The sequence below is a fragment of the Jaculus jaculus genome, chromosome 14 (genome assembly GCF_020740685.1).
Source record: "Jaculus jaculus isolate mJacJac1 chromosome 14, mJacJac1.mat.Y.cur, whole genome shotgun sequence".
Classification (NCBI taxonomy): Eukaryota; Metazoa; Chordata; class Mammalia; order Rodentia; family Dipodidae; genus Jaculus; species Jaculus jaculus.
This window is the reverse complement of record NC_059115.1, coordinates 82,369,331-82,513,509: the sequence shown is the minus strand read 5'-3', so window position 1 is coordinate 82,513,509 and position 144,179 is coordinate 82,369,331. Positions and strand designations below refer to the sequence as shown.

The 144,179-nt window shown below is 44.0% G+C and overlaps 2 protein-coding genes across 3 annotated transcripts; one reads left to right on the top strand and one right to left on the bottom strand.

The window, feature by feature from the left end:
• Positions 1-27,294: 27,294 nt before the first annotated feature.
• Positions 27,295-42,287, bottom strand: Mtx3 (metaxin 3). 2 transcript variants are annotated; one of them, XM_045133581.1, is made up of 9 exons: positions 42,180-42,287; positions 41,871-41,940; positions 41,472-41,548; positions 39,913-40,005; positions 38,842-39,024; positions 38,626-38,702; positions 37,682-37,833; positions 36,345-36,433; positions 27,295-33,482 (listed from the first exon to the last, which is right to left on the bottom strand). In XM_045133581.1, the coding sequence occupies exons 1-9, from the start codon at positions 42,258-42,260 to the stop codon at positions 33,372-33,374; spliced, it is 933 nt and encodes a 310-aa protein (XP_044989516.1). In that variant the 5' UTR covers positions 42,261-42,287; the 3' UTR covers positions 27,295-33,371. The 2 variants fall into 2 exon arrangements, with proteins under 2 accessions (XP_044989516.1, XP_044989517.1); XM_045133582.1 differs by lacking the exon at positions 36,345-36,433 and having other exon boundaries at positions 33,347-33,482.
• A 29,544-nt stretch (positions 42,288-71,831) lies between these two features.
• On the top strand, positions 71,832-142,455 carry Thbs4 (thrombospondin 4). Its single transcript, XM_045133396.1, has 24 exons — positions 71,832-71,908; positions 91,736-91,791; positions 92,228-92,626; positions 97,664-97,867; positions 113,895-114,142; positions 118,631-118,739; positions 119,279-119,361; positions 121,059-121,110; positions 121,313-121,515; positions 122,929-123,066; positions 126,082-126,150; positions 128,272-128,424; positions 131,420-131,524; positions 132,030-132,137; positions 132,384-132,543; positions 134,249-134,367; positions 135,264-135,316; positions 136,933-137,126; positions 138,031-138,209; positions 138,825-138,873; positions 138,952-139,148; positions 139,573-139,745; positions 141,582-141,721; positions 142,225-142,455. Exons 1-24 carry the CDS (start codon positions 71,832-71,834, stop codon positions 142,284-142,286), a joined length of 3,330 nt encoding a protein of 1,109 aa, XP_044989331.1. The 3' UTR covers positions 142,287-142,455.
• Positions 142,456-144,179: the final 1,724 nt, after the last annotated feature.

Here is a 144,179-nt window from a genome sequence, read left to right as displayed (position 1 = left end):
GGAGAAACTTGCAACTGGACCAGGACCCCAGTGCACTGTGCTCCTAAATCTTGTTTCTTACCTAGCCATGTTGGCCAAAATGCCCCTGATAAACTATATTTTTAGTTATGTACTGTATCAGTTACTTTCCCATTACGGGAACAAAATTCCTGAGCAAAAACAGCTTAGAGAAAGAAAAGAGTTTATTTTGGTTTACAGTTCCACGGGGTAGAGTCCATCATTCGGGGAAAGCATGCCATCACATGACTAGGGGCACGCAGTCACGCGCATCGTGCCAGGATAACTGGGCATCACTGCTGACTGTGGAGAGGATGCATGCCCACACGCAGCCATGCTGCGCTCCTCCCGGACTGAGCAACAGCGGCCCGCGCTGACCATCACACTTTACCACTGAGACAAAGAAGTGTGGCCTGTGCTCCATGTCTTGCCGAGTCTTCCATGAAAACTCCCTTCTGGCTTCTGCCTGGAACCTTTTTCTCAATAAGATATGGCTGATATCATAGGATCAAGACATTATAGATTTGTCCCCACTCTCTTTCTTCTTCAGTGTTTGAACCAAGCCACATCAAAAGCCTGCATGCATGCAAACTACCTCATTCAAAGGGACGACACGTAGAGTCAAATCCTGGCTCAATAGCCATGCCCATATATGTTGGAATATCCTATCAATTGATCCTGAGGTTACATATCCACATCACTTAAGAAAATCAAAACAACTAAAGCGCACTAGACTCATCATATGGATGATCTAAACTAATAAAAAGCCTACATTTCACAACTTTAAATATTTTTACAATTTTTATTTATGTATTTATTTATTTGACAGAGAAAGAAAGAAAGAGAGAGAGAAAGAGAGAATAGATGCGCCAGAGCCTCCAACCACTGCAAATGAACTCCAGATGCTTGTGCCCCCAGATGCGTGTACCCCCTTGTGCATTTGGCTAATGTGAGTCTTGGGGAATTGAACCTGGGTTCTTTGGCTTTGCAGGCAAACACCTTAACTGCTAAGCTATCCCTCCAGCCCCCATTTCACAATTTTAAACAAGTATATTTACTCACATATACACTAACAAATATTTATTAGGCATTTACTATCAGAAATAAAAGAAGTATATAGCAAGTATGCCATCACCCCTTTACACATAAACACACACACACACACACACACACACACCCCCTGACCTATAGCAGACATTAATAGGCAGCCAGGCACTTTCCCACTGATCATAAATTAAATGGTATATTAAAATAGCATCTCAGGTGGTCTGCCAATCAATAGGAATTAGCCTATTGAAATAAAGCCAGCCAGATATGGTGGTACATTCCTGTAATCTTCGTACTCAGGAGGCTGAGGCAGGAGAATCTCTATTAGTTCTAGCTCACCCTGGCCTACATGTCAAGACTCTCTCTAAAGTCAATGAATAAATCAATCCGACCTGCTATTCTGGTTTCTGGTTTCAGCCCATGGTTGCTTCTTGCCGTGGGCCTAAGGTGACAGTAAACATGGCAGGGGGAAAATGGTGGAGCCAAGCTGTGCTTGCTGGTAGACAGGAAACAGAGAGAGGGCAGGGAGCAGGAGACAAGAGACATCTTTACAGAGCGTGCTCCCGTGGTGTCCACCCTCCACTCGCTGTCATCGTGTTATGAACGCACAAAGAAATTCATCCATGGATCAGTTCAGAGACATTGTGACCTAATCACTTCCAAAAGCCCATTAGCTTCACTCAAGTCCCCAAAACATGAGCCTGTGAAAGATGACATTTCATATTCAAAGCGCAACACTGATCAATGAGGCTTCAATGGCATGAAGCCCTAGAGACATGGAAATGAATAAGACAAGGCTGAAGGAAGTATTCTATGATCTTAAAAAAGAAGTCTGACATCTATGCATTGGACAGAAGGTGATGAGGTCCTGGCCTGAAGTGGCGTCTCTTAGAGAAGAGGGGAACAAGGCAGTTTGAAATGTCCAGAACACAGAGAGGGGGACTAACCAATGGCCTGTAAGCTTGAGCTTTCAACTTCTAATTTTTTTAAAATCTAAGACCAGAATACAAACAAGAATATTTAATAAGGTCCTCCCAAGCCTGGCTCTCAAAACATTTGCATTCTTATCAGCCAGGTGCAGTGGTAGATACCTATAACCTCTGAACTCTGGAGGTGATCTGAAGTTCAAAGACAATCTGAGTCACATGAGATACTGTCTCAAAAATATTTTTTTTACATTGTGTTTTGTTGAGTTTTTTTCAAGGTAAGCTCTTGCTCGAGCCCACACTGACCTGGAATTCCCTATGTAGTCTCAGGGTGGCCTTGAACTCACAGCAATCCTCCTACCTCTACCTCCCAAGTGCTGGGATTAAAGGCATGTGCCATCACATCTGGTTATTTTTTATACATTAAATTTTATCTATTTATTTATTTATCTATTTGAGAGAGAGAGAGAATGGGCATGCCAGGGCCTTCAGCATTGCAAACAAACTCCAGACACACGAGCCACCTTGTGCATCTGGCGTACATGGGTCCTAGGGAATCGAACCTAGATCCTTTGGCTTCACAGGCAAATGCTTTAACCACTCAGCCACCTCTCCAGTCCTTTTTACATTTTTTATGTGTATGTTCATGTGTGTGCATGTGCATGTGGGAAACAGAGGACAACCTCCAGTATTATCCTTGGCAACTCAGTCCTCCTTTTATTGAGACAGAAGCTCTCATGAGCCTGAAGATTAGCAATCAAGCTAGACTGTGTGGCTTGTGAGCCATAGGGACCTTCTGTCTCTGCCTCCCCAGGGCTGGGATTACAGGCATGAACCATTGTGCCCAGCATTTTGACATGGTTCTGGGAATCAAACTCCTACTGTTGAGGCATACACTTTACCAACTAAGCTACCTCCATAGTCCTAAACTTTACATTTTTAATGTAAATTTATGGACATTATTATAAGTATATTGCTAGGTAAATTAGGTATTTTCCATACGTTTTGTGTTAGTACCAATTTTCTTAGTCAACCCCTTTCTTCACATCATACAAACCCCTCCTCACTAAATTATTACTCTTTACTTGAAACATCATTCATTTCTAATTAGTCTTAATTGATACATTTTATAAAGGGTCCTCTTGGCTCACTCAGAATGTGCTTAAGGTCATTAGGAAAGTTAATAATTCAAATCAGTCGCTCTGTGGATCATTCAAGTTACGATACAGTGGACTGTACCTCTTTAGGCACTGGGATTATACATTTAACATTTGTCCCCCAGTTGAAATACATTGAAATCCTAATCCCCAGTGTGATGGCATTAGGAAGTGAGGCCTTTGGGAGTTGTGTTGGTTAATGTTCTGTTAAAGTTACAAATCCTGGAAATAGCATATAAAGAGAAACGACTTATTTTAGGTCACAGTTCTGGACATTTTAGTTATATCATAAAGGTGGAACCCTTGTCCATGAAACTGGTACCCTTGTCAAAGGGACCACTAAGATATTTTGGCCCTCCATCATGGAGACACAGGATTCAATAAGAAGATGACCACCAACAGACCAAGACGCAGCTCTTGCTAGTTCCTGACTCTGCTCTCACTTTTTCTTCTAGACCTGGGAGTTGAACCTAGAACCTTGCATATGCTAGGTACTCTACCACTAGGCTATATTGATTCTTACTAAATTCCCCAGTCTGGCCTTGAACTTACCCTATAGCCCTTGAGTTTGTGATCCCTCTGCTTCAGCTTCCAGAGTAACTGGAATTAAAGACCTGTGAACTCCAGGCTCAGTTCTGATCTTGGACTTATCAGGCTCCAAAACTTTTGTTTAAGCCACCAATATATGGTATTCTGTTACAGCAACCCTAACTGACTAAAACACTAAGAGATTCCAGTTCTCATATAGATTTTCAATTCCTCTTTTATTCCCTCCCAAAGCCCTAGGGAATGAACTCTGCACCAAAACATCTTCCTCTATTCAAGAGAGAAGTGGAAAGGTATTGGTCAGTGGCTCTCAGAACTAGAGTTCCCAAAATTTTGGAACATAGTTCTGGGGACCAAAATATAAAAAATTAAAAAACCCATCCTATTACTTTCCAAGAAAGAATGGTAGGAGAACATGTACCATTTGCTACATTCATTTCCCAAAAGACAATACCAAAAAGCAAGAAAAGTCATCTCTAAAATAAAGAGGGGTTATTTCTGTGGAATCCATTTTACTTTTTGTAAAAATTTCTGTGATAGATTTCAACATTGTCTTTCATGTGAGGCTGCAGCAAGATCTCAGAGTCTGAGGTCAGTTCCTGCTCATTCTTCTGGCCCCAAAGCCCAGTAGTCCAGGTGACTGAAGGGGACACTGACCATCTGAAGACGAGGGGACTGTTGCTGTCTTCTGCACTGGAGCCTGGACATTTTTTTAACCCCTATAAATAAAACAAGAGTTGAAAATGCCTTGCTGAAGGTGGAACCCTGTCAGAAATGGTCAGGTTCTGCAGACAAAGTTGTATGTTAAATAAACCTTTAATCTGACCTTAAAATCTAACCACCATTTATATCATTACTTCTGTCTGAAATAAAATGGGGTGTCCAAACAGATGACATGAAAGTGAGTTTTGGAGAATCATCCAATCAAAAATGAGAGAAATAAGAAGACTGTATTTTTGTTGGCTTCCTGGTCCACTTAGATACAGCAAGCAGTGTTATTCTCATTCCTAATCCCCAAGTGTAACTATTAACTGCTGTTTTAAGTGGCATCTCTTCCTTAATAAGCCGAGAACACTTTCTGAAAGTGTGTGCTCTGGGGCACTTGCGGGGATAACGGAGAGGTTCCATCTGGGGACTGGACACTGCACTCCAGTTCTGAATCTGCCATGTGCTCGCTTTAGGCCTCTGGGCAAGGGTCAGGCACTGTGCTATGCCTTCAAGCTTCTTCTACTGCCAGGATTCTGAGTTATGACTTGTTTTGGGGTGAACAGGTCGTAGGTAGTGACAGGATCTTTCCATAGCTTTCTTTTCTGGTCAAAAAGCAGTAAGAATAGTCCAACCACTTTATTAGGATGTCTTCATTTTTATGACTTTCCACCAAAATTCATTGCTTTCTTTAGTTGGCCTGGGGTTTTGGGGACACAGATTGGATTATTAAATCCACAAATGCTTTTGACAACAGGCAATAAAGGCAGTATAGATAGGAGCCAGAGCTTGAAAGTTCCACAATTTACAATTCCTAATGGGATTCCTGAGTTGATGAACCTGTCTTACCTTAATAAATTCCGGAGGCTTCTCTTTCCCTTGAACCTTTCCTTGCATCTTTGTTCCAAAACAGTCCAAATAACCTGCTCTGAAAGTTGGCTATCTCTCTATTTTGAAGGGGAGAGGTTACTGGGTGTCACTCTGAAAAGAGACCACTCTATTAGATGCTTCTGTGGTTCCAAGCCCACTGTGAGCTGCGCCTTTCCTTGGCAAATGAGTTCATCGCTTGAAAAGTTATTTCTAGCCCTGCACAGCTGTTCACAACTCAGGTTCAGCACATGCCATCACTTCTGCAGACACCGTCCCAACATACCCAGGGAAATCATGGGGCCCCAAGTGCGTGGCTCTGATGAGTAAATGAAGAGTGACCACTAGTCCAAGGTCTTGGAGAAGTCACTCATTGCGCATGTGGTTGTATTCTCTCTCCTTGTCTGGTGCAATGTAGGCTTTTTTAATTAATTGATTTATTTATTCTGGGTTTTTCAAAGCAGGGTCTTGCTAAGCCCAGGCTGACCTGGAATTCAGGGTGGCCTTGAACTCGCGGCAATCCTCCTACCTTTGCCTCCCAAGTGCCGGGATTAAAGGAGTGCACCACCACACCTGGCTCTATGTAGGCTTTTAAAAGCAAAACCTACAGAAGCTTTTAGCTTCAACATTCCTGTCCTGGAGTTTCATTGGGGTAATCAAGGCATAATAATCATATTGACAATAGTAACTCTCATTTTTTGGTGCTTATCATATCATGTGCTATGTGCTTTTAAAGACTGGTATGCCCATTTATAGATGAGAGAAAAAGTGCTAAGTAAAACCACATACCTTATAAATTTCATAGGTAGGAAATAACAGATTTAGAATTTAAGCCCAGGTCCACCTGGTCAAAAGGCCGTTGGTATTCCACTATGGATGTACTGACATACTGGTGTAAAGACAGGGAAGTGCTTGGGGAAATCTGTAACTTCCCTGACTCCTAGCTATGGATCCTTGTTAAAGTTTCTTCAGTAGCTTGTCCATATTTCTGTTAAAATAACTGCCACCTGGCCAGCCCTTGCTCCTCTTACAAGAAGGCAGGATTCTTTCCTTCAGCCTTTCTTCTGCATCTCTGGGAATAGCCAAGCCGGAGGGGTGGAGGGGTCCTAGCAGGAAGTCACTGCGGTCCCAGCACAGGCTGCCCCTTGTGCTTCTTTGTCCCTCTCTGTTGTCCTTGGGCAGCCTAATGCAGGCCAGCCAAAGCTCCAGCGTAGGACAAAGAGCCATGACCACCAGCAGACCTTCAGCCATTGCTCCTCCTTCTCCAACTGCTGACAGGACCTTTGACAACCCGGGGTCTCTCTCTGGTTGGAGGGGCAAGGGTGCTTCTTCTGTGCCCTGGTCTTTGTGTGTCATTCTCGTGTGGATGATAAGGCTGGGTGGGAAGATGGTCCTGTCCTGTCATGCAGCAGGATGGCTAGTTCAGTGGCTCTGGGCATGTAGCCCTCAAACACATGGCTCTCTTTTAGTCCTGCAGCTGAGTCAAAGCACCCAGGGCTCCTTTCTCAGTTAAGATGATGCATTTTCCCTCAGGGTTCCAGTCCTTCCCTATAATTTGGTGTCCATGTCTTTCTGGGAACCCACAGGCTCCTTGGTCCACAGAAATCAAGAAATGTGGCTACAGGGAGTGAACTGATGTTTCCTAACAGACACTGGGAATCCGGGCGGAGTGGTGTATACTGGTGGCTGGATAATATATCCAGCAGCTTTCCATTATCATCTTATCCATTCTATCCCTGCATTTCTTTTTTTTTAAATTTATTTATTTGAGAGCAACAGACACAGAGAGAAAGACAGATAGAGGGAGAGAGAGAGCATGGGCGCGCCAGGGCTTCCAGCCTCTGCAAACGAACTCCAGACGCGTGCGCCCCCTTGTGCATCTGGCTAACATGGGACCTGGGGAACCGAGCCTCGAACCGGGGTCCTTAGGCTTCACAGGCAAGCGCTTAACCGCTAAGCCATCTCTCCAGCCCCAATCCCTGCATTTCTTGCTCTCCTACGCTTCCACACACCTGAAAGTAGGTGATAGTTGACTGTGTGACTTGCCCCAGGAGCTGTGTGGGCCAGCCACAAACTAAAGATTTCCCTTCCCACTGTTAGAAATAAGGCTAAGCTCTAAGCAGATAAGGAGTGTGGGTGCATGTGTGTGTGTGTGTGTGTGTATGTGTGTGTGCATGCCTGTGTGCGTGTGTGTGTGTGTGTCTGTCTGTCTGTGTGTGTGTCTGTGGCCAAAGAAGCAAAGAAGCAATGTGCCTCAATTTCAGAGAGATCCTGTTTGGCTGCCAAGAGGTGAAGTTAGAGGTGACAGAGAGATGTATTTGTGGGTTCCAAGCTCATACACTCAGCCCTGTTCCCGGGAGAGTGACATCAACATGATACATAGGGGGCCCTGGCAGAGAGGCTTGGAGGTGGCTGGGCCTGAAGGAAGGGGGCAGGCAAGGCTGCCACATTGATTAATGGTGCCGGCAGAGGAGCGAGAACCAGGTGGGCTCCACCCCAGAGGCTCTGGCACGACATGAGCTGCCAAGGCCACTGGGAGGGGCCCCAGGGAAAAATGGAGGTGATGAATTTTTCATTTTCTTTTTGTTTCTTCGGTCAGCCACAACAAATAAGGCTTGGCAGTAGAAATAAAATTATTATGAGAAAGTGAAGAGAATGATTTTTAAACCTTGTGCATGTGGACTGGAATTCATGGCCTTCACCGCCTGCCTCTGCATTCCTCAGGCTAGACCCCTATAAACCCTTCAGGATAGCCCCCTCTGCACTCTCAGGCTAGACCCCTCTGTACCCCTTATGATAGACACCTCTAAACCCCTCAGGCTAGCCCCCTCTGCACCCTCAGACTAGAGCCATCTTGGGCTAGCCCCTGTGCATTTCTTGGGCTAGCCCAGGAAGTAGGAGCAAGGCTGTGCCCACACACTGACTAGGGCATTTGATTAGACTGGGTCCTTCTGTTCTCTACCCAAGACTAGGTGGCTTTGACCAAGAATGCTTTTTTCTGTGTCAACAGCCATTCAACAAAACAGTTTTAAATGGAAAGCATTCAGTAAACATTGTTCGTTTTTTTCCCCAGGAATATTTCAGAAGGATGCCACAAAATCATCTTCAGAAAGCTTATGGTGCTCGAGAGGCTAAGCAAAACAGCCCTCAAGAAAATGCTAATCAACTTCGCAGAGCATTGAGCTTCCTGCCTTATAATTGTGATGGATGATCTGGTTTTGTTTTTACACAACACCTAATCCTTAAAATGACTCTGCTCAGAAGCCTCACCTTTTTTTCCAGAATATGTCCACTGTGCATATTAAATTGACTAAACATTTGGAAGAAGGAGCACAGATCAGGCCCAGGAGAGTTTGTTACAAAGAGAAAGTAGGAAGGGCAGAGATGTTACCAATACTGAAAATACACTAAAATTCTGATTGAAGTACCAGATCCATTCCACCCAGTCCTCCTAGGAGCAGTCAAAATGTTGAAAATAAAATGGAAAAAAGTGATTACCAACTGGCAGCAGCATGTCATTGTTTCATAAACATTCCGTGGCCTGGATCTTCTAATAATGTTTCTCTTTCTCCACATATGTCCAGTGATGAAGGAGAGTGATTGCAAAGTGGCCTTTAGAAGCTGGACACTCTGTGAGATGACAAATGGGCAGCATTGCTTTCTTCTTGCTCACAAGTAAATTTCTGGCAGTTTTTGACAGGTCATAAACACACATGAAATGCTAAACTTAGTGGGTTGTTAGATGTTTCCTTAAAGTTGAAAAAAACATTTTTAAAATAAATTTTCCTTATGTCTACTTTTTTCCACATTCTCAACTCTGACATTCAAGTGCAGTTCACAGATCGACATGTAAGAACATTTGAAAACAAAATTTGGAAAGCCTGCTTGAGTCCACTTCTCTTAAGGAATAAAGCCTCAGGCTAAGTTCACTTAGTACTCTCGAGACAAGCAAATGAATGTCCTACATAAAATCACTAAGAATGCTATTTCTGGGGCCGGAGAGTGGCTCAGAGGCTAAAGGCACTTGCTTGCAAAACCTGATGATTAAGATTCCCCAGTATCCATGTACAGCCAGATGCACAAAGTGGCACATGTATCTGGAGTTCATTTGCAGTAGCAAGAGGCCCTGGCACACCTATTCTCTCTCTCTCTACAAATACATAAATACATACATAAATTAACATTTAAAAAATATAAAATGAATGCTGCTTTCTTCATTATCAGATATCTGCAAGCAATTAGTTACTTTGAATTTGTCCTTGTTTTGATCATTATTTGAGTGTGCACATGCATGTATGTGAACATGCATATGCCGTGGTGCACATGTGATGGTCAGAACACAGGGAGGCTCTGGACCCTCCTTCCACCTTCTCTGAGACAAGGTCTCTTGCAGATGAATGCCAGTCTAGCTGGCCCATAAGCTGTGGATTCTCCGGGTTCCACCTTCTATTGTGAACACGTTGAGACCACAGGTGTATGAGCTACTTTGTATCCAGCTTGACATGGGTGCTAGGGAATTGAACTTGGGTCAACAGGCTTTTGCAAACAAATGCCTTTAACTGATAAGCCAATTCCCCAGTCCCTGTTTTGGTTTTTCTGTTAGAGTACCAGCATTCCTCAGACCTTTCTAGAAAGGGTGGCACCCATTAGCTTTCATAAGACTGCTCTTTCTGGGTGTCCAGTGCTTTGGGGACAACTCTTTTGCAGACTCATCTTCCTGGCCCAGCTGCTTCAGTGCTAGGACTACTCAGGTTCCCAGCACCCTCCCCCACCTTGGCACGTCAGAGTGAACACACTATCTGCATTTTCTGTTCTACATAAAATATCCTGCCTCACCTCTTCTCCTCCTGGATCTATTAAGTTTTTTTCCAGCTAAGCTACCTCCCCTGGGCAGCTTTCCCTGCCTTCCGGAGGCTGGGGGTTGAGGGGGGACTCTGTCGCTGGTCTCTTCCCCATCCCACCACTCAAGCTGCTGAACTGCAAAAGCAGCCTTACTCGTCAGTCTTCTCTAGAGAACTGAAAATCCCGTCCCAGAGAGATGTCTAGTTCATTATGATTACTTCATTCCGGACACTAAAACATATTTGAAGGAAGGATAAATGCATTACCTTATGGATCTGTTTTATGGTTTTGGGATTCCAAATTCTGAGCAAGGGGAATCTAATTTGCCTGCTGAGGTCAGTTTCCTTCTCTGGTCTAGTGAGCTGACCACGGTGTGAAAGTTGGGATGGAACTTCTCAGACAGGTGTGGGATGAGGGGAAACAATGGGGCATGCTTACTGGAGTTCCATAGTGCCCTTCATTGAAATAATAAAACTTTTATTTAAAAAATTCATGGGCTGTAATTAGGGTTGTTTGCATGAGCATGGGAGAGGGGATCATTTACCAGCACATATGCAGGTTACCAGTGGCTGCACCACTGAAGAAAATGTCTCCTGCACCACTCCCAGCAACCATTTTCTGCCAGTAATTCCTCAGGAAAGGATGGGACCTCATGACCTCCTCCACATCCATGATGAAATGTTATTGGGCCCAATATTGTGCAGGCAAAAAGAGACTGTGAGAACTGGATGATGGCTTGGCAGTTAAGGCACTTGTCTGCAAAGCCTAAGGACCCAGGTTTGACTCCTCAGTGCCCATATCACACCAGATGTACAAGATGGTGTATGCATCTGGAGTTCATTTGCAATGGTTAGAAGCCCTGGCATTCCCACTCTCTCTGTGTCTCTCTATCTCTTTCATAAATAAATGAAAATAATGTAAAAAAAAAAATTCATGGGCTGGAGAGAAGGTTTAGCAGTTAAGTGCTTGCCTGAAAAGCCTAAGGACCCAGGTTCGACGCTCCAGGTCCCACATAAGCCAGATACACAAGGTGATGCAAATGCACAAGGTAATGCAAGCGCACTAGGTCACACATGGATACAAGGTAGAGCACGCATCTGGATTTGATTACAGTGGACAGAGGCCTTGGCACACCAATTCTCTCTCTCTCTCTCTCTCTCTCTCTTTCACTCCCTCTTTCCTCTCTCTCTCTCTCTCTCTTTCACTCCCTCTTTCCTCTCTCTCTCTCTCTCTCTTTCACTCCCTCTTTCCTCTCTCTCTCTCTCTCTCTTTCACTCCCTCTTTCCTCTCTCTTTTAAAAAATTACAAAAAAATAGAAAATAAAAAAACACTCATTATATACTATTCACTGACCCACGCCATTCCAATTAGTCCGTCCCCAAAAGGTACAACTGTACCTTCCTCTTAACACATAAAATAAAAACTTACATGGGCATTTCTTACTTACCACTAGTCACTCATCCATCCAGTCACAAATATCACCAACTATTACTTGTGTGCAGCTCTGTGTCAAGTCCTGGGTGAAGAGTAGAAATCAGATTCTCTGATTGAATTTGAGGCTGCTCCATGGGGAGGAGGGATCGATCCATGCCTTAATAGGCACTGAAAACTGATGGCTAGAAAGGTCAGAGGCCCTAGGAGGGAAGCTAGTATGGCTGCTTGGCTAAATGTCTATGTATGATGTTGTGCTCATCAACTTGCCCTGTAGCTATTTATGTTTATGCCCATAGATTAGTACTGCTTTCACTTTTGTTTAGAGAATCCTTTTCTTTTGCTTTCGTTGTTTTTTCTTCTTCTTTTCTTTTTCATTTGTTTGTTTGCAGTTGGCACTGGCTACTGGGGGACTCAAAACTCATCAAAGTGCTGAGAATAAGTGATTGTGGAGTGCCTAGTACTAATTGATATCTCTATTATGTCCTCCAAGGCTCAGGGAACGTTACAAACTAGGGGATAGAAAAAAATGTAAGAGGCAGGATGAGGGGAGCACTATGAACGTTGTCCCCTGGACATGAAGTGACTGTTGCCATGACCTCACAGTGACCGTCTGTCATTACCTACACAAGATCTGCATAACATGGGGCTTATCAACATTCCATCATGAATAGTGAAGGAGGGGACAGGAAAGATACCAAGACAGACAAGGGACTAGATGGAAAGAAGGGGTGCAGTAGAAGAGGGACTTGAGAGGAGGACAAAAGAAGGTAACATGAGGGGATTATGACCAAAAAGCACTATATACATATATGAAAATTGTCAGCAAAATAGTTTTAAAAGGAAAAAGGGCCCTGCTTTCATGGTCCTTAATTTAAAAGATAAAGACACAAATGCATGAGTTTCATTATGAAATTTAATAAAGAAGGGGTGAGTGATGTAATTCCGATGTGGAGTTAAGCCAGGTTGCCCAGAACAAAACAAGTTTTATGTTAAAGCTAGACCTGACTTTTTGAGGGGAAAGACCAGGAGGGCAGAGTTATGAGAAACAGAAGACCATGGTAGAACAGGGGATCACTATGGAATTATTCAGACAGTCATTTGGTCTAGGAAATTTTCAGAGATGAAACTAATACTACTTTTAATAGGGTATACCTCAGGGTGAATCAGGGATGGGTGCCAAGGATACTAAGAGTATAGGTTAAACACATGAGCTCTGTACGTAGCCAGATTGTCAGAGTTTCAGTCCAAGTTCTATTAGTGACCTTCAATCTGAGTTCTATTTGTGACCTTGGGCAAATTATTTAACTTCAGTGCCTTGGTTTACACTTATACAAAGTTGGTGATAATAGTAGTTACCTCAAAGATTTGTTGTGAAGATTAAATAACTTATTATCTATAAAACATTCCAGTTAGCTTGTGTTTAGGTTTGTTTTATATAGTTATTTATTTATTTATTTATTTTTAATTGGGGTTTTTCAAAGTAGGGTCTCACTTTAGCCCAGGCTGACCTGGCACTCATTCTGTAGTTCCAGGATATCCTCAAACTCATAGCAATCCTCTTACCTCAGCCTCCCAAGTGCTGGGATTAAAGGCATGTGCCACCATGCCTGGCTAGGCTTTCTTTCTTTTTTGTGTGTGTGGTGGGGAGTGTTGAGATAGGACCTCATATAGTTCAGACATGTAACCACGGATGACTTTTTTTTTGAGGAAAGCCCAACAGACTGGTCTTTTTTTTTTTTTAAATACAAGAGAGTGAGAGTGAGAGAGACAAAGAGAGAGATTTGGTGTGCCAGGGCCTCCAGCCACTGTAATCAAACTCCAGACACTTGTGCCACCAAGTACATGTGTGCGATCTTGCATGCTTGCATCTGGCTTATGTGGGAGCTGGGGAGTCGAACATGGGTCCTTAGGCTTCACAGGCAAGCACCTTAACTACTAAGCCATCTCTCCAGCCATAGGATGACTTTTAAATTATTATCCTTCTGCTTATATACATATAGGAAATTGTTAAAAAAAAGCTTTCAGAGTTAAAAAAAAAAAAAAAGCCCTGCTTTTATGGTTATGGGATTATAGACATTCATTTTCATGCCCATCTCTGAATTAGTTTTCTTACAAACTGAAACAGAGAGGTAACCTTCAAGATCTCTGGATTGAACAATGGAGTGAAGCAGTGACATTCATTGGGAGAAGGAGAATAAGTTGGCTAGTGAAGATCAGAGTTCAGTTTCAATGCCAGCCTGGGATCACTGCAGACCTCTTGGGCATCTGTCTTTAGAGGAGTCAGAGCTTAGAGAAGATGCCTGGGCTGAAGATGTCAATCTTTGAGGCTTCAAAATATTAGTATTTAAAGCCCAGGGGATGGGAAAGACAAGCCAGGGAAAGTGTGTAAAGTGAGTAAGGTATAAAAACAGAACCAAGGACCAGACACCAGGGTTCTCAAAGGCAAGTGGAGAGGTCAGCTACTGGACTGTGCGCAGTGTCTTTATGTGTGCCCAAAAGACCGGTGGAGATAGAAACGTCTACTACAGTGGGAGTGTAAGGAATACTGGGACCAGGGAGGTCTTTCTGTTTCTAGTTTAATGGAGCTTAAAAATTGAATGGTTGGCTTAGCCTTGTTAAATTGATTTTGTGGCTTCTCCTATTATTCACTGGAGTCTCTTTATCCAAAGACTTAAAACAAAGTCTGGAGTGTTTGGACAAGGTGGATTTGTGGTTGGATCTTTGATGGTAAAGGCAGAAGGAGAGTTATACTTACACAGAGAATGAAATGACTTAAAAGTTGTGATGAGGGCTGGAAGGATGGCTTAGTGGTTAAGGCATTTGCCTGCAAAGCCAAAGAACCCAGGTCCGATTCCCCAGGACCCATGTTAGCCAGATGCATAAGGGGACATATGCATCTGGAGCTTGTTTACAGTGGCTGGAGGCCCCTGGCGCACCCATTCTCTCTATCTCTGTCTGCCTCTTTCTCTGTCAAATAAATAAAAATAAATAAAATATTTTTAAAAACAGCTGTGATGAGGAGTCATTGAAGGGCACTAAGCATAGGTATGCCGGGCTCCTCCCCAGGCAGGCGGTGCTGGGGAAGGACCAGGCCTGCTGGTTCCTCACAAGGGGTTGAGGAGGAAGATGAGTGTACAATGACCCAGACCTCTCCTGGCCACTGGAGAAAAAAAACCACACTGAGTTGGGAGTCTTTTCGAAGCAGGAATTCACAGGAACTCTCTTTATTGCTATGAGCAGTTAGTTGCCTATATCATGTTGGGGATGAAGGTGGGGATTTTAGGATGGGGGGGGAGGGGGGTAAGGGCCAATAGTAAACTGTAACTATTGAAATGGTAATTTCAACTCCTGCACGGAAGTGGCAGGCAAGAAGCCATTAGGGGTCTTGCTGAGTCCTAGCTGGCCTAAGACAGGTCGCCAAACATTAACTAGGCTCAGGAAGTTGTTCCACTAGGCCTCATGCCTGGGCCTTTCAGGGAGATTATTTCACATTTTACAAAGTTTGCTGGGGCACACTGTGGAGAGTAAGCTGGAAGGGAGGAGGCCACAATGGCCACCAGCACTTCTGCTGCTGGAACCCCAGGTTGCAAAGACAAGCCCAGGGCCATGAGAGAGGCCATTCTGACTCAGTGAGCAACAGAGGAGATACGAATAGACTGGCAAGAGAAAGGATGGCACCCAGGGTTCTGGGTTGCTTGCTAATCATTCTTTGCCATTGAAGCCTTATGCTTTTACAGATGCACTCTTCACCCAGCATTCTCAATGCCCTCTTGTCATGATGACTTTATTATTATTATTATTATTTATTTTGGTTTTCCAAGGTAGGGCCTCGCTCTAGCCCTACCTGGAATTCACTATGTAGTCTCAGGGTGCCCTCGATCCTCCTACTTCTGCCTCTTGAGTGCTGGGATTAAAGGCGTACACCATCACACCAGGCTTTTTCATGACATTTTAATTCTCACATGTTCTTGCCCTGATGAAAACACACAGATGTTAAGTAGATCAAGAGAACAAGATGAAGACGTATTTCATGTGGGCTCACTACTTTGAGCCCTACGTAGAGGACAGAAATTCTATTGCCTACATTACAGAAGCTAAAATCCCCCATTAAGAGTAAAACATACTATTGGCTGACATGGTTTCTGCACCAACTGGCTTAACCCAAAGTATGAATATGCTAGTCCTTTTTTAAAAATATTTTTATTTATTTATTTATTTGAGAGAGAGAAGCATATAGAGACAGAATGGGCACACCAGGGCCTCTGGCCACTGCAAATGAATTCCAGATGCATGTGCCACCTTGAGCATCTGGCTTACATAGGTCCCGGGGAATCAAACTTAGATCCTTTGGCTTTGCAAGCAAGTGCCTTAGCTGTTAAGCCATCTCTCCAGCCTAGAATATGCTTGTCCTTATTTACAAAGTGAAATAATCAGCTCATTGTTATAAGAGGAGGCCCATATTTCAAAGAGTAATGTTTTTGTGAAATATAAGGAATGTCGTCACTAAACTCCGCTAAACCCATTTAGCTCAACACTGATTTGCATGTTGCCTTGTTTTCAGCTCTTCATAAATATGCATAAATAAATAATTGGCTGTCTCACTGGTGGGAGATGGGGTACTTGGTTAACACATTCTTAGCTTTAGAACTCTTTCCTGGCCTTGCTGGGCTGCTCCCATTGACTGTATTCATCGTGGAGTTTCTTCTCTTTCTTCCCAATTCTTTCCTGCCTGGTCTCTCGTCAGCATATTCCCATCAGCCTTACACCCCAACATCAAAACTGACCGGCAAGGTCACTGGTGACCCTCACTTTGCTGAATCCAATGGTGAAGCCTCAACCCTTGTCTTGTGAGACCCCTCAATTGCGTTCCCTGAAGCTGACACTTGCTCTTCCTTAGTAAGGTCTTTGTTAGTCTCAAGGATCACATGTTCCTTTGGTTTTTCCCCTTCCTCTTGGCTTTAAGTTACACTAACACCCTCCCCGTCTCTTCCTGCCACCCCTTTGCCTGTCCTCTAAGAAACCCTTTTTAAAGGCAATCGGCAGCATCGCTTCTTTGTTCACGAAACATGGAAGGGATCACAGTGAAAGCCAGAGGCGCAGAAAGGCCTCAAGCTCCTCCCGGTCTGCTCTCACCCCTGGGCGCGCTGACCTCATCTACTTCACTCTGCCATTTGCTCTCCCTGTTCCAGAGACTTCTTTCTCAGGCCTGCCAGATGAGCTGTACTTGCACCCTTGGATCAATAGTGCTCTTGGTCTGATTCCTAGAGCCCCAGGCCTACACTGTTTTCAAGCCTTTGCCTCCTTCCCAGTGGTTGCTGCCTTGTCCTAGTTAATGCCAAAATCTGCATCCAAACCCAGGGTGCCCAGTCTCCTCGTTCCGCTTCATTTCTTTTCCCATGGCACTGATAATTTTCGACTCTGTTATGCAATGTGCTTATTTATTAGGTTCATTATTAATTGTCTCCCCCTACTGGAATCTAAGTCCCACAAGGGTAGAGATCTTGTTATGTTCCCTGATGTATCATGATCACCGATAACAGTACCCGGGACCTAGAAAGCACTTAGTAGGTACTTGCTAAATGAATTAATGAGGTCTTTTAGGCGTCAACCACAAGGGGCTTCACTATACGCAAGGGCATACTCACAAGCTCCATTCGGATAGTGAGTGGACAGATATGCAGCAAGGCCAGTGGATGAGCACAGGTGTTACAGGGCAAATGTTCCTGCAGACAAGAGCCACACGAGCTTCGGGCTCCCGAGCCTCTAACATATTTCACAAGCTACAGCAGGTGTCACACGGGAACTGCCTGCTTCCTAATTCATTCATTTTAGTGCTGTGATCTCGTCAGGAGGAAAAGGGATGCAGCACAAAGTGTCTTCTCAGTGTGTGTCTTCTTCCCATGCACACGGGGGTCTCACCAGGACCTAGGTCCTCCAGCTGTTGTAGTGGAAAAATGAATAGTGGCTCCATGTTAAAAAAAAAAAAAAGAAACTATTGGAGACTCATAAATTAACCAATATCACCAATAAATCTGATTCAATTCATGGGCATCTCGAAGCACAGACACTCAGTAGACCTTTTGGCAAGAGTGAAGGAGAAGGAATAGGAGACTCAAGCAGAAGACTGGCCTGGGAACTGATCCTAGGGGTAACAGCAAGACTGGGAGAGTGAGGGCCTTCCATCACAAGGGACAGCTTGCCTTGTGGAACAGCAATCCTAAGACACGTCTGGGTTTGTTTGTTTGTTTGTTTGTTTTTGCTTAAACTGGAACCCCAGACCATCCTCCTCCTTTTACCTGGGATAGCCTTGTGAACGCTGCTCCCCCATGCATCCAAGCATCCACCAAACGCAAAACACCCAGGTATGGGACAAATGACCTCTATTGCTGAAGACTTTTTTTTTTTGAGGTTATAGGCCACTTCCACCACAGCACTCCCTACACCGATAACATCATAACATTAGGATCAGCTAGAGGGAGGCTGGCCTTGTATTTCATTTAGTAATGAACTTTTGCACATAATCCTTAAAGATCACTTTGCTGTGAGGCACTGGCTTGTTTAAGCTTGGTTAGAAAGACATGCTCAGTCCCAGCGAATGATGAGTGCTCGGTACCCGGGCTGCACTTCCTCTCCTCTCTGGCATCTTTCCTCCAGGACCCTCCAGTCTCCTGCGACATGATGACTTTCCATGCTGGTCTCTTCCGCGCTGTCTGTCTCTCTTGTGTATCTGCATTTCTTCTTACTTGGCCCCGGATGTCAGATTGGCTCACATTACGCCAGGCTGAATCATTTGATTTCCTGTCCATGTTCCTAACCTCTTGTATCATTTCTCAGTCATTCCTGCTGTTTACAATACCTCTCAACTTAAAGCCATCTGCAGATCTCATTAGCAAGCCACGGACTCCCTCTCCCCCGCTGTTACATGATCTATTGAGTAACACAAGACTTGACACCAATTTTCTCTTCTTCTCCATTTGAGGCACCACCTCTCTGGATCACTATAGCTTATTACCATTTTTATATGGTTAGATTAGTATTGCATATGTACTACTGGTCTAGGCAAATCTAAATATGTGGAAAATCAGGATGAATTGTTTATTGTTAGTGTGTGTGTGTGTGCTGTTGTTGTCATTATTGTTGTGATTATTGTTGTTTAGTTAGTGGGCTGGGGAGGATGTAGCCTAGAGGTAACACACTTCCCCAGCATGTTCAAGGCCCTGGGTTTGACCTCCCTCACTTCAAAAAGGAAGAAAATGAGTTGGTATTCACTTTACAAAGTAACTACTAATTTCTTTAACTAGTCACCTTCTCTTAAAATGCCTAGCAGGCAAAAAAGGAAAAAAAAATGCAGTGTTTTAAAGCAGGATCCAGCCTTACTCTAGGAGCTTCGTGCTGGTTAGCTGTTGCCGTGTGAGGAGATCTTGAGAGTGCGGTGGCAACAGCGTCATGCTACCACTAAGAAAGCGAGCAGCCCACCAGCTCTGCTACTGCTCGTGCACTGGCTCTTGGCTTCCCTTCCCACTTTCCCCCGATATCTTCAAAATGTTTCCCCATCTTATTTCCTCTTCTTTCCTCTGAAACGTTTTGAGCCTCAATGTGGCAGCACATGTCTGTCATCGCAGATGAGGCAGGCAGATGGTTAAGTGCGAGGCTAGCCTGGGCTACAGAGTGATACTCTATCTTAAAGCCAAGCAAACCACAAGGAAAGCATCCCAGTCCCTTCCCTGGAGGCACTGCACTAAGTGCTAGCATAGAAGGAAGAAGGCCCCCACCCTCTGGGAGCTCTCCACCCAGCAGAGCAGGAGGGGAAATGTGTAACTGAGTACCTGCCACACTTGGGTGTCACCCCATTTCAGCCTCACTGAACCCCATCTTACAGCTGGGAAAACAGGGGTTTAGAAGTAATGTGCCTTTAATATTGAAGATGGATGTGGAGCTTTATTAACTAGCTTTCTGTTCACTGAGGTAGAGAAAAAGCTGATTTGGACTCCAGAAAGTTCCATCCACAAGGCCTGGCTGCTTGAGGCCTGTGGCAAGGGAGCACATCACAGCAGGAGCACACAGCAGGGCAAAACTACTTGCCTGATGGCCAGGAAGCAACAGGGAATGTGGGACCTGGATCCCCACAATCTCCTTCAAGGACACACCCTTAATGACCTCAGATCTCTCATTCAGTAGTATATTTTTGCTTGTGTGTGTGCGTGTGCACACATCCACCCATATGTGTGTACATGTGTCTGCACACGTGTGATGGTGTGTGTTGTATGCACACATGTGTACAGAGGCCAGAGGTCGACATTAAGTATCTTCCTTAATTTTCCCCCTTATTTTAATATTTTATTATTTATTTGAGAGAGGGAATGAGAAAAAGACACAGAGAGAGAGAGAGAGAGAGAGAGAGAGAATGGACACACCAGGGCCTCTAGCCACTGCAAATGAATTCCAGATGTGTTGCACTACAGTATGCACCTGGCTTACATGGGTACTGGGGAATCGAACCTGGGTCCTTAGGCTTTGCAGGCAAGTGCCTTAACTGCTAAGCCATCTCTCCAGCCCCCACCTTATTTTTTAAAATTATTTATTTGCATGTATGTGTTAGTCTGCATGTGCGCATGCATGCACGTGCACACCAAGGTCTCTTGCCACTGCAATTGAATGCCTGTCTGACTTTATGTGGGTAGCTGGAGAACTGAATTCAGGCCTGCATGCTGTGCAAACAAGAGCCTCTAACCGCTGAGCCATCTCTCCAGCCACCACCACCTCCCCCCTTTTATGAGATAGAGCCTCTCACTTAACCCAAAACTCATGGGTTCAGCTTAGACAACCTAGCTGGCATATCTCAAGGATCCCCCTGTCTCTTGCCTCTCTGGCACTGAGATTACAGGCAAACACCACTGTTCCCAACATTTCACATGAGTTCTGAGGATTTGAACTCAGGTCCTCATGCTTGAAAAGCAAGTGCTTTACCCACTGAGTTCCTCCCAGCTTCTTGCCAGAACTTCTAAAAGGTTCTAGCACCTCTGAATAGCCCCACCCTGGGGATTAAGCCTTTAACATGTAGGCCTTTGGGGACATTCAATATCCAAATACAGTAGCAATTTACAGAAGAAATGAAAAAGGACAATAGCTATGTGAAGAAAATATTCACCCATATAATTTATTAAGAAAATATATATTAAATAATGATAGCACTATTTTTACATACCAAGTTGGTGCAAAGAAAAGTAAGATTTGAATCTGGTAGGGTTTCCATAATATGGCCTCTCTTACAGAGGCTTCAGGGAACATATGGTGGGTGTTACCTTCCTGAGAAACAGTTCTGTACATGCAATAAGGATCACTGCGGTAGGAACTAACCTCAGTGTCCACCAGAAAAGAATGAAATATGAAGTGTTATATTCATACAATAAGATGGCATACATTTATAAAATCCAGGTAGAATATTTAATGAACTGCAAAGGTTTGCTGGATATTAAATAAAGAAGCATATTATATAACAGTATATACAATAAAATTATAGCATATACAGGTGTGTGTAATATAAAAAATGAGGAATAGGTTCCAATCAGTTAGCAGATATCACTCATAATAGGTGGAATGGGGCCTTTTCTATGGACACCCTATAAAGTTTAATAATTGAATACAGAAATGTTCATAAATCTAAATCTAGTTATTTCACTACATTGTAATAAATAGTAATGAAGAATAAGACTGAATAACTGGCTGAAAAACACCAGTCTGGTATTGTACATTACATGTGGTCTCTAAACTCTAAGTCCATTGTCTTGCTCTATCCATTCAACTCCAAAATCATAATTACATAATTTCTTGAGTTAATTCCTTGAAGACTTGTCTAGTTTCAGCTTCTGCTTTTTATCACAAGATTTCTTCCAGCAAGATGGCTTACTCTTCTAGATTCTCCAACCTAGTCCTCTTACTACAGTGAGTAGCCTTCACTTTTTCGGCGGCTGGCAAGTAAGTCATCACCAACTTCATCATCTTCTTCTGATCGACCCAGCTAAATGCCTTTGAGACTTCACCCGGACAAGAAACATGCCACCACGTTTCCAAACATATCCGGAGAGTGGACAGTGAAGAACCCCCTGAATGGGCAGCAGCCTCACTCCGCTCTGGTCCCCCATTCTATCTCCTTTATGATCCTCCTGCCAGGTATGGGAAACCTCCTGTATGCTCATGAAGGCATGGATTGGGAAGTCCTGCCATCTTTATAATCAACTACTATATAAAGTCCCCGTTAATACTTGATTGGTCCCTGATTAATCCAGGCTTTTGTTCAGATCTACAACAGAAAGATATGAATAATACAAAGTTTAGCGCAGAAAGAAATGTAGATGAACCTCAAGTCCCAGGCCTACAGACTGTAGCCATGTCTGCTAAGGTTGTTAAAGAGATTCTCACCAAACTGCTTTACACTGGGACAATAGGAGAGATGCCATGAAGGGCACCCTATTGAAGGCTCAGGGTAGTGAGAATGCTATTTTGTTTTTTCAAAAGAAACATCCTGAAGGAAAAATGAGGAGTTTCTTTTCTCCAAGGTCAGTGGGCAGATGCTTCTGCAACTATGGTCCAAGGTTAGGCTCCAACCCCTCCTGGCAGAGAAGGTTGGCAATGTTGCCCAGGTATGCTGGTTTTGGAGGAATGACAGATGCAAGATGGAGGTCATGGGTTGGCACCATGGTTCCTGAGAGCTCCTGGAGCTAGGCAACGCAAGGGAGGGTCAGAGACCCTAAACAGAGGCCATGGGAAGTCACTGTGTGAGCTGCGAGAATAAACCACAGGTAGCAATGGAGGCTGTAGGATGTTGAAGATGTCAGGACCTTGGGAGGTCTGCCAGGGTGAGCTGTGGGCTCTGGATAGATCCTGCTCAGAAAAGAAGCTGTAAGCTGTGCAGCTGGAGTGGCAGAATTCTCCCAGCTTTTTGGAGCCCAGGGCTTTTAATCACAAGTACCAGGTGCTCAATATGGAGGTGCAGAATTTGTTTGCCCTGCTGTTTTTTGGTCTTGTGTTGGTCCTTTTGGAATGGGAATGTTTGCTTATGTCATTACGTTGGAAATATGCAGCTTGTTTTGATTTTTCAGGGCTTACAGTTAAGAGATTGTCTCACATGAGACTTTGAGCTTTTGAATGGCATTGGAACTGGGAAAGAATATGGCGACTTTTAAAGTTGAACTGAAAGAGCTTTTGCATCATGTTATGGCTGTGAGGCTACGGGGATCATGGGAAGACTGTGTTGATTTAAATATCCAATATTTCTCACAGCCTGATATATTTGAATGCTTTATCTCCAGCCAGTGGTGCCGTCAGAGAGGATGTGGAGCTTTTGGGAGGCGAAACCTTGCTGGAAGAAGTATTGGGCCTTGGGTTTGTCTGGTCCAGTCCTGCTGGCCAGTTCAGACTACACTACTCTCTCTATGCTGATGTGAGGTTGTGATGCTTGCCTGTCTGCTCCTGCATGCTTTCCTTGCCATGGTGAAACTTCCCCACGAAAGTGCCAAAACACCCCCCCTTTCCTTTCATAAGCTGCCTCTTGTCACGTATTTCGTCCCAGCAATGAGAAAGTACCGAACATACCCAGTCATTGGTACTTACTGTGGTTTTAATGTTTTCCCCAAGCTTTATGAGTTCTAAGTTTAATTCTTGTAGACAGTAAGACCCTTTTGCTGTAGACACTACATGGCTCTTTTGCAGGATACAAGAAATCAAGCTGGAACAGAGCTTGAAGCCTCTTCCTGCTTGCTAGTTCCCACATTGCTTGCAATTGCCATGCCTCCTGCTGGGAGAGAACCATCATCCACAGTCACACCTGGCAGGGGATCTTGTGAACTACACTACCAGAGGCAAGATTGTAACCACCAGTGCAATAATGGCATGATTGCTATGGGGCTAATCAACTGCTATCTGATTGCATTTGAGTCCTGCTTCATAGACAGAAATAGATGCCAGGTACTGAAAACCCAGTCATGGTTGATGGTTGAGAAGGTCATAAGATATAAGGGGAAGCTACTGCTGTTATTTGGCTAAATGGATATGGTAATGCTCATAAAGTTGCTATATACATATTTATGTTTATGTCTGAATTATTGCTGCTTTGGTTTTCAGTTAGGAAAGTATTTTATAGATAGTGGTAACTACTGGGGAGACTCAAGACTCATCAAAGTGCTGAGAAGAGGTGACAGATAAATGACCATCACCAAACGAGACATGTCTAGCACACCTACCAAGGCTCAGAAAGAACTGGGAAAGAGGTGGCAGAAAGAATGTGAGAGTCAGAGGATGGGGAGGAATGCTGTGTTCTAGACATGAAGTGGCACAGCATGCATGACCTCACAGTACCTGCTGTTACCTGCACAAGACCTTCCCAATACTGGGTCCATCAACATGTCCTCATGGATTACAAAGGAAGGCAATAATAATGATGATGATGATAAAATAAGAAAGACATTAAAATAGAAATACTAGTTTAGATACATATCTTCTCTATAGACTTTCCACCTCCAATCCTTTCTAAACCATTTTAGTAGAAGTCACAATGATATATATGATGTAAATCATGTTTATTAACTGACAATTTCCCCTTTTGTGCAGAAAACCTGGATAACCCACAACAAAATGGACACCATCTAGAAAGGCTTCAAATATGCCATGTACTTTCTTTACTTAATGTAAAAGGGGCTGGGCTGGAGAGATGGCTCAGCAGTTAAGGCACTTGCCTGCAAAGCTTAAGGACCCAGGTTCTATGTCCTAATATCCGCATAAAGCCAGATGCCTTAGGTGGCACATGCATCTGGAGATCTTTGCAGTGGCTAGAGGCCCCGGCATGCCCATTCTCTCTCTATAATGCCTCTCACTAATAAATAAATAAAATATTTAAATATAATAAAATAGAACACCCCCTCCATCTTTAAAATGGGATGGTGCAATGGCTCAGGGGAGAAAGCATTTGCTGCTTAGGCCTTAGTAGCCGAGGTTGTGGCAGGCTTCTGTAATCCCAGCATCCTGACCACAAGATGACAGGCTGAGACAGGAGGATTTCCCAGAAGCTCAGTAACTTGTAGCAAGCACAGGCATCATCTACAGCAGCAAGAAAGGCAGACCTTGCCTCACGTGAAGTAGAAGGGTCACTACCTAAAAGTTGTCCTCTGACCTCCCTGTGTTCCATGGCACGTGCACACCCACACTCACACACATACACAAAAACAGTAAGGGGCTGGAGAGATGGTTTAACACCTGAAGTGCTTGCTTGCAAAGCCTGATGGCCTGGTTTGATTCCTGAGTACCCACATAACGCCAGATGCACAAAGTGGCTGCATGCATCCAGAGTTTGTTTGCAGTGGCAGGAGGCCATGGCTGGCATGCCTATATTCTCTCTCTTCTTCCAAATAAATATCTTCAAAAATACTAACAATAAAACTGAAGTCTAGTCCAAACTGCAATGTTTAGAAAGCATCACTGCTTTCTTCTCTAACCAACTCTTGAGATCATCATCCCCAAAGTAGGATCTAAGACACCAATCCTTAATTGTATTTATAGACATTTAAGTTTGTCTGTTCTTTCCATCCTCTTACTCAAAAGTACAAATAGCTTCTCTCCCACTTGGAAACATGCACATTTTGGAGCCAGGAACTGGCCATGTAACAAATTAGAAATGTCTTTGATGATGCCCAGCTGTTATCATTTCCTAATCACAGATGTCTCCAGCAGTTCCGTGACTGATTTGCGTACCTGAGAGGCTCATGATTAGTGCGGACCCACATTCTTTCTCCCGCCCCGTTGTCAGATCATGAAGAGACTGCCCTCTCCTTTGTTCTTCAGCTTGGAGCTCAGTCACAAGATGACCTCCAGTAAGCCAAACCCTGACATCTCATTACCACCATCCTCTTCTTATCCATTTATTTCATACCAAGGTGTGGCATCATGGTGGTTTGATTCAGGTGTCCACTATAAACTTACGTGTTCTGAATACTAGGACCCCAGCTGATGGCAATTGGAAATTAAAGCCTCCTTGTGACAGTGCATTGTTAGGGGCAGGCTTATGGGTGTTATAGCCAATTTCCCCAAGCCAGTGCTTGGCATACTCGCCTGTTCCTGTTGTCCACCTGATATTGGCCAGGGGTGATGTCCACCCTCTGCTCATGCCATCGTTTGCCCTGCCATAGTAGAGCTTCCCCCTCAAGCCTGTAAGACAAAATAAACTTTTTTTTTTTTTTTTCCTCATAAGCTGCTCTTGGCTGGGTGATTTCTACCAGCAATGCAAACCTGACTGCAACAGACACTTAAGAGAGTTTACTGATTCTCCTTTATCTCTACCTTTCTTCTATGGAGATTCATTCACTTAAGACATCAACATGGTAAAACTTCACTTTTCCTCTTGAGTTACCTTTTTGTTTTGCTGGCACAAAAAACACCCAACCAAAAGCAATTGATGGGCAAAAGGGATTTACTTTTGGCTAAGAGAGTTGAGGGGAAGCTTCTTGACGGCAGGGGCAAGATGGTAGAGCAGAGGCTGGCCATCACCTCCTCACCAACATCATGTGGGCAACAGCAGCAGGAAAATGAGCTAAATTAACAGAGAGAAAAACTTCCTTCAAAAGCTCCTGGAAGAACTAGACATCTTCCTATATGTGAATCATACCTTAATTAAAAAAAAAAATACTGGCAAAGATACTCTTTCTGTCATGGGGCCTACCCTCACTTAACTAATAGCTATCAATAAAGAACAGGGTTGCCTATATCCATAAACCCTATGTCATAAAAACAAAAACAAGAATTTTCCTTCCTATGACAGTTTTCAAAGTGTATCACCTATTCAAATAAACTGATCATTGCTGGACTAAATATTTAGGTGAATCAAGGGGCAAGTTTGTAGAGACTAAAGAGATTAGCAGGTAACAGCCCTGAAAAGCTGTGTGGACATCTAAGGTCACATGCATTTCAATGGCGTAGAATACAGCCTTCAAATCACCCTTAGCATGGTTGCTAAGACCGTAAATGGACTGTATTCCAGAAGGAATGGGTGTAAAAAGAACAACCATCTATCTAACTCAGCCTCGGCACTTGGTAACTCTTTTAACCACTAAGAAACTCAACCACTTCAAGGCATTCACCTCAAGGAACGAAGACCATTACATCAAGAATTAATAACTGGGGCTGGAGAGATGGCTTAGCGGTTAAGTGCTTGCCTGTGAAGCCTAAGGACCCTGGTTCGAGGCTCGATTCCCAGGACCCACGTTAGCCAGATGCACAAGGGGGCACGTGCGTCTGGAGTTTGTTAGTAGTGGCTGGAGGCCCTGGCACGCCCATTCTCTCTCTCTCTTTCTTTGTCTGTTACTCTCAAATAAGTAAAAATGAATAAAAAAAATTAGAAAAGAATTAATAACTGGGGCTGGAGGGATAGCTTAGTGGTTAAGGCACTTGCCTGCAAAGCCAAAGGAACCAGGCTTGACTCCTCAGGACCCATGTAAGCCAGATGCACAAGGTGACACATGCATCTAGAATTTGTTTGCAATGGCTAGAGGCCCTGGTGTACCTATTCTCTCTGTCTTTCACTCTCTTTACATCTCCCTCTCTGTCTCAAATAAATAAATAAAGAAATAATATTTTTTAAAGAATTATTAATAACTGAGCATGGTGGCTCACACCTGTATTTCCAGCAACTGAGATGCTGAGTTAGGAGGATCACTGTAAGTTCAAGGCCAGCCTGGGCTAGAATGAAACTCTGCTCCCCATTCTCCTAAAAATTAATAAACATTCAGGCAATTTAAAATTTTATTGAGAAAATAGTTATTTTGCCATCATATCCAGTTTCTCATTTATCAGAATAAAATGCTTTACAACACTGACCATGACTTCCACTTTTGAGTATTTATACATAGTCTCTGAATAAAATACATTCACAGTAGGCAAGGCTAGCATATTAATTTTAAGATGGTTTATTTTATATGAAACTATAGTATTTGCACACTAGAACAGATGTTTAAAATGTTTACTAACCAAAGATAGACTTGGTGAGACAAAACCAACATGCTTACATATGTATTTGTCTTTTCTCACTGCCAATCCTCCTAGAAGCTATCGCATTGAAAATACTTCACATTCCCACTTAAAAACATCATTTTTTTCTATTTTATAAAATAAAAAAACTGACTCATAAGGGAGATAAATCTCATGTGCACACTTAACATCATTTTTTCTATTTTATAAAATAAAACACTGACTCATAAGGGAGATAAATCTCACGTGTGCGCTTAAAAGCTTCAGCACAGGCTGGAGAGGTGGCTGGGCAGTTAAGGTGCTGCCCTGCAAAGGCTGACAACCAGAGCTCAACTCCCCAGCACCTACATGAAGGCAGGTGCGCAAAGTGGTGCACGCGTCTGGAGTTTGTTTGCAGTGGCTGGAGGCCCTGGTGTGGCCCCTTCTTCTACCTTTCTGTTTACAAATAATTAAATAGTTTATATATATATATTAAAAAGCTTGGGCAAGCCCTTCCTTCTGCAACCAACAAAAAGCAGTGCGCAGGCCAAGCAGCCCATGGTCCCAAGCACACGACTTGCTGAGGATTGATGCAAATTTTGGCAAGGCATTGTCTGTGATTTCCAGGGACCAGGGATGTGTAAACTAAATGATTAAAGGGCATTTCTCTGAATTTCCAAAGAATTTTCTAAAGAATTAGAACAAAGATCCAACTGTTTTTCATGTGGCGAGATGTTCACATTCCACCACTGACAGCTCAAAGGCAGGCTTGGCTTCGAACACACAGCCAGAACATGGATTTTCCAAACACATGGCTGTATATGTTACAAGTAAACAAGCCCTCATGCCTCACCTGTGCCAGCTCCTACCCTCACCATCGCCAGCGAAGGGGGAGTCCAAGGGAGCCAAGTTGCTTTAGAGCAGCTGTCCTGAGTGTGCGTCTCAGGACAAAACTCCCACAACACACTTTCAAAGAAAAAAATCCACATGGAAAAAAATTATGGAAGTGGTGCATCCTTTCTCCAATTATACAGAGGTGCTTAACGGAAACTGAGACCCTCCTAGGAAATGTGTGTGTGTGCCGTCCTTGTTGAGACTCTTGTCAGTTCTAAGACTTAAATATCTTCAAAGCATGCAGACTGGAAACACACTAGTGCACCAAAGGTCCTCAAAAGCTTAAGGACTTTATCTTGCCTAATCTAGCATTTCCCAAACATGCTGGAATAAAGTCTTTTGCTAAAACACCCTTTTGGGAACTACTTCTTCCATAAGCTAGGAGGGTTTTTAAATTTACACTTTCAAATTAATAATAATGAGAGCATAAAAATACTTGATTGCCTATTTTTTTAGGAAACTAACTTCTTTATTCTGAATTAATCCTCTATTACAACATAACCCTCTCTAATCACCAGCAGTGACCTCATACTTACACTTTTATCACACATCACATCACTGTTCAAGAATGTTAACTCAGCAATCCATGGCATACTTTTATGGAGAAAAAAAGACTTTATCTTTTTTAATATCCAGAAAACCCACCTGCCCTAATCATCAATAGTAAAAGCCCAAGACAGGCAGCCTAGGCTCCTGGAGATCACTACAGCCAGCAATTTCTAGGCTAACGTACTATGCAACCCTTTAAAAACGAAACTAAACAACCAATGCAGACACCATCACAAGATCCCATCCTTACATCCCTACGAGCGTTCTGAAGGCCTAATGAAGCTTCAATTAAGCTTTTCAGGGTAGTGGGACCTCCGATGTATTCATCATTAATTTCATATAAAAACAACATTTTTAACGCTGTAAGAAATACGAAAATGGTAACAAATAGATGTAAACTTCACAGAGCTGAACAATAGCAAAAATAAAAGATTAAAGAAGATAATTCTTAACTACCAAGAATATATACCCCCATTAAAAAATCACCACAACCCAAATTATCTGAGTTGCTCTACTCAGGATTTCAGTTGTAAAATTATTAAACCAAGACAAAGTTGATCACCAACTCTCTTTGAGCTTAAAACACAAAGGACACAGGCATGTGTCACATTTTCTTCATTAGCGGCCTCAGTGAACACCATGCCACACTGTGTACATGGAGAGAAGAGAGTAAGAAATATTTAATGTACTTTATCCTCAAACATGAACTAAGGTACCAAAAGAAAATACATAATTAGAAATATAAAACCAGAAGTTTTTGATATCCTATAGAAAAGGAGGGTTTTGTTGTTTATTTTAGATTGTTGCTTTTTTTCTTGTTTGTAAGACAAAGTAAATCTTTAAATAAGCATTTGTTATAACCCTGAGTTGCTTTTCAGTTTAAACTCATAAATAAAAAAAATATTGAATTTATATTTGAGTTACCTGTGGAACTAAATATTGTTTGCAGTATTAAATTCTAAATTAGAACTATGTAGATAATGACATATTTACTCTATTATTTTTATACCTCTTTCTAAAGTTTCAAAAAAAATTATAGACTCTAAAACATTACAAAAATAGAAGCGAGCTATCTCATGACCCCATTATTCATTTTCCTATCTGTATTTAAGCATTTGTATTCTGGCTTAAAGGTGTAAAATCTTTTGACAGCTTGTGAAGAACTACCCCCAAAATGTAACAAGCTTGGTAAATGTGCACTTTTGAAGATTCTACCAAATACAAATAGCACTTTATCACATAAAGCTACTTAAACAAGTTGGTTTTCTTAAGATATTCTGTTACAAGTTTCTGCCTGTTTTGCTGTTAATTTTCTCCATTTTTACAGACTTGGAAAATTCTTAACTTAGTTCTGACTAAAATAAGCCTCTTTGTTCCCTCACATTACCACATCCAGCAATACTAAATGGATAGGAATTACAAGTGGAAATAAAAGTGCTGGCTTTTCTAAAATCTTAAGTCCTCTAGTACTCAAAAAATAATTCAAGCACACCTGAATAGAAACTTACGTGTCAGTGCTCACCTTTTGCAAGGTCCAAACACAGTTTTGAAGGAATGACTATGTTCTGCACTTACAGTTTCCTTAGTGTCCAGTGATCAATGTGACAACAGTGACAGTGGAGGACCTTCACCTCACAGGAATGACCTAACCACTCTTTCTACTCACGTACTCACAAAAATACTAGAACATTTCCAATTTTCATATCCATCACTTCCAAAAGACAGTGACTCACAGCATTTTGTTTAAGACTATGGGCCATTTTTCCCAACACACTCTAGCTTTATGCAGAAATGCTCTGACAGGACGGCCATGGGCCTCTGTCCAGCCTACCAATTGTTCCAGGAGCTTCCTTGGTGTGTGGCTGGTCCCTAAAGTACTTGTGCTCAGGTATAGCTGACCCTCTAGCTCACTTATACAAAGGAAGCTAGCACATAGTTCTTACCGGACTCTCGCTCTATGCCTCAGCAAAGGCGGTCTAGAAGCACAAGGACACTAAAATTTAACACAAAGTAAATCCAAAGCAGAATGGCCAAAAGCAAACACATCCTATCTGCAGCCATCCTCACCACTAGCAAGGACAGATACTCGCTATCTTCAAACATCCTCCTTTTACTAACATTTCAATACAAAATATTACAGTACACTTCTTAGGTGAAGTCTGTGTATCTTACATACATCATCCTCTACATTCCTGTTTAAACATACCTTCTTCATAGACATTAGCAGTTTTATCGAAAGGAAAACTTCATTTAACTCAGTATTATCTTTTTTCCCCCTAGTATCTTTTGACTTCACCATGGAGAAACCTGCCAGATTTACCACTCCATTTCATAGTCTGCTAGTGCTGGTATCATTCTCTTATACATTTTCCGTCTTTTCAAAAATAACTGTCCTACTTTACATGTGTTTTACAACTGTAAACTACTTCAAACTTCAAAACCTTTGGAAGATTTACCATTAATCATAACTGAAAATGACTAACTCTGATTAAAGTATAAACAGATGTCTGATTAATGTGTTAACCATCTTCTCCAATATACATCAATCCTAGCACAATAAAGCCTCATAGCCATGATTTCCGATATAAAATATTCATAGAGATTTCAGATTGCTAAAATAATGCCTTTGAAGATGAGCCAAAACCAATGCACACATCCCTTGCTGTAGAAGCTGGACTTCCTGTAAGGACATCCCAACCGATGAACAAGACTGTGAAGATACCTTATGTCCCACTTACAGCTTTCAAGAAAAAATATTTACAATGATTTCAAGACTTTCATATAAACAGTTCCATGAATGCAGAGCAAACTGGGAGGATGTGGTCACACACGAACAACTCCACTCTGCTCACATTAGCGGGTCTCTTGACTACAAGGCTTATTTTCCTAACGTTCAGGTTTCTGAAGGACTTGGTAGGATTTGCTGAGCACCATAGTAATCTTTTAGGACACTAATCAAAAGCATGGTCCTATATTTTTAAAATCCCAGAAGTGGTTTTAGGACAACAGAAGCACCTCAACCACTAAAATAAGCAAGTTTCTTTGTAAGTAAAATTACCACACAGCAAATCCTTTAACAGTTCAGCAACCAATATATACAAAATAGTCTTAAAAAACTGCTACTTCTGATATATTCCTTTGGATCCTTCAACTGTATTTAAAATATATGGAAAAGAATTGGTCGTCAAGAAGCATGTGAAGCTGATGTGATAATGCTTCTTAGGAAAAAAAATACTGGCCTGAGTTAAGCATGGAGAACTCAAAGATGCACACAGGTGTGAGTTAAGCATGGAGAACTCAGAGCAGATGCACACAGGTGTGAGTTAAGCATGGAGAACTCAGAGCAGACGCACACAGGTGTGAGTTAAACATGGAGAACTCAGAGCAGACGCACACAGGTGTGAGTTAAGCATGGAGAACTCAGAGCAGACGCACACAGGTGTGAGCAGACATACACAGGTGTGAGTTAAGCATGGAGAACTCAGAGCAGAGGTACACAGGTTTGAGTGAAGCATGGAGAACTCGGAGCCAATGCACACAGGTGTGAGTGAGGCATGGAGAACTCAGAGTAGAGACACACAGGTGTTTCTATGGCCCTGGCCATAGAGTAGTGATTAACAAACAACTGGAAAAACTTCAAGTTTTCAGCTGAACATGGTAATGATAACCAACATATCCAGTTCTGGAATCAACATAAGAATGGTATGATTATATACTACAAATACATGGATCTAAAGTTTCCACATTTGCCCAGAAATCAAAAAAAGCCTTTGTTAACCTATATTGAACACACTGTAAATACTGTTATAGTGAAGAGTGTATCAGGTGATTATTATATGTAACCACCTTTTACATTTGTATATGTGGTACTAAACCCGAGGGTTAGGCAAGACAGCATAATTAAAAATACATTCCTCGCTGTGTCTTAAAGGTAAATACAGGCTTTCCTATTGAAATAATTATCTTTTCCCTAACTTCTAAAATAGTATCAGGCTTCCAAACAGAAGTATAAAGTGTCAGCCAAACAGCTACACATTATGTATTCAGACAGGTCTATGAAAACTAGGTTAATAAATTAATTATGAATAAATTACAAAGCACATTCAGAACAGAATTGTAGTTTCTGGTCAGCAGAATCTGAACCAAAGGCAAAGATCGCTGCAATGAAGGCAAGATTTTCTTACATACAGTACAATGTGTCTTTATCCCGCCCTCCAAGTTCACTTAGCATTCAGCTTTATGTAAAGTGCAGTGCAAGCTAAAATACAAGCTTTCTAATAAAAAGGTTGCAGAAGCTCCTCTGTTTTAGTCTTCCTTGTATCTCTCAACAGCGTTTTCTTGTAGCCTTCATGCACTCTGTGTGACTACAGCAACCATGTGTAAGACTCTGAACACACGCACAAAAAGCCAACGAGTGTCACGGTGACAGACGCTGTAAGGAATTACTCTCTTCTGCGGCTGGTGTCAGCTTGAGGGCTGGAAGCTTCCGAGGAGGAAGCTGAGGGCTTTGGCGAAGATTGTCATCCATCTGTAGAAAGTACAAGAAACACTTCTGACTAAGGCTGTGGCACCATTTGTGGACTGTGGTCACCCCATCCAAACTACAGCCTTGGAGAGAACTAGCCTTATGTTTCCGGAACTGTTAGAGAAACCTTTCCCGAACAAATAGTCACTCAAGAACTGTAAATGTCATACCTCAAATACCAGCTGACTCAGTGTCTGCAGAAAGCAACGCAGCTCATCCGTGATACCATCACAAACTTATACTAATTCCACAAAATGAATATTCTTCTGAACTTAATCACAGAATGACTTAGCTTAAGAGTAATTCTGTCATGTCAAGCTGCAGTTTATCCCGCATATTCATGTACAATGCCTCACTTGATTTTTCCCAGCACATCGTGAGGAAAAGTCACCTTCCTTCCCTGTTTCTCAGATCAGAAAAATGAGGCTCAGGGTAAGAGATTTCCCCAGGCCTAAAGCTAGCAAAGCTGAGACTTGAACCAGGTCTTCTTACTGAAGCACAAGTATTCCTTTTCAACTCTCTCTCTTTTCCAAAGCAAATGTGTCTAATGTGCCACTCAAAAGAAATCAATAAGAAAGATACAGCTTACTGAACATGAGCGTACATAGACCACAGAGAGCTGAAGAAAGAGGCAGCAAGAAGGACAAATTCTTTAAAGGAATCAGTTCTTGTCTACCTTAGACAAACAAATGTATATGGACATGTTAAGATAATAAATTTCAGACTTCACCTAAAGAGCAGCTAAAGAAAAACACACTGGCACCCCTGAAATAAGTGCACGATTTAGGCCCTGGCCCTGACTTCACTACCAGCTTTACTTCCCAACCTCAAGAGCAGCTACCAGCAAAAGCACAGAACCAACAGAAAATGGTAACCTATTATCCACTTGATAGGCAGGCTTTTAAGAGTTCTGCATAAATGCCAAATATTCAAAACCCCCTTTCTCTTTTCAAGATGCTTTTGTAAAGTACAGAGGAAACATTTTATCAGAACTGTAAATGGATTACAGGAGAGAAAGTAGAACGAGAGACTAATTTTTAATTTTCCAATGGAAAAAAGTATGGTCAGTGTACAGTTGCTGAAACGCCTTTTCTTTCTTGTAACAACTAAGTTCCTCAACCATGCCTCAGTCTAAATTATGAGCAGTAGTAGCTCATACAACTTGCCCCACTGTCTTATTTGAGTACAAACATGCACCATACTGTAGAAGAGCGGGGAACAGTGAGATGGGGGTGGAGAGAAAGCACATGACTGAACAGGTTAGGAGCCTGCAAAAATTGGTGGAGACCCATGAGGCATGGGTACAAATGGTAACAAGGCCTGTGCGTGTGGGCATGCGGGCGTGTACCTTATAGCTTCCCCCGTAGGTCATGAGTTTCCACATATAGCAAATGGAAGCCACATGGGTATAGCCTGTGTCTAGTAGACGAGTGCTCTTTCCTTTACCCACACGCAGCACTTCACGTACCTCCTCACGTGACCTCCCTCGTACTAGACGCAGCGCAGACTGGGCTTCAAATCAGCGTACCAAACTTGAACAATCAGGAATTCTTACAGTCTCACTGACTTCACAAATTTCATCACCACATCAAATACTAGAGATACAGGTCACCTCCGAGAATGGCAGTAATGCACCTGCTCACAAGCTAAGTGGTGGACACACGACCTCATCGGCAAGCTAGACCGCTGGGGCCGCGGAGAAGGAGGGCCTGCAGCACTCATGCTGGGTCCCCTGTCTAGTGTGCAGGGCTCCTCTTTACTTTTTCCAGCTGAATGACCCTGAGCACATGTGTGAAGTGAGACAGTAACCGTATGTGCACACATATGAAATACCCCGTGAGGCCCTTAGACCTTGGTGCTCATTACAGAATGGCAAATTATTTACAAATAAAAGAAAGAAAAAGAAAACAAATCTATCAGACACTGAGGACAAACTACCACCTCTTCATACTGGCTCTTTGCTTTACTCAGTTCCTAAAGATCACTCACAAAATGAGTATTCCCAAAGTGGCAAAATATCTAAACTGGCCAGGCCCAAAACCCAACTCTACGCACTATGTTTAGGACATAGGAGAGGAGAGGAAACCAAGCCATGATGGCAGTGTTAATAAGAAGTCAGTGAGACTGTAAGAATTCCTGATTGTTCAAGTTTGGTACGCTGATTTGAAGCCCACCTCTACTGATGGTAGCTCCTGACACAAGATGACAAGCAAGCTAGAGCTGAGCTGAGCTGGTGGTGGTGTTTTTTTGTTTTTGTTTGTTTTTTTTTTTTTTTTTTTTTGGTAAGACAATCTTTTGGGTTACCTAGCTTGACACCATTATTCCATATTTCTTCATACAATGAGACCACTACTACAGTATATGTAACTTTAGTAAAAGTGGATTTAAGGGCTGGGAAATGGTTCTGTGGGTAACAGCACTGGCCACACAAGCATGAGGGTTTGAGACAGACTGAGTTTGATCTCCAGCACCCACAAAAAGTGCTGAATGTGGCCATGCAGGCCAGTGACCCTGGTCCACAGGGACTGAAGAATCTTGGGGGCTTGCTAGTCAGTCAATCCACGTGATCAAAAGTGAAAGCTCCAGGTTCAGTGAGAAGCTGCATCTCAAGGAAACAAAAAAAGCAATAGAAGAAGAAGAAGACTCCTGGCGTTCCAGTCTGGCCTTCACATATACTACACATGGACACCACACACCTTAAACACATGTACACATGCCAAGGAAAAGCATATTTGGACAGCTTTCTGAAAAGTAAACCCCTGAAAAATTAAAGAGGGTAAAGTTAATACATAACACAAAGTACAACACTGTCACAGAAAGGAAACTACTAAACTACAAATAAACAATGCTCGAAGTAAACATGACCTTCTCAATCAAGTTGGATTCCTTATTTACAAGCTGTGTGAGTTTCTGCAGGTTTGCATCTACTACTTCTTGTCCAGTTGGAGAGACGCCTAAGAAGCCAGGAGAGAAATCAGAGAAAAACAGGAAATTTTGAAAGGCTTTAAAGCTGTATAAGATCAAACAAGTTTTCAGTCTACCCACCCAATTCAACTGCCCCACCCACCAAAAATTTTTAAAAAAGAGAAAGAGAAAAAACATTCTGGGTTCGAAGGCAAAGCCAGAGGGACAGTGATGCTCCACAACCAAACCCTGACAAGAGGACCAAGCTGTGTCCACTGGGGAGGGGCCCAGGGAGCCATGACATGCGGCTGACACAGCAGAGTCCAGGCACAGTAGTCCTCACCTCCTTCAGAACTTCAAGTCGCACCTTTCTTTCATCCATTTCAAATAAGCCTTTGGTCATAAATGTCTGGACAGTTTGCTAAGGCAGCGACTTCCAAATAGCAACCCACCAGGCACCCAAAATGTTAAAAAGGATTTTTAAAGTATATTTTTATAGGATCAATCCCCAAGACATTTAAATTTAGTAAATCTGGAACTGAGTTTAAGAATTTTTATTGGTTGTATAGTTAGGTTTGCCAACTATGGCTCCAAAGTAACAAGGATGAATATTAGTTTCAGAACTTCCAACTGACTAGAGCCTTCCTATGTACAGACCACATAACCCAACATCAACATCAGCTGTCTACCTAAGCCAACTATCTGTACAACTTGTTTCTGAAAAGAAAGAACAACTGTAGCCACCTCTCCACATATACTTAAACACAAGGTCCCACACTCACAAAGAAGCGTATCTACGTGACAGGTGCCCTCTACTTACTACAGCTCCAGTTTGATGCAATCAGTTTCAAGTAGTAGAATGATGGGAATGTACCTCACCAAAGTCAGTCTGCTACTGATCTCTGCTCATGAAGGAAAATGCTAGAAGCAGCAGGTAAGAGTCACTTAAAGTAAATGCCCATTTATATTAGGATAGATCTATTTCTTTAGCAGGAACTCAATACTTCTTTGAGAAGAAAATAACTCACTTCAGAGGGGCAATATTTAAAAAGTACAAGTAATGTCTAAAATATAGAGGAATATGTAAAAGCCAAATGCCTGTTTCTCTGTTTCAATAAGAACCCACACATGGGGATAAAATGGAGTTGGAAAAATGCAATGTCTTGAAGTGCTATAAACAGAATTTAAAGACAAGATGATTTGTTTTAAATTAAGTCATGAGCTTTGCTTATATATCCCCAGGGCAGGATTAATGTACTCTACCCAAATGTCCATTAGCAAAAGAAAAGCTAGCTTACCTCCGAGCCTAAAGTAACTGCTTAGTATGTCATCACAAAAGCGACACAGGTTGAAGAGCTGCTTCAGATGTTCCTGTAGCTGAACTTTAGGGAACCGTACTTTATAAAGAGGCGCAAGAAAACCAAACACATAGGCATCCAAGGTAGAAGGCCTAGAAACATATAAAGCATTTTCCTCTAACAGCACTAACAAAATATTAAATTGGGATTGTATTTAAAATGTTCTCTTTAGAGCTGGAGAGATGGCTTAGTGATTAAAGTGCTTGCCTGCAAAGCCAAAGGACCCAGGTTCAATTCCCCAGGAGACAAGTAAGCCAGATGGACAAGGTGGCACATGCATCTAGAGTTCATTTGCAGTTAGCTAGAGGTCCTGGGCTGCTCTTTCTACCTCTTTCTCTGTCTAATAAATAAATAAAAATAAAATATTTATAAAAATTAAAATGTTGTCTTCAAATATACTTCTCAAGATTAAGTACAAAATATATTTTAAAAGGCTTACTACTCATTTTTAATTAACAAAAGTCAAGTAGCTCAGCATTTGCCTTTTGGATAGTTTTAAAATACTCTAACCATTTACTTTATTTAGAAGAGATTACAATTTCATTTTGCTTACAAGTGCTGCATAGACTGGAGGCAAAGAGAAACTACTCTTTGACCTTGTTAAGTGCACACACGCAGCCTATGAAGCTAATGTTATCTGCAACGGGCTTCCTGTCGTAACCCCTTAAATCCTTTCCTTTCTTTTGCAGTACTGGGGATGAACTCAGGACCTCATGCATACTAAGCAAGGACTCTCCTACCACTGAACTATACCAGCAGGTCCTATAAACTCTGTTTTGAAGCGAAAGACTCCTCTTTGAGGGAAGTAGAAGTGGTTGTAACTCACTTTTTACTGATTATACATGCATAAAATATCAAAATCATTTTTAAGATCATATACTCACGTATCTCCAAAGAAAAACTGAGATGTTCCCAATCTGTTTGACAGAAGATTTAGGCACTCCCTGGCATCTCTGTATATCTAAAACAGATGAAATGACATCCTAAAAGTAGGGAAGATGACATTACGTTGCTCTGGAGGCAGCACCTCAAGGTAAGCCCATCTGTCTCTCCTTGTTATCCCTTCTCTGTAGACCACTTGCTTGGAGAACAATCCGTACCTGTGCTTCCACTTCTTGGAGACGGTAGAGAGGAGGCTCTCCTCTTGTCAGGAGTATTCTGTTCAGTGCTCCCCTTGACATCTTCCCAGGCAGAATTAAATTCAAGGGAAAAGGAATCCGTGAAGCAAACCATGGCTTCGTCACAGTAAAGTAATTGTCACTCTCAACCCAGAATGTGTGAAGCTGCCAAGGGAAAGAAATAAGATCAATCAATGTGACAGTTTGTCATAAGTGTCTTCTCAAAAAGCAGCTTCATATAAATTTCCCAAGTATAAGCTGGGCGTGGTGGCACACACCTTTGATCACAGCACTTGGGAGGCAGAGATAGGAGGATTGCCATGAATTTGAGGCAACCCTGAGACTACACAGTGAATTCCAGGTCAGCCTGAGCTAGAGTGAGACCCTACCTCAAAAAAAAAAAAAAAAAAAAAAATCCCAAGTATAAAGACTCAAAATCAAACAATTTTCTTAAAAATGTTGAGTTTTGTTGACTGCTATATCCCAGCACACAGAACAAAGCCTAGAACACAGGCGTCAATATTGCTGAACAAATGAGTTACAGTGTGATCAACTCCACACATGGGGCAAAGTTCCACCTCTCACTAAGAACACTGATTTCCAAAACGATATTAATATGTTGAGTGTAGCTTAGTGCCATAGTGCTTCCTTAGCATTGTAAAACAAAACAAACAACAAAACTAGCATTATCACTGTGATGAAAAGTTGAATGTCTAAGAGAATCCAGCTTAACCATAATACGAAAGATGATGATTAATAATAAAATTTCCTCTCATTTTAACAATAATTTTATTTATTTGAGAGAGAATATGGGCACACCAGGGCCTCTTAGCACTGTAAATAAACCAGACACAATCACTTTGTGTAACTGGCTTAACATGGGTACTGGGGAACTGAATCTAAGCCAGCAGGCTGGGTAAGCAAGCTCCTTTAACCACTGAGCCATCTCCCTGCCTGAAATTTCCTCTCTTCTACTCTTTTCATTGTTCTCTTTATTAACAAACTATATTTTTAACTAAGTCATTAAAAACTGTAGGATTCAGAAATGCTCACCACAGCCGGGAGAAGTTTCTCTTCCAGGAGAGCAATGTATGCCAGTGTATCTGCCCCTTGTTTTGCTGAGAGTTCATAATCAGCATCATACTTCTATTAAAAAACAAAACCACAGACTTTCAGAAGCCAAAGAATGCCCAAGGACACTTAAACCAAAGTACAACTCCTAGCCTTCTTCACAAATGGCAAACGTGAGGTTAAAAGGGAGACAGAGAAATGCAAACACAATAGAACTGTTTGATGTACTTTTGGTGCTTAGAACCACATCATGCATACAAGCAAATAAATGTTGTTTCAATGTTCACTAACGACCTTGCTCAGCACATGGCATGTAAGACAAAGTTAACAAATAAAAGCAATTGCTTTTAACAATAAGGGGGAGGAAATTTCATTTGGTTATACTTTTCTCCATGAAAAGTAAAAAACAAAACAAAAACACAGGAAAATTTCAGGGGCTGGACATGTGGCTCAGTTGGTAGAGTTCTTGCTCACATAAACACAAACCAGGTTTGATGACACACACCAATAATCCCAGAATATCAATGGGAGGTAGAAGGAAAGGATCTAAAGCTCAAGTTCATCCTCAGCTAAACAGCAATTTGGAGGCCAGCCTGGACTACAAGAGACCCTGCTTTCTAAAGGCAAAAAGGGGGAGGGGGGAAATCAGGAAAACTTCCAATTTAGAAAATGTTCAAAATTTTGGTTTTAATAAGCACAGGGCTTTTTTCTTACAGTATGGCAAAACCAATTACAATTTTTGTACTTATCTTTACATGTTCAAGAATTTGGACACAATACATAAGTACCTACATGTTCAAATATTTTAGACATACTGCTCCATGCTCCATACAACATTTAATCTCTACTGTCAGGTAATTTTTATTGGTTTTTTTTTAGTTAGTTTACTGAATTTTAGGTGTCATTATGGCATTTTCAATAAATACTTAAAAATAAAATAAATAGCTGATACAGTTGTCATAGTGTCTGCCTAGAAACACAAGACTCTGGGCTCAATCCCTAGTACCAAAACCAACGATGAATAAATAAAGTGGTTGCTATTTGGTGTGGTCTCATATCTCATAACTAGCACAGTAGCTATGTAATTAAGCTGCTAATGCTATGAGTAAGTCTAACTATGAATAGTTAAACTGAATCTTCTTGTGTATAAATTTCTATAAGATCCAAGCAACGTGCATGAAAACATACATTGACTATACTTCAGCATGATTTTCAAATCACAATAATACTCATGCTTTACAGCACTGATTTTGTCAAATCCTGGGTATCTCAAATTGTCTAGTGGGTTGAAAAAGGTCACAAAACAAAAATAAACTGTTTTTGTTTTGTTTTAAGAAAACAACATACATGATGTTGACATCTGTAATCCCAGCCCTCGTGGGGCTGAGACAGGACGATGACACCAAGTCTAAGCCCAGCCTGGATGAGACAACGGTGAGTTCCAAGCCAGGGTTAGCTAGAGTGCAACCTCTACGCCCCCCCCCAAAAAAACGGGTAGTATGTAGGAACAATTACCTACTTCTTCAAAAGAAACCACCTACCTGTTTTCTTAAAAAGTTTAATATTTTTGCGGGTTGAGAAACAATGTTGTCGTCAGTTGTCAAAATTGGCACATCACCTAAAATCGAAAACAGTTTATAGACAAAGAGAAGTTGTGATTTCCTCCACGATTCCGCAACCCTCAAAACTATACCAGTTGCACTTTTGAAGGGGGAAAATGAGTAAGAAGTGCTGAGCGCATGTTCATTTCTCACAACTTCCAGTGGTTCGGCTTGCACTTTATCACTCAGAATAAGGACACCATGACCAAACACACAGCCAAGGTCATTTGTGAGCTAACCCTCCATGATCCCCTAGGGCTCTACGTCTCAGGACTTTAAAAAACAAAAACAAACAAACAAAAAGGGCAGGAAGGGGCGTGTCAAAGGTTTACACCGTACCTCGTGAACCTCTCCAGGTGTTATCTATAACACTGACTTTCAAGGGTGCACCAGAAAATTTGGCATAAGCCTGTGAAACAAGAGCGCGCAGTAAGACACGTTTCAGACGGAGCGCGCGGAGCAGGGGTGCAGAGCGGCTCCGGCGTCTCCCGCACAGGCCGGGCCGCGCCGGCCCGCGTCCCCGGCCTTCCCGCGCCGAGCAGGCCGCGGGGCCCGGCAAGGCGGGGCGGCGAGCGGCAGGGAGGAGGCGTGGGCCGCCCGCAGCCCGCAGCAGAGGCCCCGCGCCCGCCCGCCCGCCCGGGGCCTCACCATCACCACCAGGCACTCGCTGTGTACGGACGGCAGCCCCCAGCCGCCGCCCCAGCAGCTCAGCTCCAAGGGGGCCGCCATCTTGCCGGGGCCGGCTCCTGCCGCCCGGAAGTGCTCCGGACCACTTCCGGGGCGGGGCGCGGGCGGGGCGCAGGCGCGGGCGCCGCGACGTAGGCCTGGCTTAGCCCGAAGGCAGAAATCAACCAGTGGGGCGTGCTTCCGGGTCGACGTGGGGCGGGGCAGGGTGGAAGGAAAGGGCTTGGTGGGTTCTGGGAGTGTTGGATGCTTATGTCGGGCCTTGGCCTGCCTTCCTAGTCACAGTTATAGGCCTCTTTACGTTGGAACGTCTTGACTTTCTTTTACGGAAAAAAGAAAAAATTACTGTATTCTAAAATTTAATGGGAATTGTGTCTGCCTTCAGTGCCACTGCTTCGATGTGAAAAGCTCCATTCTCCGGTCAGCTGCTCCCTTAAAATAAGCCTAGGTTTGGGGTTCTTGCAGCCCCTAACGCGCATTTCACTTGCGCCTCTGTCCTTGGTGACAGACATTTGCCCTCTACTGTACAGAAGCTCTTTGAGGAAAGAACGTGGCCAGCTTCATTGATGCAGAACCCGGTGCAGTCAAAGGCTCTGAGCTTGAAAGAGTTAATTTTCCCAATGCTCTGCTTTCACTGTCTTGACATGGCAACTTTTGTTCAAGGAGTCCTGCATTTTTACTTTGGACTGAGCATTATAAATCAAGTAGCTAGAAATGTCTGTAGACCTAATGGGCACGGGCTAAATATTTTTGAGCATCAAACCTGATAATGTTTTAAGGAAAAAATACATAAAAAAGAAAGGAGTGCACTTGGAATGTGGTGATTTAGACGTACTGACTTTCAGAGTCAGGACATAGGAGTTGGGTCTTTTTTATGGACAGCCCAGTAGTATTTGAGATACCTCCTGTTAAACCTCTTGAGTTTCTTCTGTTACACTGAAATGGCATGGGCCCCTTAAACAACTGAAATCTCACCAGAAACCCCTGTAAATTTTCATTAAAATATAACGCAATGGGGCTGGAAAGATGGCTCAGCAGTTAAAGACACTTGTTTTCAAAGCCTGACAAGCCTATGTTCAATACCCCAATCACTCACATAAAGTGGTACAAGCATCTGGCATTCCATTTGCATTCCCTGGTGTGCACACACACACACGAGAGAGAGAGAAAAAAAAAAAACTTAAAAAATACTATTCAATATTTGGTAGGCGCTTCTTACTGTTTCTACAGCATTCTAAATTACAGTGATAATTTTCCAGTCTATTTTTTTTTTTGTTTGTGTTTTTGAGGTAGGGTCTCTCTAGTTCAGGCTGACATGGAATTCACTATATAACAGAGTGAACCTCCTATCTCTGCCTCCCAACTGCTGGGATTAAAGATGTGTGCCACCATGCCTGGAAACTTAGGGTTGCCATATCTTTTCCTTTCAATTTCTGAGAACTCTTGTCTTTGAAACGTAAAAAAATAGTGTTCATTAGTAATACTATACATTTGGGAAATGTTTGGCTTATGTACAGTTAAAACTAAACAACAATACATTGATTGAGTAGATACAATGTCCAAGACAGGAGAAGGGTTTGATAGAATACAGAGAAGCATGGATTTTGTCCTTAGGAGTTTATAGTGTATGAAACAGACATACACACAGCTAGTATAACTAGTCCGATGGAGTAAGTTTAGAGATACAAGAAAAATATTATAAAAACACAAAGGAGGGACAATGAAGTCTATGTAGGACTGTTCAGTCTTCAGAAGAAGGAAGGAAATTTAACTTTCAGATCCAAATATAACAGGATCTTCATCTTTTAAGGATTAAGTTCCCAAGTCATGAAACTCAGAGTCTCCATACTACAGAAACACATTTAAAATAACCATGTACAGAGAATGTAGATTCCCCGAGTCATACTGGAGTGTATGAACATTTTTTGTGGGCATATATGATTACTCAGTGTGGCTGTTTCCCTTACCACTCTTATTCATTTGCATTAAAGAGAAATTAAGTGTCTTCCCTTATTGTTGAGTTAGACCACAAGTAGCATCTCACTGCATCTGATGAGAGAGTCCTAACACAGAAGTTCATTTGCATCTACTTACTAGCAATCTTTTATTGCTGGAATTCCTCTTCAGAGCCTGTATCTGCTAGATTGTATTTTAAAGCTCTTGAGTAGCTGATTGCACAACCAGGCTCTGAATACTGTTCCAGACTACCACACCAAAATCTGAAACCTTCAGAAATTATGCCTGGTATGGGGACTTGGCATCTGTGCCATTGCTTGGCTGCTAAAGAGTATTGTTCAGAGTTTACAAAAATCATAATTTCAGATTCTTCCCAGGAAGGATACTATCTGCAAAACATTCATGTATGTGTGGGATGGCCTGGATCACGGCTTTATAATGAGTCTTCCAGACAATGTTTTCTCTGAAAAAGAAATTTTATTTTTCAAAATATGAACATTAAAATGGCTTCATCTAGTGATGGTCATCTGAACTCAGGAGACCTGACCTTGGTATCTAGTTCTGTACTTCATGGGTTTCTTAACTTAACTTGGGAGCTATGGTGCAGATTCTGTTAAAATTCCCTGTCCTGTCCTCCTTTGACTAAGGTTCTGTAAAATGGAACTGCTGGCCAAAAGGCAAGGATTGTGACAAGTAACCATATAGCATGGCTTCTCATGAGAAAGTTAAACTGAAGATCCTTGAATGTCACAAGCCTGAGATTCTATAGATTAGTTCGTGTTTAAATATAGAAATCCAGGTACAAACATTCTTAGGGAGAAATAATGACACTGAATAGGAGTCAGGAGACCTGTGTTTTTTACTTGGTGTCTAAATTAGCCATGTTCTTGAGATAATCATTTTGCTTTGTTCCTCAGCTCTTCACTTATAATATGGAAGTTATTTTAGCTCTAAGATGCTATCTATGTGTAATGAATATTTAGTGATATCTTATATTCCTGGAGCAATTTTGACCTGCCAGAACTCCCGGCAGTATGTGATGTAACTCATTTGAACTCATAATGATTCCATGAAGCAGTTACTATTACCTTGCCTTATTTTCGTGGAATGATACTAAGGTACAAAGATGTTAGTTAACTTTTCCAAAGTCACATAGGCAGTAGGTGAGGAAACCAGGATTTGAATTCAAGCAGTCTTATTCAGAGCTCATACTTTTCTTAACCAGTATCATGATGTTTATGTAACCTTCCAAGGAATCAATGTAAGAGTCAAATTTCTCTCCACATAGCTGCATCAATGACATAACACAACTATCATCACTTCTTTAAATAACATTTTTTTTGTTTGTTTTTCGAAGTAGGGTCTCACTCTAACCCAGGCTGACCTGAAATTCACTACAAAGTCTCAGGGTGGTCTTGAACTCATGGCAATCCTCCTACATCTGCCTCCCAAGTGCTGGGATTAAAGGCATGCACCATCATACCCATCTTAAATAACATTTTTTAAAAAACATTTAGCTATTAAGAAAATTCCCTAATGAACTTTTCTATGACTCTAAGTCAGTGAGAGAATAAAAACTTAAGGCTATGTTTTCAGATGAATAAGTGATGAAATGGGGATGATAGATTTCAGATAACTGAATACTAGTTGGAAATACCATTTTGTCAAGAAGATTATAAGCATAATGTGGTTTTAGACAAAGGCTTTAAGTGTCTTTCTACACTTGGTAAAGGCATAAGGAAATAAGCAGGATGCTAACTAAATTTGAAGCATGAGTACATTTGATTTAGATTAGCACAGAGAAAGGTGGGCCTCTGAGAAAAGCCAGATGACTAAAGATACAGAAATGAAGAACACTATGGCAAAGAACTATAAAAGAAGTAAATAGAGTTTGGGAGATGGCTCGGGAGTTAAAGGTACTTGTTTGTAAAGTCTGATGGGATGGCCTGGGTTCAATTTCCTGATATCCACATAATTTCAGATGCACAAAGTGGCACATGGGTCTCGAGATGTTTGCAATGGCAACAGGTCCTGGCACATACACACTCTCCCTTCCTATCTCAAAAATAAATTAATTTAAAAATAACCAAGTGAATTTTGGATTTATAGTGAGCTAGGGAATGAGCAGGAAGAGTGTCAATCAATAAATGAGTGCCAGGATTACAATATATGAGAATTTGTACTTTGGGAGAAAGTAAAGGAAAAGTCTAAGTATACTTATAATGGTTTATGTTGGTGGTCAACTTGACAGGGCCTAGAATCACCTGCAAGGAGTTATCTAGATTAGGTTAATTAAGGTGGGAAGACTCAACTATGGATGGCACCATCTCATAGGCTGAGGTACTGGACCATATAACAAAGCAGAGAGCTAGCTAAGCACCCATATTTATTATTCTCTGCTTCCTCACTGTAGGCTGAAAATGACAAGCTCTACCTCATACTCCTGCTGCCATGCTTTCTTTGCCATGATGGAGTATAAACTAGAACTTTAAGTTGAAATGAACCCTTAGCCTGATTTTTGTCAGGTATTTTGTGCCAAAAAGAAGAGGGCAATACAACAGTATTAAGAAATTCCAAAGTCAAACAGTGGCTGGAATACCATTGTTTCATGGACATCATAGAAGTAGATGTTTTATGAGTACATAAATTGCATCAAATGAAGCAACAATGTGGCGGAAATGAAATGAAATACTCTTGAATATCATTAAAGGAAGGTCACTCAGTGTACCTGCCCTGAGTGCTTTATACAAAGGATATTGTTAGAAATGAAATGACAAGGGATTACTGAAGAAAACAGTATGAAGAGGTTCTCCTAGAACATGTAAGATCTTGAGGACAGATATCAGAAATCAGTCAGGAATGGAGAACTCAAAGTTTCTGAAAGAGATAATGGGATGATTTTATGTACTATGAAGATAGAACTGGCCATTATGAGCAAAAGCCTAAAATACAGGAGAGAAAAAGGATGGGATAGGGAGTTGATAGGCTAAAATTAGGAACTCCAGCAGTGAGGCCAGCATTAAAATTAGAAATGTTTTTTCTTTGATATTGGAGAAAGAAAGCTTTAAGCAGAACATAGAATGCTGAGTAAGCTCATCACATACCTTCAATTTTCTCAGTAAATAGAAAACAAATGGGCCTGAGAGGAAGAGAGAGTAACTTAGAGAATAGTCCAGGGAATTAGTTAACAGTAATGGGAGTATTGCTGACAGTGCTAGAAGCCAAACATAAATTAATATGAAAGATAACTCAAGTGAGCCCAAAGGCAAACTAATAATCAAGTGTCTTCAAACAGACAATATTTAAATATTCTTTCAACTTTTCTTTTTTAGAGAAAACCATACTGGTCTCCAAATGTAACAAGATCAACTGACATTTTACCATTTACTTTAGAAGTTCTATAGTGCTACCGGACTTGTAGTAACCCTTGAAGCTTGGCCCAGAAAATGATGGTGGTGGTGGGGAACTTTGAGAGTAAAAAAAAAAAAAAAAAATGGAGCCAGGCATGGTGGAACATGCCTTTAATCCCAGCACTTGGGAGGCAGAGGTAGGAGGATCATGGTGAGTTTGAGGCTACCCTCAGACTACATAGTTAATTCCAGGTCAGCCTGAGCCAGAGTGAGACCCTACCTCAAAAATACATACATACATACATACATACATACATACATACATACATACATGGAATCTACAGCTTCCGTTTAATGGGGGCTCAGTCACTCCTAAATCTAGCTATGTCTGTATAGATATGCCGCTTCCTCTAAAGGTACTTTGGTATCTAGAAGCGCAAATGCAGACTAGGTTTGTTCAATGATTTGATAGCTGTGTCAAGACTATCAGCATAGTACACTTGAAGTCTACTTTTTGTATTAAAGTGAATTAAATGCAGCAAGTAAGATAAAGTCATCATTAGACATAATGCTCAATGTGTGCTGAGGAAAATGTTGTATTTTAAAAGTGAGGAGGGTAATAGGGCCTAAATAAAAATAAGTTGCCTCATTGGAAGTAGTTCAATGGGGATAGTGAGCTAGCTCAGCTGTTGAAGGTACTTGTTTAGGAAGCCTGGCAGCCTGGTTCCACTCCCCAGCACCCAGGTAAGCCAGATGCACAAAGTGGCAAATGCATCTGGAGTTGTTCACCCTAGGAGGCCCATCTGCCCTCTCTTATTACAAATAAATAAATAAATGCAATGTTATAAAAGAAAGTAGTTAAATGTATATCAGTAGACTGTTATAGGACATATATGTATATTGTAATACTGACAGTAACCACCGAGGAAACAATAAAAATGGCATATGAATTAGAACCAAATAAATCAAAATAGAATTTTTTTTAAATTTTTTTTTATTTGAGAGCAACAGACACAGAGAGAAAGATAGATAGAGGGAGAGAGAGAGAATGGGCATGCCAGGGCTTCCAGCCACTGCAAACGAACTCCAGACGTGTGCGCCCCCTTGTGCATCTGGCTAACGTGGGACCTGGGGAACCGAGCCTTGAACCGGGGTTCTTAGGCTTCACAGGCAAGCGCTTAACCACTAAGCCATCTCTCCAGCCCTCAAAATAGAATTTTTAAAAGTCTAATAATCCATAAGAAGATACATGCATGTGTGTGTGTGTGAGTAGAGTGGGGTAAAGAAGATAAATGATAAAGAAGACACAAATAGAAAGCAAAATAGAATTAAGCTTTAAAATATCAAGAATTAAAAGTAAATTTTCTAAATACCAATTAAAAGATATTGGCAGAGCAGATTTTAAAAAATTAGTCAAATGTATCTTATAAGAAATGTACTTAATGATATAGGTAGATTAAACAAGAAAGGATGAAAAAGTTATCTGTTACAAACACTGATCAGCTAATAAAAGCATGACTGAATATATTAATATTGGATAAAGTAGACTTCCAAGTACAGAAAGTTTCTATGGGAAAGAAGGACATTGCATAATAATTTTTAAAAAGTCCACCAAGAATTCATAGCAATTCTAAATGTAAACTCTATTAATTACTTCTTGTTGCTGTCATCATATACCTGACAAGAAACAGCTTAAAGGAGGAAAAATTAACTCTGAGGGGTATAGTCCATCTTGGCTGAGAAGACATGGCATCAGGCTACTGGTCACATTGCATACATATATGAGAAGCAGAAAGACATGAGTGCTGGTGTTTGACCCAAGCCCATAGGACTGTGTCAGCCACATTAAGAGTGGGTCTTCCTTCTCAGTTAAATCTTTCTGGAAAGACTCAAAAGTATGCTTATAGGGTGATTATAGATCTATTCAAGGTGACAATGAAGATTAACCATTACAAGTACCAAGTGCAATTGTTTCAAAATACATAAAGTAAAAGTGATAAATATGAAATAAGAAATAGATAAAACAAAAATCATGGGCATAGCTACCTCCCACTGTCCATAACTGAAAGAAATAGTGAGTAGCAAATGAAGCTATAAATAAATAAGTACATTGGGTTTAATGATACCAATAGAATGTTCCATCTAATAGCAGAAGAACATATATTCTTTCCCAAATAAAATGAGTCATTCCCCAAGGTTCACTACCCTGAGTCATAAAGAAAATCTCAACAGTAGAAAAAAAGTTAATGAAATAAAGCAAACCTCAACAAAAATTAATGAAATCTATAAAATTATATTCTTTAATCATAATAGAAATCAACAATAGAAAGACACGTAAAATCTCCAAATGTATGGAAATTAAACAGTATACTCGCAAATAATCAGTCAGTCAAATAAAACGTTGCAAAAGAAAAGAAAACCATACAATTGAACAGTAATTAAGAATTACAACATGTATTAAGAGAATGAAAAGATAAGTCGCTGGGAGAATACTTTGAAATATATGCTGGAGGACCCAGAGTACACAAACAACTCTCAAAACACAGACAAACATGTTAGCCTTCTAGTACTGTAACACAATAACTAAGATAACTTGGCTCATGGTTTAAAGGTTTCAGTCCACGATAAACTGGTCTTGTTGCCTTGAGCCATTGGTGGGAAAGCATACAGTGAATGAGTATGTGTTATGAATTAACTTGCTTGTCTCGGGCAGCTGTACAGCAAGGCATGAAAGAGGAGCGACAAGAGTGCTCATACCCCCGTGCAAGGCCACGCTTCTACGCAACTGGAAAACTTGCAATAAGCTCCACCTCTGAAAGGTGTTCCAACACTTCCCAATAACACCAAAGCCAGGGACCAAGAGTTTAAGACATAAGACTTTAGGGCACATTTAGCCAAACCATAACAAAAAAGAAAGCGAACAACCCAATTTAAAACAGGAAAGAGTTGCGCACAGACATCTTACTAAAGAGGATGTAGACATAGAAATATGCATATGCAAACAGGTTAAATATCATTTGTCACTACAACATTCCTTATTAAAACAGTGCAGCATTACTGTGTATTGCTTAGTATAGCCAAGATCCAAAGTCAGCTCCACCAACTGCTTTGCAAGCACACAGAACAAACCTCTTGGTCACTGCTGGTAGGAACGAAAAAATTTGCAGTAAAAAGTTAAATGTCTTGCTGGGTGTTGATGGCACACACAAGGATCGCCATGGGTTCAAGGCCAGCCTGATACTACAGAATGAATTCCAGGTCAGCCTGGGCTAGAGACCCTACCTCAAAAAACAAAATAAATAAATAAAAAGTTGAATGTCTTACTATATGTTGTGGTTTGAACAGTTTTCCCCTCAAAAAGATACAATGAAATTCTAACTCGAGTACCCGCAAATAAATATGTCCTTATTTATAAATAGGGCTTTTGAGATGAGAGCATATGAAGTTATGATGGGTCCCAAACCCAAGGACTATTGTCACTGCAGGAAAAAGGAAACAGATACTGAAATAGACACAGACCCACAGAAATATAAGAACTGTCATGTTAATATGGAAGCAAAAATCTGAGTCCAGCCAACAAAGACCAAGGATTGCTGGATCCACAGGGACCAGGAAGCTACAAGGAAGGGTTCTTTCCTACAGTCTCAGGGGAAGCACAGCTCTGCTGACAACTTATTTTCAGACTTCCAGCCTCCAGAACTATGAGAGTCAATTTCTATTATTTTAAGCCAGCCAGTTTGTGATAATTTATTACAGCAGCCACAGAAAACTAATATACCACACAATCTAGCAATTGTGCCCCTAGGTATTTACCCAACTGATTTGCAGACTTCATTTTTTTCATTAGCAAGACCATGCCATTTAAATGTCTCCCGAGTGATGCTGGCCATGTTCTGCTGACCACATGGCTCTGCAGAATCAATAACAATGATTAAGAACAGACCTCTGGGAGTGAGGCTGCTCTGGAGGGCACAGTCTCAGCATGTTAAACCTCCATAACCCACTGGGATTCAGTCAACCTTGAGAATCACTGGAATCTTGTCTTTTAGTATTCTTTATTTTGACTAAAAAAACATTTCAATAGTTTTCCTTAAGGAACAAAAGCAATAAATAAAAGTGTAAATTATAACATATATTACCTTCTATTTCCCCTACTGAATTAGCCAAATGTGCTAGGGGGAAACTAGACATTTGTGTCCCTTATTTTTTTTACAGGTGATAACTGAAAAGTTACAGATAAGGTTTCATCTTCTGAAACATATAAAAATGAAGATTTAAAATGATCTTAAGTATATCCAAAGCTTAAGTGAACTTTAGAAAGCTATATTACTTTTGCAGATTGTTTGTTATTAATAGTGAAAAAGAAGTAAGGATCCTGCCTTGATAAATGCTACATATTGCAGTCTGGATAAGAAAAGTTCTTTACTGGGGGATTCTTGCCTTTATAAACAAATTATTTTTAAGTAGCAATCTTGTTTAGCAATTAAAAATAATCCGTATCTCAGATGTCTATCTATACACAATCATACCAGTTGTGTGAAATGAGATATTTTTTTGGTCTGATATCTTATTTCAGAAAAATTCCTCTTGAAATGTCAGTTATTAGATCCATGTTTTAAATATCTTCTAGCCCACTAAGATAAATCCATTTGTATTTTGTTTAATGAAAGAGAGTTAGGAAGAAGATATAACACACTCCAACAAGTTTGCATGGTGTCCCAGTTTTCATCCCTGTGTATTGTTCACAGCTCTTGAAGCCTTTTTGCTGCTCATACTCATACTAGATGCCCTGACAGTGACATGCAAATCAAGTTAAGAGGTGCATAGAGGAGGTACATAGGATATCATATGTGTTAGCTACTTGACAAAATGTCTCTGTCTTAGACACTTGTGAATTATTGTTGATTTTTACTACTGTGTTTGCTCTGACCATAGGGTTGCCCACTGCATTAGTTACCTGACTCATAGCTGTGACCAAATGCCTGACAGTAAGCAGTTTAAAGAAGGAAATGATTTTTTTTGTTTGTTTTTTGAGGTAGGGTCTCACTCTGGTCCAGGCTGACCTGGAATTCACTATGTAGTCTCAGGCTGGCCTCGAACTCACGGTGGTCCTCCTACCTCTGCCTCCCGAGTGCTGGGATTAAAGGCATGCGCCACCACGCCCAGCAGAAATGATTGTTTTTATTTCTGCTTACAGTTGCAAGGGCACAAGCCCTCCTGGCAGTGAAAGCTGTCAGCAGGAGCCAGAAGCCAGCTCCTCACATGGTATCCACAGTCAGGAAGCAGAGAGGAGAGCAGGGAGCAGGACGAGACTGTGAAACCTCAAGGCCTGTCCCCCATGACCTACGTCCTCCAGCAAGGCTCTACAATGTTCCCAAACAGGGCCTCCAAGTGTTGAAACACACTCAATCTTCTGTTTTCACATATTAAGTTTATACCTTAGTTTTTTGTGAAAATACAGGACTAGGTCCTATATTCACCACCTCATCCAGCAAGCACATAATGCGTTCTAATAGTTCGTGGACACAAAACACATTGAACTAGTGTAGAACTCTTGCTGCTTTTCAGTTTCCAATGTCTCAAAATCACCCTGTGTTCTTATCACAAGGTCCATCCCTCCTGACACTGACTTCCTCTGATGGCTGTGTTTTTGTTTTTTTTTGTTTTTTTTTTTTTTTTTGTCTTTGCATCTTCTCCCTACTTCTGTTCCGTCACCTTTTGCTGACCTCAGCCTCTAGAAGCCATGCCCATCTTTTGCCTGCCCAGTGTTACACATACTGAAATAATCCTCTAATAAATAAGGTACAAGCTACGACATAAGTAAACATAATTTATATGCATTCTCTCTTCTTTGTTGGTATAAATAACAAAGTGACCTTGAACTTTCACCCAACACTAACTATAATTGTAAATTCCCCACAAAAAGCAGGAGAGTGAACAAATTCAGTTGAGAAAGGTGTATTTCTAATGTGGGGCAGTATAGAATAAGGTTTGAAGATGCAGGGGCAGACTTGCAAAGCACATGTATGTGTGTACAGGAAGAACACATGCATGTGTGTGCAGGAGGAGAATATACATGTGTGTGCAGGAAGAAGGCATGCATGTATGCAGAAAGAACATGTGCATTGTGCAGGAAGAACTCACTCGTGTGCAGTAAGAACACATGTTTAAAAAGAATGCGTGTGCAGGAAGAACACGTGTGTGCACGAGGAACACACACGTGTTCAGGAGAGTGTGGAGGAGGGTTACAGAGAAGGAAATGGAAAGCTTCCTGAGTCTAAAGAAATATTTACAGAATGTCTTCATTTTGAGGAAAATATTCTTATTTCTAAGCTTTTATATGTAAGTGTCTTCATTATGGATAAGGAGCTGTTTTTCAAACAGTGTAGCTTCTCCAGTATAACTCTCATCTATGGATATGATCACCATCTTATAAAAATTAAGAAAGATAGTTGACTCCATTAAGCTGCTCATCTGGTCCATGAATATTCTCCCTCTATTTGGATTTCATAAGCCATGGGTATCATAAAGTTGACAAACGCACTCGCAATTCTGTCAAACGTGTTTTTCTATAGAAAATGTTAGGACACCAAAATGGCATCTAGTGGTTCTATCAGCGTATCTTTTCTTCGCAGACATGGTGTGCCTGGCGCTGTGTTTCAGGAATACCTCATGAGGCTCGTGGAGCAGAAGTAGCTATTGAATTTCTTGAATTCCTCATCATGATAACTGAAGAGAGAGACCTGTATTCATTCAAACTGTACTGATTTTTGTCAAATACTTGCTTACTGAGCTTACCACATAGTGACACCAGCCATAGCAAGTTGACTAAGATGTAGCTCTTGCTAACTGATCTCAGTTGAGAGAGATAAACCTATAACATTTGTTCTGTATGCTGAGTGCTAATGGGGATAAATTCTGTGTTATGAGATTGTATGGGAGAGATCATTCTTCAGTCTGCAGAGGGCTTGGGGATGGAGGGAAATCCTGAAGGAGATGTATCGGGAGAAGGGTTTCAGGCAGTCATAGCAACTCAAGTTAAGAAAAGGAACACAGAGGTAGTATGCTGTGTTCTGAGAACTGTGTGCAACTCAATATGTCAGGAGGGTAAAGTGGGAAGTGGAAATGATGAGGAAATAGGACAACTGACATGAGGCCTGCATTCCACAGAGGACTATGGAGATGTGCTAGGAATTTGGACTTAGAGACACATAGGGCAAATGCCTTGTTTCAAAGCATAATTATATGAGGATTTTTCCTCAGTTTACCAATGATGCAAGTAAACGATGCTATAAGATTAAAAGAATAATACTAATATGGAAAATATTATTTTGAAAAAGCAAGTGCTATAACACTATTAGAAATAGCCTTTGACTCAGGGTCCATTGTGAAAGAGGTGGCCGAAAGAAAGTAAGAGCCGAAGGAAGTATAGGACTCCTTACAATGCACTCTTCCAGACACAAAATGGCCTGGATATCCATGTCCTCACAGTGCCTGGCACTACCTACCCCAAACCATCATAATAGGAGAAAAAGAGAGGGGGTGAGGATGTGATGGACAGCGGAGTTGTAAAGGGGAGAGTGGGGGGGGGTATTATGGTTTATTGTCTGTAATTATGGAAGTTGTCAATAATTTTAAAAAATAAAGAAATAGCCTCAGAACTTTGACTCTACTGATCATGTTTACTCATAATCATACCATCCCATAACTTCAATTTGCTTTTGTTAACTTTCACCCATAATAAGAGGGCAAACTCAGCTCATGTAATAGTGGCTTATACACATTTTTGAGCACTGTGTGACAGGAGTTCTCTGAGCATTTATATAATGCTTTCAGTGGCTGCCTGGCAGAAGGGAATCTGAGGACAGACCACCTCAAGGGCACCTCTATATCAGGCCATTTCTGCTGAGCCAGAAGGGAGCAGAGGTCTCTTCCTGTCCTTGCACAGGTGACTGACATCCCCTCAGTGAGTGTCAGGGAGGCCTGAAAACTAAGGATGACTCTTCTGCCCCCAAACCATTAGCACCTCCTGAAGATGAACAGGGGACCATAGAGCATGCCCTCTGCCTTGTGTATGGTCTCGCTGCCGCAGAAAGGCTGGAAAGACCCTCAGAGGCCCCACAATACATCCTAGCATAAGTCATGTTCAGGCTGTTCACCAGATCGTTTCAACACAAAGGTGCTGGGAAAATCAAGTTTAATCACTCAGTGCAGGGCAGAGAGCACAAAGAGCATTTCATACACAAGAACAAATTGAGCAGTAAATGTCACTGGAGTGAGTCCTGTTCCTGGAGTTAGGAGAGAAGCATTGGGCAATTGAGAAAACTCCAAAAGAATTTTTTTCTTAAAGGAAAATATGAGAACAAAGTGAAACAGCATTAAATTTACACCCATTCAGAAAGCGATTTCTGAACAGACCAGCATTGATGGTATCAGGACTCTTAGCTAATTAGTACATAGGCACAGCAGAAAGTGGACCAAGGGGCTGTTACCTCAGGGTAAATTCACCTGAAAATCTCCATTTCATCTTTCTCTCAAAAACTTTAATTACGTGCCACAGTTCTTTTCATAAAAACAGATGATGTATTTAGCATAAACAAGATTGCTTCTGTAACTCCCCACATTATGATCTGTTATAAGTTAGAAAGTGGTTGGGTCCTGGGATGGGGGCATGGAGAGCTTAGATACTATTAAGGGAAGGATAAAGAAGACGCTAAATATTTTTCATTAATGAACTTGTTAGCTGAAGAGTGGGAATAAATGTTTGTTGTATTATTTTATTTATCCCAAACATTATACACATTTTATTCTCTTTCAAGAGAGAATCAGCGAGTCATGTAGTATTTAGGGGAAAGAAAGAACAAGAAAGAGTTCAGAGGGGCAGGAGAAGAGAGGAAGAAGTAGGAAAAAGAGAACCAGAGGAGAAGGGATGGTTTTGAACAGGGTTAGAGACCAATCCATGCAGTCAGCTAGGGCAGAGGGCTCCATCACTTAATCCACTGACTAAGTAAATCTGTTACCACATGTCCTGTCACCCAGGAGATGCAGTCAAGTGTCCATGGCATTCAGATGCCTAAAACACAGCCACAAAATAGCCTCAGCCAATTTAAAACAGCTTTTCCAACTGAAGGAAAGGGAGAAAGCAAAGGACAGCAAGTGCACGTCCCGTGGGGAGGGACGAAAAGCAAGGAGCAGATCGGTGTGAATGAACCGGAGGCAGCTCGAAGCTGCTCCCCTTGTGGGACGGAAACAGATGCTTTAGCCAAGTTCAAATTGAAATCGCACAGGCCCCCTTCTGCCATCGCTGTATAATTTATTACAATTTACATGCAAGTTGTCTGCGTTGTTAATCTTCCCCATCACATCTGGTATTTATCGTCAGAAACAGACTGCCGAGGGGTCCTGGAGAAGGTCTCTCTTCACATAGCACAGATTGAAAACATTCCTCTCCAACTCTGTTTCTGTACAAGTTGGAAATGCAGCTGAATGCAGGGAACTCTGACAGTAAGGTGAGGGGCGGGTCCTAATGTTGCCTAAATGAATCAGGGCCAGAGAGATGAAAATAAGGGACACTCAATGCTACTACTGAAAGGACTCTTAAAATCTTGTGGTCAGCTGCCTCACTTTCCATGTGTAGCCCACAGCTTTCACTAGGACCCTGAGTCAGGATGGCAAAGTTAAAACTGGAAGCTGAATTTTCAGAAATGTCATTCAGGATTACCTTAACAGTTTTTTCCTCAAATGAAGAAAATAGAAAATTATTAGGTTACCTATCTTATACTGATGACTAAACTGTTTTTATAGCTTGAGTGTTTGTTTCCTAAAATCCATGCAGTGGAAACTAGATTCATGATGCAGCAGCATTGGAGGGTGAGACCTAATGGGAGGTGTTTGAGTCATAGGAATGGAACTCTCATGAAGGGAATAATGGCCTCAATCTCAGCGAGGAAGGGGTACTAATTACCTGGAGAAAAGGTGGTTATCAGTCAAACCTGTCCCTCATGCTTTGTCTTTTTTTTTTGCATGCAGTTGGGTTTTTTGCTTTTTTTTTTTAACCATCTGCCATGTTACGACACAGCACTCACTAGATGCTACCACTGTGCCTGTGGTGGTTTGATTCAGGTGTCCCCCATAAACTTAGTTGTTCTGAATGCTAGGTTCCCAGCTGATGGATATTTGGGAATTAATGCCTCCTGGAGGGAGTGTATTGTTGGGGGTGGTCTTATGGGCTTTGTAGCCAGTTTCCCCATGCCAATGTTTGGCACACCCTCCTGTTGCTGTGGTCCACCTTATGTTGGCCAGGGGGTGATATCCACCCTCTGATCATGCCATCGTTTCCCCCTGCCATCATGGAGCTTCCCCTCGAGCCTGTAAGCCAAAATAAATCTCTTTTTCCCAGAAGCTGCTCTTGGTTGGGTGATTTCTACCAGCAATGCGAACCAGACTGCAACAGTGCCCTTGGGCTCCCAAACATCAACCATGAGCTAAATATTCTCTTGATGCCCATTCTGGAGACCCAAACCTGGACGTCATCAGACCAACACCATTGCAGAATACTGGGTCCGGCCCCTGCTGCTTTTCACATGCTGCACCCTCTGCTGTGATCTGTGGGTTCAATTTAGATATTCAGAAGAATCTAGGGAAGAACAAATAGGAGGAAGAGCAGGGAAGTGATTTTCCACTTGGGCAAGGCTGTAACTTTCACCAGTCTGTAAAAATGGCCAAGAAAGAATAGTTGACCAAAAGATGAAGGAAAGAGAAGAGAAATGAAGAAAGGAAGGAAGGAATGTAAAAGGAGAGCAAAAATAATAGTTGATCAATTACAACTACAATGAAAGGACAGAAAAATGATAGTTACCTGGCAAAGTTCAATGGAAATACTGCATTTAGTATACTTTGGGCCAAGGTGGATTTTTCTTGGTCTATTTCTTATTTTCTTTTGTGAATATTTATTTTAGTGCCTCAATGCCACTAAGACAGATTATTCAAAAGGCATTTTAAATGTTTTCACTTATACAGTAATATTCTCTAACATTCTGTATTGGCAAAGAGTAATAGATTATAGATCTTGTCAAATTTAGCAGCTTGTAGATCAATGTGTAATATAAATAAGCATATCTAAAGGTTAATTTAATTAGTTAATTTGCAGTTATTTTAATTAACTGTCCTTAATTTACCATACAATTTTTGGATTTTATATTTCCCCAGGTTGGCCAACTTTCCTGTACTCTAGTTCTACTGAGACCAGACCTCTTCCTTGGACTCTCAGCAACTCACAGTCAGAATGGACATTGCCATGAGCAGGCCCCAGTGTTTGCTGACCTACGGGAGTGAAAGCATCTGAGACAGGAGTGAGTCTCACTACTCTTGCGAGAACTGGCTTGGGGCTAAGGGGGCGTGATATTGGTCCAGTAAATATTCCTGAGTACCAGCTATGTCCTAGGGACGCTTTTGGATGCCTGAGGTATATAAATGAACAAAATGCACAAAATCCTTGTGGAATGTGCTCTTCAGAACATAAGTCTAAGCCCCAAATAGATCAGATAAAAAGTATAATAGATAATGCTCAATGAAAGATAAAGCCTAGGAAATGTTCACCCTAAGCCATAACTCCCTGGTTCACAAACATAGAGATGCATACTTGGCTCTAAGATGACTGGATATCATCAAGGAGAAGTTAAGCCTGTTTTTTTTTTAATACTTTAAAATTTTAAATTTAATTTTAAAATATTTTAAATGGCTTTATGTGGGTACTGGTGAATCGAACCTGGGCTGTCAGATTTTGCCGCTGAGCATCTTAAACCATGGAGCCATCTCTCCAGGCCATCTTGTTTTTTATGTGACCTTCACACACATACACATACACAACATGATTAAAAGGACTAAGCTGACTTTATGAAAGTAATTTTTCCATCACATGTATTTGGTGTCATTCCCTACATCTCAGTCCACCCATGTGTGATCTACAGGCCTTAAGAGGACAGTGTATTTTAATTCTAGTCCTCAGGAGGCTGAGGTAGGAGGATCATTGTGAGTTAGAGGCCAGCCTGGATCTACCGAGTGAGTTCCAGGTCAGCCTAGGGTAGAGTGAGACCCTGACTAAAAAGCAAAACAAACAGCAACACAAACCAGAGGGCTGTGTCTGTGTTGCTTGGAGCTTACTGCAGGATCTCACTACTACCCAGTTTCTGATTCTTACTCAAGCTCTGCCTCAAAGCTTAAGCCTCAATGTAGCTCATGGGGTCCATTTGTCTCAGGGATCCACATTGTGAATAAAATTAAAGCACAGAGAATCGATGTGCAGCCTCACCTGAATCAGTGGCAGAACCCCAGGAAAATTCAGGTCTTCTGACCCCAGCATGCACACACCACATGTCATTATGAAATAGTAAGTTTTGCAGGAGATTTTGGTCACTTTTCTGATGGTGATGTGGATGGTATGTTAGACTTTGAAATTGTCAGACTCAATTATTCATATTCTTCTCAATAGTTACTTTTATGTTGACAGTGAAAACCAAACAAACGAATATTCCTGTAAGAAATAAAAAGAAAAGACCTGATCTCTTGCTCTTGTATTTGGTGTAAGACCTGAGGATAATCCAGAATAAATGTGGACAATCACTGACAGAGGAAAAGAAGCTTAATAGGATGGTATTGTATATATGTAAGTAGAAGAACAGAGTAATGGGGGTGAAAAGGCCTATGGGAGGCCAGGGGAAGAGATTGAGTAGAGGAAAGGTGGAGGGAGGGCCAATCAAAATCAAAGAGGATATAAATAAATCATATGGAAACCTACTTTTTTGGACAATGGAACACTCAGCAGCCATAAATTGCTACTAGAAATTTTTCAGTGCCAGGGATGGGATACCTGCCAGTGAGATGTTGGCCAGGGAGGTCCCTGATGCCCACAAAACATTACAGGCCATTGCCAAGGCCCTGAGTTTCCCACCAGGAATAGATGGTAAGACCCTATTGTTGAAGACTCCACATACTTGGGCTTCAAGGCCACTGAGAAATCCTGCTGGAACTGAGCTGATAACCTCCTCCATGTAGACCAGCTGACAGAAAGCTGGAAAAAGCCAGACTGCATGCAACTCAATGGGAGAGAGAGAAATCACCAGTGAAGGTACTCCACAGTGGACACTGCAAGCCTTATATTTGACCAGCCAGGCCAAATGAGCCAATGGGTGCAGCAGTGGCATGTCTGTTTTGAGGGAAACCAACAGCCCTCTAATTTGATTGGAGACCTGCTCCATGGGAGGGAATACATCCCTAATATTGAAAACTTACAACAGGGGTAGTCAGCAGCCCTAGGGGAGTAACATCTGCTGCTGTCTGGCTAAATGTATATACTGTGCTCACCAAACTGCCCAGTAAGCACTTCTCTTAATGTTCATACCCATATATTAATGCTACTCTCACTTTTTCATTAGAGAACTTTCTCTTTTCAGATGGCAGTGACCTTGGGATGACTCAGAAGGCATCATGGTACTGAGAAGAAGTGACAGGAGTGCTCAGCACTGCAATATCTCTATCACATCTTCCAAGACTCAGGGTCCACTGGGGAAGAGGTGGCGGAAAGAATGTAAGAGACAAAGGAAGGGTAGGACTCCTTACAATGTGCTCCTCCACACACAAAATGACCTGGATATCCATGACCTCACAGTGCCTGACTCTACGTACACGAGACCATTATAATAGGAGGAAAAGATGATGACATCAAAATAAAAGAGACTGATTGAGAGGGAGAGGGGATATGATGGAGAGTGGAGTTTCAAAGGGGAAAGTGGGGGGAGGGAAGGAATTATCATGGGATATTGTTTACAATCATGGAAATTAATTATAAAAAATAATAAATAGATTTTTAAAAGTTAATCAACACATTACATCAGTGTTAATAAAAATCAAATTAGTATAATTTTCACAGAAAAAAACTTATTTTACGCCGTGTGATCATAGCAATGAAAAATTGTTTATTTAATACAATTCTAATCTTGAAAAACATCAGTGAACATCTTTCAACTAAAAGTTATGGTTTCATTAAGATATAAAGAGGGTTCTTGGGCTTGAGGGATAGCTTAATGGTTAAGGCACTTGTCCCCAAAGCCAAAGGACTCAGGTTTGATTGCACAGGACCCACATAAGTCAGATACACAAGGTGGCACATGCATCTGGAGTTTGTTTGCAGGGGCTGGAGGCCCTAACATGCCCATTCTCTCTGCCTCTGTCTCTCTCCCTCTGACTCACTCTCTCAAATAAATAAATAATAAATAAATAAAACTTTTAAAAAGTGGTTCTTGCTTAAGATATAAAAGTAATAATTTCCAGAAGTTTTAAAACAATGTTTTAAGACGTAAAAGTGAGGAGCCAAGAAAAATGTCTTCATCTAAGGCAGAGTTGCCAGATAAAATATAAAATGCCCAGGTAAATTTGAATTTCATATGAATAAAATTTCATATACATAAACCTTTAACATTAATTAGACTTCCTACATAACTTTAATTCACTAAGTATGGAATCTCTCATCTAAGGGATAATTTTTATTTCTAAACACTGTTATAGAATAAAATCCAAACTATGAATGATGGTGAATTAATTTGAAAATAAATTGGTATTGTGATTTCAAATCTCACTGAGCTGGGTTTTTCCACACAGATACAACGGATGTGTTGGTTAACTCTTGTTTGTGGCGGCTGTGCACTGCTGGACACTTAGAAGCTCCTAAATAGATGCCAGAAGCATCCTCTTGTTATGATAACTAAAAGCCTGGCTCCAGACATGGCTAAATGTACCATGGGGAGGTGAGCAAGTAGCTGGATACATCAACCCTGGTTGAGGACCACTGTTCTGAGGGAAACAATATATTTATAAGTTGCAACATGCATTATTGTAGAAGAAAACTTTCCTGGCCTGGTCTTGAGAAAAGAAGGGGAAAGCTATTTTTTATGCAGTGTTCATTTTAGAGCATCTTGGAAAAGACGCCAATGGAAGATGAACGGGAAATGGAGGCGCTCAGGAGCTGGTGCATGCAGCATGGTTTTGTAGTCTGAGGCTCCATCAGGAGAGGTTCTGTTTGCTCAACTGGGTCTGAGGGGGAAATGGCAGCAGAAAGCGCTTGTGACCAACTCTGGTTCCCAGCATAGCCTCATCTAGGCTTTGAAAGAACACTTAGTATGGAGAGGGCTGATTTTTGGAAAAGGAGTGTTTTATTTGGGTAGCAATCACTGCAATTCCAACATAGACCACCTAGCTGCTTTGTGTGCGTGCGTGCGTGCGTGTGTGTGTGTGTGTGTGTGTGTGTGTGTGTCTAAAAACATGTGGCTAAGAGATGCATTAGACCTCAAGTAGGAAAACTGTTTACTAATTGATTTTTTTCACCAACCAATCTGGCAAAGAACTTCACAAAGGTATTGCTTTTATTTTCCCCAAGAAAACATATAAATAGAGTTTGCTCCTAAAAAAACAACAACAAAAGTAATGTGGTTACACATATTACGGAAAAATCTTTAAAGAACTAACCTTTCAAATCTTTGTGGCTCTAAATACTGGTTTTGGTCCTGTAGTGAGAGCCACTAGTCACTCTGCCCTCCCAGGGATTTCCAGCACAACCCTACTTTCCACTGAAATTCTACATGGTTGCCAGGTTGGAGGGAAAAACCAAATCTACTTCCAGAAAAGAGAAACTTAATATGACAAAAATGATCCCAATGAGAGTCTGCAAACATCTCATGCTACTTTATGAAGATGGGTAATTTTCTGTTTTATTAGGATAATGCAACAAAATTATTTGAATTGAGTCATTCTAACTAAATTTAGAGGACCATCTCTGTGCTGTTTTTATTTGTTCTGTTGTTGTTACTGTTTGTTTATGTCAAGGCAACTCTGATGTAAGGGAAAAGACAGAGAAATCTCTGCTAGTCTTTGGATCCAGTCCAGAATCCGTCATGCAGTCTCCTAGGTCCTAAGTGGTCTGATGGAGCAGACCACACTCCTCCCAACTCTAGAAAATAGAGTGTAAGACCAAAGTTTTAGAGTTCTGATTTTTGGTGGGGAGGGGGGCACTGGAGATATGGCTTAGTGGTTAAGGTGCTTGCTTGCAAAGCCAAAGGACTCAGGGGTGATTCCCCAGGATCCATGTAAGTCAGATGGACAATGTGGCATATACATCTGGAGTTCATTTGCAGAGGCTGGAGGCCCTCGCATGTTCCTTCTCTCTATATCTGTCTTTCTCTCTCCCTCAAATAAATAAATAAAATTATTAAAAATATTTCAAGCTTTTTTTAAAATCTCACATAACAGGGTAGAAGATGCAGGTTGTCATTGATCCAGGATTTGGAGGGCCTTGGTTCATAAGGCCATTTTTTTGTGGCAAAATTTCATTCTGGCCCAGGCTGACTGGAACTCACTCTGTAATCGCAGGCTGGCCTTGAACTCACAGCAGTCCTCCTACCTCAACCTTCTAAGTGCTGGAATTAAAGCCACACACCACCATGCCTGATCTCCCTGACTATTTTATGCTAAAATCTGTTTCACTGAGGAAGGCTATCCAAATTGCACAGGGACAGAAAAACAGCTGAAAATGGGACAAGAACAACTGAAAGGTGGCTTGTATCCAGTGATGTCCTTTGAGTAGAAACACCTACACAAAAGCTGATGAGATGGCTCAGCAGTTAAGGTGCTTGCCTGCAAAGCCTAACAACCCGGGTTCAATTTCCCAGTACCCATGTAAAGCCAGATGCACTAAGTGGTGCATGCAACTGGAGTTTGTTTGCAGCGGCCAGAGGTACTGGTGTTCTCATTCTCTCTCCACCTTTCCCTCTTCTCTATCTCTCTCTGCTTGCAAATAAATTATTTTTTAAAAGAAATGCCTACACAAAACTCAGCTAGATTTCACAGTGATCCAGAAGCTAAGTTCCCAGACTCAGAAATGCAGAAGTAGCTTTCTAAGGGTATGGTCCAGATTGTTCTCCTAAGCCCCAAGTCTCACGATGAACCAGTGTGTCAAGGCTTTCCTAAGACCTGCTACATATTAGAATAAGTCACTTACGATGAATGGAGGGCAAAATGTATCGTGTATGCATTTTGGGGGGGGGGGGCTGTGGCAGGGAGATTGCATATTTAAGGCCAGCCTTGGCTACATAATGAATTTAAGGCTAGCTTGGCTATGTAAGACCCTGCCTTAAAAAAATTGTTTTAGGGCTGGAGAGATGGCTTATCAGTTAAGCGCTTGCTTGTGAAGCCTAAGGACCCTGATTCGAGGCTCCATTCCCCAGGACCCACGTTAGCCAGATACACAAGGGGGTGCATGTATCTGGAGTTCTAAATGAACAAAATAGCCAATTCCTGCCAACTGGTCTATGTGGGTATTGGGAAAACTTCTGCCTACAAGGTGAACATAAGGAGATTAGCGCCTGGAAGACTTGGTAAGAGGCTGGGGCCAGAGCGTTTGCAGTGAAAGCCCAAGGACCAGAGTTCAGACACCTAGCACGCATGTGAAGATGCTGGGTGTGGCGGCACACGCCAACACCAGTAATGCCAGCACTATAGAGGCAAGACACATGGTGACCTCTACATTCAGTGAGTGACCCTATTTCAAAAGAACTAACTAGGTACATACATAAGTAAAGTGAAGAACGACTAAAGAAGACACCCAACATCTACTTCTGGCCTCCACACAGACACATACACACATGCAAGTGTGCCCACACATGTAAAAACGCATACACACATATGCAAAGGCGTGGTAGTCAAACTTGGGCCACTGTTGCTGCTGTATTAGGGTGAAATTAACCAACCAAGTGACCCTGTTGTGTTGTGTTGTGGAAGTGTCCCCGCCAAAAGGCTCACGTGTTAAAGACTTGGTCTGCAATAAGGTGGCTGTTGTGAGGAGATTGCATTATGAGGGTGTGATGGTTAAGCTTTGTGTCAACTCGGTCTGTTTAGTAATCCACAGACATTCCTTATAAGTAGGTCTCTGAGGTTGCTTCCAGGAAGGATTAACTAAAGGAGGGAGCCCTTCCACCAGAGTGGGCGGCCCCTCTCAGAGTTGGGGGCCTTTACCTAAGGAAGCTCTGGGAAGGAAAGTGCCCCTCCTCCCACCTGGCTGCCTCCAGGACACCTCCAGGCCTCCTGTGCCAGACTGGGACTGCTGAGGCATCCTTGTGGACTGAGCAGCTACCAGGTTCTTTGACTCTTGGGCCTACAAACAGCTGTTGTTGGATTGCCCTTGAGGTAAACTGAGTGTCTCTGTAAGGAGTGCCTAAATATGCTGTCCCCAAAGCCGCAGTTCCCATCTACGAAGTATGAGGGAACTAAGGCCACACTCTCAATTTAGGCAGGCCATTCTCCTCATGCGGCAGTGTTCATATCATCAGGTGCAAGTGTCCTCAGGACATTTCCACCCCTACTGACTGGCTCTGTCACACAGGCCCCTATCCATTCGTCCTAGGCCTCCCCTGCCTGCACTTTCTTCTACCAGAGACTGTCTCCCCTCTCCCTCTGACCTGGGCCTCACTGTCTCTAAGACACCAACCATGACGACACAGGATTCCCAGCTGCATGTGGACAAGGCCAAACAGATACTAAAAACGGGGCAAGGTTTTGCTACCCTCCCATGTTTAATTTCTTAATTCCAGAGGAATCTTGACAGTTCCTGCATCCTTATTGTTTAAGGAGAAGGTGGGGCTGGAGAGATGGCTCAACAGCTAAAGGAACTTGCTTGCAAAGCTTGATGGCCTGGGTTCAATTCCCCAGTACCCATGTAAAGCCAGATGCACAAAGAAGCACATGTGTCTAGAGTTTGTTTACAGTGGCAAGTAGTCCTGGTGAGCCCATTCTCTCTCTGTCTCCCTGATTGCAAATAAATAAATAAATAATTCAAAAAATACTGTTTTAAAAAAGAAGTAGTATCTCAATGAAGGGCTCTCCTTTGAACCCTGAGTCCACCTTTGGAGTTAGTAGTGACTGGCATCGATGACAGCTGGCAGTGATGGGCTGCCCATGGCACATGTGCACCACACGGCAGGGCATGGTCCGAGAGAGCAGGCTCCAGTTCTCGCTGGCCTGGGGCTGGACCCCAGCTCCCTGCTCGTCAGTTGAGAGGTCGTGGCAGAGCTGTTTATCGTCTCCAAGCCTTCATCTCCTCATTTACAAAACACGGACATATTACCACTGTCTGCTTCAAAGGGCTGGTGCAGAATTAACAGATGTAAGATTAGTTTTGGCTCAGGACCTAGACTGTAGTATGCATTGAGGACCCACAGCTGTTTCAGGAGCTGCCCACACATGAGCCTCCTGGGAGAAAACTCACCCTAAGGGGAGAAGAAAGAAATCGAGCCTCAAAACCTCAGAAGGAGGGCTGGAGAGGTGGCTTAGCAGTTAAGGCATTTGTCTGCAAAGCCAAAGGACCCAGGCTTGATTCCCCAGGACCCACGTTAGCCACATGCACAAAGGGGCGCATGCATCTGGCGTTCATTTGCAGTGGCTGGAGCCCTGGCACACCCATACTCTCTCTTTCACCATCGTTCTCTCTGTAAAATAAATAAATAAATAAAAATGAAAATATTGTTTTAAAAAACCTCAGAAGGAGCTCTGTCCCCTGCCCAGCCCCACAGAAAGATGGGATTATAGGAAGTCGTGAAATGACATAAGAACCACTGGTGGCTCAGTGGCATAATGCAGAGGTGGGCCAGGACCACCATAGTCTCCTACAGGACATGCGTCCCACCTCACTGGGGGGCAGAGCAGGCAACCCCCCCACCTTACTGCAAAATAGCACATCCTTGGAATCTCACGTGAACCAAAGCTCTACTCAGCAGATGTGACAAAAGTCCCCAGTGGCATGACTATGACTTCTAGCTGATATGACAATAGTACCTAAGCATGAGTATGGTTTCCAACCAATGGACCAGTGATTTCCAAGATGTGACAATGGCTTCTCACCAATGTGGAGACATCTCCAGAGTCAGAATGCCGCTCTGTAAGTACAACTGGACCATTGGAAGCATCTACAGTCTTGGCTTGTTTTAGGGAGTTTTAGAATCTATGAGTTGCAGAAGTTGTTCCCAAATCCAAGGACATCCTTCCAATGCCTGGAAAAGAGGAGGGAGGTTCTACTCAAGAGCTGGCACCTTTGCCGTGGTGAAATTATTTTCCATCATGTCTCCTTAACAATCCTTCCCTGTGGAGCTTGGGAACTCTTCAAAACTTGGAACTGTTACCACTTATGTAAATATTCTTTTAGTGGAAACTTCATATCCTTAAAATAATTAACATTCAGTATTCTACCTTCGAACACTATCCAAATTTAGATGATAAGAGTTGCTGCAAGGAAAAAGGTGTACCTTGTCACACTTTTCTATTTTTTTGTATTGAAATAAAGTCCTAGTTAAGTGATGGGGAAAGTTTGGGTTTTCTTTGGTGCTGAGGTAGCATCAACAGGAGGTAAAATAGGAATTGATATTTACAGACAGTGCCCATTCCTATGCCTTCTGCAACATCCCCCTCTGCCCAGTAAAGACCTTGTGATAATGAGTTTCACTGCAATATCCCCTCATCGTCAGGGCAGTGATTGCTGGTGTTCTGAGGATGATAACGAGTTTCACTGCAATATCCCCTCATTGTTAGGGCAGTGATTGCTGGTGTTCTGATAACAATAATGAGTTTCACTGCAATATCCCCTCATCGTCAGGGCAGTGATTGCTGGTGTTCTGAGGATGATAACGAGTTTCACTGCAATATCCCCTCATCGTCAGGGCAGTGATTGCTGGTGTTCTGAGGATGATAACGAGTTTCACTGCAATATCCCCTCATCGTCAGGGCAGTGATTGCTGGTGTTCTGATAACAATAATGAGTTTCACTGCAATATCCCCTCATTGTCAGGGCAGTGATTGCTGGTGTTCTGATAACAATAATGAGTTTCACTGCAATATCCCCTCATTGTCAGGGCAGTGATTGCTGGTGTTCTGAGGATGATAACGAGTTTCACTGCAATATCCCCTCATCGTCAGGGCAGTGATTGCTGGTGTTCTGAGGATGATAACGAGTTTCACTGCAATATCCCCTCATTGTCAGGGCAGTGATTGCTGGTGTTCTGATAACAATAATGAGTTTCACTGCAATATCCCCTCATCATCAGGGCAGTGATTGCTGGTGTTCTGAGGATGATAACGAGTTTCACTGCAATATCCCCTCATTGTCAGGGCAGTGATTGCTGGTGTTCTGATAACAATAATGAGTTTCACTGCAATATCCCCTCATCATCAGGGCAGTGATTGCTGGTGTTCTGAGGATGATAACGAGTTTCACTGCAATATCCCCTCATCGTCAGGGCAGTGATTGCTGGTGTTCTGAGGATGATAACGAGTTTCACTGCAATATCCCCTCATCGTCAGGGCAGTGATTGCTGGTTTTCTGAGGATGATAACGAGTTTCACTGCAATATCCTCTCATTGTCAGGGCAGTGATTGCTGGTGTTCTGAGGATGATAACGAGTTTCACTGCAATATCCCCTCATCATCAGGGCAGTGATTGCTGGTGTTCTGAGGATGATAACGAGTTTCACTGCAATATCCCCTCATCGTCAGGGCAGTGATTGCTGGTTTTCTGAGGATGATAACGAGTTTCACTGCAATATCCCCTCATTGTTAGGGCAGTGATTGCTGGTGTTCTGATAACAATAATGAGTTTCACTGCAATATCCCCTCATCGTCAGGGCAGTGATTGCTGGTTTTCTGAGGATGATAACGAGTTTCACTGCAATATCCCCTCATTGTTAGGGCAGTGATTGCTGGTGTTCTGAGGATGATAACGAGTTTCACTGCAATATCCCCTCATCGTCAGGGCAGTGATTGCTGGTGTTCTGAGGATGATAACGAGTTTCACTGCAATATCCCCTCATCGTCAGGGCAGTGATTGCTGGTTTTCTGAGGATGATAACGAGTTTCACTGCAATATCCCCTCATTGTTAGGGCAGTGATTGCTGGTGTTCTGATAACAATAATGAGTTTCACTGCAATATCCCCTCATCGTCAGGGCAGTGATTGCTGGTGTTCTGAGGATGATAACGAGTTTCACTGCAATATCCTCTCATTGTCAGGGCAGTGATTGCTGGTGTTCTGATAACAATAATGAGTTTCACTGCAATATCCCCTCATCGTCAGGGCAGTGATTGCTGGTGTTCTGAGGATGATAACGAGTTTCACTGCAATATCCCCTCATTGTCAGGGCAGTGATTGCTGGTGTTCTGAGGATGATAACGAGTTTCACTGCAATATCCCCTCATCGTCAGGGCAGTGATTGCTGGTGTTCTGAGGATGATAACGAGTTTCACTGCAATATCCCCTCATCGTCAGGGCAGTGATTGCTGGTGTTCTGAGGATGATAACGAGTTTCACTGCAATATCCCCTCATTGTCAGGGCAGTGATTGCTGGTGTTCTGATAACAATAATGAGTTTCACTGCAATATCCCCTCATCGTCAGGGCAGTGATTGCTGGTGTTCTGAGGATGATAACGAGTTTCACTGCAATATCCCCTCATCATCAGGGCAGTGATTGCTGGTGTTCTGATAACAATAATGAGTTTCACTGCAATATCCCCTCATCGTCAGGGCAGTGATTGCTGGTGTTCTGAGGATGATAACGAGTTTCACTGCAATATCCCCTCATTGTCAGGGCAGTGATTGCTGGTGTTCTGATAACAATAATGAGTTTCACTGCAATATCCCCTCATCATCAGGGTAGTGATTGCTGGTGTTCTGAGGATGATAACGAGTTTCACTGCAATATCCCCTCATCGTCAGGGCAGTGATTGCTGGTGTTCTGAGGATGATAACGAGTTTCACTGCAATATCCCCTCATCGTCAGGGCAGTGATTGCTGGTGTTCTGAGGATGATAACGAGTTTCACTGCAATATCCCCTCATCGTCAGGGCAATGATTGCTGGTTTTCAGTGCTGATAGGGAAGGTCTCAGAGGTCAGTTGTCTCACAAAGACTAGCGGGCTGACTCCCAAGGGGGGTGTTTCCTTCCAAGGTGAAAGTACCAGAGTCCAAGGTCAGAATTTCAGACTCAGAAATGTAAAATTCATTTTTCTCAGAGCCTAAGGGAGGCAGAAGAATAATAAGCAGACTGTCCATGCTGTCATCAGATAGCCAGGTGTCTTTTCTGGAGTGGACAATTGCATCAGCCAGCAGTAACATTCTTAGACAAGGGGCAAGGAAGCCAAGTTAACAGAGCTGCTTGCCAAATGATCTGGTGGGATGTTTCACAGGGTCAGGCTCTAGTTGTCCTCTGCATCCGTTCTTATCATGTGGTCTTGGCTGCCTGTCAGCTGTCTTTGGGTCCAGGACGGGCCTTCCCAGGACATATTCACAAGTCCATTGCCAAGTTACTCTTCCCAAACCACCCATTTCCAAACTTCATGACTGACTGATGTATTCCTTTTCTGATTCACACAGTCTTTCTTTACATGCATTAACACCCTTAATCAGGACAGGTTAAATATGTCTCTATGCTCTATAAGATCGGGTTGCATGCTGTTTTTCCTCAGTGTGTGCTCAGCTGTAAAGGCTGCTTCCTTTCATGCCTGATCACTGAGGTTATTCCACTGGTCCCTTCCTCCTGTATAATACCTACACCAAAGTCTTCAACTGTCATTTTGTTTTATTTCTCTTTACTTTTTATTTTATATGTTCTTTTGACTGTCTCCCACTGACTTCTTAAGTGGGATTGCTTTGAGAATGGACATTATTTTTAGCATAAACTGAATCAAATGAGTATAATAAATTCATCTTCATTATATCAAAGAAGGGTAGGCTCTTTACCAGTTACATTTTCTATTTGAGATACAAAAACCATGTTTGTTGTGAATAATAAAAATTACACATATATTATGTTTAGAATTGCCACTGGCCTTGAAAGGTAGTCAATAAGAAGGTTTCATTCCTTCTTTTCATAATACATCTTATTGATCTTATTAATGGTTTGCACCACCAGAAATTACTAATACCTTCAAGTATAAGCAAACTGCTTATAATTCCAACCTTGGATGAACTGCCTTAAACTGGATAGAATGAAACTCAGGTCAGCAATTTTTAAAACTAGACCTTCTTAACATAATACAATCTAAAAAGATACTGACTGAATACTTAGATGCTGAAGAGTGATAGTGGGAAAATATTAAGTCTTTGCTTCCCATAATTAGACCTTTATAATTCTATAAGAGCAGAAAACTTTGTACATACAGGAAAGTCACTGGAAGCCATAAGAAATAAGAGACTTGATTCTGAGCATTCATTGGAATCACCCGGCATGACAGCTCGTGTGGTGCTAAGTGCCCGTGACCTGTGTTCAGAGCAAGGCTGCATGAGTTTCTTTATTCAACACGGGTGAGTGCTGCCAGAAACATCTCACTTCATTGTGTGTTTGACTTTGAAATAACTTCTTGGAAGCTGTATACTCAGAAACCCTTTTGTTTTAATATTTATTTATTCACGAGAGAGAGAGAATGAGAATATGGGCATGCCAGGGTCTCCAGCCACTGCAAACAAACTCCAGATGCATGTGCCCCCATGTGCATCAGGCTTACGTGGGTTCTGGGGAGTTGAACCTGGGTCCTCAGGCAAGCACCTTAACCATTGACCCATTTCTTCAGTCTGTCAGAACCTTTTATTGATACCCAATTTTTAACAACCCTACATTCAGTTACAAGACTCTACATGGGGTCATGACCCACATTTTAAGGAGCTGGAGGTTAGTGCATTGCACACTCACTGTTCTGAGCTATTGAGGAGACAAAACAATGGCAGCCAAGTTGCCTCCTTCCAGATCCAATCTTCTATTTGCTTTAGTCATTTGTTTACTGACCCACTCAATTATACAACCATTCCTACTTAGTTTGTTACACAGTGCACTTAAGATAGAGATCAGGGGCTGCGAAGATGACTCAATGGTTAAAGAGGCTTGTCATGCTACTATTGTAACTATGGGCACATCTTGTCTGACTGGTCTATTATGCAGCTTGCAGGATCCACTGCTGGTTAAGACTATTGGAGACTTTTTCTCCCAGCAGCTGACAATAGCCATTTCAAGCACTATGACAGCTAGCCAGCAGAGAGGTTTCCAGCTCCATTCTAGCATCATTTCTCCGTGTGCTATAATTGAAGCATGTGGAATCTTGAGCAATAGGATCCTGACATTTCGTTCTGGTTAGCAACCCAGAACATTGAAAATAGCCTATTATTGTTTGGGGGGCCTCCCTGACCAACCACTCACTGGAAGACCTCTCTGCCCCCTTGCACTTGCATTTTTCTATAATGACCTACGGGTCCTGGGAACAGCATTATCCATCCACACATGGTAAGAAGTGGGGTTTTGCCAAGCTTAATGTGGATAAGTTTTAAGACATGGTGGCATGGTGGCTTGAGAAGAAGCTCGTGGCAATGACTATAGGAGCAAATACGCCCGTAATCACCAACACAACCCTCTCACGAGGACCCCAGCCATGCTGTTCCCCCCACTTTATTATGTCCTCTGGTATGTCCTCCTTCTTGTTATGATCTGAATCTGAGATGTTCCCCACGTGCTTTGGTTTTGAACTCTCAGTCTCCAGCTGGTGGAGTAATTTTAACACAGTTCTGAAAATTTTAGTAGGTGCTTCTGTATAACTATATGGTATTTTTTATTATATTCTTTGAGTTAGGTAACAAAGAAGTAGGTTTGCATATGGCCTTTTCATAATGCCTTTAGTTTTGTTAACCATCCCCCCACCCTTATTCTTAGATCCTTTTACTACTTTTGGAATTCTAGAATGATAAAAAAAAGTTACATTTAAAATAATATTCTAAGCTAGTTCTGGTGGTGCCCATCTATGATTCCAGCACTGGAGAGGCTGAGGCAGAACTATGCGTCTGGGACTAGCCTAGACTACATACTGAGACTCTCTCAAAAAAAAAAAAAAAAAAAAAAGAATCCTATTGTCATATGACTTCCTTTAATGCTTTTAAAAACAACTATAACTCTTTTATTTCTTTGAGGTAATTTATCTTTTATCCTTGGCTACATCTAAGATCTTCACTTTGACCATAGTGTTCTGAACTCCCACTATGCAGTACCAAGAAGTGAATTTGCTTTTCATTTATCCTGCTTGGAATTTGTCGTGATTCTGTAGTTTGATATTTTCCCACAATTCCAAAGTTAATTCTAGGTCATCCTGGGCTAGAGCAAGATCCTACTTTGAAAGAAAAAGAAAGAAAGAAAAAAAAAAGACCTACCTAGGACTTTTCAATGTAACTTTTTTTTTTTTACAGTTTTTGTAATATTTATAAATGATTGGGTTCTGAGAAACCTACATTAAATATTTCTAAAAAGTAATTCTAAAAAGCCACCCAGTAGTCCCAGGCAGTCTCCCAACCAAGTACTAAGCAGGAATGACAATGCTTAGCTTCCGAGATCAGACAAGATTGGTGCGTTCAGGGTGGTATGGCTGTAGACACTTTTCCTTTTCTTGAGGCACCTGAAGACTGAAGCTAGAGCCTTGTGTATACTAGGCAAGTGCTGTACTACTAAACTGCATTCCTAGCCCTTAGTTATTCCTATCTTGAGACAAGGTCTACTTAAAACTAGCCTTTCATTTGATTCCTCCTGCTTCAGCCTCCAAATAGCTGGGATTTCAAGTGTGTGCCACCACACCCAGCTATGTATATCTTTTTAAAAAATATTTTTATTCATCTGCAAGGAGAGAGAGAGAGAGAATGGTTAAAGGCATTTGCCCATGAAGCCTAAGGACCCGGGTTCTATACCCAGTACCCACGTAAGCCACGTGTACAAAGTAGTGCATGGGTTGGAGTTCATTTGCAATGGCTAAAGGCCCTGGCATGCCTATTCTCTCTCTCTCTCTCTGTCTACCTCTTTCTCTCTCAAATAACTAAATATTTTTTCTTTTTCCAGGTAGGGTTGCACTCTAGCCCAGGCTGACCTACAACTCACTATGTAGTCTCAGGGTGGTCTCAAATTCACTGATCCTTCTACCTCTGCCTCCAGAGTGCTGGGATTAAAAGCGTGAGCCTAAACCAGGCGTGGTGGCGCACGCCTTTAATCCCAGCACTCAGGAGGCAGAGGTAGGAGGATCACCATGAGTTCGAGGCCACCTGAAACTCCATAGTGAATTTCAGGTCAGCCTGGGCTAGAGTGAGACTGTACCTTGAAAAACAGAAAAAAACCATGAGCCACCACGCCCAACAAATTTTTAAAAATCCAAACAATTCTCAGCTATTTTCTTTTTGATCATCTCTTTCCATTCTCTTATTTTTATATTTTATTTTTTAATTTTTAGGTAGGGTCTTGTTCTAACCCAGGCTGACCTGGAATTCACTATGTAGTCCCATGCTGGCCTTGAACTCACAATGATCCTCCTATCTCTACCTCCTAAGTACTGGGATTAAAGGCATGTGCCACCATGCCCAGCTCTTTTCCATTCTTTCTACTGTACTCTTCTAGAATTCCAGTTGGGCCAGTGCCTTGCTCTCCTTCTCCTTCTCTATTACTTCTCATATTTTTAAGCTTTTATTGTGCTATGTTACATATCATTTCTTCAGATTTGTCTTATACTTCACCTGTTTGTGTATGTGTGTGTGTGTTTGTTTGTTTTGAGGCCAGGTCTCATTTTAATCCAGGGTAAACTCATTATATGGCCCAGGGTGCCCTCAAATTCACAGCAATTCTGCTACCTCAGTGTCCTGAGTGCTGGAATTAAAAGTGTGCACCACCACCCCCAGCTCACTAATGACCTCTTTATCTTATCCAGTCTGCTGCTAGCTCATACATTGCTTTTAAGTTTAATTATATTTTCCAATTATAGAATTTCCATTTCAAATACGCAACCAGGCCATGTCAGGGACAATTCTGAGAACCACAATGCTCTGTGGTTTTATCCTGCGTCAACAACTTAGCATGTGTTTACACACAGTCAGAAGGAGCTGGGTGTGACACGTGCCTATAATGTGACACATGATATAACCCCAACACTCCAGAGGTGAAGGTAGGAGGATCCTGGCCAGCTTGGTCTACATAGTGAGATCTTGCCTGAGAAAAAAAACAAAAACTAAACCAACCACAAAAATAAGATGACAATAAGGTCACTAGGCAGCAGGATTTTATGGGACCTGTGTCATAAATGATATTCCTCACTCACCGAGACATTATTATATAACACCTGACTGAACATTTTTTAAAAAAAAAATTTTGTTTCTTGTCCATAATTTCCAACTTCTGCTTTTTTTTTTTTTAAGCATATTAGATGTGTTTACTGTATACTTTGTTTTAATATTTCCAATACCTAAAGTCTGCAGATAAGTCTCTTGTGTTGTTTCTGGAAGTTCTCATTTATTGTGTCTTTTTGCTTTGCATGTTTTGTCTATGCTTTTGTATGGGCTCAGTCCTTGGACATTCTTGTTAGGATTTTTTGAGGGCGAGCTTAGCATTCGTGTCCTCTGGAAGGGTTTCCGTTTTCCCCAACCGTCGAGGGGCACTATCTGCTCTCTAATATTTTTCACAGCATATAGCAGCATGAACATGGGGCCGAACAGTTATAAGAAGCAACATCAACTATGAAGTATTCTGGACAAAACTACTTAACCTGAATCTAGTCACTAGAAACAACAATTAAGTGAAAAATATGGAACTGAACATAAAACATTCTAAATGGCCTAAATTCTTCAGACAGACTCTGTGTGTGTGTGTGTGTGTGTGTCTCTCTTCCTCTCCCTCTCTCCCTCTCTCTCTCTCTCTCTCTCTCTCTCTCTTTCTCTCTCTGTGTGTGTGTGTGTGTGTCTATCTGTCTGTCTGTCTGTCTGTCTCTGGAAATTGGTGACTCTAAGGGAACTATTGTGCTGTTCCTTGAACCTTTTTGTGGGCTTGAAAATGTTCTAATTCTTAAATTTTGTATAAAAGTACAAAAGCAAATATACAAAAGTCTACATGAGAGAGAGGAATCACCAGAGGGTCTCCCGCCTTGATCCCTCAGCTCAGAGAAGACAGGTAGCCTTCCTTGTCCTCCCCTTCTGAGCAGAGGAGTGTTTCTAGTACAACCTTTCAGGAAGACTATGGCACCTTAGATCAGTGGTCACCTATTGGACTCTCCAGCCGACCTAGGTTCTCACACAGATCCCCTTCGTCTCTGATGTCGACATAAGCCGAGACCACTGGTTTTCCCAGCTGCCCTCAAGGCAAACACCTGCTCTGGTGTTTGCTTACCTCACAGAGTTCAGGATCCCAATGTTTATGACATCTCTGAATTTCATGCTTTCTTACTAAGCTCAATAGTTCCTTTAGTTTCAAGAGTGTTTTCTATCCAAAACTTTTTGTTGTTTTTACAAGAAAAATCATTCTGTTATCTCCCTCAAACCCTCCTCAAAACATAAGTCTCACTACATCATTTTAAATGGAAGTTAAATCACAGTTATTTTTCTTCCAGTTCCAACAGAGATTAAAACAGCAGTTACAACAAGTAAATTTTAGGGGGAAAGATCATTACCTCATCACTTTGAAAAAGCCATTAGCGTGCTGGAGTGATGGCTTAGCAGATAAGGCACTTGACTGTGAAGCCTAATGACCCATGTTCAACTCTCTAGGTCCCATGTAAGCCAGATACACAGGCTGATGCAAGCTCATATGCACAAGGAGGTACAGGTGTCTGGAGTTTGACTGCAGTGGCTAGAAGCCCTGGCATGCCAATTCTCCTTTCCTGTCTCTCTCTTGCATAAAAAAAGTACAGTGTGTGGGCTTGCATTAAATAAATAAGTAAATGCCTTTAGCCTTGTAGCATAAATCCAGCATGCATACCTCAGAATTACTCTGTTGGAGGTATCTCAACATATATGAACAAACTGTTCTAGCAAGCTAATCTTTTCCCCCTCATTTATAAAGCTCCTTTATCCAAATCATCATAGATGTACAGAATATTGAATAATTCTAAATCCCATGCCAGAAATAGATAGAGATAGGCCAGGTCATGGACGAAAACCTTCCCAGTGTATCATAAATGCCTCTCACAGCTGCAGAAGGAATAACCCTGCTGACAAACCCAGTACATCCCATTCATCATGCTTTTCCTATTCGTGATCATCCGAGGAGATTACTAAAGCCAGCATCTTTCATGATGCTATTTTACTGTCATAAGCTTAGGATGTGCTGCGCCATATGTGAGGATGTCACCTTCCAGGCCTATTCCCCGACACATGTTACCACCAGTTTCCTCTATTGCAAGAGTATCACCCCTTGTTCATGCACAAGAGCATGCATTAAAGTAAAACAGAGCAGAGGGTGCAGGTCAGTGGTAGAGTGCTTACTAGATTGTAGGGATCCATTACTGACACCTCAAAATATGAATTAAAATAAGTGGGAAATGAAGGAAACAATAGCTACTCTAAGCCAGCGAATCCCGGAATCAGAATGTTCTGTGATGTCCCAGGCCTCGGCTATCGCAGAGGAACTCTTCCGTAATGTCAGCTGCAGGTTGGAAATGGGGGACATATTTTTCCAGGGCTTGATTTCAACCAACTCCCCAAACTCTGTACTGCTCACCTGGGTGTGGGCCAATATGTCCAGCTGTACACGCGTGCGCACTTACCCAGGAGTGAGACAAGTGTGCCTATATATAGCAACAGCATCCCTTGAGCTTGGAGCTCAGTTTTTGCTACTTCTTGCAAAGGCAGCCAATGGCACTAATTCCACTTGCTCTGCGGTCCTTCCCACCTTTTAATGAGAGGGTTGGGCACCCCTCCCCTGAGAGAACACATTTTACACGGTCAAGACTGCCAAAGTCTTTTGTTTTACAAGAGGGTTGGGTACCTCTTCGCCTAGGAACACCTTCTAGAAGTCCAAAGATTGCTGAAGAAACCCACAGCTTCCTTGTTTCCTCTCAGACTGCAAAATGGTAGATTAATAAACTGGATTACAACACCTGAACAATACTAATTTTTTAAGACAATAATAATTTGAGGCCCACTCCATGGAGGGGAATTTATGCTTGGTACTGAGAACATAATGAAAAGAATATGACCAGGGAGGTCAAAGGCCCCAGGCAGAGAGGGGGGGGGCATGGAGGGGGTGGGGATCTACTATTGTTGGCTGACTGGATATATTGCATCCACCAAACAGTACTCTTACATTTAGTCCATATATTGATGCTACCCTCACTTTTGTTTAGAGAAGCTTCTCTTTTCAGATGGTGGGGGGGGGGATGTGAAGGCCATCTGGCTGTGACATCTGTCACCTGATTGATCACCAGGGTTGATTCCCCTGATCTGGCTGGGTAGGCAGGTGCCCCTTCCTCCTTCACCATCCCATGTGCATTCCCCGCTTCACCCCCCCCCCCCCGCAGCAGCACACACAGTCAAAGGGGAAGACCTTTCCTGGACTAGAGGATGACCCGTCTCCGGTCAAGGGTATACAAGTACTTATGGTCCCTGCTAGAATCTCTAAACAAGCTCTCGGATGGCGGTGACCACAGAAAGACTCAAAACTCAACCAAGCACTGAGAAGAGATGGTGAAGTGTTCTGCACTGAGATCGATCTCTGTCGTATCTTCCAAGGCTCAGGTCCCATTGTGAAGAGGTGGCAGACAGAATGTAAGAGCCAGAGGACGGGAGGAGTGCTTTGCAGTTCTGACTTCCTGACGCAGAGTGGCGGTGGCACTCCTGTCCTCACAGCGTCTGACGTTACCTCCACAGACCTGCGTCATAGGAGGGGAACATGATGATATCAAAATAGAATGGGGACTAGTTGGGAAGAAGAAAGGATTCAGTAGATGGAGGCTACGGGAAAGAGGACTGAGGAGGGTGGTGGAAAGGAATTTTGATAATGGTATATTGTATAGATGTATGGAGGTTATCAATACAAGTTTTTTTAAAACATAATAATAATGCAACATCCACATAGCAAGCATTACTTGAAATGTCTATCTCCGTTCTTTCTTCTAACAGCACTACTACTCACCTTACAGTAGGTGCCACTAGCATCTCCAACCGATGAACGATATCCCAGGCTAAGAGGAAAGGAACCTACTTAAAGGCTTTCCAAGTTCACACAGTGACGGAGTCAGAATCAAAACCTGAGGCATTCCTTACCCCCGTGAGGAGCCCTGGGTCCACACTTGCTGGTTTTCCTCAGAAGTATTTCAAAGTCCTCCATCTCAGGAAATCAGCTCAAGTCCCTGATATGAGAAGCATCCTCTCATAGAATCACACACGTCAGCAGCCCAGAACAGGCTCCTATGCAGTCCTCAGGGGAGAGATCTCCCTCCATTTCCAGTGGAGAAAGAGATGCCCCCTCCCCACCAAGCGCACGCCCTTACTAGGGGCCATAGTAGGTTAAGGCATTTGCCTGTGAAGCCAAAGGACCCACATACGCCAGATGCACAAGATGGTGCATACGTCTGGAGTTCATTTACACTGGCTGAAGGCCCTGGCACGCCCATTCTGTATCTCTCTCTCTCTCTCTCTCTCTCTCTCTCTCCCCCTCTCTCTCTTTCTCTTCCTCCCTCTCTGCCTTTCTCTCTCTCAAATAAATAAAATTAAAATTAAATAAAACTTGCTGCAATCATCCTCTACAGGAAAGATAGAAAAAGAGTGTGTGAATTTGTGTATTTGCACAAACATGCATATATGTTCATTCATAAGCATGACCACAAGTATATGTGTACAAATTAGTGGTGTTCTGCAAATAGAGATGAAGAATCTAGATATAATCTCATAGGCTGTTTGTTGCTTTTGCTGGGGAGACATAAACAAATTTCTACTCACATTTGATAGGTCACCCAAAACAGAACAAAATCAATTCTGCCCAAGTCTAGCTTGGTAGCACGCTGGAAAGTGTTACGTAACCCAGGTGGCTGCTCAGTCCACACGGCTGGGTGTCCTAACAGGCCCAGTGTGGTGCTAAAGGGCTTGGGTCTGCTAGAGCCTCTGGTCTTCAGTCCACGTTGGAAGGCTGAAGAAGCCAGGTTCCAGTACCAGTGAAGGATAGCAGCAAAAAGGGGGCGGCCAGGTAAGTACCTCCGACCTCTGTGTATCTGGGCTGCTGCTAGAAGAGCTGCTCACTCTGGGGCAGTGTCTTTCCTCAGTTACTCCTTCCTAGAAATGCCCTCACAGACCCACCCAGAGGCTGCCCTGACTCCTGATCCAGTCAAGTCGACAATAGAAATTAATCACACACACAGTGTCCAAAAATTTGATGTGATCACAAAAAATAAATAAATAAATAAGGCAGTAGGCTGCCAGGAACCTGTTCCAAAGCCAAGACCCTACAGGTGAGTTGCTCTGGGTGGAACACCTCCCTCCATCCATAGAACCGCAGAAAATGAGTCTTACCTTCCATGCGGGCAGAAATGGAAAGGAAAGTAAAAGTAAAGCATGGGGTTCACAGAGGAAGAGCCCCTCTCACAGATACTTTAGGGAAATCTGTCTTGAACACCTGCTTGGGTTGAATGTGAAACGTTCCCCACCGGCTCATGTTTGAACACTCAGTCCCAAGCTGGTGCTGCTATCTGGGAAGGTTATGAAACCTTTAGGAGATGGAGTCTTCTGGGAAAAGTAGGTTACTAGGCATGTTGAGGTCTGACTCCACTTCCTGGTCACCCTCTGATTGCTTAGTATGGCTACAATGTGACTAGCCAAAATCCTGTGCCTGGTGCTTTGCCTTCAGAGCCACGATGGCATGTATCCCCTCTAAAATGTAAGCCAGGAGAAAAAAAAAGCACTCCTTTCCTCTTTACGTGGTCGTAGGAATGACAAACTCGTCTTGGGGCTGGTCTTCCCTTCCCACACCCTCTTACATGCCCCCTTCTATGTTCTTGTCCTTAATTCTTCTGCCCTGATTTTTCTGCTAAAACTTCATTGAATTTGCCACATTTATTTTCCTCTCTCACTGGTAAGATTTTAAATGTAGCCACTAAAATAATCACCATCATTTTTCAGAACACCCACATGCAGGACCATCTTCTCAGGACATCCACACTCAGATCCATCTTCTCAGGACATCCACACTCAGATCCATCTTGTCAGGACATCCACACTCAGATCCATCTTGTCAGGACATCCACACTCAGGTCCATCTTGTCAGGACATCCACACTCAGATCCATCTTCTCAGGACATCCACACTCAGATCCATCTTGTCAGGACATCCACACTCAGGTCCATCTTCTCAGGACATCCACACTCAGGACCATCTTCTCAGGACATCCACACTCAGATCCATCTTCTCAGGACATCCACACTCAGGACCATCTTCTCAGGACATTCACACTCAGACCCACTTTGAAAAGGATCATGACAGAATTCCATAAGGAAACCTCTCTCTGAGGATTCTAAGTCAGAAATTTATTCCTGACATTTGTGATAAAACACATGTCATGTGTCAAAGAAATTTAAAGCTCAAGTGGGACAGTGCAGTGTGTTTGCAGTTCACATCTCCTGAGCAGTTCCTTCACATTTCCCTGTGGATATGAAGCTGCTCCGTGCTAATACCACCAAAGGTGTGATCAATTTGACACTGACTAGCCTGCATGACTGGGAAACAGATGGTGCTCTTCTGTTTGGAAGACAGGAAAGGGAGACTAGAAAGATTAGGACAGGAGCCCACTAGCTTTGGTTTCTAGTCCTTCTCAGTTCTCCTGCTTCATACGCAAGTGCTAACATGAGCTGACAAGAATTGCTGGGGAAATGTACAGTCAACAACTTTTCCGTAAAGGAGCACAGTGAACTATATCAGGCCAAAGGTCTCTGTGACAGATTTGTCATCATGCCACACAAAACAGCCATTAGCAGAAGAGCATGGCTGTGTTTCAATAAAACTTTATTCATAGACCTTGAAATTAAAATTTTACATAATGGCCAAATGTCATAAATGTTACATGTGTTTATTTTTCTCCCAATCTAGTCTTTGCTTGTCGAGCCAAGAAAAAGAAGCAGTGGCCAGATTTGGCTTATGAGCCAGGGTTTGCCAATCCCAGCTCTAGAATGATTTTTATCTTAAGGCCATTCTTCACATTGAAACTTCTCTGATTAAGTGACCAAAAAAGACGCCATTTTCTCTCTTTCTGTCTATCCAAATTTTACCCTTTCATTTTTTCATCCCATACCTTCACATCTATTCCCTCAAGCCTCACATATTTATTTCAAGGCATTATAAACCTTACTTAGAATAAAGACAGTTTTCCAGAGACTCACGTGGAAATGCTAGTGAGTGTCGTAACTAAAGAGGAAACGGGGGACAAGAAGCCTTTGGCTGACGTGTTAGCACAGCGCGCTCTCTTCTCCCTTGCTGACAGGGTCGGCCTCGCGTGACAGAGTGCACACACGAGGCTGCCACCTTCCGACCCTTCCCGGCAGAGACGGTATCAGTGTCTATAACTCATGGCTGGAGAATAAGAGCTAAGGATAAGTGTGTTAGAATACTTCTGGGGGATTTTTTTTTTGGGGGGGGGGTTGGAGCTCCAGCAGCTGTCTTGCAACTGCAGGGAACGTGAAGCCGTTTGCTAACCCACTCGAGCAGTCCCCAGACTCCCTCCCCTGGGCCTCCACTTTATAAGAGACAGTGACCTCCGGGGACAGGGATCGTTATAGTCACGCAGCCAGCCTTCAGCCACAGAGCTTATGTTATTGAGGGGTGGGGAGGACAATGGATAACATGAAATGACCAAAGTGCAAGAAAACATAAAGTAACAAATTTCATAGAGCACCAAGTGACAAGAATTATACCTTCAGTGCCCATTGATTAAAGAAAAGTCACATTCTCAACTATTCCTTCCATAGACGCTCTATTCCATCTAAATCAGGATATATTTGTCTCATATTGTCACTGACTTGCCCCCACCTTCCACCCACAGGCAAACTTGCTGAGAGTTGTTGACCCAAGCCGTCTCCATTTCCGAGTCTGCAGCCTTTTTCCTCAAGTCGACCTCTCTGCCTTTCCTCCACTCACACTTCATCAAACTGCTTCCAACAGAGCTACCCGTGGCCTCCATGTCAAAAAGAGGGCTGGAGAGATTGCTTACTGGTTAAGGCACTTGCCTGTGAAGCCTGAGGACCCAGGTTCAACTCCCCAGAGTCTATGTAAGCCAGGCACACCAGGTGACACGTGCACAGAAGGTCATGCATATGTACAAGGTGGCACACATGATTGGTGTTTGATTGCAGTGGCTAGAGGCCCTGGCATACTAACTCTCTTTCTCACTCTTTCTCTTGTTCATGCTCTCATTTTTTAAAAAGAGTCCAAGAAGAGTTTATTTTTATTTCATTATTTCTTGGTTGGCGCAATGGACCAAACCCAGGGCCTCATGCATGCTAGGTATTCACTCTGGCACAGAGTTACACTCAGCCCCATCCAGAAGCATGTTCAGTCCTAAGATTGCTTAACCACTCCACAGTATCTTATGCCATACACTGTGCCTCCCTGACACCATATTTCCAGATTTCCTCTTGCTAGGCTTCTTGCTTGCTTCTTCGTTTACTGGTTTCTCAATGTTGCTTTTCAGCAATCCCCTTTATCTCATCCTTTCTTGTTTCACACATTCTTCTTAGGTGGGTTAGCTCTTCCTTCAGTTTAATTACCATATATAAATTATGTCCACACCTACACACCTGACTCTGGATTCGCAGATCCATGTCTCTAAATACCTTCACAGAGAACTCCATATGAACGTCTTAAAGGATCCGTAAGCCCCAAATCACTGCCTATTCCTTGTATCTCAGTGAGCTGCCAAATTGCCCAGATTTTTGTGCTATCTCCCTCCATGGTCTTGCATACGGCATGCATTTCCTCTGCCTGCACTTCCTTCCCCTAACTTGTCACATGGAGAAGGTATCCGTCATGATGCAAGAGAAAAAGCTCTTTCAGAAATCTTTTCCTAACTCTCTCCAGCTACAAGTTGCCCTTTCTCCTCTGCCCTTCCTCTTATTTCCTGTAATTCGCCTCCATTGTAGCCTGTGCCAAGTAGATTCCGAGCCGGAGAATGGAAATTGTGGCCCATGCATTCACTGTATGTCTATTGTGCTTCAGTGTTTGGCATATTCTAGAGGAATGCCAGCAGAAATAAGTGTCTGTTGAATTACTGAATAGATGCAGAGTAATTCTTTGCTGGGTCATTGCTTGCATTAATGGGAATAAATTAACACTTGATACTTTATTTGCAAATGTGAACACAGCCCTTCTGACAATCACTGATTAAAAACATTCATATACCTTTTATATAACTTTTTAATATAGCATGGGAAAGAATAGAAAGTTTCTAATCCAGCTCCTGCGTGAGCTGTCCAGAGTGGCTCTTCACAGTTAGTATTTCTAATCCAGCCCCTTCATGAGCTGTCCAGAGTGGCTCTTGACAGGTAGCATTTCTAATCCAGCTCCTTTGTGAGCTGCCAGAGTGGCTCTTCACAGTTAGTATTTCTAATCCAGCTCCTTCGTGAGCTGCCCAGAGTGGCTCTTCACAGTTAGTATTTCTAATCCAGCTCCTTTGTGAGCCGTTCAGAGTGGCTCTTCACAGTTAGCATTTCTAATCCAGCTCCTTCATGAGCTGCCCACAGTGGCTCTTCAGAGTTTGTAACACCTGCTTTCTTGGTGACAATGAAGTTTTAAAATCTCCCAGGTGTATATTCTTTTAATTATGCTAGCTCTGGCCCCAGGAAATCAAATACAATTAATTTGTTTATAAACTTTTCCCACCAGGCATGATAGGGCACTCCTTTATTTCCATCACTTGGGAGGCAGATGTAGGAGGATCAATGTGAGTTTGAGTCCAACCTGAAACTACATAGTGAATTCCAGGTCTACCTCAAAAAACCACACATACAAAAAAAAAAAAAACAAAACAAACTTTCCACATCATAAATGAACAATACAGATCAAATAGAAACATCTCACATTCTGAAGTTCTTTCAAATTGATGCAACTTTGAGCTGGACATGGAGGCACATGACTACAATCCAGCATTTGGGAAGTGAAGGCAGGAGACCCAGGATTTCAAGGCCATTCTCAGCAGCATACTAAGCTGTATTGATGCCAGTCTGGGCTACATAAAACCTGTCTCAAAATAAAGAACAAAGAAAAACATCAAGCCGATGCAACTGTGTAAATTTGTTCTATGTCTTATTATTTAATTGTACCATGTCATATTTTATTAATAAAACCATGTAGACACCTGGTGCTCAATGCAGGCCTTTCCTGACACAGTAATAATTATTATCGTTACATAGTGCAGGACTTGTCATGTAGATGGATTAATGCATGGTTTAATGAAGAAGAGAACTAATTTAAGAGATGCTGGTTATCAAAACCCTCTGTGGACTTGGAGTTCAGTAGGCATGTTTATTATCTGTAATAAATGTGCTCACAGTTACATTTATGGCTTTTTCTAGAAGGATTACACATTGTTTAATAAAAGAAGTAAAAGAATTAAGTTTAATGAAAGATTTTTTTATAGATCCTACTGAGGCCCTAGGTGAGACCGAAAATGAGTGATTTTATACACTTCTTTTGAGCCTCACTAATCTTCAGTGTCTAACTGCTAAAGCAAAATGTCTTTTAGATTCTGGGAAAATATCAATGTTCAATTGTACACTAATCAAGACCCCCTGCTTCATTTATTAGACCCTTATTTGTGTTAAATAGTTTCTGAAAAAGCTATCTTCTGTCACTTAATCAAGTACCTTCCTTTGTTATTAACAGTAAACTAAACAGGAGTTCAGAGTCCATGTTTTCCCACTGCTGTGGTATGAATGTCACATAGCAGAATGTAAACCATGCTACATTTATCCATCTTTTATGTTAATACCTATCTGTTATAGTCCCTTTAAGACTTCAAGTAGAGGGCTGGAGAGATGGCTTAGTGGTTAAGGCACTTGCCTGTGAAGCCTGAGGACTCAGGTTCAATTCTCCAGTTCCCACATAAGTCAAATGCACAAGGTGACACATGCATCTAGTTTGTTTGCAGTGACTAGAGGCCCTGGGGTGCCCATTCTCTCTCTCTCAAATAAAAATAAATTAATTTTTTTAATTTCAAGCAGAAATTTGGTAAAACTAATGGTGACCTTATACTTATATCAATGAAAAGTAAGTGTGCCTGGTTGTGTCAAATAGCAGTATTAATGAGTGATGTCTCCCAATTCTGAAGAAGAATGTCACAGCCACCTCGGAGGAGCAGGCTGGAGGCTTCCAAACTCAAAATGGCTTTGGATGGCAAGGTCAGTGCTGATGCCACACAAGGAGCAACAAAATGTTGAAATGTTCATTGTTTCACAGGTAAGGCTTCCAGGACAGGAGCATGGATGCCCAAGCTGCCTGGAAAGGGCTTCGGAGAGCAAGCGAAGGGAGAGCGGCCATGAGGCCTTCTGGTGATGGCGTGCTGGCCTTTGCACTGGGTTTTCGCGCGCGGGCCAGTTGTGCACAGCTGGGACTTCTGACCAGCACTGAAGACTTGATCGTGACGAAGGCTTTCTTATTAGTTTGGCCATGGGCTGGAGAGATGGCTTAGCGGTTACGTGCTTGCCTGAGAAGCCTAAGGACCCTGGTTCGAGGCTCAATTCCCCAGGACCCACGTTAGCCAGATGCACAAGGGGGCGCACGCATCTGGAGTTCGTTTACAGAGGCTGGAAGCTCTGGCGCGCCCATTCTCTCTCTTTCTCTCTCTGTCTCTCTCTCTCTGCCTCCTTCACTCTGTTGCTCTCAAATAAATAAACAAAACAAAACAAAATTATTAGTTTGGCCAAACGTAGGGCTACGAAGAAGAGAAGTGGTAGAGGTAAAAGCTGTCAGCAACCAAACATCAAAATTGGAGTCGTGGGGCGGGGCGTGGTGGTGCACGCCTTTAATCCCAGCACACGGGAGGCAGAGGTAGGAGGATCAGCGAGAGCTGGAGGCTACCCAGAGATGACATAGTGAGTTTCAGGTCAGCCTGGGTTAGAGTGAGACCCTGCCTCAAAAACAAATGGAGTCATGTTGTGCATTATAGCCTATTAGGTATCTGGTATAATATCTGCCCACTGCCACATAGCATGGTATAACAAACTACCACCAAACCTCACTGGCTGGTAAAGGTAAATGTTGATTACCCACATATCTGGAGTCAGCCAGACAGCTTGGCTGGCCCAACCATTCACCTGCTTGAGTCAGCTGTCAGCTGATCGTGGCTGCCTTTGCCTGAAGTGATTATATTCTGTACCATGTCACTCATCACCACAAGCCTGGCACAGGCTGGCAGAGGTGTAGCAGCAGGGAAGCCCAATTCTGCAGGCACTTTTCAAGCCTCTCATTGCAGCATTTTTTCTAAAATCCTATTGGGCAAGCAAGCCATTTTCCTAAGCTGCTGCCTGTACACATGAGCTGTAAACACAATAGCTCTTACCCAAGTTTACAGTGCTCAGAGAGAGGAATTAATGCAACCAGTCACTCAACATTTAGTTTGAGACACCATAATTAGAATTGGTGCTAACAAAAATAAATGAGATAATTTTCACAAGCTCACAGTCCAGTTATTGGGAAAAAAATTAAACTAATAAATTCAGACACTATTAAAATAAAATTCTGTGTAAGTACAGTCATAGATTTTCTCTACACACATACAAGTCTAAATCAAGGTTCTGTGAGCAATGCATGTCGTATTTGTCTTCCTTATCTAGCTTATTTCACTTAGCATAGTAATTTCCAGTTGTTTCTGTTTTCCTGACAAGGCCATTATTTCATTTATTTACACCTGCATAAAATTCCACACTGTGCATGTACCACATTTTCTTGATCCATTCATCTGCTGATGAGCATCTAAGCTGGTTCCATTTCCTGGTTATTGTGGGTATTGTAGCAATAAACATGGATCCTTAACTAGTCTTCCATGCACATTCCCAAGAGGCATGGCTGGGATTATGGTACTTCTGTTTTTGGTTTTGCCTTCTTTCTAGGAACCTCCATACTGATTTCTATAATGGCTGTGCACGTGTACACTCACCCAGCAGGCTCCTCTTTTCCACACTCTCACGTTGTCGTGTTTTCTTGATGTTGGCCATTCTGTCCGCGGTGAGATGGAATCTGAAAACAGTTTAAATTTGCATTTCCACGATGACTAAAGATGTTGAACACTTCTTTTCAAGTATTGATTGTCCATTTCTGTTTCTTCTTTGGAACTGTCTATTCAGTTCATTGACCCATTTATTGATTGGATGATTTTGTTTATGTTTTTTGGTGTTTAATATTTGCACTTATATATCCTAAGATATTGGTCTTCTGTATGGTGGGAGTTAAAGAGCTTTTCCCCATTCTGTGAAGCCTGAGGGCTCAGGTTCAACTCTTGGGTCCCACATAAGGCAGATGTTTCCTCACCACTTTGGTGATTGTTTTGTTGTGCAGAAGTTTTTATTTCATTAATCCCTATTGTCAGTCGCTGAGATTACTTCCTGTACTACTGGAGTCCCCTTCAGAAAACCATTGCCTATGCCTAGATCTCAAGGTGTTTTTCTAAAATATTTTTTTTTATTTGCAAGAAGAGGGAGGGGGAGAGAGAGAGAGAGAGAGAGCACGCACATGCACCAGAGCTTTCTGTCACTGCAAATGTACTCCAGATGCATGTGCCACTCTGTGCGTCTGGCTTTATGAAGGTACTGGGGAATCTAGCCCAGGTTATCAGGCTTTGCAAGCAAGCACCTAAACTACTGAGCCATCTCCCCAGCCTTCAAAATGTTTTATCTGTGCTTTCCTCCAGCAGTTTCAAATTTACATATCAAATTTTAAGATCTTTGGTCCATTTTAACTTTATTTCTGAAACCACATATATTTTAATGAGGTAGCACAGAAATGAAACTGATTAACTCTATTGCCTTCTTTGCCATAGATTTCCTAGCTAATAATGAACTTTATTATAATCAAGCTTCCTCTCGATTCTGACAATATGAAGCGAAAACTTACTGAGACCAGTCAGTGCATGGCCTCATGAAAATGCAGGCTCTCTGTAAGCAAATCTAAATTACCAGTTCTGCTTGGCTAACAACTTCATTTGAATCTTTTGTTTCTCTATTATCCTTTTTAGTTAAGTTCAACCAAAATTGATTGTGCACTTACATGTGTGCACTATTTTTCTGGTACCTTGCTAGGAATTGGAGGATTCCTAAAAGACAACTAAACAAAGATGACTGAAAAAAAAAATAGTATCTATCTTTAAATAATTTGCTTACCCATATAAGAAAAACAGAAACCATTCTAGTAGAAGAAGCTTTGTTTAGGAAAATGGTGATATAAATGATAGGAAAACTGAGATGTCATACCAGGGACCATGAGACAGTGGCTGGAGCAACAAAGGACCACCGGACAGAGTCTAGAACTACAGTGGACCTAATCTATGAGAACACTGGGAAGATGAGGTAATCAGGCCAGAGAGAGAGAAATTCTACCTTCTTCACTACCTAGTCTGTCATTGTATCCAGACTTCTGGATGGTTTGTGGTGACAACGGTGAGCACTGGACGTGAGAGGAGACAGACAATGCTTGGCACACCTCACAAGAACTTACACAGGTTTCTTTGATACTTGCTCAGTGACTCGCTTCAAGAGTGCTTCTAGTTTGCAGCCACACAAGCTATGGTGCAATGTGGTGTACTGATTGTTCTCTTAGCTTTTTGTCTTTTTTTTTTTTAATTTTTATTTATTTATTTGAGAGCGACAGACACAGAGAGAAAGACAGATAGAGGAAGAGAGAATGGGCGCGCCAGGGCTTCCAGCCTCTGCAAACGAACTCCAGACGCGTGCGGCCCCTTGTGCATCTGGCTAACGTGGGACCTGGGGAACCGAGCCTTGAACCGGGGTTCTTAGGCTTCACAGGCAAGCGCTTAACCGCTAAGCCATCTCTCCAGCCCGCTTTTTGTCTTTTTGAGACAGGATCTTGTTATGGATCCTATACCCTCCTGGAATTCAGTCTGTAGCCCAGACTAGCCACAAATTTCTGGTTCTACTGACTTAATCTTGGGAATATCTGGTATTACAGACATATGCCACCCAGCCTGGTCACTTTGGGATTTTGGTTTCCTTTTATCCCTATAAACACATAATTTGTGTTTTTGCAAACTTCCCAAGAAGATTCTAATATACTTAACTAGCTAAGAATCACTAAATGGTAGTTTTCAAAATTTGTGAATATCCAAATACTCTCTCCAAATCTTATTCTGAAATCTTACTCTGAAACGCATTGTATAAAGCATTTCAAAGAAAAGTTGCTCTGCATAAAGCAAAGGTTGGGAGTCTAAGTGCCCTGCCAACTCAGACCAGTACTGCAGCCTAGAGACCTAAAGATTCCCAGGTCCAGTCCACCTCATTAGTTTACAGTCACATTGCATTGAGACACATAGATACCTCCTTCTCATCTCTTCAGTGCTAACTGGTAGACATATGGTGACCCGTTCCATCTAGTGACATCAGTGCAATGTGGCATTAAAGAGAGCCTGGAGAGCCGGGTGTGGTGGCCTTGAATCCCAGCACTCAGGAGGTATTGCCGTGAGTTTGAGGCCACACTAAGACTACCTGGTGAATTCCAGGTCAGCCTGAGCTACAGTGAGACCCTACCTCAAAAATAAATAAATAAATAAATAAATAAAGACAGACATAAAGAAAGAAAAAGAAAGGAAAAAGAAAGGAAGGGAGGGAGGCAGGGAGGGAGGGAGGGAGGGAGGGAGGGAGGGAGGAAGGAAGGAAGGAAGGAAGGAAGGAAGGAAGGAAGGAAGGAAGGAAGGAAGGAAGGAAGGAAAGAAAGAAAGAAAGAAAGAAAGAAAGAAAGAAAGAAAGAAAGAAAGAAAGAAAGGGAAAGAAGGCAAGCAAATCTGGATAGATCTCTGTTAGACCTCAAATAGAAAAGTGCTCAGATGACAGCCAGCTCCAGGTCATTAGCTGCGAACAGAATCAAAATTGGTGAGGGATTATTCTAGCACAATTTGGGAATTGAGATGGTGAGTTAATGTCCCAGCTTGTGGTAAATAGCTTCTTCAACTTTGAAATGGAATTTTTTTGGAGACATAAAAATAGGGATAGAAATGCTCTGCTGGGTCCTCTCCATTAGCGGAGATTGGTACATGGGAGAAATTTTGCGGCTGCTTTGCAAATATTTTCCCTTTAGTTAATCTCGATCATCCTCAGGAGGCTCGGCCCTGGACGCAGATGAGTTATCAATGCTCCTTCCTTCTCATCCTAGCCCCATCTCAATATGTTTAAGCAGCGCCGGGAAACTACAGGGAGTCGCGCACAGAGGTGAGCACACAGCACGTGTGGAAAGTGGACTGACATCAACCCTCCATGGAGACGCACCGCCGCCTCGTGCATCGCTCTGCTGGGCGCGTCCCTTTTCCAACGGCCGCCCTGTGTGTTTCAAAACTTCATAGAAATATATATATTCACCATTTCAAAGATTCCGGAAAAAACCTGTAGAAAGACAGGGGATCCAGTTGCTCTCTGGACCCCTGAAGGTAAAAGTCTCCGGGCAGGAGCAAGAATGGTTGGGAAAGAACCCTGACGGCTTTGGAAGCCTGTGCAAGGATAGCTTTTGGAACGCAAAGCCGCAGAGGGGACTGGTGATGCCCCGAGCTGGCGCGCCCCGGCGGCCCGCGTCCTCCCTCGCCCCTCTCCCCGCTGTCCTCCGCCTCGCCTCGTCACAGCCCCCCTTTCCCGGCACCCCTTCTGCCCCCAGTCCCTCTCCGCCCCACTCGACCCCGCACCGCGCCTCTCCGGGCTTGGCCCACGCCCCCGCCTCCCGCCGCCCCCTCTTCCCGGCCAAAGGGGGATCCGGGCCAAGGAGGCCGCCCCGGCCTCGGTCCTCCCCCGCACCCCCCTTCCGACGGCCGGGCCATAAAGCGCCGGGCCGCGGCCGCCCAGCCCAGCCCAGCCGCCTGCGCCCCAGCTCCGCGTGCGGCCCGGACCAGCGCCCCTCCGACGGCAGCGCCCGCCACCTGCAGCGCCCGCCCGCCCGCCGCCCCCCGGGGAGCTGCCCGCGCCAGCATGCGGGGCCCGCGCGCGCCCGCCGGCCTCGTCCTCCTCCTCCTGCCGCTGCACCTGGTCCTGCGGCCCGCGCCCGCCGCCGGCGCGCAGGGTAAGTGGGCTCCGGCCCGCCGCACCCTCCCGGCCCGGGCGGGCACCGCTTGGGTGCTTCCCTGCCCGGGCCCTGGGGGTCTTGCCCCGCACCGCCCTGTCCCTTTGCCACCGTATCGAAGCGTATTGCCACTGCCAGTCTAGGATCTTCTCAAATTCCATTATCCAGGCATGGGACCAGTTCCCTAAGTAGACGCGCAACTTATTTCCAGCGGATAGGAAGAAGACGTGGCGTTTAATTCAAAGCTTGCCACGCGCTCCTTAGTCCTGTAACGTGTATCTGATATAGGGTGGCATCAGAGCTGTTAGAACACTTTCTGTCCCCTGCAGACCTGTCTCTGCAGGCGCCCTGGCCAGCTAAATCCTTGCACTGGGGTGGTTGTTGGGGGGGACTGGGGTCAGAAACATTGTACATCACTGTTCTGGACACTCAACTGTGTGCCCGGACTGCCTGGACCTTGAAAAGACCAAGTTGCTTTTTTCTTATTTTTGGTCAGGAGTTAGCTCGATCTCTTAATTCAATAAATAATTTGATATAACATACAAATAGCCTTCAGACAGAAAGATTAAGGTTAAAGAAGTTATTTTGTTTGTTGTTTGTTTGTTTGTGTTTTTTTGTAAACACCAAAAGGAAGAAATTATTTCTGTAAGAAAGGATCTTAGGGCTCTAACAGGCTGACGGGGTGATGGCTTTGTGTTTGAACTTGGTGCCTACATTGATTTACTACTGGCTAAGGAAATAAAAGTGCTAGAGACACCCAGGGGAAGGGAGAATGGCCGTTCTTCCCGAAGCCCAGCAAAGACTGCCCGCCTGGGCACTCTCACCCCCTCGCCCTGAGGCGACCCCACACTGACCAGACAACGGTGGTGACTCCAGCCCAGGCCACCAGAACTGAGCTGAGGTTCTGCGCAGGGAGCCTTTGATTGCTATGGTCGTGCATCGCGCTCTGTGTGTCTAGCACGGTAGAAAAAGAAGGCTTTTAAAAAATAATTCAAATTCTTCCTTATTTGGAAAAGTTATTTGGTAGGTTTGAGGTTTGGGGTGTAATCATTTATGTTTTTGACATTGGAACATACAGTTTCATGATGTGTGTTAGGTTTGAACTCTGGCAGTTTTATGGAGACTGAAGTTCAGGCGATACAACTTCAATTATCTGGTTAATTTAGTTGCTGTAGATAATCGGATGAAGTCAAGTTACTGATGGATTCTTTTATAGAGTTATCTAGTCCACAATTACCAACTCAGCTGCATAATTCACTTATCTTCATGTCCCTCGGCTGCGTTGCTAGTCCTAAATTGGTACATATTCACTTTACATACCGTAATAGGCTCATTGGTAGAGGTAATTCCACCTCTAACAAACACTAGAGAGTTGTGCTTGCTCCAATCCTGGCACTTTTGCTAAAACGTAATAACATTAATAGAAAACGGTGGTGGCTCATTTTCTTTTAGAAACATGCTCTAAAAGTCATTACTAACTAATCCCAACTTTGCCTCTTGAGAGAGCAGCAAATGGATCCGACGAGCCACACAGAGTGAAGTACTCAAGTGGGCTCTCGCTGAATCGCCGACCTGATCAAAGGCAGAGCAAGGGCTAAGAGTGGCAGGCGCTCCTATCTCCAATGCCCCGTCACACTTCCAGCAGATGTCCTCTGTTCTGAAGATAACCTGTCCAGAGGGGCGTTTGTCCCCATTGGTGGAAATGACAACTTTTCAATTGTTTAGAAATTTAAAAGCCCACTCCCCTTTTGAAATACAGTAAGCAGTTGTCTTCATAGCTTGTGGGTGTGACTGTGGTATAAGGTCCTCTGATGCAGGTCAAAGAAACAGTATAGATTCAGCCTGAAGACAAAAGTCCAAAAAGGAAAAGAGGACGAGGAGGAGGAGGGATGGCAGGGTGCTGGGGAGATGGCTTAGCAGTTCAAAGAGTTTGCTTGCAAAGCCTGCCAGCTCAGGTTTCAATTCCCAAGCCATCCGTGAAAGCCAGACACTCCCCCAAAAAACTGGTGCAAGTATCTGAAGTTCATTTTCAGTAGCAAGAAGTAAAGGTTTCCCCCAAAACACACACACACACACACACACACACACACACTACATGCAAATACGGTTTTCAAAGGAATAGACATTCTTGAGTAGCCAGGTTTTTTTTCTTATTTGTCTTAGAAACTTTTTCATATTACAAAAGCAATGCATGTGCATTATAGAAAAATAGAAATTAAGTAATCAAGAAAAAAAAACTTTATACAAGTTCCAGGTCAGTCTGGGCTAGATCAAGACCCTACCTCAAAAAAGCAACAACTCCCCTCCCCCCCCTTTTTTTTTTGGTTTTTCAAGGTAGGGTCTCACTCTAGCTCAGGCTGACCTGGAATTCACTATGTTGTCTCAGGGTGGCCTTGAACTCAAGACAATCCTCCTACCTCTGCCTCCCAAGTGCTGGGATTAAAGGTGTGAGCCACCATGCCCTGCAAACAAAACAAAACTTATATACCCTAGAGATAGCCACTATTAATGTCAATACATTGTAGTTTTGTCTTTTTTTTCAAAATCTTTTTCTAAGCAACTGTATATTCAGATAAGATTATGTGCATTCATGGTGGTATGGCCATAGACTCAAATGTGAGATTATGTTATACAAATAGCTTTGTAACCTTTTTTTCACTTTACCAGCATTTTCCATATGTGTTGGTATTTACCTGCATAGATGGTTTGCCACATTTTTGAAGGACTAAAATTAATTTAGCCAGGTTTATGATAGAGGACACCTAAGTCCTCCCCCCCCCCCCACAAATATGCTGATATTGTCCCTAGTAAGTGTTTGAACAGTTGAAGTGCCACATGATGGCTTGGCCTGGAACTACCGACCTCTCTTCATCTGTCAAGGGCCTCCTTCTTCACTTAAGCACAGTTGATGCTTCCTTGGCAAAGCCAAGGGTTTCAGGAGTCCCATCTGTTCCACCTCAACTTCCAGAACAGAAAGTCTAGAATTACTAGTAATGGCAAGTCTCACTACGCCTAAATAATTTGTTATCTTGTCTCCTATTTCCTTCCAATAAATCCTTTTAGTGAAATTGATAGGTCAAAGGTAACTTGTATTTTAGGATCTTTGATACTGTTATTTAAACTGTTCCCAAAATATTTATATTTATTTCACATGGGAACTTACATCAGTGTTGAGTATTAGCTTACAACCATGCAGAACATCCTGGGTTCAATCCCCAGTTTCCTTCCAGCCCCAAAGACACAAAATGTTTGTACTTTTTATAAGTTTTTTTAAATTTTTATTTACTCATTTATTAGAGACAGAGAGACGGGTGGGAGGAAGAAAGAGAGAATGAGAGAGAGAGAATGGGTGTGCCAGGGCCTCCAGCCACTGCAAACGAACGCCAGACGCATGCACCACCATGTCATCTGGCTTACGTGGGACCTGGAGAATCGAACCTGGGACCTTAGGCTTCACAGGCAAGCGCCATAACTGCTAAGCCATCTCCTCAGCCCTGTTTTACTTTTAAAAATCTTACTGAATAGTATATAAAACAAAACCCTTTTCCTGAACTCTCACCAACAGTTATGCATTAGTGTATTCATTATCTCTGCAACTTAGTAGTGAACATAATATCTTGTTAAGTTGAAGTTATCAATCATTTCAACACTAGGTAAGCATATGAACACATCTATCTATACTTAATAGCCACTTGGAATTCATTTTCTAAACGTTGCCCACCCTTATATTAGGATGTTTATCATCTTGTTGATTGACAAATTATAAATATCACCCTTTTAGTAACCAGATTATTGTATCCAAGAGGAAGCCCCAGGTGCTGAAGTTCCTTCCCATCAAGGAATTGTTCAAACAATATTTGATTAACAAATCCCAGTAACTTCTAGTGAGTATTATCCAAAGTTGGCCTTTGCCTTGTCAGTGGTTCTACATATACTGTCAAAGCTTCTGTGAGTCTTAGAAAGCTTTGGCCAAAAAGTGCAGCTTACAGGGCTGGGGAGATGGCTCTGCAGTTAAAGGCCCTTGTTTGCAAAGCCTGCCAGCCCAAGTTTGAGTCCCCAGTACCCACATAAAGCCAGATGCACAATATGGTGCATGTATCTGGAGTTAGTATGCAGCAGCAAGAAGCTCTGGTGCATCCATCCTCTCTCTCTCTCTCTCTCTCTCTCTCTTTCTCTCTCTCTCTTTCTTTCTCTCTTTTAACATTAAAATAGTAAATTTTATAAAAAGTGCTGCTTGCTTGATCATATGTAAATTATACCAATACAAATACAAATGCAGATGTTCGTTTTTGGAGACCAACTCTGTCCATCAGGATACAATCAAGAATAAGAACCACATCATTTTGCCCTTTTGTTTACACAATGTCCCCCTTTTTTTGGGGGGGGGTTCAAGGTACGATCTCTCTCTAGTCCAGGCTGACCTGGAATTCACTATGTAGTTTCAGGATGGCCTCATGGTGATCCTCTAGCTCTGCGTCCTCAGTGCTGGGATTAAAGATGTGTGCCGCCACGCCTGGCTGCTGTTTATTTTAAAGGCACAGAAGGAGCCCTCAGCTGTCACAAAGGTGGCCTATCTTGTAATGGTCTGTCTACTACCACACACATGTCTTCTGCTGCATTCCCTGTCACTTATCACAGGCCAGGAAAATGCAATTTGTTGTGGTCCAGAGAGACGCATAGGAGACCTGAGAGTGGAGTCACTGCTTTGGAACACAAGGAAGACAAGGAGCTGGGTCTCTCATCTGCCCCCTTTGTCCTTCAAGCCTTTAGTACTTTTCCTACTGGGCATTTGCATCTTGTCCAGAAAGATCCAATTTAGTATCAGCAAGCGTAGGCTTCTCTTAAGGGCTATAACGGGCCATAAGTATCAGCCTGTATTTCACACAAGTGAAAGAAGGAGCTAGTGAGTGTGGGAACACGAGCCAAACACAAAACTTAGGTTACCTTATTTTGTAGTACCATCCCCTGTGAAAAGACACCCGTGTGTGCCCCAAAGTTAACCCATCACTGACTCCCTCTTCCTCCTTTTCTCCCCAGTCTTTGACCTTCTGCCTTCCTCCAGCCAGAGACTAACCCCGGCTGCCCTGCGGCCGGTCCTGGCCGACCCCACCCTCCAAGAACTTTATGTGATCGCCACCTTCAAGCTTCAGTCCAAAAGCTCGGCCACCCTCTTCGGCCTCTACTCCTCAACTGACAACAGCAAATATTTTGAATTGACAGTGATGGGACGTTTAAACAAGGGTAAGCAATTTACAGAAATGATTTTCTTAAAACCTTCCTTCTCTCATTCCAGGATTTGGAATCGACTTTCCTTAAGATGGTAGGCATTGTTAATTTCATTTTCAATACCATATTCTTTTGTTGAATGTTTACCTATTTGGAGGTGTTTGAGGCAAAGAATGAAGAATTGCTTGTGGCCAAGGTACCTTTTGACATAGTTTCACCCTCAGGTTTTTTCGAGTCCAGTTATAGACAGGATAAGACCAGAACAATTAGGCTGTTGCCTTAATCATCCCTGGCTGTTATGATAAAATAGTGTAGAGTTGGCAGACTGAACAACAGACATTATTTCACCTAGTTCTGGAGACTAGGAAGTTTAAAGTCAAGATCCAGGTAGGTGTGTTTGAGGTAGGGGCTCACTTCCAGGATCATGGTTGGCTGTCTTTTCATTGTGTCCTCACAAGGTGTAGAAACAACAAGCGCTTGTGTCTCTCTTTCATTTTTTTTTTTTTTTTTGGTGGGGGGGTTCAAGGCAGTGTCTCACTCTAGTCCAGGCTGACCTGGAATTTACTCTGTAGTCTCAGGGTGGCCTCGAAATCACAGCGATCCTTCTACCTCTGCCTCCCGAGTGCTGGGATTAAAGGCGTGCACCACCATGCCTGCTTCTCTTTCATTTTTTATGAGAGAGAGAGATTGTGTGTGTGTGTGTGTGTGTGTGTGTGTGTGTGTGTGTGTGTGTGAAAGAGAGAGAGAGTGAGTGACAGAGAGAGAGAATTGGTGTACCAGGGCCTCTAGCCCCTGCAATCACACTCCAGATGCATGCGTGTGTGTGACTTTGTATGCAATCTGCTTACATGGGTTCTGGTGAGTTATACCTGGGTCCTTAGGCTTCACAGGCAAGTGCCTTAACTGCTAAGCTATCTATCCAGACTTCTCTTTCTTTTAATTTTGAAGAAGTCGGGTCTTGCTATAGCCCAGGATGACCAAAAATCCACTATGTAGTCTCTGGCTAGCCTTGAACTCACAGTGATCCTCCTGCCTCTGCATCCCAAGTGCTGTGATTAAAGGTGTGTGCCACCGCACACCAGCAAATCTCTTCCTCTAATTCCACTAATCCTATTGTGAGGATTTTACCCCTTAAGGCCTAATCTAACCCTAATTAACTCCTAGAGGCCTTGCCCTCAACTAGCATCACTTTGAAGAGGAAGAACGGATGTGACAGGTAGGATACAGGCAGCCCCTAGCAGACACCATCAGCACTTGTGCATTCTCTTGGTTGCCATGCTGAGCAGACTCAGCTCATAGTGTGGGGAAGGCTTTGCTGGCCTTGATAGAGAAGACACACATCAAACAGAATAGAATGAATAGCTTTCTTCTCTGTCCGCACCACTTCACACCAGTCTCTGGCTGTTGTGTGTCGTCTGCTTTACTGCCGAAAGGAGTTTACCACAAGCACTGGAGAAACAGCACCCGAAACAGAAGGTCATGAGTTTTCATCCTCTTCCCCTCCACGCGTGCCCTGGGAACAACACGTGCTCCTGTTCATTGAGGCGTATGACAGATAGGGTTTTCTTATTTGTTTCTTTGTCTTGGGCATCTAATAAAATAAGAGGGTCCGTCCTTGGCCTGGGTTTTCTATTAATTTCAGCTTGCTTTATCAAGTAGACCCTTCTTAGTGTTTCAGAGTCTTTCTCAAATTCTACTTGACTGAGACCTTCAATCTGTGGGTTTAGGAACTAAAGAAATTCCTACCACATAGCTTTCATAGGCCTGCAGAGTTAAAGTAGAAAGGAATGGACTGTCATCCATCTTTCAGGTAAAATTCCAATCCCCCCTTTCTCTCCTCCCACCCCTTCTCTTTGCTGTGTTCTTCGGGGCTCTCAGGGTTGGGTGAGGTTTCAGATTATGGGACCTCATGTTCTGCTGATTAGTTCAGCCATTCCTACCCCCTTTTTCCTGTCCTCTGCCATTCTGAGGTGACTTGGTCTCTTTCTGCCTCCACAGGCCCATTTTGCTCACAGCTATTGAATGAGCTACCAATGTCCCCAAAACCTGGCTGCTCAGTTGTGATCTGTAAAAATCAATACTTTCCATCTACAGGTCAGCAGCTTCTTTCTCAACTATTTTAGACACGTTGGAAAGACTTTTGTTTTGGTTCAGTTCATCTCAACAACTAGAAGGTCTTCTCTCCAATGAAAACTCTGCTCCTCCCCCTGACCCTCACTGTTTTGCCCAACCAGAAGCAGCTCATTGGCAAGGAAATGGTTTATTTCAGCTTACAGTCTCAAGGAAAAGTTCCACCACAGCCAGGAAAGCATGGCAAGAGGAGGGAGCCTGGGTCATGTCTTGTCACGTCAGCTGGGCAGTAGGAGCAAGAGTGAGGGTACTCTGAACACCAATTGGTCTGGACCCACAAACCTCAAGGTCCACCCCCAAGAAAACACCTCCTCCAGCGAGGCTGTACTTTCCAAAGGCTCCATCAGCTAGGGATCAAGTGTGAGGCTTTATTGCAAAGCACAAAACTATGGTGGACATTTTGCATTCAAACCACTACACCCCTCTACTTCTAAAGTGGCCGTGTGTGTGGGAACCCATCACAGACAGTCAGCCCCTGTCTACCAAGAAACCCTGCCTGAACTGGTTCTCTAAGCGTTTTGTTCTATAAAAGCAAGGGAAATGTTACCCACAGAGGCACATAGATAAATGAGGGAGGTCTTACCACTGCGTTTGCCTCTGAAGAATCACCCGAATGTGATGCAGCTATAAATAACCATGGATTAAAATTTTGGAGAGAAGCTGGAAGGTTTGAATAAAACCCCCTTTTCTGTTACTTTTTTCTTTCCAGTACTAGGGATAGAACCTAGGACTTTGTGCATGCTAGACAAGCAGTTTACCATTGAGCTATATTGCCAGCTCTCCTCTTATGCTTTAGATCTTAAATGTAACCTGAAGGCACACATGCTAAAGACTTTATTCTCAGTTTATGATATTATTGGTGGAACATTTAGTACAAGGGGCTGAGGAAGTTAGGTAAAGGGGATGGAGGGTCCCTAGCCCCTGCTTGTTTCTCTCTGTGCTTCCTGGCTGTGTGAGCTGAGCAGCTTTTCCTTCACCACCTTCTCTTCACCATGATACTGTGTATCACAGCTGTTGGAGTGCCTGAAGCCATGAGCTGAAATAAATATTTCCTTTGTTAAAGCTGTCAATATCAGATAGTTTGTCACAACAATGGAAAGCAGACCCAAGACACTTCCTTACCCTCCAATCTATTAGAGAAGATGAGTGATTCTTAGCAAATATGGAGGGAGTAAGACCTCTGGAAGAATCCATAAATGAGAATTCTCAGATAACAAAGAGGAACTTGCATGCGTATTAAAGCTTGGAGAGTGGAAGAGTGTGCATAGAGCTGGAAAAGTATAAACATTTGCCATCACTGCTAAATCCAAGTTCAAGGGATGAGCAATGGCCCATGCTGACCTGAGCAACAAAGAAACACTACTGAGCCCTCCAGTTCAAGGAAAGGGGAAGGCATGCAGTTGTGACTTCTTACTGAGGTATTCAGTGGTGGCCTTGCTGACATAGCTTATGGAGGGTTGAGGACAACGATCTCCCTGCATGGTGAGCTCCAGGCAGCATTCAACTGACCACACTCAGCTGATCTCCCCTTCTTGTTGACTTGCATAAAACAGAGAAACAATCAGAAATCCAAATGTATCTCTATCAATTTAGAACCTCTGAGTTGTAAACGAAACTTATTGTTCACATCAGCGGACTTGCGTGAGTCTTGGCCTCGTGAGAAGTAGGTAACCGCACAGACAGAATCAAAACGCAAAGTGGGGAGTGTTTCTGGGAAGGTGGAACAGTGGGTAAAGTGCTTACCATGCAAGAATGAGAGATTGAGTTCGAATCCCCAGTTCCCACATAAGAGCTGTGCAGTGGCATGTGCCTGTAGTCCCAGTGCTGGGGAGTTGGAGACAGGAGAAACCCTTACTATTGCTGATCAGCTATTCTTGCCAAATTGGTGAGTTCTAGGTCCAGTAGGAAAGACACTGCCCTGAAAATTCAGATGGAGGACATCTGAGGAAGACCCAGTGTTGACCTCTGGCCTCCACATGCATGTGCACACATATGTTCCCATGCAGGTACACCACATTCCATATATAAACACAACCAAAACAATCGTTTTTAATTAAGTTGCTTATTTTCAAGCACAGAGACATAGAGAAGAGAGACAGACAGAATGGGTGTGCCAGGGCTTCCAGCCACTGCAAACAAACACCAGAGGCATCTACCACTTTGTGCATCTGTCTGTACATGAGCACTGGGGAATCAAACCTGGGTGGTTAGGATTTTTTAGGCAGGTGCCTTAACCTCTGAGCCATCCCTCCAGCATCAAAACAACTGTTTTAACAGGAAAAGAAGAGAATTGGTGTTAGATTGCCTGAGCTCAGATGCGCTCCTGGAACAAGCCGATGAGTAGTGTACAGGCGACGCTTGTCACTGAGCTCTTTCTCTGCTCTCGCCTCTCCAAGTCTTCTCACTCAGCCCTCTCTCTACTGCTCCAAACCCAGCCTGATCGAGGCACGCCTAGCCACACAGACCTTTGCTGGCCTCCACTGCAGACTGAATAAAGCACAGACGCCTCAGCTCTTCAGGCTTCTGTAAGCCTTCCCAGCTTGCTCCTCTTTCCCACCCCGCGTGTCGCCTGCATTTCTGGCGCACGCCTTTAATCCCAGTACTTGGGAGGCAGAGGTAGGAGGATCGCAGAGAGTTCGAGGCCACCCTGAGACTACATAGTGAATTCCAGGTCAGCCTGAGCCAGAGTGAGACCCTACCTCGAAAAAAAAAAAAAACCCCAAAAAAAGAATGAGGAGGGGCAAATTCTGTCCTTTATAGAAAAAGAACAAAAACATTTTGAAAACTATAGAATAATGAACTTTAGGAAAACCCACAAATGCTTACATTATTATTGTTCAGGTATTACATGGAAAAACTATCTGGGATTGTTTTAAAGAAAAAAAAATGGGTCACTAAGAATAAATCATAGTAAATTTTTTCAGTACAATTTCTAAAGTGATAGATCAAAAATATGCTATGAGAATAATGTATCTTATCTTCAGAAAAATAATCGTATGTAGTCTCCATTATGCCTTTAACAAGACTTAAAAAAAAAAAAGAAGAATGTGCTAGATAATAGTTCTGCTGGGGTAAGATAAGTCCCCTTACAGCCAGGAATCTGGTGACATTTATTTGTTCGTGTGTGTGTGTGTGTGTGTGTGTGTGTGTGTGTGTGTGCGCGCGCACGCGCGTGTGAAGCGGGGTCTCACTCTAGCCCATGATGATCTGGAATTCACTCTGTAGCACCCAGGCTAACCTCAAGCTCACAGTGATCCTCCTACTTAAAGGTGTGTGCCTTTTATCTGGTGCCTTTCTTTAAAAAGTTTGTGCTTTATTTACTTATTTATTTGAGAGAGACAGGAAAGAGAGAGAGAGAATGGGCATGTCAGGACCTCTAGCTACTGCAAACAAACTCCAGATGCATGTACCACTTTGTGCATCTGGCTTACATGGGATCTGGGGAATAAAACCTGGGTCCTTAGCCTTCACAGGAAGTGCCTTAACTGCTAAGACATCTCTTCGGCCCTCAGGTGGCTTTTTGCCAAGCTCTCTTAAGCATTAAACTTTTCAACACATTGCCCTAAATGAAGGTAGTATTTTATTGTGTTTTCAACTAGCACAAAGCTTAAGAATTGAAATGAATATATTCACTGCCATGGTTATTCACAAGATGTCACAGTGAGCTATAATCAGTCAGAAGGACCTTAATAAGCATAAATGTAAATCCTTCATCTGAGTGAAAAGTAAAATCGGTAGAAGTTCAGGATGGAGGGGGAGCTAACCCAGGAAGTCCCTCAGCATTAATAACCAGTTAGGAGGCTGAGGGGGTGGCTCAGTGGTTAAAGACACTTGTTCTGAAAGCCTGCCAGCCTGGGTTCCGTTTCCCAACCACTCACACAAAGCCAGCTACCAAAAAAAAAAAAAAAAAAAAAAAAACAGTGGTGCATGTGTCTTGCTTTCATTTATAGAGGCAAGAGGTCCTAATGCAACCATTCACACACAAACACAAAGAAACAGAGAAAGAGAAAAAGAAAAAAATCAATCAGCATTTAGCATAGGGCTGGATACACAGCGGATGCCACAGATGTTTACTGGGTGAACAGCCAGGCACTGGGACACAGCTGTTTAGAAGGCTCCTTAAGTTGTGCGCTTCAAGCACATAGATGTGCAGCCAGGTTAAGAGAACTGATAGGTCCACGGTGTTCTTCGTTGTCTAAGACACGTCTGTAAGGCTGTGTCTCATCCAGGGACACTGTCAAACCAGAGACATCCATTTGTATCACATCCATGTTGAAAGGTAAAGGAACTAGGAAAATAAAAGATCCAGACTAAAGATGGGAGAGATATAAAAGTATTCGAAAGAAGCTATTTGAAAATGAGGATCATTCTAAATCTGTCCATAAGCTCTGAAGAGCAAAATTAGAACCCATGGGTGGAAGTCAGAGAAACCGAAATTGGCTTTATATTAGAGAAATCATGGAGAGATATCCAAACGTGAAATGGGGTTTTCTGTGAAGTAGTGAGATCTTTATTACCAGAAATATGATTGTAGAGGCTGTACTTTAATTGAAGGGATTTCCAAGGAAAGTTATTAAGTGAGGTGACTTGTAATGCTAATAGTCTATGACTCTACTAAGGCTAGAAGGGATCCATGGGTGCTAAAGAAACTGCCCTGAAATGGTCCTATGGCATGGCCTTTGGACCCTGTGCCCCTCTCAATGTTATCATCTGCCTCAAGATGAATCTCACAAGTTTCCAGAACAGAAAGCCGTCCGATAGTATGACTGCTGTGCTTCCTTCCACTGATTAGATTATTCATGTCTCTCTCTCACCCTCCCTGCTCCCCATCCTTATCCTCTGTAAAGTTTACAGGTGTTCAAACTGTTACAAGAAAATTTTGAGGCAGGCTTCATTTATCACAGTATTTTCAGGAAAAGCTATTTGTATGTAAAATTGGAAACCCTTTTGTATGCAGTTCTAAAGCACTAAAATCACCATGCCCTGCTACGTAGGCCATAAAGATAGACCAACAAAGGCAGACAAGAATATCCAACACACACACACACACACATATACACACACACACACACACACACACACACAGCGATAGCAAGAAGACACTTCTTAGTGTTGAAGTCATTTTAAAATTAGAGGCAAAGTTTGATGATGATGGCTCTCATTAGATATTTAACAGCACTAAAGAGCAGAGCAACTGGCCAAGTGGAACAGTAATCCCTCCACCACCTTCCCTAGGTGACCAATCCAGATCACTCCAAATACCTTGGCCTAAAAGATCAAATGTCTTCATTTCCAGTTTCTTTTTTTAAAAAAATATTTTTATTTTATTTATTATTTGTTTGAGAAAGGGAGACAGAGAGAGAGAGAGAGAATGGCTGTACCAGGACCTCTAGTCACTGCAAACTCCAGACTTATGTGCCACCTTGTGCATCTGACTTACCTAGGTACTAGGAAATTGAACCTGGGTCCTTAGACTTTTCAGGTAAGCACCTTGACCTCTAAGACATCTCTCCAGTCCATTTACAGTTTCTTAAAGTGAGTCTCCTATTTCATTACTTTGAAAGTTAATATTTTGTTAATTTTTTTTTTGTTTTTTTTGCTATCATGTCCACTTTCTAAAAAAACACCTTTTGAAAATTCTTTCTCAAGATAGCAGAACTTCAAATACTCATCATCTGGGTGTTTGTTTTGTGTTTCTTCTCTGCCTCTATTGTATGTTTGTCTCATTCCCTACCAGTCCCTGGTGGTAATTTAATCAGGCTGGATGATTTGGTGCTCAGATCAGCTCGGTGCCCAGCTGAGGAGATGTAGCTCCTGGACAATGATCAGGAGGAGGGCAGCGTGGTCTAAGAGGAGGAGCGGACCTTGAAATGCCTTTTAGTGCTCAAGCTTTTATTAGGAGAGTTGGGTGCACTGTGCCAGGTGGACCTGCAGCCGGTGAGAGAGGGGCAGACTCTGGAAGTCCAAAGAACAAAGCATGGTGGTCCCCTTTTAAACGTTTTCCAGAGAGAGGGAAAGTTCAACTCCACAAGACTCACCCTACATATCACGCATAACAGCCACTAAGGCACTGTACAGGGCCCATGGAATAAACAGACTGGGCACAGGGGGGTGGGACTGGGCTGGCTTGCCACCAGACCTTGGTCCCCAGTTAGCAGGGCCTCTTAAAGTGATCATAGGAATTATAATATTCCAGCCTTTTGTTTGTGTAAAAAATACAGGCATGACTGATAGAAACGGGAAGTGGAGAAGGCCTGGGGGCTGAGGGGTACTGTATTCACATCACTGGCTTCCCCAGCTGAATTGGGTATCATTCATTAGGGAGTGGCCACCTTGTCTTATGACCCCACTGATGTTGTTTGAGTCAGAGGTTGGTGCCTATCAGGAGGTTGTGGTTCTGTGTCTATGTGATGTGTTGGACAGTGGTCTGGATCACCAGCTGGTCTACAGAATGGCTTATGGATGTAAGAATCAAAAATGGTTATTGCAGGCTGCAGAGATAGCTTAGCGGTGAAGGCACTTGCCTACAAAGCTGAAGGATCCCAGTTCAACTGTCCAGGATCTATGTGAGCCAGATGCACAAGGTGGCGCATATGCCTGGAGTTCATTTGCAGTGGCTGGGGGCCCTGGAAATCCCATTCTCTCTATTTCTTCCCCCTTTCTTTCTCATAAATAAATAAAATATATATTTTTAAAAATGTTCTTGCCAGGCGTGGTGGTGTATGTCTTCAATCCCAGCACTTGGGAGTCAGAGGTAGGTGGATCACTGTGAGTTCAAGGCCATCCTGAGACTGAATTCCAGATCAGCCTGGGCTAGACAGCAAAACCCTACCTCAAAACCCCCCAAAAAGTGGTTATTAAAAAACTGTTATTATTAAGGAAAAAAGGCAGTAATAGCCAGTATGAGCCAGAAGGTCCAGGATGAGTTTTGGCATTTCATGTAAATTTGGAAGGACATTTTATGCTACTTATGACAGTGCCATAAAGTCGGGTGTCAAATTGTCAAAGTACACAAACAGTATGTTTAGAAGGAAAGGTGTCATATAGACGAGTTGTGGAAGCTACTTCTATAACTATGTGGACATATACGTATATATATATAATTGTGGGTAGCAAGAGTTACAGTGAACCCATCAGTCTTCTACAAAGTCTACTTTTTTCATTTTGTAAACAGTTGTATTAGACACTCGTGGATGCTATGAGAAAATTAGTAAGAAACAGAGCTGGCAGTATGGACAGGTTGGAGCCAGTCCCGGGACAAGAGCTCAGGTGCTAATTAGAATCCACTAAGAAGCTACTAGAGGATTTCATTTGCTCGTCTGTGTGCTTGCTCTGAGAAGGTGGTGAAGGAGCAATAAGAGCAAGGCAGCTCTATTTAAGTAGGTAGTCAGTAGGGACAGAGATCAAGAGAGAGGAACAAGGGGGTGCCCTTTGCTTGTCCTGGCAAAGCTGAAACTCAGCATCTGACCCAGTCTCGCCTAAGACAGACAACCTGTCAGCAACAGCGCCCCTACCTCTTCCCCATTCCACCTAGGCTTGCGGGCCTCTCTTGAGCCAGCCCCTTGAGCCCCAAAACACCAATCAGCTCTCTCCCTTACTGGCCTGAGCATAACAATAAAGAAAATCCCAATGAACTAAAAAAAAAAAAAAAAAAAAAAAAGTCTTGTCATAAGGGATTCTTGGCTGTACATTTCCCTCCCGATGTCTGAACCTCCAGGTTGTGATCTGGTAAGTCTCGCCCCTCCCCATCCCAGCCAGGCTTTTCCTGGAAGAAGGAGCATTTCTTCCTTTTTGTTTTGTTACTCTCTTCTAAGCTATGGAATTTTACTAACTGATCTCGTAGCTTTTTCTAATGTGCAGGCGCCAGGCTTACATGCTCATGTCCCACTTCGTGTGTGTGTGTGTGTGTGTGTGTGTGTGTGTGTGTGAGAGAGAGAGAGAGAGAGAGAGAGAGAGAGAGAGAGAGTCCCTGTAAATTTCTCCATGTCTGTGTGCCCATTCTAGCCTTTTCTGGATACTAGTTTTCCCCAAATAAACCTCATTATTAATAATTTACTCTTTTCGGTCCATTTCCTTAATTCTTTGTCAATGGTCAAGAATCTAAAAGTTGGGATTCACAGGCCAGGTTAAAAAACAAAAAACAAAAAACTCCATACCCTCAAAATTTCATGACATAACAGCACCCCGAACCCCCACAGTTCTGTAACAGGACAGGCTTGATCCGAAGAACCTTATAAGAAGCCGCATCTGCTAGTCGCAAAACTGTATAAAGGAGACCGGCAGTGGTGAGACGAAGGAGATCTTGGAGAGAAGATCTGCCCACAGAGGCAGCCGAGAGGCAAGGAGACCCCTTGCCAGCGCTCCTGAGGGCTGCCCCGCTGCAGGGTGGCTGCATCCCCCGAGCCAGGCCCGAGGAGAAGCCACGGCCCCGGCCAGAGCGGTGAACGGATGCCTGCAGCTGGAGAAACAGCTGCACCCAGGGACCTCCCCCGAGCCAAGGGCTTCCTGGGTGTGGCCCAGCAGAGGTGTGGTGTTCCGGGTCAGGGACAGGCTTCTGGCTCCTGGGTGGAAGGTCTTTGGAAAGAAACAGTCTTGCTCTCTCTCAGGTCTTTCTTTCCCCCGTTTTGCCCCCTCTGCTTTGTGTGTGTCTTGCCCTAAACCCCAGTGAGTGGGTCCACAACCTCTCCCCATGGCTGCCTCAGGGAAGGCTGGGGAGGCTCCTGCCTAGGCTGGATGCAGCATCTCCTGGGGCCCAGGGCTTTGAGCTCGGGGTTCTGTGACTGATGGGAGCACGCCTGGGTTTCCCGAGCAAGCCTTCCGGGGTAGTCTTCCTGCTCGTAGGGCGAGGAGTATGCAATAAGACAAGAAAACCGACAAGCGGAGGCCCTGCGAGACCCACAGATTACGGGATCCAGTGCGGACCGAGGAAGTGCGTCCCCAACGCCACCACGGTCCTCTGGGCTGCCTCCAGTCCCGCGAGCCCCGCGAATTCGTCATGGGGGTATTGTGCTGCATCAAAAAGTGAGGCAGAAACACAGAATCCTCTTATGTGAGAACACATAAACACATGAACACAATAGCAGGTTTTACTCCCTGGAATAAGCTGTGAAATTGCCAGCCTCTAAACTTAAAAAAAAAAAAAAATTCCCTATGGAAAGCGTTAAAAGCAACCATTTAATTATTCATTGAAAGTACTTATTCACAGCATGTAACATGCGCCTGTCATACATAAAGCCCTCCACTAGGTAGTATTAATAAACTTCAGCTCAGCTGTTCAGTTATGAAAATAAACCATTCGTGTGTCCTGCAAAGGACTGGTAAAAAATGGCAGTGTGCCCAAGAACATGTTCCCTTTGAAATTCACAGAAATCCTAGCTTGAGGAGGAAAGTCAAAAATCTTCTTTTTATATATTTTATTTATTTGCAGATTCTATGTATACAGAGAGAGAGAGAGGGAGAATGGGCATGCCAGACCCTCTTGCCAATGCATACAAACGCCATATGCATACACTACTTTGTGCATCTGGCTTTACGAGGGTAATGGGGAATTAAACCCAGACCTCAGAGTTTGCTAGCAAGCACCTTTAACCTTTAACTGCTGAGCCATCTCCCCAGCCCAAGAATCTTTGTAAATGTGTTAATTTAGGAAACATAAATAGTGGCCGTAACTAGAATAAGAGGATATTGACTAAATGTGTGCATGATCTATGTCAAGTCTGGTGGACCAAGTGGTATTTTTATTGGCTTGTAAAACTCCAGGGATTTGCAAAGTGTTTTCAGTTGTGAAGTTAAAAAAAAAAAAAACTGAAGTAGTGTTTGTGTTGGTTTGCACTCAGTTTCTGTCCTTTTTAGATCTATACATGCCTCCAATTTCAAGCCAGGCAGCTACTACTGTAAATTCAGTTGTAATACAATTTCTATTCAATAAAATGGTTAAAAGTCTATTGTATCCAAAATTAGAGAAAAATCTGCATCATTTCTCCTGGGCCAGGCATGATGACACTTGCCTATTATCCTGGTACTCAGGAAGAGAGGGAGGTGAACAAGAGAACAAGGGAAGGAGGAAATTTCTTCTCAGATAGTTTCCATCAGTTTCTTTCATGCTATGTTTATTTAATTCTTTAAGGAAATTAGCATTGAACTATAATCATAGAAAGTTCTTGCAAAGCCTGTCTTGCTAGAATCAGAGGGGTATTTTTTTTTTGGTCAGGAAGCACCTACTGTTGACCACGTAAGACAGAAGAGATGACAACCTGATCCCTCTGGCATCTCTGTATGTCACAAAACATGATGTCAAATCTATTTCTCTCCAGACCATGATCAAATGGAAAAGAAAATCTACTCAGAGTTCAGAAGGGGTAGGAAGTGAACCTAGAAAGTGTAATGTGAGTAAAACCTTCAAATATAGCCTTAAAATTCACAAGCGCGAGTACTTTCTTTGGCAATACTGTGACATAAGTGACATAACCAGAGATTCCTGGCCAGCCAGTCTGTGAGGCAGTGCATGGCATCTCCACTCTACAGAAGAGTTACCTGAAGAAAGACGGTCCAAGTTACTTGCCACAAATCACAGATTAACAGCAACAGAGTTTCAACAGATCTGTACAATGCCTTTCATTTCCACTTCTTCATATATGTGATGGGGATTTCTTTGTTTCGTTTTTTTGTTTTTCAAGACAGGGTCTCACTCTAGTTCAGGCTGACCTGGAATTCACTATGTAGTCTCAGGGTGGCCTTGAACTCACAGTGATCCTCCTACCTCTGTCTCCCGAGTGCTGGGATTAAAGGCGTGCACCACCATGCCCAGCTGGGGATTTCTTTTTTTTTTTTCTTTTTTGTTTGTTTATTTATTTATTTATATGAGAGAGATCGAGAGTGAAAGAGGTAGAGAGAGAGAAAGTGAGAGAGAGAGAGAGAGAAAATGGACACACCAGGGCTTCCAGCCACTGCAAACAAACTCCAGATGCATGCGCCCCCTTGTGCATCTGGCTAATGTGGGTCCTGGGGAATCGAGCCTCAAACCTGGGTCCTTAGGCTTCACAGGCAAGCACTTAACCACTAAGCCATTTCTCCAGCCCTGGGGATTTCTTATAAGTACCGCATGCTAACCAATTGTGCTACTGGAGCCCCATAATGGGTATTTCTTATAGAATAGTTCACCACTGAAGATAAGCAAGAAGAAAAAACTGTGCATCCAAACATTCAGAAATTGCCCAATTAATACTGATGCATTTTCTCTACCATTTATACACACACACACACACACACACACACACACACACACAAACATACATACTTATGTACACACATATACACCTGTATGCATACATACATACGTAGACACACTTTCTGAATGAAGCTATACTAACTTACAAACTCTTTTTGCTTTTCATGTAATAAAATACTGAGAATGCCTTTTTGGTTTTTGTTTGCTTGCATGCATTGTGTGTGTGTGTGTGTGTGTGTGTGTGTGTGTGTGTGCGCGCGCGCGCGCACGCGCGCGCACGCACTAGCCAGAGGATAAACGTGGGTGTCATCCCCAGTCACTGTTCACCCCTTTCTGAGACAGGGCCTCTTTTTGGCCTGGAGCTCCCAGATTAAGCTTGACTGACTGGCCAATGTGATCCAGGGGTCCTCTTTCACCATGCCCTCCCCACCCAGCACTGGGATTACAGGCATGCTACCACACCCAACATATATGGGGGTGCTGGGGATCAAACTCAGGTCCTCATGTTTGCAAGGCAAATATGTTACCAACTAAGCTATCGCCTCAGACTTTTGTTTGAGGCAAGATCTCATGTGGCCCAGGCTGACCTTATAGCTGAATTTGACCTTGACTTGCTGATTCTCATACCTCCACCTCCAAGCGCTGAGACTAAAGGCATGTGCCTTTTTTGTTTGTTTAATATGCAACGGCTCCAGAGAAACGTGTGCTATGATTATGCTGGAATTCAAATAGCCAATCCTTCATTTTCAGACATATATTTTGTGCCAGATATCTATTATAAAACACGTATTGGGCAGGAGAGATGGCTCCATGGGTAAGGCACTTGCATGCAAAGCCTGAGGACCCCAGTTTGATTCCCCAGCATCCAAATAGAGCCAGTGCACAGGGTAGCACATGCATCTGGAGTTCATTTGTTGCAGTGGCTAGAGAGCCTAGCGTGCCCATTCTCCCTTTCTCCCTCTTGTTCTCAAATAAATCAATAAATATTTTTAAATATATTGAAAAACACATTTCAAATGAACATTCTTTTTAAAAAATTATTTTATTTATTAGAGAGTGAGCCGGAAAGAGAAGTAGAAAGAGGGGCCTTCAGCCCCTGCAAATGAATTCTAGACACATGAGGTGCCTTGTGCATCTGGCTTTACGTGGGTTCTGTGGAATCGAACTCAGGTCATTCGCCTTTGCAGGCAACCGCTTTCAGTGCTGGGCCATCTCTCCAGCCTCTTGGAATGAACATTCTTATACATCTTGTTGATGTCCTCCCTGTTCATCCTCCTGTGCCCCTCCTCCTCTTTCCATCTGTCCTCCTCACCCTTTTTACTTCCTTAGTTTCGGGTCTCAGCAGTGCTCTTGCTGAATCATTGGATTCGTGCATGCCCAAGGTTCAGATGCATATCACTATCCAGGTCAGGTCTACCAACTGAGGTGTCAGAAGGCTCTCACCCAGCCCTTGGAACTACAGTGGTGCATTTGCCACATTAGCCATCTAGCACCACGTGCAATGCACCTCTGCCTGGCTTATGTTGAATTGGGACTTGGAGGTCACTGTGGGCAGACCTGGAGGTGACTTAATTGGCTCACTAAGACTTTGGAGCAAATCACTTTGAGCTTTGTAGCAAACCTCAGCCAGTGGGCTCCATTCACAAAAGGTCAGCTCCCAGGACTAGAGTTTAGCCCAGGGCCAAATATACTCAGGAACAACAATGGCATTTTTAAAAAATATTTTTTATTTATTTATGAGAGGGAGAGAAATTGTGAGAGAAGAGGGAGAGAGAAAGAGAGAGAGAGAATGGGCATGCAGGACCTCCAGCCACTGCAAACAAACTCCAGATTCATGAGCCCCCTTGAGCATCTGCTTATGTGAGTCTTGGGGAATCGAACTAGGGTCCTTTTAGCTTTGCCAGCAAATGCCTTAATGGCTAAGCCATCTCTCCAGCTCAGTTTATTTTTTTAAATGCAAGGCTAAAAACCAGTATTTTTAAATTTACATGAATTTTCAATTAGTGATCATAAAAAGACAGCTTCGCATGTAGGATAAAAAGAGAAAATAAGGTAGTGGATCTGCCTTTTAGTCTTCTTTGCTGGGCGTTGTTAAATTGCTAGAGATGTGTTGTTGGGGGGCACAGCTGCAGCTGCAACCGTCCAGGCAGTGGAATGAGCCAGTCAGGTTCAAGTTAGAAGCTGAACTTACAATGTTCTTCAGCCCATGGGCAGGTTCCTTAATTTATTTGAAGTCTGCCTGCCTCCTCAGTCCTTCCGTAGGGTTGCTGTGGGAATAGAGCAGCCACCCAGTGCTGCGCGCTCCCATGGCCCTGCTCAGAGAACACGTGGCAAGTCAGTGAATGCAAGTCTTTAGGGCTTCCTTTGATTTTAGCTTACTTTCTGGTAGGGTTCTGCTCTCATGCTTGCCTTAGCCAAAGTTATATCATTTACTTTCAGATTTGCTAGTATTCTGTGATTCTGTTTTCTATCCATACAAGACATCCTCAAGAGGAGAGTGAGTTCCCATGCTACTGCCTTGCCAGGCCAAGGCCAGAACCTGGCACATCAAAGGTTGCGAATCCATATTTGTGGTTGCAATTTGCGTTCTCTTCTGTGAAGCAGTACTGTAACCAGGAGACCCCTCAGCCTAGAACCACCCTCCCTCCTCTTATCCCAGTGCTCACGAGCCATGTTTGCTTGCAGCCATCCTCCGCTACCTGAAGAGTGACGGGAAGATCCACCTGGTGGCGTTCAACAACCTGCACTTGGCTGACGGGAAGCGGCACAGGCTCCTCCTGAAGCTGGCCAACTTGCAGCGAGGGGACGGCTCCATAGACCTCTACCTGGACTGCACCCAAGTGGATTCCATTCACAGTCTCCCCAAAGCCTTTTCTCGCCTTCCCCAGAACCCCGAGTCCATGGAGTTGAGGACTTTCCAGAGGAAGCCACAGGTAGGTGCTCACACACCTTTCTCTGAGGTGGGGAGATGGACTTTCACGGCTTAGGGGTGCAAAGCGTGCTGAGGAAGTGGGTCAGCTCAGGCCTGTTTGGGGCCTGTGCATGTGCATTCCAATCACCTGGGGGGGAATTGCAAAGCAGTTGTCAGAGGCCTCCCCTCCAGATGAACTGGGTCAGAAACTGTGGGGCTGATGCCTAGGTGTCAAGCGCTATCTTTTTTAACTTATTGAAAACTTCCCTATGTACAAACAATATACCATAATCACAGTCCCGTCCCACCACCTCTTTTTCCCCTTCCCAAATCTCCCCTCCACTAAATCCCTTTATGTGTATGTGTATGTATGTATGTATGTGTGTGTATGTGTGTGTATATATATATATATATATATATGTGTGTGTATATATATGTGTGTGTGTGTGTGTGTGTGTGTGTGTGTGTGTGTATATATATATATATATATATACATATATGTATATATGTATATACATCTTCTATTTTGATGTCATCATTTTCCCCCTCCTATTAGGAATGTCTTGTTAGGTAGCATCAGCCACTGTGAGGTCAAACACCACTTCGTGTCTGGATGACAACTTTGTGAGCACTCCTTCCCTTCCTTTGGCTCTTACATTCTTTCCACCTCCTCTTCTACAATGGTCTCTGATCCTTGGAGGGTGTGATAGAAATAACTCACTTAGTGCTGAACAGTCCACTGTCACTTCTTCTCAGTATTGTGGTGAGGTCTGAGTCACCCCAATGTTCACCACCATCTGAAAAGAGAAATTTCTCTAACTAAAAGTCAAAGTAGCATTAATAAATGTGTGTGTGTGTGTGTGTGTGTGTGTGTGTGTGTGTGTGTTCATGTGTAGGGGTGAGTGTGTATATGCCACAGTGTATATGTGGTGGTCAGAGGATAATTTTGGGGTTAGTTCTCGCCTGTCCACCTCCTGTGAAGCTGGGTTTCTCACTGTGGATTGAGTCTCTCTCTGCAGTTCTTTGCGATGCTCGCCACAGTCTTCTTGGAAACGCTCCTGCCTCCACGTCCCATCTTGTTGTCAGAGTCAGCATGCTGGACTATGGAAGCGCACCATGGTTTCTGATGTTTCGCTGTTTGCAGGGGTGCAGGGATCAAACTTGCATACTGTAGTGTTGCAGTCAGGTCCGCATTGTTGGTAGAAATCACCCAACCAAGAGCTGCTTGTGGAAAAAGAGGTTTATTTTGGCTTACAGACTCGTGGGGGAAGCTCCACGATGGCAGGGAAAATAATGGCATAAGCAGAGGGTTAGCCAACATAAGGTGGACAATAGCAACAGGGGAGTGTGCCAAATACTAGCATGGGGAAACTGGCTATAACACCCATAAGCCCACCCCCAACAATACACTGCCTCTAGGAGGCATTAATTCCCAAATTTCCATCAGCTGGGAATCTAGCATTCAGAACGCCTAAGTTTATGGGGGATACCTAAATCAAACCACCACATTCTGCCCCTGATCCCCATAAAGTGATATCCATACATGATATAAAATGCAATGCATTTAGTTCAACTTTAAAAGTCCCCAGTTTTGTTTTGTTTTTTTGTTTTGTTTTGTTTTTATTAATCCCAGTGGTGTTCAAACATCCCCAGAGTGCAAGGCCTTTTAACTGAGCCATAATACCAAAAAATCCCCCCCAAAAAACCCATAATGGCACAGAATAAACATTCACACTGCAAAAGATGGCACTGGACATAGCAAAGAAATATTCAGCCAATGTAAGATTTAAAACAAGGCAAACATCAAACTCTGTAGCTTCAAGTCCAACAACTAGCCAATGACAAATCTCTAAGTCCAATAATTCTAACCAGTAACAAGTCTCTGGAGTTCCAAGTCTGCCCCTCCAGCTAGGCTACTCACAGTCCTGGAAAACTTCATCCAGAGCCGGCAGCTCTCCTTGGCAGCCATCTTGTGGTCCCGGCATCTCCACTGGGTCTCCACTGCAATCCATAGTTCATCCTCATGGCCCCATGGGGTCTCCATGCAGGCAACCAGCAAACCTGCTCACACTACCCATGGCCATTTCCAAAACACAAGACTGTGTTGCAAATTTAATGACCCTCTTTCCTGCATTTCTTATACTCCACAATAATAGGTAGAGTGCCAGTTTGTTAATCCAGGGGGGAATAAAGCAGACTTTGAAGAACAGGACACTCTTTGAGCACTCAGGCCCCTTCAGAAGAGTCTACATTCTTCTTCTTATCCCAGTTCAGGTCAGCTGGCCCAATCTCAAAGATTGTAATCTCTCACATAATTTGCAGGTGAGTGGGCCAAAGATTTCTTTTCTTTTCTTTTCTTTTTTTGGCCATATATCTCTGCTCACACCAGCTCATTCCTACACAAAACAACCTGCACAACTTCTCAGGACACAGGCTTAACAGCAAGCTTCTCATACAAACTGCTAGCCCAGTCCAAGCAAAGCTCTTTCTCATCCTCATAAGCCAGACCTCACAGTCCACAGCTCTTACTGCATTCAGATTTTTCAACTCTGATCAGAATAGTCCATCAAGCTGTACTTACAGCACTGCAAGGCGTCTCTCAAGCCAAGGTTTCAGATCCTTCCACATTCCTCTTGAAAATCAGCTCCAAAAGGCCAAAGCCACACAGTTAGGTGTCTAGCAGCAACCCCACTCCTCAGTACCACTTTACTGTTGCAGTCAGGTTTGCATTGCTGGTAGAAATCACCCAACTAAGAGCAGCTGGTGGAAAAACAGGTTTATTTTGGTTTACAGGCTCAACGGGAAAGCTCCACGATGGCCAGGAAAATGATGGCATGAGCAGAGGGTGGACATCACCCCCTGACCAACATAAGGTGGACAATAGCAACAGGGGAGTGTGCCAAACACTGACATGGGGACACTGGCTATAACACCCATAAGCCTGCCCCCAACAATACCCTGCCTCCAGAAGGCATTAATTCCCAAATCTCCATCAGCTGGGAACCTAGCATCCTGAACACCTAAGCTTATGGGGGACACCTGAATCAAACCACCACCTCTAGCTTCACCTGTGACTGCTTTATCTACTGAACCATCTTCCCAGCCCTAACAACCACACTTAACTTGATTGTAGAATTCTTCAATTGCCTAAAAGAGCACAGCCACAGTCAGAAATTGGGTCAGTGACAATCCTAGAAATTGGTGTCCATGTCCAAGTAAGTCTAATATAAAAGTCAGGACTCAGCCATGACAATGTCATCATAAACTATACTCATTAGAGTTTTCTCAAAAATTCTGCCTTGGGCTAGAGAGATGACTTAGTGGTTAAGGCACTTACTTGTGAAACCTAAGGACCCAGGTTCAATTCCCCAGTACCCACAGAAGCCAGATGCACAAGGTTGCACATGTGTCCGGAGTTCATTTTCATTGGCTGGAGGCCCTGGTGTGCCCATTCTCTCCCTCTCTTTCCATCTCTCTCTATCTGCTTCTCTCTCAAATAAATAAATATTTTTTTTTAAATTCTGCCTCCTTGGGCTGTCAGTTGGGGCCACAGAGCTTTAATTTTCATTTTCATATACTCATTCAATCAGATAGTCAACAAATAGGCATATCTTAGCCAGTCAAGGTATCATGGGCTACAGCACTATTGTTTCTGCTCCCACAGACTGCTTGGTGTGTCCAACACAGCACTTGTTACATAGTATTTGTTGCATAAATCTCAAGTAAATTTAGAAGCAGAATTCCTCTGAAAATCCTTACCATGTCATTTCTAAAATGATGGTGATGACTTTACATTGACATTTTAAACTTTTTCTATCATATATAGATATAATATAAATGAGTACAAGGTAAAAGAATAAGGAAATTGATCTTGTGACTCACAATAACTGATTGATATCCATGAGTAATATAAAAACATGGTGTCAATTGCCTAATGATCATAAAATACCCTGCTTATTCATTCCTGTAGCCCAAGGAAAGCGGAGACTTTGTGACAACCTGGAGCCAAGATATCAACAAAACCACAGTGTTTAAAATCTGGATCAATAACATTTTAGTTTAAAATCTATAGCCAAACTCCAAGGCAGTTCTTTCTTTTTTTGGTTTTTCAAGGTAGGGTCTCACTGTAGCCCAGGCTAACCTGGTGGCCTCGAACTCAAGGAGATCCTCCTACCTGTGCCTCCTGAGTGCTGGGATTAAAGGTGTGTGCCACCACGCCCGGCTCCAGGCAGTTCTGAAGGGGCTCCTGCCACAAAATAACTCAGCAACCTTGGTGAATTCCTAGGGTAAGTCAGATGCTGGTGTTTTCCTAGGCAACTGGCCACTTTCATATTTGCTTTAATCAAAAGGATAAGACTTCGAAAAAAATGAAAATTTACAATATTATGTAAGATGCTTGTGTCCAAATACACAAGGCTGCACTATTATGAAAATTGTATGAGTCTAAAAGAACACTGGCTTCTGAACAGTAGCAGAAATTTTTGGTATGCATGTGATTTCTTTTTTCTAGGACTTCTTAGAAGAGCTGAAGCTGGTGGTACAGGGCTCCCTGTTCCAGGTGGCCAGCCTGCAAGACTGCTTCCTGCAGCAGAGTGAGCCACTGGCTGCCACAAGCACAGGTAAGGGCGCTGGGCAGTTTGCACAAGCTCAACAACACAGCGCCTGCATAGGCGGCTCCCCTGGCCTAGAGGGGGCTGGAACCAGAGCAGTCCCAGAGTGCATCTGTAGAATTCAGGCTCCTACACAAAGTTCATATCAAGGAATCTTCATTGTTCTTTTCTTTTTACAACTCACATGAATTTGGACAAACAAGTGTCATTATTAGCATCATTTTGTTAGGTGAATTAGAAAAATTGCCCCAAATTAAGTTCAGATGTCCCTAGGTTTTGAATTATTTTGTCACAGTGATTCTCTGGGGAGTCACTTATGAATGAATCACAAATGAATGACTTTCATTAGCCAGGCATGACAGCACATGCCCGTAATGCCAGCATTCCAGAGGCAGAGGCAGGAGGATCACAAGTCTGAAGCCAGTCTGGGCTCCATAGAGAGACCCTTCTCACAAAACCAAGGGCCAGGGATGGGGCACAGAGGTAGAGTCCTTATGAGCATGTGATCCCTAGAGCTGAATGTTTCTTGCCTTTTGCTATTCCTATAGGGGATTTTAACCGACAGTTTTTGAGCCAAATGACACAACTAAACCAGCTCCTCGGAGAGGTGAAGGATCTTCTGAGACAGCAGGTAACAACTAGGACCTGTCATGAGAATAGCCTAAGCCTTATGACAGCAACCTCCGGGACAGGTGGGTGGAGCTGGGGGTTGGCATAGGGAGGGCGGAAAACGGGCCCTGAGCCACACTGCACTACCCAGCTCAGGTGCCGCACTGCACATGGCTCTATGCAATTCCTGCACCACACTGCACATGGCCTACCCCGCTCCTGAGCCACACTGCACATGGCCCTACCCCGCTCCTGAGCCACACTACACATGGCCTACCCCGCTCCTGAGCCACACTGCACATGGCCTACCCCACTTCTGAGCCACACTACACATGGCCTACCCCACTTCTGAGCCACACTGCACATGGCCTACCCCGCTCCTGAGCCACACTACACATGGCCTACCCCACTTCTGAGCCACACTACACATGGCCTACCCCGCTCCTGAGCCACACTACACATGGCCTACCCCACTTCTGAGCCACACTACACATGGCCCTACCCCGCTCCTGAGCCACACTACACATGGCCTACCCCACTTCTGAGCCACACTACACATGGCCTACCCCGCTCCTGAGCCACACTACACATGGCCCTACCCCGCTCCTGAGCCACACTACACATGGCCTACCCCGCTCCTGAGCCACACTACACATGGCCTACCCCACTTCTGAGCCACACTACACATGGCCCTACCCCGCTCCTGAGCCACACTACACATGGCCTACCCCGCTCCTGAGCCACACTACACATGGCCTACCCCGCTCCTGAGCCACACTACACATGGCCCTACCCCGCTCCTGAGCCACACTACACATGGCCTACCCCGCTCCTGAGCCACACTACACATGGCCTACCCCGCTCCTGAGCCACACTACACATGGCCTACCCCGCTCCTGAGCCACACTACACATGGCCCTACCCCGCTCCTGAGCCACACTACACATGGCCTACCCCGCTCCTGAGCCACACTACACATGGCCCTACCCCGCTCCTGAGCCACACTACACATGGCCTACCCCGCTCCTGAGCCACACTACACATGGCCTACCCCGCTCCTGAGCCACACTACACATGGCCTACCCCACTTCTGAGCCACACTACACATGGCCCTACCCCGCTCCTGAGCCACACTACACATGGCCTAGCCCGCTCCTGAGCCACACTACACATGGCCTACCCCACTTCTGAGCCACACTACACATGGCCTACCCCACTCTTGAGCCACACTACACATGGCCCTACCCCACTTCTGAGCCACACTGCACATGGCCCTACCCCACTCCTGGGCCACACTGCACATGGCCCTACCCAGCTCATGTGCCACACTGCACATGGCCCTACCCCACTCCTGAGCCACACTACACATGGCCCTACCCTGCTCCTGAGCCACATTACACATGGCCCTACCCAGCTCAGGTGCCACACTGCACATGGCCCTACCCAGCTTATGTGCCACACTGCACATGGCCCTACGCAACTCCTGCACTGCACCACACATGGCCCTACCCAGCTCTCCAACCAAAGGCTCAGGCATAAGGTCTCTGGAAATGGGGGACATACTGCAATGAATACTCCATGGCTTCAGGCAGAGGGGTGCCAGCAAGGGCTCCTTGACCCATGCAGTAAATGTTTCTTAGACAGCTATGTTTAAATTCTTTCATTCCTGGATTATATCAGCTATCCTTTTCAATATTTCCATCCTTACCACTTCTGTAGGTCAAGGAAACATCGTTTTTGAGGAACACCATTGCCGAATGTCAAGCCTGTGGTAAGTGCTTTTCTGGTGACGGGTTCCTTCTGCGTGGGACTGCCAGAGGGCCTGAGATGAGGCTGCAGCACTGCCGCTTCTCGTGGTTCAGCGTGGAGCGCGCAGGAGGGGAAAAAAGCTCGCTGAGAAGCCAAACTTCACTTTGTATATTCCCTGATGGTGATTAAACCTACGGATCATGTTTTGTTTTGTTTTTTTCTAGGTCCTCTCAGTTTTCAGTCTCCAACTCCAAACACATTGCTCCCCCCAGCTCCCCCAGCACCCCCAACTCGTCCAACACGCCGATGTGACTCCAACCCTTGCTTCCGAGGTGTCCGGTGTACCGATACCAGAGATGGCTTCCAGTGTGGTCCCTGCCCTGACGGCTACACAGGAAATGGGATCACCTGCTCTGATGTTGATGAGGTAAAGTTCAGCTGCGCAGAGTAGGGGTCCCTGGGCATCGTCCTAGTCTACAGCTCTGGAAAAGAGAAGCCATGCTCCCCTAGGCTCCAGGGAACTGCTTCCTCGTGGATCCTTGCGGCCCCGAGTCACGGTGAAGAAGGAACCGCACACAGCTGTGGGCAGGCCCGGCCCTTCTCTGGGTCTCCCGCCTTTCTTCTAGTCCCTTCGGCTGCACTGCGGTGCCGCCTGCTTCCCGCCCCACCATCTGAACTGATCATGTCTCTGCAGTGCTCCGTGTTGGACATTTGCTCTCCCCAACTTTTGCAAATGTGAGAGGGAAGGACTGGTGTAAGAGGATGATTTAGGTATTACAATGGCTTTCTTTGGGCTTAAAATAAAGGAGCCGAGGGACTGTCGCAGCGACCAGATCTGCTTGGGAGGTCTGTAGCCTGGACGTGGTTAAAGGGGTCTGGGGACAGAGCCAGTGAGGCACGGGCCAGGGCAGGCTGTGTGGCCAGCAGGCAGCTCAGAAGGAAATGGTGAGGTTAGTCGATAGTCTGGTCACAAAGCAGTTGACATCCATAGCCAGCAGAAAGGCTACCACCAAAATGGGCCTTTGCCCTCCACCGGTCAGAGGAAGGCTAAAAGGAGAGGTGGGGGTAAAGGGGCATGCAGAGAGTGAGGCGCCACATGAGGCTCCTCAGGCTGCACAGCTCAGTTGACTAAGCCTACACCCCTCCCCACCGCGCACCCCAGTAGTACAGTTAAGATGGTCTCTAGGTATCCATCAACTGGAAAATCAGCTGCTTACATTTTACAGAACTACATCTGGTTTTTATCTGTAAGCTGGAATTTTCCTCTTTTTTGAAAGGGCAGGAAGTGGTCATGTTTTATACATTAGTTGATGTGGTTTTAAAAAAATAATGTACCAGAACCGAATCTTCATAGGCTGCAAGAGCCTCGGGAGAGCCGTGGACTAGACAGGCCAGGAAAGCGAGCGCACCGTGCTGCAGAGTCCTGCCCCAGCTCGGGCTCGGGGTCTCGTCAAGGAGGGAGTTGGTCCACCCGTGCTCTGGGAGTCAGCCAACTGCCAGCCGACAAGTGGTCCAGGCACACGGGCTTCTCACAGGGACCTGTAAACTCCAAGCTAGAGTGTCTGGGATCTTACTCTACCGGGAAGTAGACTGGCTAACATTTTGACATTGATGGGCTCTATAACACATTAATTCCCACTGAAAGGCAACCCAGACTGGGTAAGTCAGGAATCCAATGTATAATTATGAAATTGGAAGGCATAGTCTCTTGTTAACATTTTTTTCTACAAAAAAAAAAAAAACATAGTTCAATGAATAAACAAGAATGGACAAATAGATTGGGGCAAGTTTCAGAGTGTTTTCTTCACAGGACTAAAGTCTGAAAATTTTCTTTCTCCAGTGCAAATACCACCCTTGCTATCCAGGTGTGCGCTGTGTAAACTTGTCTCCTGGCTTCAGATGTGACGCCTGCCCAGTGGGTTTCACAGGGCCCATGGTGCAAGGTGTTGGGATCAGCTTTGCCAAGTCAAACAAGCAGGTGGGTTGAAGTCATGGTTTTCATACCATCAGAACAATTTCCCAACTCTTCAATATCTCACCCTTGACTGCCTGGAGCAGCCAATGCCTTGTAAAATGTTCAGGCCCACAGTGAGCCAATTAGAAAGTTTCTCAGCTCATTCAGAGGATATATGACTGTAAAGTCTAGAAGGAAGAAAGCTGTTAAAGTTAGGATAATCGAGTATTGCTGTGAAAACAGTAAATGGGCACACTGGCTTTGTGGCATGATTTCAGACTTATTTTGTCGATAGCCTTGGGACATCTTGTCCTGCAGAATAAGTTGAGAATCAGGGAAGCAAATAAAAGTTTTGAAAAAAGCTAGGTCTCTTTTATAGAGCCATTCTTACCAATCAGAAGCTGTTTTAGAGATGAGAGGATTTCAAGAGTACAGATAACCCCCTGAGGAAACCCATCCTTTCTCCTCTATAAGCTATAAATTGCCAGAAAGTATCTGAGTCCTTCATGACAGTCTCCATTTATTTCCAGATGTTCTACTATATCCTGGTCATTATTTAACTGACTGACTGTGAAAGTTCTTTTGATGTTTTCAGCCCTTAAAAATGGTTGGTCTATAAATATATTTTACTACCATAGGGAAATGCTTAGCTTTGAAGAAGGGCAGGGGCTGTTTCTTTGGTGCTACCAAAGGATTCTAGGGAGTATCATTTTTTCTGACTAGACAAAGGAGATTAACTAGACACAGGAATGACAAGGACCCACTAGAATAATGACTGTAAGTTTTTCTTCTTCTCCTGTCAAGACAAAATCTCCAAATGAAACCTAGGAAAATAGGCAAAATACAAAATTATTTTTTAAAAAAATATTTATTACTTATTTATTTATTTGAGGGAGAGAAAGAGGCGGGGGGGGGGGAGAATAGGCGCACTAGGGCCTCCAGCCACTGCAAACAAACTCCAGATGCATGCACCACCTTGTGCATCTGGCTTACATGGGTCCTGGGGAATCGAACAGGGATCCTTTGGCTTTGCAGGCAAGTGCCTTAACAGCTAAGCCATCTCTCCAGACCAAAAAGCAAAATTCTTGATGTACACTGGTAAGCACAAGTTCCAAGGATTCCCATCACTATGAGTAGAAGGAAGCCACTTACTACAGTGTTATGATAAATTTTAATTACTAGCAAGATCAATATAAATTAAAGAAATGGTGCAGCTTGTAGAAACAAAGACAGGAAGACTGTGTGGGGGCTGTGTGGAGAAGCTGGCGTCACTGCAGCCCATGGGGTTAGGAGCCAGGGCTTCTCTGTACGCGCACCTGAGTGCAGCAGTCAGAGTCCTGAGCTTTAGAAAGCCATGGCGCCTCGCCATGAACCCAGGAACCTCAGGGAATTACCCTCTCCATTACATAAAGATGGAAGAAGTTCACTAGCCCAAAGAAGCAAGGGAGCTTGACTTCAGCTTTGGGGCACAGTTTAAAAAAAATGAAAATTCCCTACCACATAGCATAGCCCCAAGTTTATGCCATATACAGTTATGAGCTCCAAACCTGTGCTAGACATATAGTACAAAGACACATGCCAAAAACTAGCATAAAAGTGCCCCTAAACTGCCCCTAGAGCCAGGCAGGGTGGTGCATACCCTTAATCCCAGCGCTCGGAGGCAGAGGTAGGAGGATCGCTGAGAGTTAGAGGCCAGCCTGAGACTACATAGTGAATTCCAGGTCAGCCTGGGCCAGAATGAGACCCTACCTCAAAAAAATAAAAAGAAAAGCTACTAAGGATATGCTCCTGAAGTGACAGTTTATATGAATAAAGTGTTGTAAAGACATGGTGAATATAACATGAAATTATAAAGAGATTAAAAGAAATAATAGATACCATTATTTTAAAAGGGCATTGTAAAAAAAACCAAAAATATGAAATATTACCAAATAAAACTAATTTCAATAAAAATATAATGATTGAGGGCTGGAGAGATTGCTTAGCAGTTAAGCACTTGCCTGTGAAGCCTAAGGACCCCAGTTTGAGGGTCGATTCCCCAGGACCCACATTAGCCAGATGCACAAGGGGGTGCACACATCTGGAGTTAGTTTGCAGTGGCTGGAGGCCCTGGCGTACCTATCCTCTCTCTGTCTTTCTCTCTCTCTCTCTATCTGCCTCTTTCTGTCTGTCTGTCACTCTCAAATAAATAAATAAACAAAAAATTAAAAATATATATGTAATGATTGAACTTAAAGAATCTCAGTAGATGGGGCTGGGGAGATGGCTCAGTGTCAGGAGGGCTTGCTGGGCAAGTGTGAGGATTTGAGTTGAGACCCATAGAAACAGGAGAATCGCTGGGATTTACCAGCCAACCAGTCTGATCAAAAACCAGCAGTACCGGGTTCAGTGAGGGACTCCATTTAAGGTAGAAAAGCAACAGAATGGGACACTTGACATCCTTCATCGGCCTTCACATGCATGTATATGGGGCGTGCTCATTTGTACACAGGTGTAAACATGCATACATCAAAAGAAGATTGACGGGTGAAGCAGATTATACGCAGCTGACTTGGAATTAATAGGCTGAGAGAATTCCAAAGAAACCTTATGGAGCAATATATGAAATTTTTAAATAGGGCAAGGGTCAAAGGAAGCTATGAATGAGAAATTCCATTATTATTCTAAAGGTAGTTCCAACGAGTAGAAATAATAAGAATGGAGGGAAGTTGAGAATTGTCCTGAACTGAAGAGAGATAGGAATTCTCAGAAGTCCACTGAGCTCCAAGCTAGGAGGGCAGCAATTCCTGACTAAGAGCTGTGGATCGGATAAGCTGTTGCAAGTTGTCTTTTCTGAACAACTCCAAATTCTGTGACGGCAATTTGTCATTTACAATAAAATTATGTACTTATGGGTACAATTGCCTAAAATGATTCACCCTTCTACCTGAAATCCTGTGTGTCTTTACGTCACACAAGGATGTCAAAACAGAAAAATTAATTTGCCTTTTTGTTTAAGCAACAGATCTCTCTAAGACTTCTGTACATTCTTCTGCCTAGATGTGCACAGATGTTGATGAGTGTCGAAATGGAGCATGTGTTCTCAATTCAATCTGCATTAACACTTTGGTAAGTATTGCTTATAGATCTTCTTATCAAGGCAAACTCAGATACTTAAACAAGAGAATGTATATCATCACCCAAACACATAGAAAACATGGCCACAAGAGCTGGGCATGGTGGCGCACATCTTTAATCCCAGCACTTGGGAGGCAGAGGTAGGAGGATCTCTGAGAGTTCGAGGCCACCCTGAGACTAAATAGCGAATTCCAAATTCCAGGACAGCCTGAGCTACCGTGAGACCCTACCTGGAAAATAAAGAAAAAAGAAAAAGAAAATATGGCCATAAAACATTTGACTGGTATAGTTAGCGCAAAAGCTTGTGTTGAAAACATGTTTCAACTATACAAGTAATTTTACAAATAATTTTTACATAAAAATAATTTTATAAATTCCAAATTCTTTACCCTCTGTCAAAATCGTGATTTTGTGCTCTTAGATAATGATTTACTGAATAAAATATTGTCAGCTGTACTAGTTACTTTTCTTGTTGCTATGACAGAATATCTAACAGAAGCAATCTGATGAAGGAAGGGGTCATTTCAGCCACAGCCAGTCATGTGGGTGGGACATGGAAGCAGGAGAGGCTCTAGCTGGGGAAACGGAAGGGTGAGGCAGCCGGTCGCAGTCAGGAGGCAGAGAGAGGTGAATGCCAGAGTCCAGCTCACTCTCTCCTCTTCCCTTTCTATTTGGCCTAGGACCCAGTCCATAGGCTGGAACTACCACATTCAGGGAGGGTCTTTCTTCCTCGGTTAAGTCTTTCTGGAAATACCATTGCAGAAACACCCCGAGGTACAGCTCTGGGGTGATTCTAAATCCAATCAAGTTGATGATGAAGAGTAACCATTACATCATCCTTGTATTTTAAAAATACGATATTTTAAATACTTTAATATTTTAAAAATAAAATAAAAATTGAAATATATGAAAAGCCTATTAGTTAATATCAGTGTTTTACTATTGACTACAGTATCTCCACATAGTCTTTATTTTCAGAAAATAACTTTTCAAAATCATTTATATTAATTAAAATACTTACAACTTAAGGAAGCGAACAATTTAAATATTCAGGTATGGGCTTTATGTTTGAAAGTTCGTGTTAACTATGTAGACAATCAACAATGATGAAGTCCTGATTGTTCTAAATTGACAAAAGTTTTACCATAAGGCTTGTTCTAACTTACCATAATGCCCTGGGAAGGTTGTTTTAACCCTTGGGTTCTTCATTTCCTTGTAAGTAAAAGTCCTTCACAAATTTCAGGTCACTTGCTTACACCCTCAGGCCAACACAGTGAGTGGGCACTAGGATGATGCCCAGCTCAGAGGGGAAAAGGCCGAGGCACAGGAAGTTGTGGGACTAGACCGCGGCTCCCGTCTCATTAGAGAGCCAGTCTCTCCGAAGAGCCGAGGCATTTTCCACCGGCTCTTCCTGCTGGGGTCCAAGTCAGGACCTAAATAGTTCTTAGCCTTTTCCCAGGCAAAAGCGGTCTGCAGAAACAGACTTGGAAAACCTTGATATAAAGGCAATAACTGAGGCTACCCAGAGAGAGGAAAAGTAGGCTGTGGATAGACCTCCAGGGAACCTCCTAAATGAAGGAGTTGGTAAAAGAAAAGGAACAGAAGCAAAAGGAGTGAGCTGATGGCATGTCCAACGAGGTGGATAGGTCTCTTAAGAGGACCATTGAGAAACATCCTTTGGCATTGCCAGTGAAAAGGTCCCAAGTGACTAAGATCATGAAACTGCCCATGTGAATGTCTTGTATGGTGTGTAATTGTGTCTCAGCAAACTCCATGATGAAGACAGTTGGCGGTCTGTCATGCAGCATGGCGATCGTCACCAGGAAAGCTGCGTTGCGTGTGTCCATTCTGCTAGCTGAGATCCTAAGCATTCTCCCCCCGAAAGGCTGCCTTCCCTTGTGGTCCTTCACTATCTACATGGCCCAGCGCAGCCTCAGGCCTGGTGAAGAGGTCACCAAGCTGCACACGAGATGTAAGATGCGTGTGTCAGCAGAGAGCTGAGGCCTGGGGACCTCGGTCCTGGCATCTGAGTTCATATGGTCATGGGCACAGCCACAGGGCCCACGGGGCCTGGGAGCCCGACACTGAGCATGTCGTCTTTGTCCCGTGCAGGGCTCTTACCGCTGCGGGCCTTGCAAGCCGGGGTACACTGGTGACCAGACAAGGGGGTGCAAAACTGAGAGGAGCTGCAGGAACCCGGAGCTGAACCCCTGCAGCGTGAACGCTCAGTGCGTCGAGGAGCGGCAGGGGGACGTGACGTGCGTGGTAAGCTGCCTCCTTGCTCTCTGGCTCTTCCTGCTCCGTGGCCCTGCATGACCCCTTTCCACTCCCTTCTTGCTTCAGGGCAGAAGTGCTCCGAAATGAAAGTGTTGTCATCAATTTGAGCGGGGACCACAGTCACAGCAGAGGCAGTCAGGTTTCTGGGGAGCAGTTGGAAGCCCATGTCTTTTCTCTACCTTTTGGCTGAAGGGCAACACTGTCCACTTGGACACATGGATGGAGAGCTCCAGTGAGCCTCAGTTCCCAATAACCTTGGGTGGAAAATATTCCCAAAAAGCCAGAGTAGAGAGGCGAAGGAGCCTCCCGCCCCTCTTTCCTCCTGCCCAACAGCTTGCTGTCCAGGGTGACTCTAACCAAATCCTCTGGGGGCTGGGTTGGCACAGAGGTGAGGGGGGCTTCTCCCTTGGGTGAGTGAATGGGGTGACAGCACCATTCATTCCCTGTGTCTCGCTGTGCCCCAGTTCAGACACAGCCAGGGGACTCAGGTCACAGGTTTTCTGTCCGTTCCCCAGCCCTGGATCCCTTCTAGGCAAAGAGCAGAGCTGCGGGGGTCTGGCTGGCACTCAGGCTAAGACTAACTGGGACCTTTGTGAAGAAGGTCCCTTCCCATCACCCATCCCCAAGCCCCCAATCCGGAGTCCTTGGGATCTTAGGCTCTGACAAGTTGGCTGTGTGGACTGCTCAGCTCCAGGCCTCAGGCTCCCTGGGGTCCTTGGTGTGCCCTTCTGAGCAGCAGAATGGGTCTCGGAGTATCTCCCCTCTCCATTACACTGCCAATTCACACTTTCTTTATCTTTCTGCCTGGAAACTTTCCTACAATGAACATACTGCCTTTCAAATGGGAAAAATAACAGTCAAAAGGAAGCAGAAGTCAAGAAGTATAATCCAGCCAGCCCTCCCTGGCAGTAGCAATATTCTGGAACAAGGTTGGGAGGAAGGAATGTGCCGTGTCAGGGGGGAAAAAAAGAAAACCACCTTTTCACCAATTCCTGTTGGTTGGGCGTGTTTATTAGCAAAGGCGGAGTAGACGGGGTGGCAGAGGGAGTCATTGAGAAGCAAGTGTATGTCTGTGCTTAAATATTCATTTTCTGTGAACAAATTGATGACTCCTCTGGGATGATGGGTGATGGGGCTCTTAATATGTTTTTGAATTTGTAATAAGGCACAACGACAGATGGTAAAGGATTAATAAACTCGGTGTGACTACTAAAATAATTTAATCTGCCAGAAAATGGCTCATTAAAAATGTATTTGTTCCTAGAGGAATTTTTTTCCTCATTACAATGAGTGGAGGACCAGACCCCATGGCTGAACTTGCCAGGTTTTGCCAAGGCACTACAGAAGCCCTTCAGTGGGCCAGTGGCTTCTGGGAGGGCCCGATGGCACGGTGCCTCTTGACTGGCCGCAGCGGGAGCACAGGTGAGGACCAGTACGGGCTGTCGCGGATGCTGCTGGCCTGGAAGCGCCCTGCTGCGGCCAGAGAAGCCGGGAAATTCCAACGCCTCGAGTCAAGTTTGCGTCTCTCCAGCCCAGACTCTCTTCCCTTCTTCCCTTCTTCTCTCTGTGAAGCTCCTGTCCCAGGGGCTCCGCATTTCCTCCCTCTGTTTCTGAGTCCATTGTTTTCCATTTCCCTTCTTTCTTCTTCCTTTTGTCCTGCCTCTTCCTCTCAGAGGAGCCCTCCTGCATCCAGGCTGATAGGCAGGTCCTGTCTCATAGCAAGAACCCTTTCTGAAGGGTTTCTTTGTCCTCAGCAAGTCAGTCAATCCTTCATTAGGCAAAGTCACATAGTACTAAGGGAGAATTCAAAAGCGCACATTAACCATGTGGAAACAGCCAAAAAAATTTAAAAAAAAAAATAGTCAAGGACTTTTGAGGTCAGCTTCTCACCTCTGAGAGCCTGGGCTGAGCTGAGCTGAGTGACTGTCATATAAAAAGAGACAGCGGTGACCTTGCAGCTTCATGGCAAGCACTGGAGAAAACTGCTGTTGAGGACCTGGCTTAGATGTGGGCTTCCTGCTTGTTCTGGGGGGCGAGGGCCATCTCTAAGGAGCTGAAGACACAGACCACTGCGCTGGTGGGAACAACCTTTGGTCCAAAGAACAGGGTGCAAATAGAGATAGAGCCCCTCAAATTAGGACATAGAACTGTAGCGATGTCATGATGAAGGCCCCTTCAGGCACTCATTCAGTCTTTATTTCTGGGGAAGGAGACAGGTAAGTTAGACAGTTGTGTGGAGAACACATCGACCATAACCTCAGATTACAAATATCTTTTGAAGCCAGAATTCCATGTAGTAAAACTAGTTCGCACACTCAATGACAGATGCTCCAGAATTGTCTCTGGCAGTGCCACCAGTCATGGAAAACGACACGCCAGTCATGTTAATTGGGTCACGTCCAATGTAACACTATGTGTAATAGATCTGTGACCACTAACAAGGATGCCACGGGTACCCATGGAGAAACAGAGAAGGAACCCCAAGATAAAATGTTTGCTTTTCACACCTCAGAACAATGGATACATCTAAATGCCTACTTCCAGCTAAGAAGAGAAAGTCTCTACCCCCAGACTATGACATGAGAGTGAGCCGCTGAGCCATGGGGAGGGAGCAAGGGCAGCAGGGAGAGCGCTCCCTCTGCACCTCCCGGGAGCCTAATGACTCGGAACGGTTAGGCCGTTCAAATGCAATTGAATTGGGTTTGGTTGGGTTTTATGACAGGATCTCATGTATGCCAGGCTAGCTTCCAACTCACCAGGTCGCTGAGGATGATCTTGAACTCGTGATCCTCCTGCCTCCACTTTCCAAGTGTTGGGATTATAGATGTGCACCACCACAGTCAGTACAAATCCCACCCAGTGAAGCTGTCAGGATCTAAGCCCCTCCCCTAGGGTGCATATCTAGGAGCCAAGAACCTTGTGGCTCATCTGTCTCCCTTCTGGGCCAGCTTCCCTGGGCCTCTAACGGACTCTCCCTTCACAGTGTGGCGTTGGTTGGGCTGGTGATGGCTACGTCTGCGGGAAGGATGTGGACATCGACAGTTACCCCGACGAAGAACTGCCATGCTCAGCCAGGAATTGCAAGAAGGTAAGCAGAGAAAATAGGGGAAAAAATACACTAGTGTGCTGTGATCGTACAAAGCCATGTCTTACATGGTTTGAGGACGTTTCTACAGATCTTATTTAAACCTGTGTTTTTAAAACAGCTACATCTCAAATGAGACAACCCAAGCAGCCACTGACTATAAAACCAGGCACACAGAGCCAGTACTGAGTTCAAGAGTACATTTTAGGGCTAGAGAGATGGCTCAATGGTTGAGGCGCTTGCCTGCAAAGCCTAAGGACCGATGTTCAATGTCTCTCCAGATCCCGCATAAGCCAGATGCACAGAGATGAGGCAAGCGCAAGGTCACACGTGCCCACTAGGTGGCACAAGTGTCTGGAGTTCAAGCACAATGGCTGAGGCCCTGACATGCCATTCTCTCCCTTTCTCTCTCGTGCTCGGTCTCTATAAAAATAAAAACAAAAAAATTTTAAATGAACACATTTTAACATGAGAAATTATAAGACCTCATCCTAAACTGTTTCCCCAGGACAACTGCAAGTATGTGCCAAACTCTGGCCAAGAAGATGCAGACAGAGACGGCATCGGGGATGCGTGTGACGAGGACGCTGATGGAGACGGGATCCTAAATGAACAGGTGCCTGCTCTGTGGGAAGGGCTGATGTTAGCGAGGCCACGAAGCCAACTACTGCTACTCATCACTGAGAGAGTATACTCCATATCTGCGTTCTCATAGCATGGTTGTTGGTCGTTCTGTAAGACTCACAAGTGTGTAAAATATAGAAGTGACTGAAAGATAGACCTGGGCCACCAGAGTGCTGACCCTTCACAGCAGCAGAGGCAGTGTAAGTCTGAAGAAATGTTCCATCATCTCACCTTGTAGGATAACTGCGTCCTGACTCACAATGTGGATCAAAGGAACAGTGATAAAGATATCTTTGGGGATGCCTGTGACAACTGCCAGACTGTCCTAAATAATGACCAAAGGGACACTGATGGGGATGGTCGAGGAGACGCCTGTGATGACGACATGGACGGAGATGGTGGGTGTGCTGCGCTCTGTCTATTTGGAACCCCTTTGTCCTTTTGCCTTTATCCTCTATCAAGAGTAGAAATAGAGCTATGCATGCTGATGCACGCCTTTAATCCCAGCACTTGGGAGGCAGAGGTAGGAGGATCGACATGAGTTCAAGACCACCCTGAGACTACCATAGGCATTCCAGGTCAGCCTGAGCTAGAGTGAGACCCTACCTTGAAAAACAAACAAACAAACAAGAGTAGGAATAGAACTGCTGACTGGGAGCCTCCCCTTCTGGTGATCTGCTGCCGTTTGCATCTGGTGTCCCAAGGCCAGCTTGTTTCTATGAAAAGAGACTCCACAGCCCATGCCTCTGTCCAGTAACGCTGGATGCTTCTGGGGCACTATACCACTGGCAGAATCTCTGTGAGGGTCCCTTCCAGTAGTGTCATGCCAGGTTAGCCCTGCCTTCCCAGGTTAGGCTGCTCCGAGTTCCTTAGGACCCACGTAAAATAAAGAGGCCTGGGAGTGAACTGAGCTCTCAGCAGAGCCACGGTCTATACCCCGGGGGTGGCTCCTCCTGAAAAGCAGCCATTTCCAACAAGATGGGAATAGGAGGCGGGGTGGCTGTGCTGTCCAGCCCTGGGGTCTGTGCCACAGGGACTTCCTGTGATGTCCATGAGAGGGTCACCTCTTACAGCTTACCTGCTCTGGAGCCTCACAGAATGATAGGAGGGCTGTTTGATTTGTCAAGGCTCCCACAGCATAGAGAGACTTTAAAGGATAGCCTGTGATCTGAGAGGTGTTTTTTTTTTTTCTATGAGAAAGAGAGTGAAAGAGAGAGAGAATTGGCACACCAGGGCCTCCAGCCACTGCAATCAAATTCCAGACGCATGTGCCACTTTGTGTGCATGTGTGACCTTATGTGCATGTGTCACCTTGTGCGTCTGGCTTATGTGGGTTCTGGGGAGTTGGACCTGGGTCCTTAGGCTTCACAGGCAAGCATCTTAACTGCTAAGCTGTCTGTCCATCCCTGATCTGAGAGCTTTTGCAAAGCAGCACAGCACTGGAGGAAATTCATTTTAGAAATGCCACCCCCCCACACACACACATGCACACACACACACACACACACACACTCACATTCAGAATATCCACCTCTGTGAGCTCTGCTGACTCCTCTCGTACAATGGTGTGAGCAATCTACTAGTGAACTAGCTCCGTGAAATGTGCCAAAGAAAGCTCAGCTTGTAGCATTTGTCAGTTTTTCACAATATTATTCCTCTCATTATCATTGATTTCAGACTACCAATATGATATCATTGTGCATCTAATTGGGACAAGGGGGACTCAATGGGCCTCACTCTAGCACAACACCACTGGCCAGAGCTCTTGTGTCTCTCTAAAAGTTCAAATGCCAGTAAGGTCCTCCCTCTCTAGAGTCGCCCTTCCCATCCGTTGTGATCCCATTCTTTGGTTGTTGTCATAGCCCATGACATCTTGCACAATTTGAGTTCAATAGATAACTGCCTTAGAGATCTGGTCACTTTTAAGTCTGTCAGAATCCTTGTAGTCACCTCCAGATAACTTCTGAAAAGGGTACTGGCCATGTGACAATGGTCCAGCAAGAGCAACTGACCTCAAGCCTGACCTCTAGAACAGCTAGAGGTCTCTATGTTTCATCACATCTCTGATGTTCCCTGACACAAGGCATCAATCTTTCCTTGCAGGAATAAAAAACATTCTGGACAACTGCCCAAAGGTTGCCAATCGTGACCAGCAGGACAAGGATGGCGACGGTGTGGGAGATGCCTGTGACAGCTGTCCAGATGTTAGCAACCCTAACCAGGTTAGTAAGACACAGGGAATTCGCACTATAGGCTGGACTCCCTCGTGCAAAGATTCCTCAAAGATCGCTGTCGAGAAAAACACAGCAAAGCCATTGGCCAGTTCTTGGCTCTTGCCATTTAGGTACCGAAGCACAGGGGGGGAAACGACATGAGTGAGGCCCAAGGATGGTGGGCTGAGAGCCATGAGAGCCAGGATGGGGCTCTGGGGGCCCCTGGAAGTAATCTCACAGCTGTGGAGCACAGTGACATTATAGCATGAGCTGAATGATGCTCAGACAACTTTTTTCTCTACAGAAAGCAAAAGGGAATGTGGAAATTAACCCACTGGGAGCCTAACCATGTGTCCCTCCTGTCCTCAGTCCCCAGCACAGTCTATGCATGGATGTTTCAGACTGGGTTCAGTCAGTGACTCGTTGTTTCCCTTCTCATCCTGCCGGGACCACGGGGTGTGATGTACTAGTTGTTTTCAGAGCCCCGAGAGACAGGGTCGTCACTGGCCTCTGTGCCTCGCTCCTCATCCTGGCCCACTTCTAAGGTGCAGAAGCTGCTGAGAGGCGCTGTGCCTGGTCTCGTCTCTGAGGCCGGCACCCCCCGCCCCCCACCCCAGCCAGAGCTCCGCGTCCCAACTTGCCACAGTGCTGCCCGGAACCCTTTCCAGTCAGCTCATCTGGTGTGTAGGCAGCCCCACCATGAAGTTGATATTTTAGAAGGCTTTTTTGAAAATTCAGCATTGTGCCTACACCAATATGGTGTTGTCCTTTTGCAGTTTTGTACCACCCTAGTTCCAGAGAAATAATTCCTGAAATCCAGTGATTATGGGCTAGGTCTACCTTCTCTGGAACATTCTGTCCGTGCAGGCCTGGGGATAAATAACATGTTGTGTTCTCTTTTGCAGTCTGATGTGGATAATGATCTGGTTGGGGACTCCTGTGACACCAACCAGGACAGGTACGGCACACCTGCCAGCTGCAGAGAGGCAGCTCTGGAGAGCGTCGGAACTCCCAGCCAACGCCACGCTGGTGGCTCAGGCTGCTGGCGGGACTGTGGCCCTGTCCGGGCTCAGGGCCACCACGCCTCTCTGAAAGTGTTATGCAGGCCACGAGGGTGTCAGAATGGGCTACTGGGTTGTCTAGCAGTTGAACTTCTGTTGTAGGAAGGCTTTGGGATAAGACGTCCAGATATAATTCACTTTCTAATCTCTGTTTCATCTGTAAAATAGGGATAACCACAGATGTAGTTCATAGGGCTAGTGTCAAGATTGAGTTAATCCATGAAAAGTACTTGAAATGATTCTATTACATACTTAAATGCAATAAATATTAGTGCTCAATTCCCCAGGACCCAAATAAACCAGATGCTCAATGTGGCACACACATCTGGAGTTCCTTTGCCGTGGCTGGAGGCCCTGGTGTGCCCATTCTCTCTCTATCTTTCTGCCTCTTTCTCTCTCTGTCTATAGCTCTCAAATAAATAATTTTTTTAAGTCTGCCTTCATGGGCTATAGAGATTGCTTAGTGGTTAAGGCACTTGCCTGTGAAGCTTAAGGACCCAGGTTCCATTCTCCAGGTCCCACATAAACCAGATCTACAAGGTGGCACATGTGTCTAGAGTTCGTTTGCAGTGGCTAGAGGCCCTGGTGTGCCCATTCTCATCCTCTCTCTCTCATAAATAAATAAAAAAATAATTTAAAAAATACTTTTAAAAAAGTCTTCCTTCTGAGGCACACTCTTCCACATACCCAGGTGAGATTGTCTCCAGCGCCCTTTTACCCCACTCTGTCATCTCCTAAAGATGTGTTGGAACAAAGCCAGAGGAGCACCCACATCCCCCAAGTAGCCAGGGAAGGCCTCAGAAGACGCAGCAAATCCTCTGGGGACAGCCCAGACTCACCCTCAGGTGGCCCTCCAGCCTGGGAACTAGTAGTCAGGTGGACAGAAAGCAAAAGTCCTGAGAGGTCCTTTAGATAAGTAACCCATGCACCCACATCTGGGAAAGGGTGGCCTTCATCTATGCCATTTTCCCTGTGGTATTTCAGGTCAGAATCCTCATGAAGTCATTGGTCAGAGATGGTGAAGATTAATAGAAAAGAAAACATGTAGGTCTTCCCCCATGATCCAAGTGCTTTTCCATGTGTTAAAGTCACATGTGTAAAAATCGTAACTGCTTTCGCACTCAGTCTTCTTGGCAACTCTCAAAGGTGGCCCTGTTTTCATCCCATCTTGTAGATGAGGACTCTGCACCACGGAGGTCCGGCGTCATAGCTGCGGTCACTGCTGGTCATTGGCTAGGCCAGGACTCACACAGGACTGATTGCCTTTCCTGCCTCATGCCCTGTCCTCTGAATCTCAGGGTGTAGCACTCCCCAGGGACAGACAGCAGCCTCTGGTCAGAAATCACAGAAATAGACTTTTATCTTCCTGAGCAGGAAATAATGTGCTTGTTTCAAGAAGTTGAGGAAATGGGAGAATTGCCTCTGAGGCCCACCAGGCAGCCTTATCAGAGACGGTTGCCTGGGTTTGATGAAAACCCATTCCCCTGCTGAACATGCGACCGTTTCTCTGCAGTGATGGCGATGGCCACCAGGACAGCACAGACAACTGCCCCACCGTCATCAACAGTGCCCAGCTGGACACTGATAAGGACGGAATCGGTGATGAGTGTGACGATGACGATGACAACGACGGGATCCCAGACGTGGTGCCCCCCGGCCCAGACAACTGCCGGCTGGTTCCTAACCCAGCCCAGGAGGACAGCAACAGTAAGCAGGCTCAGCCAGGCCACCTGGGGCCTTTTCCTCCAGGGCATCTCCAGCTCCCCACCTCCCATCAGCCACTGCTTCAAATTCAGTTTGCATGGACAGTAGACATCTGGTCGACAGCAGTCTCCAACTGGGTCAGAGCTGATCAGCTTTGCTCTCTCTCGAGCCGTCCTGGGATGAGATCACACAGAAGGGGGCGCAGCCGCATGCTACAGCTCAGTCCCCGGGGGGCCTGGAGAGGGGCTCCAGGCTTGCTTGCTCCTTGCACTGTCCAAACAAAGAACAAAGCAAGAGAGAGAGAGGACACAGAAGAAATGGTATAAGCTGGGTTCACAAACTCAGGTGCCTGCAGAGGCTGGCAGAAAGGAATCGTGTACACCAAGCTAGATATGAAAAATTAAGGAGGGCTGATCTCCAAAGGTACAAATTCATCATTTCCAGATATACATCACATGAGCTGAACAAAATACACCTGTGGGTCAGATTCCACACAGGGGCCACTAAAGTTAGTCTTAAAGAGATCCTAGTGACAACTCCCCATTTTGTACATGTTGCAGCCCAGAAAAATTTTGTGGGCATGTGCCTAAGTAAGGTCAGGTGTTAGATACACCAGTTGGTGAGCCCAGTTGTGTAGAATAAGAACTTCCTGGGGACAGATGAGAGAGAAACCCTTCAAACTGATCTTATTAGAAGCTGGTGGCATCCGAGTGGCCTGGCTGCCCATCACTCAATCACCAGGATGGGGTCCAGACAGCCAGAAAGAAACAACCCTGGAACTCCTCTCCCGAATCTGATGAAAACTGGGGGTGGGAGCTTGGGCCTGTCTGTCCCCTGCCCAGCCTCCGTCCGTGCTGAGGAGCAGTGCGTATGTGCACCCTTGAGCCTACTTCCTCCATCTTCTCAGGTGATGGAGTGGGAGACATCTGTGAGGCTGACTTCGACCAAGACCAGGTCATCGATCGGATCGACGTCTGCCCTGAGAATGCAGAGATCACCCTGACTGACTTCAGGGCCTACCAGACTGTGGTCCTGGACCCTGAAGGGGATGCCCAGATCGACCCCAACTGGGTGGTCCTGAACCAGGTACGTGGCACACAGTGGCCAGAGCTCCCCACCTCCTGACACAGGCCGCATGCAGAGGACGCCAACTGCTGGTCGTGGTACAGTTCTCCTGCCGTGCGCGCCTCACAGGGGCCTCGAGACAAAGTACTTCCATCGCGATGGCATTGAGACTTGCAAAGCTCCCGTGATTGGTCATGGTGGCAGGGAATTTAGTGGCTGAGTTGGCTGGGATTGGAACCCAAGCAGCCTGACCCCAGAGCCACACTCCTGCTCTCTCCAGCAGGCTACCTGTTGCATGTATTCATTGTGTCGCTAAAGAACGGTGGGGAGAGGCTTAGCATTCCAGTCACAGAGTGCATCCAGTGCCTTAGAAGTGTATGTGGAATGTTCCCCAGTGAAGGGTTTATTAAATCAACTTATTGTTTCTATTCAGCATTCAGTTTCCTTTAACCCTTCTTTACCTATAAATGCTTTCTTTGATCACATAGCAAGATGGAGTAACTCATCAAATATTGGGATTTGTACACAGAGATCAGACGTTACTACTGATCATTCCTGGTGTGCGAGATGCTAGGCCTTTCTGAGTTCACTTGGCCATCTCAGGACTGTTCTGAACTCCCTCCCATCTCTCCACAGGGCATGGAGATTGTGCAGACCATGAACAGCGACCCTGGCCTGGCAGTGGGTATGTCCAGCTGCTGTTTGTGTAAAACTCTGCCAAGTGTGACTTGTCTGTTTTTCTAATCACTGCCGATCTCCACAGGGTACACGGCATTCAATGGCGTTGACTTTGAAGGGACCTTCCACGTCAACACCCAAACAGACGATGACTATGCTGGCTTTATCTTCGGCTACCAAGACAGCTCCAGCTTCTATGTGGTCATGTGGAAGCAGACAGAGCAAACGTACTGGCAGGCCACGCCCTTCCGCGCTGTTGCAGAGCCTGGCATTCAGCTCAAGGTATTGATGGCCTGAAGCCTCACATCTCCTCCCTCTCTTCTGTGCCTCTCACCCTCCTTAAGTTTCAGGATTCTCCCAAAGGGCATTTAGTTAACCCGAGAAGTGGTCACATTCTTGCTGGGGTCCAGCTCAGGGGAGCCTAGAGCTAAGCCCCCGACCTTGCCTTCCCTCCTGCATGCCAACGTCTGCGTGACTCTCGCTTGGGTAAGGTCGAAGAGGTGAGGGAGGGCGCAGCACAGCTCGGGCAGACCCTGTGGGAAGCTGGCCCGTGTGTCCCTTGGAAAGAGTCAAGTCTGTGTAGCAAGGATGGGCTCTGTCACTCCTGCCAGGCTGTGCCATGAATGTGCCACCATGTCGTCACGTCAGATGCAAGAAGCAGAGAGGGTCTGACCTCTTCTGACGCCTCGTTCACATCTTTGCCTAGGCCGTGAAATCTAAAACAGGCCCTGGGGAACACCTCCGGAACTCCTTGTGGCACACGGGCGACACGAGCGACCAAGTGAGGCTGCTGTGGAAGGACTCCAGGAACGTGGGCTGGAAGGACAAGGTGTCCTACCGCTGGTTCCTGCAGCACAGGCCCCAGGTGGGCTACATCAGGTAGGCCAAGGGCTCTTCTCCCCTGCGCCGGTCGGGAAGTGCACAGTGCCCTGCAGCTGACCAGAGTCTTTGCTCCCCAGGCAGCCCTGACCTTGGATAGTCCAGGTCCAGGACTTCCATGACCTCTGGCCAGGGCTTCCAGAAAAGGGATGAGAGGCATATACCATCCTCACCCAACCCCAGGACAGTAGTGCCAAGCTGGGGAGCAAAGACACTTTGGGGGGATGCCTCAGCCTTGGGGATTGGTGTATCTGAATGGCGGTGCCTCAGAGAGAATCTGCTGTGCCTTGTGAGACAGGACAGGCAGCTGAGGAGGCCCCTATACCTCCGGAGGCTCTGCTGAGCCCGTGTTATCAAGTCCTCATGCTCTGAACACAGGGGCCCTTGCAGTCTGCGTGCGACACTGTACAAGAACAGCATCTCTGATTGTGCCTGGCATGGACTTGTCACAGCACAAACCTTCTGCACATGGCCAATGTTATGGGTCTTGGTTCTTGTATAGGACTATCTTTTTAACCAATCGTAGGAGTCCCGATGGCTCAGGGCTGCATCTGTAGATTGTAAACAGTGTCCCTGGGTTTTCATGCCTCAGATGTGCAGAGCTTTCATGCGTGCATTTGGGGAGGAGTGCAGATTGCATGCTCCTGGCCAGGGCAGGAAGGCGGTCAGCTGGGAAGGGTGAGGGTAATTCCTATGCTGCGGCAACATTTTGTCAGCTACGCTCTGTCTACCTCACAGTAAGAACATGCCTGATCATTTTCGTAGCCTCATTAAGCACAATATGCCTTTTTGTCAAACGACAAATATTTTCGAAATGCTCCCTCTTTTGTCCCAAAATGAAAATCATGGAAAACATAACCTATCTAAAATTTGAGTCCTAACAGTATATTAGATAAATAAGAATAAATTAACATAAAATAAAACAGTAGATATGCCTGGGCACACACATCCACACCAGAAGACAAGATGAGATAAACACTCGCAGCCTTACCTAGAGTCACTGGGAAGCTGACATTCTAAAACAGATTAATATGTAGGTGTCTTCAATAATACAGTGGTGCCGTCAACGGTGGTCCTGAAAGGACAAACAAGTCTTCATTGTCAAACAAAACAAAGTACTCAGTCAGTTCCTAACTTACCCTGGAAATTTCAGTTTCATTTAAAATCGGTGCAGGTGCATATAATGTCCACAAGGACAAGGAGCTGGGCTGTGCCTGGACCCAGCTCATGCCAACAGGCTCATCTCCTTCCCGCCCGTCTGGAGGACCCTCCCCAGTGAACCGGGTGCAGGGCAAGTTTTGGCCATTCTCTCCAGTGAGTGGGCCATCCACTACTCCTGGCTTGCGTCACTCGGTGCCACTGTGACAGCTACAGTAAGTGTCCCCACAGTTGTCTAAAGCTGCCCACAGAGTGCTGTCAGGTAGGGAGAGCGCAGCCGGTGATGTCGACCAGACCCGAGGAAGAGCAGAGGTTCCAAACATGGTGTCCAGGCAAGATCACCACAAGACAATGAAGCCGTGCCTCTTGTCCATGACACCTGGCCATTTCTTTTAAACTCAGAAGCAAGTGCTAATTAAGTCTATTGTTTCCAGCATCATGCTGAGCCTTCAAAACAAAACAGACTGGGGAGACATGGGCACAGGGTCCCTATCCTCAGGAGGTTCTAATCTCACAGGGAAAGAGAACAAGCTAAAGCACAGGCCAGTTCAGTGGGAAACCAGAGTGTCTGAGTGAAGAGCCAGGTTTTACCTAAGTCAGGGTGAGGCCCTGGCCTCCCCACGGGCCCGGGATCTTGGTTGGGCTCACAGAGACCCTCTCTGGCTGTGTTGTGTGCAGGGTGCGGTTTTATGAAGGCTCTGAGTTGGTGGCTGACTCTGGGGTCACCATAGACACCACCATGCGTGGAGGCCGGCTTGGTGTGTTCTGTTTCTCTCAAGAAAACATCATCTGGTCCAACCTCAAGTACCGCTGCAATGGTAATGTACATTCCTAGTGCTGCACAACATTGCTAGACTAGATCAATAATGTTTTCATATTTCTATAGCACACTTTCTCCCCCAAAGCCCAAAGCTCGTGCTGCATGCTCGCCAAAACCCGGCAGTCCCCTTATAACAGAAGTGAAAAGCAGATCTCTGTTTTCCTGTTTCCTGGATGTGGCAATTGGGACCCATAGAATTTAACTGCATGGTTTAGGGTTTGGGGTTCAGGTGAAAAATTCAGTGAGTTTAATTTACAGGCAGCCTTTATTTCCATATAGCTCAGGCAGAGTCACAGAGTGAAGAGGCACTCTGCCTTTAGGCCTATGAATGAGCACCTCTAGGCTTTAAGCCAATTTCCCCAGCAGCCTGAACTAGAAAATGGCTGCGAGCCTTGTGGGTTTCTTGAGCAGGCAGACAGCGGCCCCTGTAGGCAGCCTGGCAGACTGCACTGGTCCACCATGGGCAAAGCCTTACTCAGCCTTACTCTCTTCTTGCTGCAGACACCATACCAGAGGACTTCCAGGAGTTTCGAACCCAGAATTTCGATCGCTTGGATAATTAAACCAGGGAAGCAATCGATAACGCCTTTTCCAGACACTAACATCATACATTTTTTTAACTTCCTATGATTTTCTGTATGCATACTGTGGCATTCTTTACGAGCCCAAATATATATCAAAACTCTTTATTCAGATGTGGAAATAAAAGAGATCATTTCTAACACCACGATACACAGATGTTTCTTATGTGTGGTGTGTGCTGTTCTCTGAGGAACTCATGACGGATTTGCAGGGTGAGCTTGTCTTTGTTCTCAAGCCATTGAGTGCATGTGTGAATTACAAGACGCAGGCAAAAGGTGTTTACCTAGGGTCCACACAGAAACCTGCCAGTTTTCCACGCACCTCAGAAGCCGCCTCTTAGCAACAGGTGCCAGAAAGCACCTCCCCCCAGGCTTCCTTGGGAAGACTTGTTCTGATCACTCCTAGTCAGAATTGCCCAGTGCTTTGGTACCCTCCCCCCCACAGACCACCCCACCTTCCACAGACACTATTAACACAATTCTTACACTCACCTGTGTACTTGGCTCTGCCGAGTGGCATGTAAGTCTGTTGAAAATAAAGGATCATGTCATAATCAGTGTCCCACAGTACCCAGCATGAAGAAAGAGCCAATAAACACTTGCCGAGTGAATGCATGAAGAATAACTACCTCTTAAGTAACAAGGGCACTGTGGTGTCCACGGATGGCACAAGCCTTCGACCACTCCAAAAGCTGCGCATGCCACACTCCCAAACCACAGAAGACCCAGTTAGCAGGACGGAAAGGTGCCTCCGCTGTACACTGGTCTTACTCCCCAAGGTAAGCCAAGGCCCGTGGAAATTTCATAAATTGGTTAGAAATTTAATTCCAAAGAAGATTGATGAGTAATAATGCTTTGTTGGGATCAGGTCTCATGTAAACCAGGCTGGCCTCAAATTCTTTACATAACAGAGGATGACCTTGAACTTCTGATCCTCCTGCCTCCTCTCCTGAGTACCAGGATTCTAGATACGTGTCACCATGCCTGACTTTATACAGGGCTGCATGAATACTGGGCAGCTATTCTACCAACTTTGTTACATCCCCAGGCCAGTGATACATTTTTTTATTCCAGAATTCCAAAAATGTGTTAACTCATAAACCAAGTATGAACAGTCACCACAGTTTACCATGACGTAAGTAGTCAGGCCAATATGACCACTATTAGGTGTGGAGAACTTGCTGATGGTTCTTTAGCTGTAAAGCCTAGAGGTGTGTGTATGTGTCTGTAATTCAGGGCATCTGATCTTGTATCATGATCCTAAGTGTTGTAGCCAGCTTCGCATTGCTGGTAGAAATCACCCAATCAAGAGCAGCTTGCAGGAAAAAAAGAGATTTATTTTGGCTTACAGGCTCGAGGTGGAAGATCCATGATGGCAGGGGAAAGGGTGACATGAGCAGAGGGTGGACATGACCCCCTGGCCAACATAAAAGGTGGACAATAGCAACAGGAGAGTGTGCCTAACACTGGCAAGGAGAAACTGGCTATAACACCCATAAGCCCACCCCCAACAATACACTGCCTCCAGGGGGTGCTAATTCCCAAATCTCCATCAGCTGGGGACCTAGCATTCAGAACACCTGAGTTTATGGGGCACACCTGAATCAAACCACTACATTCCCATAAGCCCGCCCCCAACAAAACACTGCCTCCAAGAGGTGTTAATTACCAAATCTCCATCAGCTGGGACCTAGCATTCAGAACAGCAGAGTTTATGGGGGACACCTGAATCAAACCACTACATTCCCATAAGCCCGCCCCCAACAAAACACTGCCTCCAAGAGGTGTTAATTACCAAATCTCCATCAGCTGGGACCTAGCATTCAGAACACCAGAGTTTATGGGGGACACCTGAATCAAGCCACCACGGTAATA

Excerpts from the sequence above, each read along its gene's own strand:
- Mtx3 (XM_045133581.1), bottom strand. The coding sequence starts at position 42,260 with ATGGCGGCCCCCTTGGAGCTGAGCTGCTGGGGCGGCGGCTGGGGGCTG. Across the intron at positions 40,006-41,471 it reads TAAACTTTTTAAGAAAACAG|AAGTATGATGCTGATTATGA; the intron begins GTAGGTGGTTTC and ends GTTTTTTAATAG. Across the intron at positions 36,434-37,681 it reads CAGTTACTTTAGGCTCGGAG|GCGTCTCTCCAACTGGACAA; the intron begins GTAAGCTAGCTT and ends CTGGCTTCTTAG.
- Thbs4 (XM_045133396.1), top strand. The coding sequence starts at position 71,832 with ATGACAGCTCGTGTGGTGCTAAGTGCCCGTGACCTGTGTTCAGAGCAA. Across the intron at positions 131,525-132,029 it reads CAGCCAGGAATTGCAAGAAG|GACAACTGCAAGTATGTGCC; the intron begins GTAAGCAGAGAA and ends CTGTTTCCCCAG. Across the intron at positions 132,138-132,383 it reads ACGGGATCCTAAATGAACAG|GATAACTGCGTCCTGACTCA; the intron begins GTGCCTGCTCTG and ends CTCACCTTGTAG.